Source organism: Cupressus sempervirens, chromosome 11 (genome assembly GCF_028749045.1).
Source record: "Cupressus sempervirens isolate cs-2001-9-10 chromosome 11, ASM2874904v1, whole genome shotgun sequence".
NCBI lineage: Eukaryota > Viridiplantae > Streptophyta > Pinopsida > Cupressales > Cupressaceae > Cupressus > Cupressus sempervirens.
In genome coordinates, this window is record NC_143128.1 from 244,546,783 (window position 1) to 244,690,961 (window position 144,179).

The window sequence follows — 144,179 nt, forward strand, 5'->3', positions numbered from 1 at the left end:
AATAGATAGGGACACCAACAGAAAAACACCAAGAAAAAGGAAAACAAGAACCAATGAAAGAACAATAGAAACATGTCATATTCTACAAGATCTAGGCAACCTATGACTCCAATTGGTTCATATTGTGCACGACCCTTTTTTAAATTTTGAATCTCTTGGAAAGGATTCACAACCTTTCTCTTCAAATTAGCTTGTAAGGCTACTAGAATCTTTAGGTTCCTTAGGTAAAGCCAACTCAACGACCATCCTTTTCTAATGCGCATTCTCCAACCTAGTCACCATGGTATTCATACCCTCAATGGAGGGCTTGATAATGTTATGACTAATAGACAATATTTTGGAAAGCATTATTATCCTTGGTGCCCTGGACACCAAGGTTCACCCAACCAGAATTAAGCACCTCCATCTTGCTATTCAAAGCCATATATTTTAAGTTTAAACTTTTAATTTCATGAAAGGCCCACTTAAGGAGCCTAAACATATCTGGCGGGCACCACATCTCCCTCACGCATAATGGGAAAGTCAAGGGGCACCACATCTTTACTCTTTCTCTGAGCATGCACCTTCAAATCATTTCCAACATTTTTTTACCAAAAACAACAAAACGAGAAGTGGGCTTCACCTAATCCTTCAACTTTCCCTTCCCAATAGGCAAAGATTCAACAAGCCTCTTAGAAACCCTTTTGGTAGTTTTAGGAGGAACAAAATTCTCAACCTCTAAATTTGCTCTCTAGTCCTCAACGTTAGAATTAGAAATCCCCATCTCATCATCACCCAACATAGAAATAGAGGTAGTCCTAAACCCAGAGCCCATGGCTTCAAAATGCTCAAATATTAAAAGCAGCAACCCTCATATAAAACAAGGTTTTTACAAGGGTTCTCCCCATAATAGACGATACTAGCAGCAAGGAAGACAGGAGATAGAAAAGGAATGAGACCCTTACAATATGCCTAAAGTGACTAAACATGATAAAATGATGTCCAAATGTCCTCATGAAGCAATTGTTGAGAGTAATATACTCTATTATCACATTCAGCAATTTTTGCCTCACCATGTTCATACCCTTTGTATCATAACAACTTGTCACCCTTAAACAACTCTCCCTTCTAATTGTCAGATTTCAAAACATTCATCATAACAACTTGTCACCCTTAAACAACTCTTCCTTCTAATTGTCAGATTTCAAAACATTCTTGATCGTTGCTTTAGAATACTTTGTCTATAAAATTTGATGCCTTCATCAGAGAAACCCACCACCTCGGTAATGAGATTCTTGTCGACCATAACCAACTTCCCAAACAGATTTAGCTTGCCCTCCTTCCATTCCTTCGCCAAGATTTTGATGAACTTTGGGTCCCACCCATGTAATTTTTCAATGTACACGATGATCTCCCCCTTACTAGGAGCCTCCAAATAGCGTGTTAGCCCTCAAGCTATCACAATGGACAAGATCAACACGACGTTTATCTCCTACCATATCAACATTTGCAAAGCTCTCAACCATGCAATCTCTCATATGTAAGCATGGCTCTAATAATATCCCAAGGTTAGCTTCCCTAAGCAATGTCACTATCCTTTTAACAATAACCCCCTTATTTGCAAAAAAATCTACCACCCTATAGTTTCCCTAAATGAATGGGAAATAAAACAATTATCAAAGGACTAAGTAATATCAATTGATAAAATAATCCACCCTTCAATAGTCCACGATGTTTTATTTATTCCTTTAAGGCACTGAATAATATTATTAGAGTCCCCTTCAATCTAGACCTTTTTACAATTGTGTTGTCGGGCTAATCATGAAGTATGATGGGCCCCAATTGCTTCAATGAGGTGAGTCGTTTGGTTTTCCAATGGGGAGTCCCAATGTCGCAATAAACTTGCCATTTTTATCTCTAATCACTCCCCTACAACCAATCGATCCTAGGTTTCACTTAGTCACCCCATTTGCTAATGTGTTGTAATTATACTACCATAGAAATAAAACATTTACCATGATACAAATCATACCCATCATATAGTGCATCCCTATTCAAGTTAACAACTTCATGCATGTATGCTAGTTATACTATTTAGAGTCAGATGCCTTATTAAAACAAAATGTATACGAGTTTACATTTTATTTTAAATAAACCCTTTTTTTTAATGCACATTTAGACATGGCAGTGAATACACACAATAGAAAATAAAACCAAAATGGTAGCTAAATTAATTTATTATTTGTGTTGTGGGATAATAAAGAGGTTGAGCCAACAATAGACTAACAACAATATCCATTTGGTCAACAAAGTCACCAAAATCATACAAAAAGTGCAATAATTGAAATCAATGGCGATACCTCAATGAAGATATCTTTAAAAACATATTCCAAAATGCACACAAACAAACTAGGTTCTACAAATACCTTCAGAAAGACAACAGATATTTGTAGAATATTAAATGAGTCCGCTTAGTAATCTATGCGCAGTAGATGAAGTGGATGATACTTAAATACAAATAGACCAGAGATCAGATCAACAAAATATCTCTAAGAAGTGGATCTTGTCAAATGCAATTGCATAACCATGCATGACCTTTTTAGGCAACATTGACAGAAGAGCGTCTCTTACATTCATCCTTTGAATAACCCAGACTATTTAACTTCTGAACAAGTATTCTTTCTGCATGTGCCTACAAAATAATTTGGCTATAAATGCATGAGTTCAAAAAATGAGCAACACATATCCTACACACTAGACTTTCAAAAATGTAAGGCAGTAAAAGTTAGAAGAACCTAAAATTATTGTGTCAGCATAAAGCAGTGCTCTAATTACTACTACTTAAGAACAAAGTATAATTATCATTGTTTTAATCATTGAAAATACCTCAAGCATGGGACTGCCCTTTGGAATGTTGCACGCTAGTATGATATTTATTCCTGTCCTCAATACTGCACACAGACAAAAGCTAACGCATGCATTTACACAGACTTCACCTAGTATAATAAGGCTAGAATGTGAATGTTAAACACTTTTAGCCAAACGTACCAAGCCTGCGAGCAATGCCTGCTCCTGTGCTATCTGCACCTCCTCCTAGTAAAGATGTTACGCTCACTGTATTATTCTGCGCACAAAGTAATATTCAAGAAATATCCATTCTGAAAGTAATAAAACAAATCTGATAATTCAAAATTATAAAAATGTGCAAAATCTTCAGCTGACATTAGAGAATCTATTATATTATGCATAGTAAGATTAAATAGGAAACAACCTAGTGTTAACCTATCAGGTATGTCACTTGTCTATCTACTAGATACTAAGTTACCACGGTACAGGTGCAGATAACAATGATTTGCAGGTTGTTTAGTCCAGTTTAGGTATATCAGTACAACAAACAACAAAAAATTACACAAATAATTAACCATAATATCAATGTCATTCATGAAATAGATCAAAGAATAACAAAACTATGCTTGTAAATTTGAAATAGATAATTCAAAACTACAAGTCATGATATATGATATATCACATAGGTTTATAACTTCACTCTCTTAAAACAGGAAAGTGGGCATTGGTGATATTCGAACTTAAGAACTGCTTGAGTTTTTCATCATATTGTCATTCATTGGAGAGCTCTGAGTAATTCATTCATCAGAACTAGATGTAGCAAGACTTTTGGCAGTTTAATTGTGTTTTCAATGAATTTCATGTATTATTAGGTCATAATATGTATTATTATGACGTATACCTGCAGCACTAATTTTCTTTATTATGTTCTAATTATTATAGTGAATAAATAGATTGTTGAAAAATTGGAACTCAACCATTGTGAATAAAATTTTAGAGGTTCATAGGCATTTTTCAAAAAATATTTTTTACTATTATTTCAAGAAAAGTAATAAGGTGGCAGATTTGTCAGCTAACAATGATATTAGTCAGATGCCTTTTCTGTGAAAACCTAACTTGGAATCCTCAGAATGGGAGATTGATAATTCTTGAACCTGAGAGTGCATCCCATTCTGGCACTAGAAGTTTGGTGCATTGTGCCCTCAAGGGCACATCCTTTGGATTTTCATTTCACCCTAAATATTGGGTTTGATTTGGGCCACCAAATATGTGTTAATTACACACTCCCAAGTGTGACAAGCACACAGATCAATCTTGGACTTGTGGGGAACATATTAAGTTTTAACTAATAAAAGGGAAGCCTTCTATTATCTTCAATGAAATGCCACTACAATATTCAGAATATAACATGCTAGAGCCATATGGCATTTCCATTACAATAATCTGCAAGAAAGAGCCACCACCTACACCACCAGAACTGCCCTAGATAACCATATGGGCCTTCTTTATATAGGGGAATTTTTACCAACCCAGAAGGTTCTAAAAATTCTGAACCTCAATTTGAGGGCGACTATCCTTAAATTATTTTCTTCTTTAAATTGGAATATGTCAGGAATATGCCACAAACATTTTGAAACACAAAATGAGTGTTTAAAAGTTTGTTTGTTTTTTACTTAAGGCAGTGCAACTTCCGATGGCAATAACTTTTGACCTGTTAACCTGATTGGCTATTATAACCACTTTTAGAAAACCTCTGGAAGTGCTCCATAGCGCCATGCACATGAAATTATGGTCAGCTAAGGTTTGGCCCCTTTTTGAAGCCTCTTAAGCCATCAAAATTGAGTTCAAATTTTTGTACTCCCTACCAAAACCAAAATTCTTCAATATCTTCAAAACCAGACTTGATCTTGCAGTGAAACTTCACACGCAGGCTTACAGAAGCAAAGTGAACATCCAAGGAAGAAATTAGAACATTCGGGGCTCAAATGAACAACTTACTAAAAATAGGAAAATTTCTAGAAACAATTACTCTACACAAAGATAACCTTTATTGAAAAACTAGTGTTTTTTTGGGTGTTGCAAGATCTCCCTTAAACCCTAGATGCCCTTGCATCATCAGCAACACTCTTTTCATGAGTGTTTAAGGTAGAAAAAACTCTCATTCCATATCCTTGCATTCTTCGAGTCATATGCACCTAAAAGTTGCAACATTTGTTTGCCCATTCACTCATGGATTGAAAACCTAGCAGAATGCATCAGCTTAGTGTTTCCCATCTCTCCACAAAGTAATTGCAAACTTACGCAAGATTCTTTTCTCCCTATTGTATAATGCTAAAGATTTTGACTAAGCAAAGTCCACATATATATTAGTGAAGAATATTTGTATTTCTTCCAAACTACATGGATTTCATGAATGAAATAGACATATATATTGCCATGATGATCCACCCCAACACACTTCCATTCTTTATGTTTAGATATATTAGGAAAAATACCTTCAATATCTAGAAAAGAAAGAAAGCTCTACCCATGGCTAACAACAAACTATGAATAAAATGAAGCCATCTTTTCGGAATACATATAAATGATATTTATAAACAGATCCAAGTTTAGAAATATATCCCACCCCACCCAAAACTCTATCCCACAATTGGAGACATAACAATAACATGCCAAAACCCGCTAGTGGGTAGATGGCAAGTAACGTGGTGCCAAGGGTTGATGGATGGATAGATCAAAAGAAGCACCAAGGATGACACAAAAACAAGTTGAGATTGAACTAAAACCTACCCTTGCTAGGGTGGTGTTTCCAACCCCTAGGATGGAGCCTTTTGGGAGCCTCCATCCCATAGGAAACCCCACACACTACACTTCTATTTGATTATTGATCTTGCCCAAACCCAAACAATGGAATACTCATCTTCCCTACCCAACCTGACCTAACCTACCCTAATTTACCTATCTTCGCTACCCAACCTAAACTACCCAGATTGACCTACCCTTACCTTACCTTCCCTTCCTCCCTACCTACCCATCTACCAATAGTGGTGGATATAATCCAATTCTGCATGCATCACTCTCTGATGCTACATAACGTGCACCAACAAATGAAAATTACAACATTTACTTGCATTTAGTGCTAGTAAAAATACCATTGTAATTTGGGTGCTACTCTTCACAACACATAGTAGCTAGCCAGCTTATAGGCATACACATCCTTCATTAGAAAAATATTCATCTCCTTGATGCACACAAAAGTAGTCCAAAACATACAATAACCCCTTGAGGTTAATATCAATTGTTCTATCAAAACTATACTCTCCCAAACAATATAATTAGTCAAATTCTTCCTCAAATTTTTACTTTTGTGACATGCTCCTTATACACTGAATAGCTCAATAGCTCAAACTGCATAATGGTGCCCTTAGCTGCAACCAGTAGCATAGGATTAGAAAACATATGCTTTTTCATATTAGTTATTCCTTTCTCATGCTAAATCACCTAGGGAATTATTAAAGAGAAATAGTCCATTTCAAATGACAAGATTGGTACAATATGTTTTGTGTAATTCATTCAACTATTGCAACAATAGCAAGATGGGCACGAGCGGTAACAGAGATATCGTTTTGAAATCTAGGGTTTGCACAAGCTCCAGTGGAGCAGGAGGAGACGCTTTAGATGATGCAAAACGTAAAGGGGACGATGGGGATGTGTTGGTCTTTCAGGACATTTGGATCTATGTTTTTTGGGTGCATGGTGCTCCTCCTTTCTTTCGATTTTTTCACTTGCGATCATTGGGAGCTTATGCTTGGTACAAGAGCCGCATATTCCTCTTGTTCTTTGTTGTTAATGGATGGGGTGTTGCCTTCCCTCTTTGTGGATTTGTTTGAGGTTTTTTTTGGATTGGCATCACAAAGCATTTCTAGGTGCTTGGGCTTTTGGGGCTTCCCATACCTTTTTCTTTGATGGTAACTGTCCGTTCTCTACATTGCACCTCTATCTTGGGTTGTGGTGTTTGTTTTGGAACAGTGGTTTTCCTCTTTGATTAGGGAATTTTGATTCCCTTGTAGGCCTCTTTCTGTAGTGTAACATAGTTTTGGGCTTGGAGATGATTACCTTATATCTCGACTTTTGGCTTCCCCTCCATGTTGTGGCCTTTCTTTGTTTTGAGGTTTTTGGTCGGAGCTTTGCATGAGGCTTGCGTGTGTTGGGGTTCATATTTGGCTGATTTATCTTTGTTTGACTCTTCAGACTTCTCTTTTTCAATGGGTGTTTTCTCGTCTCCCCTGCTTCTACTATTTGGTTTGTGGAGCAGATTTGGGAGTTGTGTTTGGACCTGAGAATGGTTTCGGCATTGTTTTGGGCAACCATGTTCTTCTTGATGCCCTCCCAAATATACCTCCAGTAGTGGGGGTTGATAGGAGCTTTTTATTTGTGGAGTGGTCCCTTCTTGGGGTTCTATTTTTGTTTGAAGGTGACGCCTTATGAATATTTTGGCCTTGTTGGATTTTGGCTTCATGTTGTGCTCGATATGGTGCAAATGGCCTTGTTTGTTAGGTGAGTGTTGGATTCAATCTTCCTCCTTCGGCTTTCGATTTTTTTTTCTATGAGGAAGAATTGGTCCCTGTTTGTTTGGGAGTTTTGTGTTGAGGCTATGCTTCCATGGGGTTTTCTTAGTGTTGGTTTCTTGTACCTACAGTTGTTGGATTTCGATGGGGTTGGGATTTTCTTCGAGAGGGTGCTCTGTTGATACTGATCCTATTGTCTTCCTCACTTTTGGTTTGGGTTTTCCTTGCCTTGAATACATCTTTTTTCAGCTTTGCCTCATTTTCTAGGTATTGGTGCTTGTGTGGTTTTTTCTCATGGATGTTTGGTCTACCTTTTGTGTAGATAGAGGACAGGGAAGGTGTTGATTTGCTTAAGGGTGGGGCTTTGATGTCATTTTCCTCTCATTTATCCATCTTGCGTGGGATCCTTTGGAGTTTAAGCCTTTTTTTTACAGAAGACAAGAGGTTTGGGAGTTCAGATTTCTTGGGGTTGGTTGTTTACTATTCAAGGAGGATGGACTTTATTGTTCAAAAGACCTTTTCCCTTTGGCTATTCTTCACTGGTGGTTGTGTTTCGGTTTTGGGTTTGGCTAACCAAATTTTTTTAAGCGGGTGAGCTTTGATCATTTCAGCTCTTTCATGTTCTTTCCTAGCGAGCATTCCATCACCCTAACACTAGTTCTTTCTGATTTAGAGGTGTGTTGGTTGTTGCTTCGAGAGTGTTGTGGAGCTCTAGCTTTAGAGTTTGTGGTTTTAGTTGGGGCTATCTTCTTAAGAGGGATGTATTGATGATCTTGGCCTCTTCTTATTCCCCTCTCCTTGTTGGAGGTTCACTTTCCTTCGGTCATCACCTTTTTATGTAGGTTTTTGGTGGCTTGCATTGATGGTGATTGTGGTGGAAGTGTCTTTTGAGTGTTTTCAATAATGGGGCCTTGTGTGCTCTTTTTCCTCTTCCACCTTTCATTGCCCCAGGATTCATTTGCCTTGTTGTGCCGAAGGGCAATTGCCTGGTTGATGGTCTTAGTTTGGGAGGAGGTTGCAAGTCTTGGATGTCGCCTTTTTCAAGTGCTTTTGATGGTGGTGCGGGATGGGTGTCTTAACTTGGGGGAGCATTAATGTGCTTGTCCACTTCCTTGTCTTATCATTGCTTCGGGTGCCTAATGCCCTACTGGTACTTCCTTTCTTTGGCTTGTCTCCTATAGAGGTGGAGGGAACTCCTAAGAGGTGGAGTTTTAAGCTTGGATGATCCTTGAGTTTGTTTTCTCCTAGCTCTCCTATTGAGGTTGTCCCAACTTCTATTGAGGTGGGATTCAGTTATGTGAAGGAATATTTTTTAGATATAATTGTTTGCTGAAGGTTGGGGGAGCCTTTCAAAACACTGTATCCCAAATATATGGTTCAGTTGGTTCTTCATTGTGCATTCTCTGCAGGCTATATGTCAAGGTTAGGGGAGTCTGCCAAGACCCATTATGCTTTAGGGTTGCAAGAGCCATGATAAATCCCACGTTCCTTTCAGATTATGGGAGCCTGGTAAAACCCATGTTCTTGCTCAAGATTGAGGGCGCCTTGTAAAACCCTTTAGTGTCTGTTGTTAAGGCTTTGGCATGTGCTTGTTGCCGCTTGTGCTTTATATGTCTTTTTTGTTTGGCTGTTGTCTTGTTGTTGGTTGTGGGCTTTTAGTATGTAGTACTTAATATTTTGAGCCTGGGGTTCCAAATCCCCTTCAAAATCTATTTGTACAAGGCTTCCAGTCCCTTCAAAACCTATTTTCTTCTAATCAAAAACTAATACAACAATAAATGATCGAGATGCGTCATGGTTTCCCAGCTCATCAAATAATGCTTCCACTTATTCAATACTTGCATCAATGAATACAAATCCTTGCTAGACATTGGATCTCAGATTTTCCTTGGAATACATTTCAATATGATAGCAAAAAAATTCGCCTCCTTGCAAACTTATGCCCCATTTACATGCACTGATGCATCAGACTAGTTATCATATCAATTTCTATAATGGAGGTAGTACCAAATCCTGAGCATTGCTAACCTCAAATTTTCCCTAGCAAACATCTCAAAATGGTGGTAAGATCGCTTTGCTCCTTGCTAATGTGATGCTCAATTTACATGCCCTGATACATCAAACTCGTTATCAAATTGATTCCTATGAGTCAAAGTGTGCCAAATCGTGGGCATCGCTAACCTCAAATTTTCCTTGGCAAACATCTCAAAATGGTCGTAAAATTGTTTTCCTCCTTGCTATTTTGATGCTCCATTTGCATGCCCTGATGCATCAGACTTGTTATCAAACTAGTTACTATAAGTCAAGTAGAGCCAAATCCTGAGCATTTCCTCCTTGCTATTTTTATTCTCCATTTGCATACCCTGATGCATCAGACTCGTTATCAAACTGGTTGCTATAAGTCAAGTAGAGCCAAATACTGAGCATTGTTAATATTTTGCTTGAACTTACCAAATGAAGTTAGCTTGTTCATACCCTAATTAAATGACTTCTCACTTCTTCTCAAGGCCTATAAAGTTCATAAAATTTTGAAGAAAGAGTTTACGAGTTTGCTAAGATATTGGAGAATGCCTATATAGCTTTTTACTTCAATCACATTGGAACGTTTTGACAACTTAAGATCACTTTTATCTAGGCTAGGTCTGTCCACAATTTCCCTCAGCCAATCATATTTTTCAAATATGCCAACTGACACAACTGCCTCACAAACTCATATTTTTCAATTGGAGCAGCTGATTGTTCTCACAGAGCCTAATACCTGTTACAAATATTGCAATTTTTCTTTGCATGTCCTGCTGATAACTGGAATGTTATTCATCTACACTATAACTAAAGAAAAACAAATGAGAGAAGCCCACCATTCATTACTCTCATATAAGTACAAAGTGCATTGCACAACCCACAAGGAGGTACAAGCCACGCATTTAAACCGTGTTCCTTCCTCCTGAATGCAATTCTGCATCTATCATTTACAACTTGATGATAGCCGGATTTTAAATCCAGTTATGTAGAATACTTGACATCCTCCAAATAATCATATAAATCAGCAATACAAGGAAGATGACGTCAATTATTAACAGTTAACAGACTTAAATTGTTAAGGACTATACATTAATGCAAATCCTCCACAATCCTTTCTTCTTCGGAACCAAGACACCTAGTGGATGTACACATCATAATCATACTTTGGCCCAAAAGTTCTTGCAACTGCTGCTTTGCTTCAACAAATACATAAAATAAAATTTTGCCTACTTCTATATGGATCGAGCAGGAATGATTGTTATTTGTTTTCATTTTCAAATAATTGCATTCTCTATCCCAGACATAAGGACATCTAATTTCCAAACACCATGTCACACACATCAAGCGGTCCCATATTGCATTTGATTTCATCAATTCGCTAGTGGTTATGGTAAACTTGAACTTAAATTGTCAAGTGAGCTGCAATTCTCTAGTTTTATGCAACCAAACCAATAGGTATGATTGTTGATGCTTATATGAAAACAAATGTCCTCATTTTTGCAGTATTTATCATAATTTCTGGAAGTGGAACATACTTTTTAAAAAGCAAACATATCATTTTGCCTTTCGCTTTATCGGGTTCATCTTCTGATCCATGTCCACCATGGTTGTCTTGCCATAGATCAAGGCAAAACAGTTAAGTGGTGCAAATGATACCTTGGGTCCTAATCCAAGAATCCAAATATTTGTTAAGAATCCCAAGGAGGAAATTGATGATTATGAAATTAAGTTAAAAAATCCACAATAGAAAAAAGACAACAAAAACATCTCTAGAGCCCCATGCAAAACATGCACCCAAGACGAGTGTTAGTGGGAACAGAGTATATTACCTAACTGGTCCCATCTAGGTCCTATACACACTTAGCCTAGTTTGGTTAGGGCATAATAAAGTCATTTACTTTTTGTGTCTCATGTCATATGATTGTAACACTCGTCAAAATTCTATATTGCCCTATCTTTCAACTTTCATATATAAACAAGATTCCTATTTTTACATTATTATCGTGTATTCAATGAATAATCCAGCATTCATTTCATACTACTCTCCTGTGAAAGTTGGTTTTGGTTTTGCAGGAGATCCTGAGTGCTGAAGTCTACTGTGTAACTCTTGTATACAAGAAGATGCAAGAAAAAATCTACAACAAACAAGTTAAGATTAAGTTGGTAAGACAAATAACAAAAAATATAATCAGCATAGATACTTCAAACCAGCAGAGTACAAACCTCGATTTCCCCCAATTTCTATAAGATTATATCGGGTATTTTTTCCTGAACAGGCTATTTGTAATTCAAGCACAAAAAACTTATCGAGCTGGAATCAAGAATGGCATAGACAAGTTTCTTACAGGTCGAGTTGGTGCACCTGCATATAAATGACCCAGCTTTGCTGAATTACAACCAATCCAAATATATATCTGTACAATACAGTGAATAAAATATAAAATATGCATGTTAGTTCCAAAGAACATATCTATGAATCTATTAACTATATAATATAAATTTAAAATACATAAACTGCTATAGTACTGATACATCAACAACTAGTTGCTACAGAAGCTGAAAGGCACAAAGTATAATTTTTTCTTCTCGACAAATATGATACAAATGAATAAAGAGATAGAACTTATATTGTGACACCTATGCAGCAAACTGAATAAATTAGAGCATGGACACTGCCCAATTATCTCCACTGCAATCAGATCAGCATATAGATCCATTATTTGTAGGGTTAGAGGGCAAAGAAAAGCTACATTTCTTTGCAGAAAATAAGCTTCTGGTTTAATTATCTCTTAACTTCATGTATGAAAGTTCCAATCTATGCGATGAGGCAGTTTGTACCTTATACCTGCAATGCATATGTTATGATTCCAAAAATATTTTATTATCATAATGAAAAAGACACGCAAAATCACAAAATCAACTCTGTAGATGGTCACCTCAACCCTAATTATCCACTGCTGATAAATCTGCTTAAGTACAACTATGGTGCAGCCAAGAATAGAGAAGGAAAACCCAATATCATCTATATTGAAAATCAGCCATGTAATAAAAGTAAAATAATTGTATCGATCAAGTGTTTATTCCTTATATTTTGGTAGTCATTGCTATGCATTGTAGTTGGTAGTTCTTGACAGGTTGTTGGTTATTGATAGTTGATTATCTTAACCTATGTTGGCCTGCTCTCTATTGTACCTTTGGTTCATAGTCAGGGGCTCATGTCGGGCGGTCATGACTGACTGGAGACTAGCACAGGAATATTGTAATTACTGCATATCATTGAATAAATTATGAATGAGAATGACATCTATCACATACTGTGTAAATGCATAGTTATAATAGTAATTGTTTTGCACTTAAATTTCTGTTTACTTCTATATCTTGTAGGATTACATAAAACATTTGGCATCATTGCAGATACGAATCTTGGGCAAATATTATTGGACTGACCTGTGGAAGAATTGGAAGTCACTAAAAGTAAAGAAGAAGAATACATAATAGAAGACATATGACACAAGACTCGGTTTACTTGTGTGAAGTATTTGTAAACTCATACGTTCGAACGGAGGCTCCCAACAAGAGGTTCCTAAGAGCACCAACCGGAATAGCCTAACAATGAGCAATGAAGTTGACCATCTTCTTTGGAGACATTCAAGGTTGTTTGCATGTAACTTTACTACCCTCAAAACCTCCAAGAAGAGAGGGGATCAATAGCGACATACTCAACAGAATATTGCAGCAGTACAAAGAAACTGGAGGGAGGAGGAAGAACATGACACTACAAGAAAATGTACCTCTAGAAACTCGTGTATGTATAACTGAACAAAGACAGAAGACGTATCCCAATAAGAGAGGGGATCAATAGCAATGTACTCAACAGAATACTGCAGCAGTACAAGAGGGAGGAGGGAGGAGGAAGAAAGTGACACTACAAGACAATATACCTCTAGAAATTCATGTATGTACAATTGAACAAAGACAAAAGACGTGTCCTAAGAAGTCAGTAAGTTACAAAAGGATTGTAAGAAGCTTCATTTGGCTGATAGAACAAAGGAAGCAATAAAAACAGTTGAGAAGAATCATCGAAGTAGAAAATGAAGGAATACTGAGGGAAAGCCCAATTCCACCAAAAAGAAAAAGTCAATGTAATGTTCTTGTGCTTCAGATCACCTTCAAGGGTCCCTGTGCTACCTCTGACTTGAAAACATTCTACAATGCCCACTCTATCCATACAGTGTTGAGAATACTGGCAACTCCAAGTAGCAAATCATCCAGTGAAGACTAGAATGTCCTATGGTGAAGACAAGAATGTCGTATGGTAGTTTGACCGTCAATTTCAGCCCATGCAGTCAGACAAAAACGTATGGAGGTTGAATGTCAAATGATGTGTGATGAAGGGTGTGGTCGTACATTGATGGATGGAATGTGGCATACGGGGATGGAAGGAGGATGGTGCACGGTGTTGGAGTGGGGTCCATACAATGGCATACAGAGGTTAGGATGTTTGTATAGTGGCTGGTATAGTCTGTACAGTGAATGTACGCAGATTGTTGTACGGTTGATGATGATGGTGTAGGGTATAGATTATCAATCCTCGGTTGCACACAATATATTTGAATGTAATGACAGTGATCAATAGATATATTGACAATGTGCAATATACACTAGATGGATGAAAAAATACCTAATCTCAATAATGTGAAAAGTAACTCTTTGACTCAAATCATAGTAACGCTTCAAATTTGCTAGTTCTGAAGCCAAGAAAAATAGAGCAGAATAGGGTGAGGGATGAATCCCACCAAAACTGTGATTGGCCAAATAGGAAAGACCTTTCACTTCTGAAATAGCGAACAAAGGAGAACTCCAATGGGATACCAAAAAATTTCCTACATGCCAAACATAAATACCACATCGGAGGGAAACTTGGGAGAGCATAACAGGTGCCAACACAGCAACAAACACCTACCAAAAAAATAAATGATGCGCCCAAGATATACGTAAATCAATTCAAGCCCCAAATACAAATACGTTTATTTTATTAATTTGGGCCCCCGTAGGTATTAATTAAAGGTACTTTTATTATATTATTTAAATTATCAGAACAATTAATTAATTGATTTAATTGAGCTATTAAATTAAAAATTTGGGGACACTGCAAATCCTTGTCACCAAAAGGTTGCTTGTTCTCAAGCAATCCGTCATCAAACCAATGACATCAGCTCCAAGGTCCCGAATAAAACCACACAAATAAAAGTGAAATGTCATCTAATTTTCGTTGCACCATATTGCTATCAAACTTCCATTGCGCCACTCTAATATAAACATTGCTATGAAACTTCTGTTGTGCTACATTGTCATATCCATAGGCACCAAGATCCGATAAAAGTCAAACATAAACCACATTAAGGCTCAAATCCAAAGCCTTCATACAGTCATACTCAACATTGCACAAGTAGATCTAGTTTCTTTTATAGGGAAGTCTTTCACATGAAGAAAATGTGGTTAAGTAGAACTCCTGCCCAACTAGAGGTCGGGCAAGCACCAAAATCACACAACTACAACTATCCATCTATAGAGTTGGGATCTTTGCCAACTCATGGAAGACGTGTTCTAGAACCAAGATTCCATTCATGAGGCCCCAGATCATTATCCATGCTCTCCTGTAGGTTGTCCCTAACACAACCTACACATTGCCACCTCTGAAATTCCACCTCAATACTAGCAAACAATTACTCACTAATTTCTTTCTAATATCTCATCCCGAAATGGCTTCCCATTCCAAAAACATGAAATATCCCCAACTGGATATTTACTTGTTCTAACCCAAAATATATTCAGAACTAAACATATCGGATGTATTAATCAAAACCAGGAGAAACTCCAACAGATATTTATCCAGCTTCTTCTTGAATATAGCATTCAAAACTCAAACATAGGTAGATGTAATATAATACAACAATAAAACCAAAAGATTCTCCACAAGATAACAATCATTTCTTGTCAAAATAATATTCAGCAATTCAAGCTTATAAAATGCTTTACAAACCAACAACATAAAACTAGTAAACTCACACACAACTTCTTAAAACAATGTTATTGCATTATACAACAGCAATAGAATAACCGACTTGCAAAATCCAATCCTAAATATAGCTTCACAGTCAGACTGGAAAACTTAAGAAAAGAACCTGTAAGCACATGTGAGACACCTGATGTGACATCTCCGAGGACAATGGGTTTGCGTCCACTTTCTGTCGGTATGAGGAGCTATGCCCTCATACTAGCTGAAAGCTTAAGCTTTTCGATTACTCTCCCAAGAGAGAACTGAAATCTGAATAATAAATCCAAGCATGTCCAATGAAAGAGTCTCTTCTACTTTTATCCCCACAACTGTGACTCTTCAACTTCCCTCCTGGCTTTTCATCTTATCTCCACTTGTCCTTTTTGCCCACTTTATAACATTAAATTGACCTTCAATATTTTGAGTCCACGCTCTCCTAGTCAATTTTAATATTATAAATAATACGCCTTTAACATTTCTAATGTCCCAGAAAAGGGGACATTACAAATCTCCCCTCCTTAAAATTGCTTGTTCTCAAGCAATCAGTACCAGAATCCCATATAAATCTATAAGATATCACTATACCTGTAGACTAAAACTTTGACTATCCTTGCATCAGGTCTCAAACTAAGCAGAATTATAACCAACTCCTCAATAAGCCATAGCTGTATACTATCAACACTCGGATCCCAAACCCTGTTGTCATAACTAGCCCATATGATAAGGTAGAAATGTATCAATGAACTATGCATAACCCAGTAGAAGGTGACAACCCGACCTAAATAGATGATGTTAGAAGCCAGCCACTCAAAAATTGAAAATAACACCATGGGCGCATCAAATACCATATTGCCGTCATCAATCTAGAGAAACTCTGAGTACATAGGTACTATGACTAAGAGTGATGTTGAAAATCCGTTCCTTGTGATTGAAACATAACTCTCATGAATACTCCACCAAGATCTATCTGATGGTCGATGCAATAAGTCCATCCAACTCCTGTATGGGGTGAAATCAGAAACCTTACTAGAACTGATCCAATGACGATCAACTGTAGTCAATTCACCACTTTCATCCTGTGACCCATATTCATTGCTAGAAACCGTACCAGGATTCCATATACTGAAATTAGAATCATCTTCTTCGTGATAATCAAAAGGAGAGTCCTCGTTTATCTCAAAAAGAGGATTATCGGAAATCCAACCAGCATCTACTTCAAACATGGGGTTGTCAATAAGCTGAATGTGATCTGAAACTTTGGTACTTGGTCTTTTAGGACAACTGTCCAAGTCATAAGTTTGCTGAATGCTATCAAGCTTAATATTGACTTCTTTGAAAAACTATTGCCTCACCTTACCCTCATGTTCCCAAGAGCGATTCGTGACCTTGATCTAATTTTCTGCTTCCTGAAGAGAAAATCGAGTTTCATCCAAAGCCTCCTAAGTAGACTTAAGCTCCATATTGAGCTCCATAATCCCATTCCTTTCCTTTTTCAGCTGATCAACATGTATTTCAGCAACCTTAAGAATGTTATCCTTGTCGGAAAGCAAATATAAATAATTTGATTTCATAGTTTCTCGAGCTGTTTTGAACACTTGCAAATCAGAAACAAGCTATTCTTCTTCCACTCCCTTTTGAACCTTCGTGTAGAGATCCTCAACCATCTTGTGAGTGTTGTTATAATGTACCAAAGACGCCTCAATCATGTTTTCACTAACCTTCAGTTGGTTCTTTAATGCATGCACTTTATTATCGTCATGTTGGAACGGTTCATCGTCTTTCAGCGTCATCTTAGATTGTTCCACCAAATTCATGTCATGGACATCAGAAATATATGGTTCGTCACACCCGTCAAAATCATAGGCCTTCTTTCCCCTGTACTCTTGATTTGTATGCAAAGATCCGAATGTTATCATGTTATCATTTGTAAATGAAGACTCATCAAACCAAGGCAACAAACCACTCATACTTCGTGTGCAACCGTTCTCTTCAACTTGCTTATCAAAGCTAACCTCCAAATTCCCAACATAGAAACTTGCACCCTGTGTAACATCTCCTATGTGATCACGGGAAGGCTGTAAATCACTGGTAATTGGTTGCTCTTCAAGTTTAAACCCCTTTAAAAGCTGATTTTGATCCATTGGAAACTCTTCATACAAAGTTTCGCATTGGTCTTTTTCAAAGAGATCCTAAACCAATTCAAAGTACTTTCCTTTTGCCTTATTTGTCTTATTTTGCTACTCTAGATGAAGCTCCAAGTAATCACTGATGATAAATCATTTTGAATTCAGGTAGGCAGTTCTTTATACTCTCCATAAATGTCGAGTATTTCTGCTCTTATATCGGATTCAGAATTCTAAGCTAATCGCCTTTGTGGCTTCATAGTATCCTTCTTGATTTTATCCAAATCTTTTCCCATTGAATGTTGTTACCGAACGCCTGTTGTAGTTTGTCAAACTCTAAGCTTGCTGGTAGAAAGCCCTGCTCTCGATTGCAAATAGTTATTACACACTTCCACTTTAATGAGGTAGTGCTTGTATATATGCAGCAATCATAACATAAGTTGAAACCACAACTTAAGTAATCCAGAATATTCTGAAATAGCAGTCACACTGTGACACACTGTTTATCACACAATAGCATATATCTTTGACAATTGTTAATCGGTGCCTAAGTCCCCATGCTAGATATTAGAATTTGTGACCATCTCCTGCACAACTATCTCAGTCTAAATGCTAGTCACCAAGTTGATTGAAACCTTCGTCACCACCACTGCTTAATCTCAGATTTGAAGAGTTGCCAATAGAATATTTGCAAGACCCTTGAAGCTTAATGCATTACATCTGTGATGCCTGCAAGTTGATCAGATCTGCCATAAATCTGAAACTCTCTTAACTCCAATTTTTGTAATGCTGGTAATCATAAATTTTAGAACCTTTACAAACGCCTAAAATGTATCTTTCCAAAGCTGCTCAAATTATTAACCTCACAATTTTATGCAAATAGAATTTTAGAATCTCATATGAGTGTAGTTCCACTATTTCCTATGCAGAAACAAATCTTTCTGCCACTCTTGATAAAACCAGCTGAGGTAATCTACTTTCACGTTGTAACTGCCATTTTCTCCATCAACCAGATGTTGTGATAAAGCTCTGTCAAAACCAAATTTAGAGAATACTTGATGACTCATGATCCTTCACGACAAAGGTGGTGGCAAGATTTTGCAACGACGAGTGTGTATAGTGTATACAAATCACTTACATGCTTAGCAGATAGTTACATGTACGTGTCGGCACTACTATATTTGGTGGTTCACTAATCCTTCATAAATCAGAAATACAAGCACTTATCCATCACAAAAACTTGGTCGGTACCCTTTTCGTCGCTAAGTAACTCCCAATTGGCTAATATTTTAATACTAATGCTTTTGTGGCATAATCTGGAAACTTTGAATAATGTTCAGACTGGCATAATTACTCTAGAAATTTGCCTGTAACGGCTCCACTTGCTTGCATAAAATTCGCCATGGGGAAGAGTTTCTAACGGCACCAAATACAAATTTGGACTCCTTCAAAAATGATAATAAAGTAGAAATCCGCAGTGGCACAGGTATGACAGTTGTAAGAGTAACTTCCCCCCCCCCGGTAACGGCTATAGTAGAATTGTCGTTTGTCTTCCCTTTTTGGCCTTTACTGTCAACAATGAATCGTTAGCCTTAATTTTCTCTGGCCACGTGTTGCTAAGTTCTTGCTACCCAGTACACTTTGCTGGTTGCGTCGACTTTCCTCCACATTGCCAGAAATACTACTACACTGTAGACGTTATCATTTTGAGGTCACACGATGGGTTTTTGTGTGATTTAAGGAACATTTGACTCTTACCCACGACATCTTCGGTTACTTTTGGCATTTTGAGCAGCCATGATAGTACATGCGACTACAGACTTTGCTGAACCCCATCAATGGGTTGTTCACTGCATATCACCCGATTTCTAAGAGTGTTAAACTAATATTTGGTCAGACGGACCTACATACTCCTCACAGCAAACTAGCTCTTTTACCCAGCTTACCTAAGCTAATAGAAGAAGTTTGTTTACTCCAAACTGCACAACTTACATGAAAACCTTTAATGTAATGGTACCTTTAGATAATGTCTTTGCCAATAATATTTATTTCTATTCACAGTAGAACATTACTCCTCTTTCAGTATCTTCCTCCAACCATTTACCTTGCCAATGTCAATTACATTCTTCTAGCGTTGACCACCTGTATGCAATTTTCCCAATTTGCAGCAACAATCGAAAATTTATGATCAATGTGTAAACTCATTCAGGTGACATGGGAGATAGCCATTAAATCATTAAGGCCCGTAAGAGTTTAAATGAACTGTCATTCCCGATAACTGTAGAGGAAGGAGGGTTTTTCTGCCTACAGCCTGACTCTCCAACACCCAACAACACAAAGCAACATTAAATACATATATTTCCAACACTTCGTACACGACTAGCAAACTATGTTAGGTCCAAGAATATTGTTCAGGACCAAGTTTGACCAACAACTTATAAATTTCCATGTAGTAACACAGTAAATATGCTCTTGGTATGTACCAATAAATTCACTCTTACGGCATGACTTAAGAAGACGAAACTTTCTGCATTTGCAATGAGCTCTAGTGACCCGCCAATATTCCAATCTTGATAACTTCACGATGAGCCACACACTTATTACTAGTCCAATACAAACCACGATGCTAAGGCTGTCTCAAATCTTCCTTCTTCCAGCTCATTGTGAGTTCTAAGGATGTCGTTTTCACCCATGTGCAACTTCAACACCTCATATATGTAATTGCCCAATGATACCAAATTTGCTTCTGCCACCATCAAAACCACTATACCTGATTCGATTTTCTGGTAATTACGAACCGGGGTTAAACTCCTCATTACAGATTTTCTTTAAGATTGAGAATGATTTCCCTCAAAACTTCAATCGTGGAATCCTGCTCTCTCGAAGCACAGGTACGAATTTTCAGAAATGGACCAAACTCTGGTTAGGTCTACATCCAACCACAAGTTTTGAAATATCCCCAACTCGCTGCTTCTTGCAGTAAAGACAACTCAAGCGAGTTTTGAACTCGTTGAATGAATCTTAAAACTGAGTCTTAAACTCCCCAAAAGTTCTTCACGAGCTGGCAAGAAAACCCTCTTTGATTGAACCTCTGGCTATACCCAACAGGTTGGCAAAAACTAGGCTCTGATACTACTGAAATATCCCTAACCGGATATTTACTCGTTCTAACCCAAAATATATTCAAAACTAAACATATGCAGATGTATTAATCGAAACCAGTAGAAACTCCAACAGATATTTATCCAACTTCTTGAATATAGCATTCAAAACTCGAACATAGGCAAATGTAATACAATACAATAATAAAAACAAAAGATTCTCCACAAGATAATAATCCGTTCTTGTCAAAATAATATTCAAGAATTCAAGCATATAAAATGTGTTACAAACCAACAACATAAAACCAATAAACTCACATAAAACTCCTTAAAACAACGTTATTGCATTATACAACAGCAATACAATAACCGACTTCCAAAATCTAATCCTAAATACAGCTTCGTAGTCAGATTGGAAAACTTAAGAAAAGAACCTATAAGCACATGTGAGACACCTGATGTGACATCTCTAAGGACAATGGGTTTGTGTCCATTGTCTGCCGGCACAAGGGGCTACGTCCTCATACTAGCTGAAAGCTGAAGCTTTCTGATTACTCTCCCAAGAGAGAACTGAAATCTAAATAATAAATCCAAGCATGTCCAAATGAAAGAATCTCTTCTCCTTTTATCCCCACAGGTGTGACTCTTTGACTTCACTCCTAACTTTTCGTCTTATCTCCACTTGTCCTTTTTGCCCACTTTATAACATTAAATTGACCTTCAATATTTTGAGTCCACACTCTCCAAGTCAATCTTAATATTATAAATAATACGACTTTAACATTTCTAATGTCCAAGAAAAGGGGACATTACAAAACTCCATCTGTTTGTACCAACATGCTCTATCGCAAGACTGAATGTTGTCGTGCAATATCAATTCTAGATTGTCTGGAGGAAAAACTAATCATAAGTTGTTGAATGATAGTTTGTATGGTGTGAAAGAATTGACCATATGCATTAACAAGAGGGGTCGTATGGTAGTACATATCTAATGATCGATGGGAATGATGATGTCTTGGTCGTACCGTATAAGAAGGAAACCATTCAATATGGGCACACAGCTTTGGAGCACAAAAGACACACCTCCGAACATGGACACGAGACACATTTGGACAAGACATACCTCCAGACGTGGCCACAAATGCAAATGGGGATAAGGAACACGAACACAAACACAGGTATGAGAATGGACGCGGACACAAACATGGTTGCAAGTGATAACACGAGTACAAATGCAGATGCAATGCAAACACAGACACAAATGTAGAGGTAGATGTAGATGCGGGAACAAGTACGGACACGAACACGACATGAGCATGGACATGGACTCGGAGACGAACACAAAAAAGCGTATGTACACGGACACGGACACAGGCACAGACATGGACAAAATCATGGATACAACAGGCACAGGCACAGGCACAGACACAAACACGGATACAACAAGCATGGCCATAGACACAACCACAGCCACTAACACAAATGCTGATGCAGATCAGACACAAGTATGGACATGAGAACAGACACAGACATGGGCACAACAATAGCCACAGCCACAACCATGGCCACAAACACAAACATGGGCACGAATGCAGATGCGGATGTCGATGCCAATACAGACACAAACACGAACATTGGTATAGACAACCACAAACACAAATACAAACACAGGCACAAACATAAGTATGGGCATAGCCATGAACACGAACACAAGCACAGATACAACCACAGACAAAGAAGGATCTAGTCATAGATAATTCCTCTACACATCTCTTGGAGTATCTCCTTAATCTCCCATCATCATCGATTCTCAAAGATATTGATGTCAAGATCCCCTACAATCCTATCATCATGCTATTCAATAACTCCCCTAGAATGATCTGGAACCCAAAAGCTCATCTACATCTTGTTCATCCCATGTGGTTGCAATTCTTTTGGAAAAGTAGGGACCACTTACATTGCATGTTGCACAAAAGAAAGGATTCCATACTCAACCAATTGTGGGCCTAGCCCATGAAAAGGATTAGTGGCGAACCTCATGTCTTTGATCAATCAATGTTGAGTTGGTAGGTTTCATGCCAACATCATCTTCACATTTTTGGTTATCATATAGGCTTAGGTGTTCTTTATGTGTTTGTGCAATAGCAAAATCAAGGTCCTCGTGTAATTGGAACAATCTTATAATTATGCTTTCATCTCCCTCATGTAGTGCATCATATTTATTGCCTTTGCCCACCTTCTCTCACTTGTGCAAAGGAGACATAAGTTTCTCTTCACAATGCTTGAATACGTTATTGACCAATTTACATGTTACAATAGAAGGCAGACATTCTAGACTACGAAAAGCCCATAGCATAGATATAATGGGTTGGGATTTTTCCTCCATCTCTTCAATGCATGAAATCATAATATTCTCCATGGCAAAGGAAATCTTATTATCATGATGTTCCTTGATCGTGACTAAGAAATGATGAAACGTATCATGAATCAAGTCTTGCAACTCTAGATTTAAGAGGAGATTACTTACTTTGACATTTGCACAATTCTCCAATATTGTAAATCTCCTACCGAAAGGATCACCGCTAATGTCATCAAGGCTCCGAAAGATGTCAATGACCAAATGCAATATCTCTATCAATGGTGTCATCATCATATAGTGCTTGAGGAGCCAAGATTCTAAAAATCTCACTTAGACATGTTGTAGTCACCAACTTGATTTCCTTGTCATGGTGTCTCAACAAACTGGGTTGACCTAAGGCAACCTTGATTGGAGCAAGGATACTTAAATCTTGAAGGCGATTGGTCCACCTCGTAGAAACATACTTCCCATATATCTAGAGGAAGGTTAATACAATCACTGCTTTCCTATCTGTTGTAGTGCCTTCAACCACCACTCTCCATTGCTACTGGGCACCATAGTGTGATCCAAACCCCAAAATCTCTCAATCATCCCAACAATGTAGCAAGATCACCAGCTCCGATACCACTATAATGTTCTTGTGGTTCAGATCACCTTCAAGTGTCCCCGCGCTACCTCTGAATTGAAAAATTCTATGATGCCCACTTTTTTTGTATGGTAGTGGGAGTAGTGGCAACTCTGAGTAGCAAGTCATACAATGAAGATCAGAATGTCATATGTTGAAGACAAGAATGTTGTTCAATAGTTTGATTGTCAATTCCATCCTGTATGGTCAAACAACAACGTACGGAGGTTAAATGCCAAATGATGCGTGAAGAAGGTTGTGGTCATATGGTGATGGATGGAGGGTGGCATACAGAGATGGAAGAAGGATGACGTACAGTGGTGGAGGGGGCTCCATACAGTGATGTACAAAGGTTAGGTTGTTCATACGGTGGTGAGCATAACCTTTACAATGAATGTAAACAGATTGGTGTGGTGTAGGATATAGATTATCAATCCTCAGTCACACAATATTTTCGATGCAATGACAGTGATCAATAGATATATTCATACCATACAATATACACTAGATAGATGAAAAAATACCTAATCTCAATTATGCCAGAAGTAACTTTTTGATTCGAACAATAGTAACACTTCAAATTCACCAGATTTGAAGCCAATGAGCATTTATCTTTGATTATGTCTTAATAGCTGACTTCATTATATGCTGACTTTATTAAGAATAAAGCAGCAGCTCACATGCTTAAGATATCAACTCCATTTGAAGAGAATTAAGGAGCCACTCATGTTGAAGACAAATACTAACATAGAGCATCTTACAAAATCAACCAATCTTCTAGGATCCATTTGATCCAATCTTCATTCTTCACATGTTATTGTCCAAATCCATATTTCTAGAGGCACAATCAATTAATCATCTTCATATACTCAATATCTTTACCAATCCATTCTTACTAGCATCCAATCATCATAAGGCCCATCATCTTTGTTAAGAAAACTTGAAAACACAACCAACAATTCCAATATCATCCACTCATATATTTCAAAGTTAAATTCATGATTCAAAACTCATTTCTGATTTAAGTGCATTGTTAGATCTTTAATCCTATTTCCAAATATCAAACCAAATCACAATGAGACATTCCCCATCTCTAATCACAATCATTTCCAGCTACCAGCCAACTCCATTCAACACTCGGTGATTACCCTTTGTTATAGATCAAAACAAAATAATCAAATTCTTCATTGAAGGCAATGAAGGAGAATGTACCGCACAAGGTATAGGCAGTCTTGAAAAAGAAAGGCAACCAACTACCAGCAATTTGCAGCCATCTCATTATCATGTGAAAGATATCAAAAATGGCACAAGTCTATTATAGGTAGTATGGAGGTAGAAGTTTCTTGTGGGGCTACCTACACTAGTGCTCTTGATGGGCATGTTGAAAATGCATTGGGGAAGATTGCCCAATCAACCAATGATGATGACTCCACATCCTTTATGAGTGCTGATGTTGATTTTCATCCAGACTTGATAATCTCAACATATTGTATGGCTTCTTCTTGTGATGAATTTGTTTCTGAACATAATACAACCCGTAATTCCTATACACAACTGGGTATGAAAGATGACATTTATGACGTGAATATGTATGATGAAACACACTCTCCCACCTTATGTGCATTTGACTTCTCTCATAAACTTACTAGTTCACCTTATTTAGAAAGCCAAATGAAAGTAACTAAAAATTAGATTATCACAACTTTATCACATTTTGATAACACATATGAGATGGTTGGAATATATTTTTTGAGGGAGCAGTTAGAGAAAAGACAAAAGGGACTAAAAGAGGAGTTACTCACATTTGCAGGTGAATAAGGAATGAAAACAATGAAATCAGATTATCTACATCTTCTTTCAGATCGTGATCATCTTCTCAATCTCAAGAGATCTATTATAAGGCATTAAGGAAGAATAAAGAAGAACCCTTACTTGGGAGCTCTCAAACACTAAGGACACCTTAAAGGCTGCCTTAGTGGCGCTTCATGAAGCAAAAATGAGATTGTTGAGCTTAATCAAAAATTATATTTGGCAAGCTCTACCTTAGCCCAACATTAAGATTTGAGAGTTGAGGAGGCCATCAGTGAGAGTTGATAAGGATGAGCATGATTCATTTGCATTCAATGGGCAGATTGTACTCAGTGATGAGCCATTGATGGAGGTTGGAGTTATTTATCATGACTATGTAATGAGGAGTGCTCATCATTTTTCATTTGATCCAGATGTGGAGGACTTGATGAGGCGCAGACAGAGGTCTAACATCTTCAGAAGTTGGGATCAAGTATCTGACTCAGGTGGCTACGCAAGATTACTTGCAATGACACCAGTCAATTTTCCATCATAGTAGTATGTATCCGAGAAAGCTGGTTACGTTAATATCATAGAAATCTCATGCAGATTTAGGGTTACAGGGTGATTATGGTGTTGCTACAGGTTGGATTACTTACAGAGTCAACACATCTGTGGTGGTCTTGCAAAGGTTGGATGTAGTTGTGAGGTTGCAAATTCCTTCAATGGTTTGTATCTCCTTTTGGAAGATGGATGTGAGAGCAGTTTGTCTTGAGATCTGAGTATGGACAGAATTAGCTATATAGCTTGGGTGGATTCCACTGATAGGTTTCAGTATTTTTGGCATGATGAAGGTGAGGTTAGAGTTGAGCAACAAGAGTACGATGACCTTCTTGGACCCATTTTCATTCTGATGGATTCCACGTGTGCCTAATTTGGATAGTTGGCATAGTTGAGGGAGGTGTGACAAGTTTGCTTTCTAAGTTGCTCCCTTTTGAGATGTTCACTTATCTGACACCTACTATTGAATTACTCCATTTCCAACGTGGTAGCATTGTGATTGTGTAAGTTGGGCGGTATTATAATCATACATTCGCGTATGTATTACAGGAGTGAGTGAGTGACATCAGGGACATCACAAAGGTCTTCAATTGGGACCTAGGTGGAGCATTCACATGAGCTAAGAATCAAAGAGTTAGGAGAGAATAGTTGCATTCCATTCTTGATGGAGGTTGGTATATTGTTAAGCTCCTACCACCTCGAGATGAGAGGTGTATGTAGTTACAAGTGAGTGAGGTACGAAGTTGGGTACAGAGCATTTTCTTTAAAAATAAGAGCACATGGCAAGTTGTCCCAATTGAGTATACACTTGAGATATTTTGGGATCTTGGCATTCAGTTGACTAGTGTTTTGGTCATATTATGCTGCTTCACAACTTAAGGATTAGAGATATTTACACCAGTCTAGTGCTTGGACAGAACATCAGTTTTGGGGCAGATCTTGGATCCAGGCATTTGGTTCCAACATATAAATGTGGATTGCTTGGGGGCAAGCAATCTTTGGGAAGGAAGGACTATCATGTCCCCTTTTTAAGGTTAAAAATTTTGTTGCGCCGTTAGCCTTTTCTGCCTTGGTTTTGTGGGCTAACCAAGTATTCTCTGGGATCAGTTGATTTTTTAGCCTAGGTAGTTTCAGTTGTTGGCTAATCAGGATTGTTTCAATGGGCTTTTCGAACACTTACTATTTTTAGTAAGTTAGTAGGCACAATATTCTTGGCACCTCAATGTTGGACTAGGAGTGCCTCGTCAAGAGACCTTTCTGACAAGCTAACACACATGCTCGTCTAAGTACATCTGATTAGTGAATTTTAATGCCTAACGATTTAATTGAATTATTAATAAAGTGACTATATAAAATAAGTTCATATTATTAAATGTCACTTTATTGTTATGGGCACTTTATGGGGAAAAAGTATTATTTTAAAAATGAAATTAAGAGTCAAAAGAGGGAATGTGAAGGGTCACTAGGTTGTGTTTAAAAGGAGTAAGCTCATTTCAGCATGCTTGGTTGGATTTCATTTTTCTCTCTTGGAGAGCTTTCAAAGGCTACAACTTTCAGCAGGTGAGAGGACGGAAACCCATTGTCAATTGAAGCCATTGTGCAGGTGTTTCACATTTTGCTTCTGGTTCATATTTTTCATATCCACTCTCATTGTATTTTTTGTAAGTACGACCCGAGTTTTAGTTGCTTTGTTGAAGAACTTCAATGAAATATTATTTCTGAAAATGTATTTCTGCTGGATTTATAGTAATAACATTTTGGGACTTCTTTTTATCTAGCTATTTTATGGGGTTTTGCTGGTGAAATCTTAAATGCATTGCATGAAATTATTTGTTTAAAATTTCTGAGATTGTGTATGAGATTTGGGGCAAATATCCGGTTAGGGATTATACAAGCAATTATAAATATCACAAGTAATTAACATGATTAATATATGTAAACAGAGTTTACATAGATTAAGTGTCTCATATAACAGCAATTCAATATAATTGCAAGCAACGAAACACTTAGTAAAAGGTGGCGATTTATATTTATTAACTTGTGGAAAGGCTGCAACCAGTTTTGATAGAAGAGCATGATTATCTCAGAGTTGTCTCGATTCATATTAAAGGTGTGACTTTGTAATAAGTTGAAGATATAATGCTATTTCATAAGTCTGGAGAGTTATGCTTAACTTGCGGAAGGAGATGTCCCTAAAGAAATTCTTCCCCTTGGAAAGGTATAAGATGATCATTATGTGAGAGTTATTGTGTGTATATGGAATAGAAAGAAGATTTTAGTGTAAGTAGGTGTGAATGAATGTGCAAAAAGGAAAGTGAGGAGAGAGAGAGAGAGAGAGAGAATTCTGTTACAAAGAATATTACACACTAAGGAAGGGCCAGCTCTCTTGGTGAAGAGGTATGTTGGAGTAATATATGAGTGGAGAACTGAGTAGTGTAAATGGTGAAAAAGAATACAATCTAACACATATACAAGATTGATGAGGAGCCATAAATTTCCAGAGTTTTAAAGGCTTTATAAGAAGACTTCTATAAACTCTATGAACATAATTGTGACGACATTATGAGACTTGTGAGAAGGGTTTCATGCAAAGATTTACAAGAGAAATCTGAAACATATTGAAGAGTTTTCTATGTGGAGTTCATAGCAGACTTTGAAGAGGAGATTGTGATAACTTTATGGCAGATTTATAATCAGCTTATAGCAGATTTGAAAAGAACATTATGACAGTTTAAAGAAAAGTATTATAGGATAATTTGAGAAGAATAAGATCATCCACCCTTCATTGTCGAAGCAGCCTTGAGAAAGTGGAAATTTGAACTAGTGAAGCCGATGCTTCACATTGGTGAGATTGGCGTCTCTTATTGAGATGGTGCTCAAGTAGTGAGGCCTCTAGTGAGTTGATGGTCATGAAGCGGAGGAGGGTTTTGGTGCCTCTAATGAGCTGGCACTCACAAATTGAATAAAAGGTTGGTTCCTACAAACTTTATAAGTAAAAGATTTATATAAAATCTTTAATTTGTCATGGCTTTCTCACATTAGGATTTCCATGTAAACATTATGTTAATGTGTTCTTGTATGCATGATGTTGGAATTTAGTAAATAATTAGTGCAGTTGATAAAATTTAAATTGGTAAAAATTATTTTTATACTTATGCTGATTTCCCCCACTTCAGAATAACTGTGTGCTCTTCAAGGTGATCCACATAGGCTCTAATCATATGGACAGATAATAAAAATATATTTTTGGAAGAGAACCTGGAGATATCTTATCATTGCAGAACATGCAATTTTTCTTTAGGCAGCTTTCTGGGGCCTTAATTAGTAATGAATATTTGGAAGCAAAAAGGAAGCATCTTTTTTATCATCGTCTCTAACACAGATAATTCGGACATGTTAAAGCCTCCAACAACTAGTTTGCCTTTTCCTTCCCACTAACAGCTTATCTTGTTATTCCATGACTGTGCATAGGTTGAGAACAAACTCTCCTTGGAAGCCCTTTAAAAAAAGAAGGCATGGGGCATGGCATGAAAAAACATTTGATGGTGTTCGGGAAACTGGGAGCTCCCAACCTTTGATAAGATTTCATCTCACAAGGGCCATGTGTAGAGTACTTTTGTGGTTCACACTGGCATAAGAAATATGTATAGTCTTGGAGTTCCACTAACCTTAGCATGTAGCATATCTTTTAAGAGCAATGATAATCATAAGTTTTCGACCTTGACAGAGCAAAAGCATCCAGAACTCTGCAACTACAACGTATTACTGCAAGGATCAATAGCTTGCAACTTTTCAATTATTCTAAGGCATAAAGCTTATAGCTTATGCAGATAAAGCTCCATGGAGCTTAAAAATGCATGTAGGATTATTATTTTATACCTTGGGAAAATTGGCAGTTTCATGTGTTATTGATGCAGAATGATTCATTAACAACATAGTACTAGAAAAGTATGTAGTGTGTGAGATGATACAACTTGTGCGAATACCATGTAATATAAATGATATGCAATCAAGAAGATAAATATGCTATAAATATGTACTGTGAGGCAATTATAATTTGACAATGTCGATGTCTTTTGTAATACAGCTGATATACAATCAACAAGAGAATTATAAACTAATATCTGATATTCTACATACTAGCACAAACTGAGGAATGTCATGGACATAATATCAAGACAAGCCATATATGACATTGGTGACTTGGAGGAAAATACTTTAAGTAGGAGACTATACAAATCTCATAATGAACAAATGAGAAGGCAGATTTAAGCCCAAGGATAGAAACAGATGGAAGGACGGATCACAATCATACAAGGCCAAACATAAATAAGTACCTCAGTTGCAGTAAATTACATTATGATTAGGACCACAATGGGTACACTATCCCCTAAAGAAAGAAATGTAACAAAAGACAATATTCATGTTTTAGGCACTCATGAAGAATAACAGACATAAATAGTGATGGAGAATGCTTCTGAATATAATTGTATAGTAGCTTTTTGCATTGACATTTCAGATCACACTCCATGATGCATTATCAGGAAGAGGAAAATTATGAATGTCATTATTTGAGACAATGCCTCCAAAATATTTGATCATAGGCATAAATTGTTGAGGCAAGGGAGTGATGTTCTTTAAACTCTAATCAAAAGCCATCTTTAATTTGCTGAGCTCTGCCTCCATTAGTGCTACATTGTACTTATTATTTTTATAGATTCCTTAAATTACATGTTTACCCTTAAAAGTAATAGACACTTTTATCTTCTCCTGGATTTTATTTTATTTATAACTTCATAAACTTGCAGCTAAAAAGCTTCAGCCATTAACCATTTTTGATATTATGACATCTTTTCTTGTACTGATCACATAGATCATTGCTTATCATAGTCACACATTGGCATAATCATTATCTCTTTCATCTTGTACTGTGTTTTCCCTATATATGCAGCCATTCGCATGACTTCAAAAATTGTAGGATGATACTTGCACTGCAATGGCACAGCATCGCCATAGTGAAAGGTCTTCAAATTTTCGGGTTAAATTGGCAAAATGTAAACACAAGAAAAATGATAATGCTAAAGAATTGCAGAAAAAGGATTTTGTTTTTCAATAACTTGTGTTTTAGTCATATGCATTTTCCGTTTTATTCAACAGGTTATGTTTTACATTATATTCAACTTGTGTTTTATTCTCATTTTTAACTGAAATTTGTTTTTCAACTCAAATGTGAGTTTGAATGGTGTGTCAAATGGCATGGCTAAACAGAAGTTTAAAATAGATTCTAAAAATCTGCTTCTTCGATTTATAATGTAAAGTTAAGATTTAACACAAATTCATTTTTCCACAATGACATAGCTCTATACTAGGCTAGTAGGCAGATAGGATCCTTGCTAAAAATAGGATGAGAAATACATGACAAGCCCTGCTTCTATACTTTTCGTCAAGATGGACAAAAGTACCTGTTTAGAAAGGTTTATGATCTGAAAATGAAGGGTAGCATCATGAGCCTCCTCGGTAAAGCAGGTGAGCTGTAGATTCACATTATTAGACATGTCTCCTGCAGACACATCTTGACTGGAGCCTTGTTTGTTCAAACTGAAATTAGTTTCTTTGTCACTGCTACTGTCAATCACACCATCATCTATAATAGGCCTTGAAGAGAAGTGATTTTCTAAATCACCATCCAGACACAAATTGCTCTCTGCCATAGATATCTATCAGCTTTGATAACCACTAGGAAGCTGAGACATCTAAAATCAGCTCCTAAAGATAAAAAATAGATCAAGTGAGATAAATATTGCATAGGGCACTGTAACCAGCAACCTTAATTAAACACAGTATCTTACATGTGCATAGTTATCTTAATCCATTTTCAAACACACATAAACATGCAACTGACTCAAGGGATCATAGCTTTGTAACTTGCACTAACCATCGAACACAAGCAAAAGAGTATACATAAAATGATGCTTTCCTGATTCTGTTATCAAAAGTGATGGCTTACATGTATCCTCATCCTTGCTATTCTTTCAATGTCAGAGAAAAATATATTCTGCTAATAAAATGATGTCAAACCTAACGTAAAGTTACAAGGAATGTATAGACATAGTTATTATTTTTTCTGTCCTTGAAAAAGCATACCTCAAAGTGTTGAACTCCATTTTTCTACCTATAGCATAATTTTTGGGATGTCTGCATAGAATACTAATACTATTGGTAACTAAAATATGAACACTGCATAATTATCATATGGACAAATCTAAAATACCTGAGTTCTAGATGTTCATTTCAGGAATAAAATAGTTGGAGATGTAAACTTTAGAACAATTAAGACTTGAATAAGATGATTGTAAATTCAGAGTGTTTCCAGATTTCAACGATATCACTGAGAAATACCCTTGCAAGTGTAAACAATTTACTGACTCCCAATATATATTTCAATAATTAAATTACTCCAGAACACATTATATTCATCCCTCAGCAGACTAGCTTGCACAGTGAATACACAGATGCAGATATAAAAATAAAACATCCTTGGAATTAAATATTCAGATTTAATAATAAACTTTGCTCAAACCAGAAATTAAGGAGCAAACTACATCAGATCTAACAGTGTCAAACAACTCTCAAACTAACTGGCCTGCCTAGTATTGGCAAGGACATCGGCTCCTTCCACAGACATCCAATTATTGCCTTGCACCTTGGAAATGGCACCACCAGCAGTCACAAAACCCAATGATGCCTCAGAGCAAAGGGTCTGTTCTGCTTCCCTTAGTGATGGTGGAGCTCAGTGTAGTGCATCTTCTTCTTAGGTTTCTTGGATGGGAAGCACTCAGAGAAATACTAATCTGAATCGTTACAGCCCAATGGCAGCTCCAAATTACCCTTTCTCCCTGCTTTGCAGATGACATCCCCACTCCTCGATATCTTTGTTTTCTCCAATCTGCAAATACCGATAATTACTGTAGGAACAAGTGTATAGTTGCTTAACTGAAAGAAGTGAAGATGAGGCTTTTGCTCTGAGGTTTCTGTCTCAGATAGTAGAGTATTCATTTTAATGCAGCCTGAATTCAAAATCTTCGATGCCTGAACATCCCCTATATATACTACTCACCATCTCAGGATGGCCAAGAGAGATAAACCATCACACATTACCAAAGTTGGCCCCCCAAATCTTCAAGCAAATTATTGTAAAACTTCATTTATTAATAATTTTATCAATTAATTTATTATTTATTTATTTATTTATTTTAAAATTAAAATAATGTGGTGTTAGTTAAAGCCAAATAGGCTAGTCAACCCAGCCTTAAATCAAGGACATTAGAATCCTCTCATCCCAAAATTGCTTGTTCTCAAGCAATTGCAAACTGGGATGTTTAAATATCTCAACCTCCTCCCACGTTGCATCTTTAAGGGGAAGACCTTTCCATTTCACCAAATACTCAAGAACAGCATTGTTTCTTAACCTACATCCAACAATGTTTCAGGTTCTAGGATTGATTTTCCTTCATCAAGTGGGGGTAACTCTTGAGGAGTAATGTGCTGTCCGAGAGCTTTCTTGAGGCACAAAACATACAATATATTATGAATCCTGTAGTTGGCTGGCTGTTCCAGCTCATAAGTTGCCTTGTCAATGTTTCTTAAAATCTTGTAGGGCTCATAAAATCATGGCTTCATCTTCTCATCTCCACTCGCTTTGATGGAAGATGGTCTATAGGGTTGCAACCTCAAATACACCATGTCACCAACCTCAAAAACCCTCTCAGCTTGGTGCCTATAAGCAGATATCTTTTGCCGATTTTGGGCCTACAGCAGAGTTTTCCTTCAGAGATTTCAAGGTAACCATACTTTTTTGCATAGTTGAAATACTCAGACTCAATAACTTCTTGCCAAGACCCAAAAAGAACTTGGCAAAAAACATGGCAACTTAAAAAATTGTTTAAATTTAAGTATAGAGCTTTTTTTTTGCGAAATTCAATGAGGAGATGCATCTATTGAGTCAGTGAATGAGTGAACAAGCTGAGTCTAGATATATTTAAATGTAAATTGGGTACATACTGGCATCCTCATGTGGAATATTGATGACTAGTAGGCTAAGAATCTAAAGCAAAATTAAAATAGCAAACTGTCTTTGTAAAACTTTAAGTGAATACAACATCAAAAAAAATTTACATCTTCCTCATCCCAACTCTAGTACAAACTAGGGGAGAGGTCGAGGGTCGAATCTTAGGAGTCCACTATGGCTATGCCTCCTCGCTTGACACAACTACTTGTGGCTCAACCTCCATCCTAAGAAAAATGTTGTTAAATCTTGCTCATTACAGTTTCTACAAACCTAGATTGAACAAAAGTGAGATAGCAATGTTGCACCACTTGTCGGGGACAGAGAGACAGGGGGGCATTGGGGACAAGGGGGAACTTAGTAAAGTAGGTATAAAAGTATCAACTTATTTTGACATGATTTCCCCATTAATCTTTTCTTTCTTTTTTAAGTTTGGTAGCAGGGGTTTAGCATCAAGAGGCAACCCCTCTTGCAAGGTCCTAAGGTAATAACCCTGCCGCCAATCACATTTCCCTCTTGCGGGGCCTTTGGATTCTTCATTTTTAAGCTTTTTTTTTCCAAAAATAGGTGTGTTTGAACTATCTTGCTAATCCACTCCAAAATGACTTAAAATCTTTGCACATGACCTTGCAATTCGTTGGAAGGGTGTTTGTGGCTTGGACAGCAAAAAAGACATGATAAAGAGCAAACAAAAGTTGTTGATGTCAAGACTCAAAAGTCTATATACAACCATGGTCAAGAAAATGGCTCAAACTTGCCGAATTCTTGGCAAGTTTTTGTCACAAACTCAAAGAGAAAATTCAACAAGTAGAAGTCAAAATTACTTGCAAGCAAAACCTTCTTGTGAGAAAACAATTTCTTGCCCTAGAAGTCTATAATTTTTTCATCTACGCTTGGTCGTACCACATCTTTTTCTATTGGAACTCTACCACCCATAAGGATTAAATCTACAAATGGAGTAGCATTATACCCATAAAGTTCCCTAAAGGGAGCCATACCAATTGAGACACACAATGAGTTTTGTTGTAATAATATTATCCTAAATACAACTGTAGCATCATAAATTGCGTCCTAATGCATTTTCCTGCTTACATAGGCGATATTTCAACATATATGCCCTTCCACATCCATTTCCTCTTATCCTAGCCCAATTCTACATCTATTATGCCATCCTCTCTCCAAATAGGACCTGTGGTCCAAATTTGGGTCTATCTTGGGTGGACTTTTTCATGCGAGTATTGTGACCACTTTAATATGTAGGATTAGACAGAGTATTCTGAGATCAAACACCAAGTATCAAATCCTCTCTTCAATTAAGGAAGCTTAGATGCTAAACAATGTATATGATTGTGTGATCAACTAAGAAAACCTCAAGATTCCTTCTTATTGTAGACTTAACTCAATTGTAATGATGTGATACGTTAGGTATCACTTGGTGACTTACATTGTTCATTCAATGGATATAAATTTTGCAAATGCAAATGATTTGGCAATGATGGCTCATCAACTAATTTAAACAAGCAAATTGCAAATTGGATATAAGGTTTAAGAATCTAATCTAGCTCTAACAATGGAAGAAACTTTTGATGGTGAGGTGAGACCCTAACCTTTGCTTTGCCAAATCAACTATGAAAAGAAGGTTTCTTTCTTCTAAGGATGCATGGATGGTCTTCATATTGTCAAATACTCATTCAAATACCCAATGATGGCACAATCCAAATGAACATCTCCAATTGAAGTTAAACACTTGCGATCAATTCAGGCCAACCTAACACTACTACTTGCAATCAACAAGTGCCAAAAGGCACGAACATTAATTTCACCACTATTAACCAACAACAATATCTTTCATTCATTAACTTCTGCTTAACATAAATGAAAATCTTACTCAAGTGAAGAAAAGTAGAAACCATGCAATACTCCAAAAATTTACAAACATTCACCATGATAATAACTATGAAGAATGAATAATTTTGGTAGCATTATAGCAACAATCTCAGCAAGTCTCTCCCTTATAAATGATGAGGCCTTGCCTTTTATAGTTGTTCCAAGTACAATGAATGAACAAGATCAATTCAAAATTGAGGGCCAAGATCAATTCAAGACAACCTTAATGTAACTACTAGCTACAAGCATTAAATGCTCGACCAATTACATAAAAGCACCATCTTGTAGGCCAATGAGAAAATTGGTTAGGTGGAAGCATTAATTAGACTCCCCACGTGCTCTTGGAATGATTTAATTGGATGGCTTTGGACATGTGCAACTGAAGTCTTCCAATTGGTTGGAGATGAGTGGGTGCCACCTCAACATGCTTATCTTGTAAACTAGATCAATTCCGTGAAAATGAAGAACTATCTCTTGATGCTTAACATTACTCATTCTTCAATTGATTGTGATGGTCTAAATTCCCAAATTGCTTCATCCTCATGAATTCTCTCTATCTTTTGGAAATCTTCTCATTGGAGTAGCTTGAGCTGACTTGTACTTGAAATCTTGATGTCCTATCAAAGTGATGTGTTTTTTCATGTAATTTGATCATTCCAATAGAACTTGGATTTCCAAAGAAAATTCGAGTTTGATAATCTACTTGTAGATATATTCATTTTCCTTTTGCATCCTTGCTTTTGATCTTCAACCTGGAAAATCGTCTTGCTGGCTTTCTTGATAAAAGGCTCGCAATTTGTAAATAATTGAACTCTCCATTTTCCACTTGCAATCTCTGATCTTGTCATCCCCCTTGCTCTCAAGCACCTTCTTCCAGTCTCCTTGCAAAACAACGAAAGAATTAAATTAAGTTTGTGAACTGGATATGAAAATCCTTATGAACTTCACATTTTCACCCTCGAATTACACGAACAAATAGTTAAAATCAACTCAAAAATTCATACTTTTGGCCTAATTTAAACCATTTTAACCTGCATTTACTAGAAATTATTGCATTTGAGAAGAGATGGTTTAGTTTTAAGTTTGAGTTGCCAATCCAAAGGCTGGTGGAAATTTGAAGGTTCTTGGACACAATCTGCCCCAAGCATGCTCAGATTCCGACCAGCCTTTGAATAGCCTTGTCCAAGGCATGTTCAGAGTCCAACCAGCCTTAGGACATGGTACCAAGGTTTCTTAAAAATTATAAAGCTTTTCCCTTCCAAAACAACCCTCTTTGTTTCCAAACTCTAAATTGCTCCTTGGTTGGAACGAAATAATTTTGATTGTGATGTCATCTAAATCTGAGATTTGAATATGAAGTTTTCCTGTTGAAGACCTGATTTTCACACCATCTATGGAGGAATTAATCTGTCCATGCATTTGGATCAGCTTTGCCAAGGTTTTAACTGCTCATACTGATGTTGGAAGTCATCATGAACTTGGGGTGTGTGTCCAGGCCTTGCTAGGAACCTTGGAGTGTGTGTCCAAGCTCTGCTCAGATTCCTACCAGGTCTTGGTCAAGCATGTGCAAGGCATGGTCAAAATCCAACTAGGGCTCAAACAATATATGTTCAAACCACCTAGTTCAAATACTCAAAACTTCTTCATTCAACTTGTCGTCATATTTTCAGCTTTTAAAATTTCATCTTGGCTACAATATGAAGATCTAAATGTTGATTTTACTTTGAATTTCAAGCCTGATCATGAATTTTCCTTAGTCCAAGGCCTGATTTTCATATTTTCGTAGCAATGTTGATCTTTATACCTCCTCGGCTCTGGGTTGTTTTGGTGAAAAAATTCTAGTTTAGATCCTAAAATGTCCATCTTTCAACACAAGAAGCCATATGGAATTGAAGTTGCATCTAAATTGGCAAGCAAAAATTTGGAGTTTCTTCAACACGCTTGTCCAAGGTGAGGTCAGGTTCCGAACTCTTCTTGGACAAGATCTAAGTAGTACAAAGTCGTGGCTTCTCTAAAATGGTCACTTCCCTCTTCCATCTGGACAAGTTCATTCTCGGTTTCATTCTTCTCATTATCTCTTCAAAAGGCTTCAAAACTCCATGTTTTCATCCTAAAACTTTTCCTTGTGGTTGCATCTTGTTCATGTTGTATGGTTGCATCATGTTCATAAAAGTTGTCTCCGTTGCCCTCTTGATCTGAACTCCCCATTTCTACTATACTTCCTTCTCGATGTGTCGTGTCTCCTCTCTCATCTGACTAGCAAAGTCATGAAAGTTGGCCTATTATTGGAGTCTCGTAGGCTAGCAATGGTGGATAAAGACTCATACTGGATACTCAGTGACCAGAGTTGGTTCTACAGTCAGTTTGAGAGCTAGTCGGGGCAATTCCTTAATTTTAGGGATTTTCCTAAAATTTAGGAGGTTGTGGCAGTGCTCAAATTTGAGGCTCCCCAAGACCAATATACAGTTTAAATTTCTGGGTGACAGGGTATATTCCCTATTTTCTAGGAGCACCCCTAGTTTTTAGTGATGGGACTACCAGTTGGCCCACATTGCCCAGCATCAATCACAGGTAGGTGAGGGGACCCATTCACTGATTATTTGGTTGGTTTGGCTTTCTAGTTGAATAAAAAGAAATATTTTTAATATTTCATAAGTTTGTGTTTAAATAAATTAAAACAAAGCTATTTATCTAGCTAATTGGAGTAATAAGGGGGTTTTGGCTTCATCTGGTTAGGGAGGCGTATGTGTTAGAGCTTGTTGGAAAGGTCCTGAATTATTACAGCTTATTTGCATCATCCGAAAACCATCGGGCACCTAGAGTTACATTATTTGAGGAAAGGGGTGTTTTTCCTATACATAAACACCTTTTAATTGAGAAAATGCCATTTTATAATAAAGGGAAAGGCGTATTCTCCCTTTAGGGTTCGATTGGCTTTGAGAGAGAGATAAAAGGAGATGTTGGCTCATTCTTTCATTATCTTTTACATCTTCACTCTTGGTATTTGTGATTTTGCTCTAAGGAATGATTCTAGAGGTCTAGGACACAAACCCTAGAACCTGGCTATTGGGATGCAAACCCCAATAGGTGGTTTCAGCAGCATTCTACAGTAATGTTTCAGTAGTTGACAAAGATTGTTAAGTTCAGCATTGAGGGTGCTTGTGCATTGCATGTTGGGGGTCTTGTTTGGCACGTTGGGATCAATTGCCTTCTTTGTACTCATCCTAGTATGCTTGCTTGGACCTCCACTTAGAGAGACTGCAACAAGGGACACAATTTCCTCTGCACGTCTCTTGCCCAAACTAGCAGCAATAGCACAAAGACTGGAAGTTGCAATATTCATATTTTGTTCACTATTTTTTACAAGTTGGTGAAGTTTGGCCTCATAATCCTAAAGTTTACTTGGTATATGTTACATCCCAATTTTTGACCTAATTTAAAATATAGCAGTTGAGGTTCACATGAAGTCAGCTGGCAGTTTAATTTGTTATGATCTTGTGAAAATGGTAAGATAGTTGGTTGTTATAATTTCAAGTGAAGATAAGTTAGTTGATCATTTATCACGAATTCATAGAATTGAAAAGATGGTTAACCATTATGATTATTTATGATTAAATAATTTATTATGATTTAACTGTGGAGAATTTCCTTACAGAAAGCATGTCGAAGGGGTGGAAACATTGTCAAAAAAGAATTAGGCAAGAGCATCACAATCACTGGGCAAATGGGTTGAGGACCTAGTAACTTGAAAACAGGATACATCTGTGGGACGTGCATGAGCTATTTAAATAAATAATTTAATTAATAATGTACCTCTAAGGATTCAACATGATCTTTCACCTTATTATTATAATAAATATAACTATATACGTACATATAGATATAAAAAAATGAAATGGCACCAATAAATTATAATAGCATAATTTAATGATGTCACCCCATTTATATATTTGTATGAACGTATACAAATATATATTATTATAATATTTGAAATTATAATCTTCCAATTCTTCTTTCCAACTTATTTTATTTTATTCTTCTCTTTTCGTAGTCGATTTAATAATTGGAATTCGAATGGTTTTATATCTTTCATGTTTCGAAAACCAAGAAGTCATGGCTAGTTCTTTATATTGGAAGTCGTGAGTAGAGTTGGGAGATATAGAACGTCAACATAAATATTTAAACTCTTAGCTCTGAAAACGGAATTACCTTTACTCTTGGCTTGGCTTTCTTTCATCAAAATATCGTCCATGGCTTTTACTGTTGAGGCGAATGCTAGACTATATTCCTAGTGCATGGTAAATCTACAGCAAAAGGAATAATAATCAGAGTTTACATTATTTCATGCTGTGTATGGAGACTATATCATTGGCAGGAGCCAGTATTTCCTTTTCGAGTCTCTGTGTGTTTGAGAAGAGGCTAATACTTTGCATTGAAGTCAGAATTCTCACGTCCCTCTCCTCGATGTATGCTCGCAATCATTTTTCTTTGCGAGTAGTTTGTCAATGCTATTTAACTGTACTTTCATGAAGTGCGCTTTATTGTAATGTTTGTCTTTTTAGAAGTAGTCACATTTTGTAATGTATGCATTCGGACTAAAAAATAATGCATAGATTTTGCATGTTATTTTGCACGCTTTAACGAGGTAAGATTTATCATAATATTTTGTTTACTAAAAAGCACAAAGAAATTATTATGTATGTACTTTGATAAAAAGTAATCTTTGTATGTTGCCTATAACAGAGGCATACACAGGCATTATGTGTTTGGTTGATATAAATATGTTAGTATACATCTCTTAAGTGAAAGTGAAATGGAAGTTTTTTTTTTTTGGTTCTTTGGTCAATGGACGTATTGAACTTGACACGATGAACTTTAGAGGTCCTTAGAATTGTGAATATTTTGTTGGTTTCTTATCACCCATGCAAGATCAAACTGTTAGTATCATCATAAACCTCATTGCAAGGAGTCCTTCCATTTGATTTTGTTCTCTGTTTCTTTTAAGAATCAAATCCTTATCATTTTTAATTGAGCACTTTTTATTGAATCTAACACGGAATTTATTTAGACTCTTTAGTAGTTGGCAGGTTGAACATTTCATCCTGATTTTGTGTTATATCCCAATTTTTGAACCTTGAAGATTCATGAAGAACTTCTTCTTAACTTCTTTATATCCAGTTGAATAGTATCAGATAAAAAGAGTTTCTAATGGTATTAAGAACCTGTATGAATGTTGTCGATCTCAAGAACAAGTTTTATTTTGTCACAATTCCTGATAAAAGATAAAAAGAGTAGATTGCTCATTATTTTCCATAACACTGAGGAATTCACCGACATGATGCCATAGAATTGGTTGAGGTGTAGATAATATCAATGTATGCTCATAATCTTGCGAACACCAAGGAGTTCACCGGCAAAGAAGCCATGGAAGGATGAAGAGGTGTATATAGTAACAAGGTGATTATAATCTTTCAGACACCTAGGATTCACCTGGGCATAGAAGTCACAGAAGGGTGAAGAGGTGAAATTAAGCTTGCAAGAATCAACAATGAAAACAAATTTGAATAATGAATAATTAGTAGCTCATAGATGATCCCGTTTATTGTATCCTCCTACTGTCAAGTCATATGGGGTGTTTAAAATACCAGGATGCTCAGTAGATGACGGATGTTCCAAGTCCAAGTCCAATTCCAGGTGGGGAGGGCCTTTCTCATTAGATTGTGTGGGGATAAAGATGTGGTTCGAGGTTGGGTGGTTAAGCCCCTGATAATGTTTCACCTCTCCCCAAGTTGTCGAACATACAACAGTCAAAGATAAGCTATGCATTCAATTGTTTGTCGGAAACAGGTATTATCACTTTTATGATGTACAAGCAATAAGGAAAGATCAAGTGAGTTATTTCATCATTACAGTTATTTTACACTTAGAATTATGGATTGTAATTCATTTACATGAATATCATATATGAGCATATCTTCTAATTTTATGTTAATACCATAGTTAAGAAATTGGAAGGAAAGGAATGATTCAGTGGTATCTAGAGCCCTAATTAATTAGTGGTATCTGAAGCCCTAATTGATCCAGTGGTAATTAAAGCCCTTAGTGATATCATGGTATCTGAAAGCCCTAAATGATCCAATGGTAATCGATGCCCTAATTGATACAGTGGTATGTGATGCCCTAATTTTAAATATAGTGGTATTTAATTGTAATCATCGTTTGATTTTGAGATAGCGGTTTTAGATGGTAGTCGTCATGTGATATTGTTATAATGGCATTTGTGGACTAACCTGGGTGGTTGCAAAAGCATCCCTAGTTTTGATTTTCGATCTCAAATTTCATGGTATGTGGTTTTTAACTTCTATAGTAATTTCATTGATGGTGTTTTCAGCTCTTCGTTAAGAAATTTTGTTTAACTGATTTTAACCATCAATCTCTTTCATATGAATGAAACTGATTTAATTGTCTTCCTATGAAAATGAAGTATTATCTATAAATTCTTTGAGAATGCTAGTTGTTAAATTAGACCCGAGAAAACTAGATGTTACAGTATATCTGCAACCTTAGCCTCTACCTCCATCCTTTTATTCTTCTCTAAGTCTAGGCTCGCTTGCAGATCCCTGACCATTCTTTTCAAAGAGTTCACCTCATTATACATCCAGGTATCAACCATGAGAGAAATATCAGCCCGCATTTTAGCTTTATGAAGAAATTCGAGATTTCCTTCACGTGCCTCCCCAACCATTTTATTAGGTTCATCAATCACATAGTTATCCTACTCTAGGCCTTCCTCTGTTTTAATTTCTTCCATCCTGGTGTCATCTGGAACCGTAAACAAATCCTTTTCCACCACCGTATTCACACCTTCCTCTGGCTCACCAACAGTCTAGTTCTCACTTGGAGAGTTTTCCATTTGTTTATCAAATTGGCCATCAAGATCTCCTGCAACTCTTTGTCCTTGTCATTATGTAGGGCCTCCTTCTTCCTTGATTCTTTCTCCGTAACAATCTCCTTCACAAGGTCCCCCTTATTATCTTTTTTACCCTGGCTTTTAGTCTTTTGAGGTTTTTGTCCTCATTCCCTTTCCTTTTCTTTTTCTCAATTTTAGGAGTTTTAGCAGAATCATCCTTTTTGTCAGATATCACCTTCAAATCCTCACCAATTTTGTTCATAGATTTAGTAGAGGTGTGTCTCCCTGGCTACCAAAATAGCCCTCATTGTTGGAGCTACACCCTCCACTATCAATAAGATTTTCTTAACCCTGGCCGCATTATGATCCTTCTTCTCGTCTTCCTCGGATTCCAAGTCATTCTCCGATTCAATTTCCATTTCATGTTTCTTGACCTTCTTCTTTCCCATACCACTAACCAACTTCCCCCTTTTCTTAGAGGCCTTCACCTCTTCATCCTCAGTTTTCGACTCATTATTAAACTTTGACTCCATGCCCCAAGCTTCCATACCTTTTTTTCCATCTCTGGAGCCTACCTTCCCCTTCATAACAAAACTCTTCTTCACTGAATCCTTAAGGGATTTACGTTTATTCTTTACTAAAGGCACCAACGCCCATGGAGCCCTATCCCTGAAATACTTTGCAATTAACAAAATTAAACCTTCATGAATAACAAGTCGGCTTTCTTTTTTGCTGTGAGCCCGAAGCCCTTGTAAAACTGAATTCTTGAGATAGGGAAAAAAAATGATAATCATGCACCCTTTTAGATCGACCATCTAGAATAAAGTACTCCCGAACACATGATAAAACTTACTGCCATAAATCCTTAATCTGCTCTAGGTTAATAAAATCCCCCAATTTAACTAATTTCTTCTCCTCCTCTAGCGTCTAGGGGAATTTCTTTAACGTTGCATTTGAAATCTTAGTTTCCTTGTTAAATTTTATACCAATATTAGGAAGCCCAGTTACATCAGCTAAAAATTCCTCATTAATTGTAACAGTAAACCCATAAAGATAAACTTTATCCCCAATCCAGCTCCTAAAGAACTCTGCAACATGTGGCTTGAATCCATGGAGTTTTTCAAGGTAACAAGTAACCTTACCTTTAGAAAGTTGTTCCCATACCAGTTTCTTCTTCCAAAAGTTGCAGTTCAACGACTCTTGTTTCCTTGGCTCACCCCCCATTATAAACAACTGATTCAAATTGATCTTGAGCAAAGAAATGAAACAACCAGAGGTTCGGAAAAAGAAATAATCTTTTTAACCATCGAAAAGCCCTCAGCGAGACCCATAATACGTGCCAAATTAAGATGGAAATTATGAATAGGTACCACCTCGATATTTGATGTTTCCCCTCATAATTACCATAGCACCCGCAAATTAAAAGAAAATAATTAACAAATCCTCCCCACAACTGCATTAGTCACATCAAAATTAACTAACTCTTTATGCTCTAATCGGATGCTTATGTCATCCTCCCACGTCATTCGCTTACCTGAGTTGACAGCCACGTTGGCAATCCAATCTGCCACCCTATTTGTTTCCCTATAACTATGGGAAGTATGAACTTTATTAAAGTTTTGGAGGAGCTCCTTCATTTCCAAGATAATTGATTCTATAGTCCAAGAGAGCATTTTTATTATTTAAAGTGTTAATAATGTTCAAAGAATCCCCTTCCAACGAAAGATTCTTGTAACTAGCTTTCACTGTCATTCTAACCACAAACAACAAACTAGAGGCCTCCGCAATGTAGCTAGAAGTGATACGAAGGGGCACTACAACAGCATCCACTACTCTACCATAATGTTCTCTTAAAACTCCACCACATCCAGCTTTACCAGCATTACCTTTCATAGATCCATCAAAGTTTGCTTTAACCCACCCATTGGGAGGTGATAACAAATAATGTATAGCAAGGTGAACTAAATTTTGGGGGTAAATTCCTTGAAAATGTGAGAATCTGTTACGTAACTTTTTGGCAAGAAAATATCACAAAAGATTTCCAAAATATCACAGAGAAACTAGCAAAACCCGGTGATAACTTGATGCTTTATCGTGATAAGTCAGAAACTCATCACCCGCGGATACCAGCGATGACCCAAAACAGGGCAAAACATAATCTTTTTTTTTGCAAAAATAGGTTTGGAGAGGAGGGAAAGGGCAGATTATTTTGATATTGTACTTGTATTTGCTTATAGTTTTACAAAGGCAATTTGCTATTTTTAATTTGCTTCTGAGTTCAAACTATCAAACTATGGCTGCCAGTCAACAACATTCCACATAAGGATGTGATTTTGTTACCTAATTGCATTTATATATATCTAGAGCAGCTTTTTTGGTTTGATTACTCATTTACTCACTCTGTAGATTCATCACCTTATTGAATTTTGCAAAAAAAAGGCATTTCTAACTAAATTTAAGCAATTTTTTAAGTTCTCGATATTATCTTGATAAGTTCAGACTTATCTCCGATATTTTCCAACATCATTTTTTTGCCCTTGGCGATAAGTTGCCGATAACAATATTTTGAACTATGGTAAAGACATCCAACATCTTATCTCATACGCAAATTTATAGTAGTCATGGATTTACCAAAATAAAATGTCATTGGGATCTATTAATTATGTTAGCACGCATTTCACTTGCTTTCCTAACATAATACCAAAAACATGCCAAGAACAAAAAACGTTTCCACCATTGCTAGTCTTGGTAAATTTGATTACATTCCTCATGCAACATAGCACATTAACTTATGATGAAAGCAAATCATCTTAGACTCCTCTCCCTCCAGAGCAGCCTCCTAAGGAGATTAGTCGATTTATATATATTACAAAGTAAGATGTTTGCACAAAAAACGGACCTACTTTCACTACATCTTAGGAAAAACAAAATGATGTCATTACTAAATAAATAAAGGAAAATGAGACTGCAATTCGCTATATCATTGTAGAAATGGTTATGGCATAAATAGGGGCAGAGTAACCCAAGTCTTCAATTCTCTTGCCCAAATTAAGAACAATTAATTATTATTTCTTGAAAATTCTCATATATTATAAAATATGAATAACGATAACAACTCATACAATCATTCTTGGGTAAACTAATTTCATTGGAATAAGCAAGCTTTATTGCACTCATAATCATGGTGGAAAAAACATGCAAAACGACATTGTGGGAGTATTAAAGTAATATTGTAATATTTAGTAAAATGGTTATGTAAGTAACTTTCTTTTTAAGTCTATTAGTTTTTAGTAATGTTTTGTTCTTTAAGTCCTTTAGTTAGTTTAGTAACTTTCTTTTATGTCTTTAGTTCTAGATCGTTTTCGTTATGAAAAGATCCTCTTTCCTCTTGTACTTGCTTATTTAAGGAGTATTCCTTTCCTTTGTTTAACACTGAATATGAATCATTTATCGTTTCATGGTATTATAATAGAGGTCAGTTCTATGCAATTTTTTCCAAAAAAATCATAGTTAAATTACTTTGAAATTTCAAAGAAATTTTAGAAGTTTTTTGCCCAATGTATGCATAAACAAATATGGTTCGTTTCTTGGCAGATTTTTGTGTAATATAAAATTCATGGCTTTTCCTAAACATTTTCGTGAGGAAATTTTCAATTGATTTTCTGCGAGGGTTTTCAATTTTTTGGCTATTTTTAGTTAAGTTTTAGCCCAAAAATAAGGATAAACAGCAATAATGAAAAACAAAACAGATACGAGACGCACAAGATTATCTTGAGAAAACCCTTCCACTTGAAGGGAAAATCCCTACCACACAACCTAATTATCACTTTTATTGATCAAGAAAAGGCTCAAGTACAATGTTTTTTTCTTGATGCGACATACATATATATAGAGTTGGAGAGACTCTTCACATCACAACCAAAGGTCTCTTCAACTTCTCAAAACAAATCTCTTCGTATTTCCAAACACATGCCTCTAAGCATGATGCATGACGCATGTCTTTATGTTTAATATTATCACAATTATTATCACAAATGTCTTCTTCAATTGAAGATGACCATAACGGTTATAACGATCATATTTCTAAAAATCAGAGATAAAGATCTCTATCGCAACTACAATCTTCAATACTCCCTATTAGCAAGAGATAGATCTTTAGTATTGTAGTCACACACAGTTGCAACCAAAAAAAATGTCAATGATAGATTCACATCACATAGATTCTCATAAAATGACATGTTATCTCCAATAACATAATTCATGGAATCATTCAATATGAAAAGCCTGCAAGGATCACAACCAACTTAAATAACATAATTCATGGAATCATTCAACATGAAAAGCCTGCAAGGATCATAACCAACTTAAATCAAGGACTCTCTCAACTTCACAATTAAAAACAAGTAACCTAAAAATTCATGGAATCACTCAACATGAAAAGCCTGCAAGGATCACGACCAGCTTACATCACGAACTCTCTATATGTGATGTCATGGAATCTCTCAACATGACATCCAACACCTATCACAGAATCTCTCGATGTGATAACATCATAGACTCTCTACATGATGTTCACTATGACTTCCCTCATAAATGAAAGAGTTGTCATAGCTGTCCTTACAACTATTTCAAATGAATAAGAATTTATAATCAACAAGAAAGAAAATCACCACAACAAGATAGTTGATGTATAATTACTAAGATTCTCTCTCAACAGACTCCTTCTCAGCAAGGTCGGCTTTGTTCACCACAATAAGATAGATGATGTAACCTCCCTTTGAAGATAAACGTCTTCCTCTAAATATGTACCATCAAGGCAACATCCTCGTTTTGCTACTTCTTGTTGCACCCTACAACCAACAGAGATATTAAAAAACCTAGAAAATAAACTATAATAGAGATCAATGCTAAAACCACCTACTATTTAATATTACTGAATAAACGTACCCTTGTGGTATGGATGCTCAAGAACTCAGTTCTGCTGCTGTAAGAAACTTCCTTCAATGCCCCAACGCTAGGCACTACTTTGCTCTAGAGCATAGAGTTTGTAAACTGCTTTATTCATGTCTTCACCTCACTTTGGAATTTGTTCAAAATGCATAACTTCTGATCCTTCTTAACTTCGGTGACATTAGCATTCATGAGAAATCATGCTATGAAGATTGACATCAATCTAAGGACCTGAAATCATTAAAAAATCTATCGTACATAAATGTACTATGCCAAATAACAAGGGCTTCCTCCTTGAATTGCTGCCAAGGTTAGTAATCAACACGTTGAGGCTTTCTAGACTTTACATCATGATGATAAGTCCTTGTGACTCTTTATAAGTGCAAAGATATTGCTACAAATTCCTTGAAGCCGTCCGCTGCAACTAATAGAATGATCTTCTTCACCACCACTCGCAGAACTTCTTCGAGCTTGGCACCCTAAGAGCTTGTCCAATCTGCTCAAACCATTAGAGGTATCATCCTAGGGTTTTGAGAGCTCGAGTGGCAAGGCTTGTAGAGAGTTTTGTCCATGGGAATTATAAAATCAACAATAAACAATAGTATATTCCTGTTATAAGACCATTGACAACCTTCATACAGATTACCAACCAAAAAAAAAATAGGAAAACAAATGGTGAGGGAAATAAACCACCAACACAAGGGAACCATAAATAATCAAAGTAAAGACACCACATAAGAAATACTAAGCATTCATGTCATGACAATAGACAAATATGCAACTCACGATGAAAATAGATATAAAGAAGTGCACGAAATCAACAATAAATAAACTCAGATGTTACGTCTAAAGAAAACATATCCTACAAACTTTAATAGACCGCAAGAGTAAAAGAAAGATAAAAGAAAATGTATATGCCCATAACGACACCATTCCTTTGTCAAAATTGAAGACATGAATGCTATTGTCATTTTTTCTTTGAATCATGTTCGCAGTGGTGCTCAAGCTTCTCACAATGGGTTGCGCCACAACAATCACTCTCTCGACTCCTTCCACAAACGTCATGCAAAGAATCATCCAAATACGCACGGAAAGAAAACCATAACTTCAATTAATTCCTTCATAGAGTAAAATTTCTACTTCTATTCAAATCCCTAAAGGTAATAAACCATGAACAATCGAAATGAAGGCATCAAAGGCCATAGACTTCGATCACTATTCTCCCAACAACACTCTCACCAAGATCTGGTTGTTGGAGTTAAAGTGCGGTAATGCAACAACCATGAAGATGAATGAGCGAGCGTGATACACAAGAGTCACCCTGCCAACCATTCCCAAATTATTGTCGTTGTACATCTCCAAAAAAAACATTGTCAATACAAGCAAAAGCACCAACACCTTGGGCCCATATAAATTTCCATACTATTTCCTTCGCATTTTGGTCTTCGTATGCTCCAATTGTTTTCCTATTATTCCAACATGCTCTATTTGCAGTCGAAGAGTTCAAGAAGTTGGGTTTGCGCTATCATCACACTAAAAAAGAACTTGCTCTCCAGTATTCAATTTTCCTCAAGATTTGAATAATCTGGCAAGCAACGATTCCTACTTCAAAAATCATTTGAGCTTCCCTTCCAAGCTCGTAAATAAACATCCTTGACATTCAATCCAAGATAAGAGAAACAAGGCCATCCATAGACACACATAGAATCTGAGAAGCTTATGAAGACAAGTGCAAGTATGAAAATCCGTTGAAGTAGGATAACTTGTAATAGCACTTAGTAGAATTTTATGTGTATTTCAAGTTACCTTCTCAAAGCAAATGTATATGATTTTAAGAGGCATGTCTCTATAGGGACATGTCTCTTCAACTCTCATTAGGCTCATTATGTCAAAGAATTTAATCCCACATGTGATCACGGTGACAAAGAATACTTAGAGGCTGACATCAAAGGAAATGCAAGAATTCTAATTGCCCAACTAAGGTGTGAATCGCACTAATTGAGATGTGAAATGGGCTGGGAGGTTCCTAAAGAAGAGTGGGAGGACAGAATTTGTAGGTTTTGCACAGATGGAGTGGTAGAAATGGAAGGGTGCTATGTGAAAGATTGCACCGTATATCAGGACATTCGCAACTAGCACAAGGACACTTTATAGGGGACCAACATAAAAGAGCTTTTTGAAGGCGCAAGACTCCACAAGGGGGTGATCTTACTTATACAGATCCATAGCAAAAGGGACAGCTTGGAGAAATCACAATAGATTAACTAAGGGTTCTTTTGGTCCCATCGACCGTTGATCTCATGGATGCCATTAAAAATCTTTCATTTCATTTCATTTCAATAACATTTGCTCATTATCATGATAAAGAGTGTAATGTCCCCCATCTTTTAGGCCCTCAGTGGAGTTCTAGCCTTTCATTCTCCGAAGGCTAAGTAGAGAAATAAGGAGAAATAAATTAAATTAAAGTCAATAAATAAAAAAAGCCAAAGGTGACTTTATATTTAATTAATTTAATTTTCTAGAAGCACAACTAATTATTATATTGAAAGGGGGAAGCTTGTAGAGAGAGCAATTAAATAATATTTTATTTCCTTCTAGAAGGGTGAAGGAAAAGAATAAATAGAGGCGAGAGTTTCATTGCTAGGCATCCATTATTTGTTTTTTGATTATTGGTTTATTTGAGCTCTGAGCAAGGGTTTCAGCATTTCCCACTGGAGAATGGAGTTCTTTTAAGTGCCTCCATTTGAAATGGTGAAATACCCAGTGAATTTGGTATTGGAAGGACATCATATAGGTGTTTTATTCGAGTGTATTGGTGAAAAATCCTCTGAAGGGTTGCAGCTATTGGAGAAGATAAATCAGTCTTTTCATTGTGCCAAATTTGTGACCTAGGGCCAGATTGTGGAGTACGATTGAAGGAACAAGACGGATATTGCTATAGTGATTTGCTATAGTGGCTACAATAAAATCCAAATTTCTTGAGTGGTTTCTAGGTTCGTATCCATTTCATTTTGCATTGCATGGAGGATAGATCTGAATATCTTAAGGCATGTGTAAGAATTTAGAAATCAATTGTGAGGTATTGTAATCTAATTTATATCAGAGTTCTACATCAGAATTTGTTATAAGGGATTAGGATATCATTGAACATCATAGAAGGCGTTGCCTTAATGTCTTATTACATTGTAGATGCATATTTTCTCATTTGTAGTCAATGCTTATATATTTCAAAAAAATACTTGCATCTTTAATGTTGGTTGTTTGGAGCTTTGCAAGCGTATCAATTCAAGTTTGGCATTTAGACAAAAAATAGAATTTAGATCAGCGATATATTCCCTATGTGCAAAGTGTTTGACGAAATTCTCAGATTAAGAAATTAGAAAATTAAAATCAGAATTGCAAGGGATATTACATTGGTATCAGAGCTAAATCCTGCCATCCTGAGGGTTTAGCAATCGCATGCAACCGCTTGAGGTTGGCTCTCCCAGATTTTACACTCGCAGGAGAGCTTTGACAGGGAACAAGAATTTGATAGAAATGGGTGACAGGCAAGAGGGTAGCCCACCTAGAGGCAATAGGAATGAGGATCAGGAAACAAGGGAATTTTTCAGAGCAAGGGTTATAGGACAAGAGCAGATGGCTCAAGCTTTGCAAGCACTAACCACCATAGTTCAGTGCATGAACACACAGGACAGACAATATCAAAAGCAAGGGGATAACAGGAGTGCAGTGGGGTTGCCTAGAGCTCATAGGACGCACTCCAAGATAGCATATAGGCCTATTCATCCTACCTTCATGAGAGATAAGCCTGAGATAGCACCTATGGAAGTAGGAGAGGAGACATTCGCAGATATCCTCATGGCAGCAAATGACGAATGGGATTTATTAGCTCCACAAGTGTGAGGGAGGATGGCATTCGAGTAGTTTGATAACCTAAGGAGAGAGCATTATAGGGCAGCGAGACAGGATAGGAGACCTCGTAGCAAGGATAATGAATTAAAGCATGCTACAGGCAAGCTTTCCTTGACTACATTTGATGGTAGTAAGAAAATGACAATGCAAGCTTGAATTCACAAGTTTGATACCTTCTTAGTATTGAGACCTATGACAGAAGTGGAAGCAATAAAATATGTCACGCTACATTTAGAGGGAATTGCACATGATTGGTTGTACCATGGGATGGTTACCCTTTGGCATAACCAGGTGACTTCATATCAGGACTTCGTGAACAAGTTGGTAGAGAGGTTTGATAAGAAGGATCCAGAAGTCTACTTCAGGGAGTTTGCACGATTGAGACAGACAGGCAGATTGGAGTATTTCATTAGTGACTTTCAGAGGCTATCCGTTATGGTGCTAGATATCTCGGATAGGAGATTGATTGTTTTATTTACTGAAGGATTATTCGAACCACTAAAGGGTTGGGTAATAGCCTTTGATCCATTCAATTTGCAAGAAGCGACTAAGAAGGCTAGAAGTGTGGAACAATCAGCCCTAGTAAATAAATTTTAGTCAAAGGGTGCATCATCTAGCAAAGACAATAAACCATTCTTCAAGAAACATGAAAGGAATGAAACAAAGGTTGAAAATAAAGATAGATCATTTGCTCCTTAGAATAGAGAGACATTGAATGATTTAAGGAAGAAAAAACTTTCTTTTTATTACAAAGGAGCCTATGACATGAACAATGTTTGTCCTTTGAGGCCAAAGGGGAAAGCAAATAGGGTTATGTCCAGGCTTATTATGAAGATTTTGATTCTGAAAATTCGGACCAGCAATCCAAAAATGAGGAATCAATTGAAGAAAAGAAAGATACAGATGATGAAAAGTTGAATAAAATGGCTACAGGTTATGAGAAGATTGAAAGTAGACTTAAGGAGGTCCATCTCACTAGTGTACAACAAGAGCGATCATTCAGGATGAGAGGGTTATTGGCTTCTCAACAAGTTATCACTTTGCTTGATACGGGTGCTACTCATTATTTTATTGATTCCAGGTTGATTGAGAAGCGTGGTATACTGACAGAGCAGTTTGAGGGTTTGAGAGTGAGGGTAGCTAATGGCTACATCCTCAAATGTGACAGGAAGATTACAGGTCTGCCCCTAAAGATCAACAACTTTGATTTCAAAGCAGACTTTTATGTTGTGAACATGGGTGATACTAATTTAGTTCTTGGCATGACTTGGCTACACAATATTGGAGCGTTCACTCTCAATTTGGGAGATATAGAGATGAAGTTTCAGTAAGAAGGGAAGACCCATACACTTAAGGTCATTTATTTGATTATCAATGGACACCCAATTGATAACATTGGTATTGTAATCTGATTTATATCAGAGTTTTGCATCAGAATTTGTTATAAGGGATTAGGATATCATTGAACATCATAGAAGGCGTTGCCTTAATATCTTATTGTTGTAGATGCATATTTTCTCATTTGTGGTCAATGCTTATATATTTCAAAAAATATACAAAAAAATACTTGCATCATTATTGTTGGTTTTTGGAGTTTTGCAAGCATATCAATTCAAGTTTGGCATTTAGACAAAAAAACAGAATTTTGATCAGCAATATATTCTTTGTGTGCAAAATGTTTGACAAAATTCTAGGTTAAGAAATCGGAAAATTAAAATCAAAATTGCAAAGGATATTACATTGGTATCAGAGCTTTGATCCTACCATCTTGGAGGGTTGAAGTTTCATATGCAGCCACAGTAGCAAAACCACCTTACGGTTTACACTCGTAGGAGAAGAGAACAAGAGAAAAATCAGTTTGAGAATATACCCTTAGAAGAGATGGGTGACATGGGAGGAGGAGAACCACCAAGAAACGAAGGACGAGATTCAAGAAACAATGAAGAAATAGATGCACAAGAGCTTTTGAGACATTTGGCAGTAGGGCAACAGCAAGCAGCTGAAGCTCTACGAGCACTTACCGCCATGATGCAACAAACGAATGCAAAAGATAGACCAAACCAAGTGTTGGACAATGATAGGAGTATAGCACAAAGAGCTCCCTCTCAGACCATTCAAAGGCCTACATGCCCTACCTTTCTGAGGGATGAACACAAAGATGACAATGTTGAAGGAGAGGTAACATTTGCAGACCACCTTATGGCAGAGAATGTTGAATAGGAATCATTGACACCAGAGGTTAGGGAACAAATGAGCTTTGACAAATTTCTAAGTCAAAGGAGAGAGCATTACAAGACAAGGCGAGATCGAAGACCAAGAGACCAAAACAAAGATCTGAAGCATGATACTAGTAGATTCACATTACCTATGCTTGATAGAAGTGGGAAGGTTATAGCTTAATCTTGGATTCACAAGCTAAACACTTTCACGAATCTTCGACCCGTGGCAAAGGATAATGACTTTATGCATTATAGTTCCAATAAGGTACGTAAAAATTTATGTGATGAATTTGATAGACATGCAAATTTGAATCAGGAAAATAATGTGACAGCCTTGGACGATGATTTGTCTACATCATCCTTACACGAGGATTCACAAGAGGTTATGGAAGTGACCCTGAGTATTGACACTCAAGATATCGAGGCCATCAATGGAGATTGCATAAACACTTCTGATTTCTATGACAACAGTTATGAAACCTTGCATCTGCAAGGGCCAGCAGCGCAAGATGCTATCCTTGAGTTGTCACAAGGTAGTACTCAAGAATTTAGTACTAATGAAGCAATGTATGATGCAAATTCATGTCATGGTGAGTCAAGCTACCTTCTCAAAGCATATGTATATGATTTTAAGAGGCATGTCTCCGTAGAGACATGCTCTCATTAGTTATCAATAGCATTTTCTTATTGTCATGATAAAGAGTAAGATTTTGACGTATGTATGCATATATATATCTAATATATGTATACATTAAATGAATTAACTATATATCTCATATATATATATATATATAAAGTGTTTAATATATTTGCATATATATTAAATATCTTCAGCCGACTGAAACTACACTAACATTAACACTCCCTCTTAGTTAGGGAGGATAAACACATATGTAAATATAACACCATTTTAATATTTAGACATAACACATCAAGGAAATATTTGATCAGAAGACTTCCACCATTTGATATCATATGAGTGTTGGCCTATCAAAATATCAACACGTGATATTCACCATATAGTATTATGATATCATATTAGGTAACATGAGTATTGGCCTATCAGAACATCAATCAAATGATATTCACTAAGTACTCTAAGTAATGACGTATCAAAACATCAACTAAATGATATTCACCAAGTACTCAATGCAGTAATGGCCTATCAGAATATCAAGGCAAGATATTCACCATATACCTATCATATATCTATACATTTAACAACTTATAGACAATCAATTTAATGACATCTGACACTTAGTTATTGATTTACAAGATAAAGCCTTTCATGATCTATTTCAACATTTACATCAAATGTATATCATAATTTAAGTTATTGTAAGATCGTCACCTTCCAATAACTTCTACAAATACAAGTGATAATCATTTGGAAGTCATCACTTCCTCGTAATGTACATAAGGGGGAGGCTCATGCACGCATGACATCGAAAGTTCATATGAAGTCATCATAGATATTGTCATGTGGTGTTGTCATGACATCCACCATGAAACATATCAGAGAATAAGGTTTTCACCTCAAACTTATTTCTCATAGACAAGAATGTAATACAAAGGATTGCACTTGGAGATTCTTCTTCATGGAGAAACACTAACTTTTTGACCTCCTTGTCAAGGTTACTAATTGTAAGTGTAGTTTTTTATTTCCTAGTAGGTTATTTATTTTTCCCTATATTGCTAGGTTTTTCCTACACTTTTAATAATCTTGCTTAGGTTAATAAAACATGTCTTATTAGGTGAATGGTTGCAGAGTGTCACCTTCCTACATGTGAGCATCCATTAGCTATCTTGAGAAGATACTTTGCTATCTTTAGTCCGATAGATGATTGCTCCTCATTGGTCAGTGTTGCCACCTCCTCCCTCTTCCTAGCCTATATAAGCATGCTACCTGCTTGTATTTGCTTCTCCTGTTTTTGCACCCTCTTAATGCTATTTTGCTTCTAGCATTTGCATTACTCTCTTGGAGACTTTGTATTGCTATTTTGATTTTGTATCATTTGCATTCATAGTTTAGATATCTATTCTTTGCACTAGTTTTCTGGGTTATTAATCTTTTCAAATTCTAACATGGTATTAGAGTTTTTCTATGTGCAAGAGTAGATTTTAGTTTTCTTATTTGAGAGATTCAGGGGGGGGCTAATAAATCTTATTGTAAGTTTTTTAAAAACCCAATATGCTCTTCTCTCGCATCTTTGGATGATCTTGAGAATCAAAAAAGTTTGACAAAAAAAAATTTAATCTCTCAGTGATTACAACATTTCTGGTTATATTGGCAACATTTCTAGTTGTTCCAACACGTTCAGGAGGCTTGAGAAAGTCATATTTGGCTTTCATTTCATCGAAATCAGAGATCGTCATACAAGTTGCAAAATTGGGGTTTCAATCTCAAATCTGACAACCAACTTGCATATTTGGTGTTTTCAACCAATATTATAGGTTCCAACATGCCATTTATTGACTTAGGTAGCTAATTCAATCTTTTCATGACGTTTTTTGGTTGTTGGAGTTGTTTTTGGGTTGTTGGGGCCATTTTTTGTTGTTAAAGGCATCTGATTTACACTACAGCTACATCTTCTGTACATCAGCAAGAAAAACACTTTTTGAGTTTTGTTTGCAGCCCCGAAAAACCATCTGGGTATCTTTTAGTTTTTGCATGCAATCCATATATTTTGCAAAATCAAGCACGAAAAGCTACAGCTGTACCCCTCTTCGTTGGCAGTCACAATTTTGACTGCAGTTTTCAAATGCCTCGTTCTTGCTCATACAGACTTCGATTTCAACGATTCTTGTTATGCTCTTGGCTATTTTTTTGTGTTGTATCCACTAGTGCAATCGTTTTTTGATTTTCATGCATAAATTTTTCAGAAATTGCAAATTCTTGGCGGTGACTTTGCACATTTCTCGTTTTGAAAACTTCAGAGGATCATAACTTTCTTGTACGACCTCGTATCGACGTGATACTTTTTTTGAAAGTGCATGATTTTTCGAGTAGATCGCAGTGGTGCTATTTGTTTCCTTGAATATTGTGCCCAAGTTTCACTTTCAGCATATGCTCTTCGTGAGGGTTTTTGTTATGCATTGAAATCAAGAGCACTTAGTATTTCTTGCTAGTGGTAGTTGTAAATGCACTCAAATAAAGTGTCAAATCATATTTCTTTGGGGGATTTTTTGATTGAGTAAAAAGGGGGGGCATTGTCATGGTTGGGTTCTCTTCTTTTTAGCATTTCTTCTTTGCATTTCTTCATCATGGATCAAACAAATATGCCCATCCTAACTCCATACAATTACTTTGAGTGGAAATCATGCATGACAATTTACTTAAGGAAAGCTGGATTAAATAGGATAACTATGGGACTTGAAACTGAACCTGATAAAGATGAAGATATGCCTAAGTGGTTTAACAAATGTGATGAGGCATATGGAACATTGTGTTTGTCTATTTCTCTTGACTTGCTATTTCACATTGAGTCTTTGGATACACCAAATGAAATATGGACTGAGCTAGAAACACTATTTGGCACACAAGATTCAATGATGGGTCATATGTTGGAAATGAACTAATTAGTTTAAGTCCAGGCAATTTCAACACAATCCAGGATTTCTTCACCAAATTGAAATCACTAAGGCTGTAGTTAAAACAATGTGGAATTGAAAAGTAAGATGAACAATTGATTCTTAGTATTCTCTCTAAGCTAAATTCAAAATATTCTGTGTTTGTCTCTACCTTCTATGCTACTAAGGGTGCACTTGGTACTCAATTCACCATGTCATCTTTAGATGATTTTGCTGTCAATCTCACTCGAGAACAGGACAAGCTAATCCAGATGGGCACTCTTAAGTCCTCTAAGTCACATGCCTTGGCTGCCAACCAAGGCACACAAGAACAAAAAGGACAAAGTAGTAACAACAATAGTAAGGATAAGAAACAAAATAATAGCGAGGAAAAGAAGGATCAGATACCGGTTGCTTCAAAAGAAACTATTGATACCCCATCTTCCAAGGGCGATAAGCCTAAGAAAGAAAAGGTCAAGTGTGCCTATTGTAAAAGACACGGTCATGGTGAGCATATATGTTTGAAGAAACAAATTGATCGCTTGACATACATTCTTGAGAAGAATAATATCAATGTTCCTGAGTCTATCAAACAAAGTTCTAAAGAGGGGTCCAACAAGGCAAAAGAAAACAAGGGGAAAGAAAAAGGCAAGGCACTTGTTGCAATTGCTTCCTCACCATCCATTTGGGTTCTTGATTCAGGTGCTTCACACCACATGGCTTCATCTAAGGAAGAACTTGCATCCTTGGAGCCGTGTACTATGCCTTCTATTTTGATGGGCGATGACACTCCTATTGAGGTGTGTGGGAGAGGGTCTGTTGATGTGGGGGATGGCACATTCCATGATGTTCTTTGTGTAATCTCATTATCAACTGATCTCCTATTAGCATACCAGATCACTCACACAGGTTCAAGCAAGCGGGTTGAGTTCCCTCCTAATTCAGTCGAGATACGTGAGTTACATAGTGATTCTACAATTGCAGTTGGGAGAGAAGATCATTAATCACGACTCTATCTATTTTCTCACTTTGTTTCTAATCCTCCTTCGATTGTTTTGCTCACTCACTCTAATGATGTGAGTAAATTATGGCATGAGCGGTTTGGCCATCTTAACTTCCGCTATCTGCATCAACTCAACCAGCAAAGCATGGTCACAGGGTTGCCTTTGGTTCAGTTCTCAGGCAGTGTTTGCCAAGATTGCATTCTTGGTAAGCATCCTAAGGAAAAGTTTGACAAAAGTAAAGCATTTGACAAAAGTAAGGCATGGAGAGCTTCACAGATACTAGAGTTAGTTCACAATGATTTGGCTAGTCCATTTCAGCAGGGCCCGATATGTCCTCACATTCATTGATGACTTTTCTCGATGTACTTGGGTGTACTTTCTCAAACAGAAGTCAGAGGTATTTGATCATTTTCAGGACTTCAAAAATTTTGTAGAAAAGCAATCTGGGAAAGCCATCAAATTTTTGCACACAGACAATGGTGGTATGTCAACCATCGATTTAAAAAATTTTGCACTTCAGAGGAGATTGATTTACAGCATTCAGTTCCATACAATCCTCAGCAGAACTATGTTGCAGAAGGGAAGAATAGATCTTTGAAGGAAATGGCAAACTGTATGATTCACTCTAGATCTCTTGCACCACAGTATTTGGTAGAGGTCATTAACTATGCTTGTTATATCAAGAACCGTGTTCCTCACCAAGCCTTGAAGGGAGTTGCTCCTTTTGAAGCTTGTGGCAGTCGGAAACCATCAGTCAAGCACTTTCGAGTTTTTGGCTCTCCTATATGGGACCACATTCCTACAGAGAAATGCAAGGCCTTGGATCCGCAAAGTAGACCTTGCATATTTGTAGGTTATCCTGATGGTGTGAAGGGTTATCGGTTGCTCCACCCTACTACACATGAGTTGTTCATTGAGAGGAGTGTTCAATTTGAGGAGGGATCTTCAAGCTCACTTTCTATCACTTCTCCAACTCCTTCTACTTTGACATTGGAGTCACTTGGAATACATGACAGAGCTTCTGATGAGTCAGATTCACCTGAACAGTCTTCTACCTCCACTTCCGATGCAGAGAGTGATTCAAAGAACTCACCTCCTTCCTCTCCTAGTCATCATTCAGAGGTTAATGATTTCCCTCCTGATTCTCCATCTTCCAGTCCACTTTGGGCTAGACAAACCTTACAATCTGCAGGTGATTGGGTTGGGGATCCATCAAACACCAAGCAGACTTGTTCACAATTCCAGGATACTCCACATGTCTTCATTGCTACTGCCTTAGATCCACAATCTTTTCATGAGGCTTCTAGTATTCTTGAGTGGGATACAGCTATGCAAGAAGAGTATAGTTCCTTGATGAGGAACCACACTTGGGATCTTGGCCCTCTTCCTAAGGGAAGAAAACTTGTTTGATGTAAGTGGATCTATCGGACAAAATTTGCAGCAGATGGGTCAATTGACAAACACAAGGCTCACTTGGTCGCCAAAGGATTCTCCCAAGTTCCTAGGATTGACTACTCTGAGACTTTTGTGCCAGTTGCTCGAATGAATTCCATTAGACTTGTTCTTGCCATTGCTGCAGCTAATCATTGGGAAGTACATCAGATGGATGTGAAGAGTGTTTTTCTTCACGGTGACCTTCATGAGGAGATCTACATGGAGCAGCCACAGAGCTTCCTTCAGGATTCTTCACTTGTGTGTCGTCTTCGGAAGTCTTTCTATGGCCTCAAACAGGCTCTTCGGGCCTGGTATGCCAAGATGGACTCCTTTCTTCTATCAGTTGGGTTCACTCAATGCCATTCTGATCCTAATGTCTACATTCTGCTATAGGGTGATTCACTTCTATTTTTGGTTTTGTATGTTGATGACTTGTTGATCACAGGAAGTTCTTCACCCACCATTAAGGCTATCAAAGTGGCCCTTCAGGACAGTTTTTTGATGACTAACTTGTGTTGTCGGTAGATATTGTGTAGCCGATAGGGTGTGTGTCAGGATGTATGTCGTCGGTATATGCCCTTCGGGAAGGTTTTTATTGTAGCCGACAGGCCCTTCGGTAATTGTCATGTAGCCGACGGACCCCTTCAAGAAGGTTCCTCGGGATGTATATATACACCCTCCCGGTAATCGTTGTAATCCTCATAAGCATAATGTAATGTCATTGGCATATGCGAATAATAATAAAAGGAGTATTGTTGTTCTTGTCTATTGCCTGTATTCATTAATTTCTTTACCCAGTACAGTAAACATCTGGCGCTGTTGCCTGATGGACCTAGAAAAGCAGAGGAATGAAGACTAATGCCGAATCAGCTGAACAAGAATAAGAATAAGCTGAAGGAAAAGGACGAAACACGCACCACGTAGGAAAATTTAATTTTGGCACAACAGGCCGAACGTAGACGGAGGTTTCAGCAAATTACCAACGAACACCGTAGCACTGAAGAATTGTTGGAGACTCGACAGTGGCTAGATTTGGTGGAAGAAGCAAGGGAGGAGTTTCTGAACCTGCATACGCCAAGGGAAGAGAATCCAGACAGAAGGGGATTGACTCACACGACTCGAAGTGCCGAGGGAGCACGAGCGTAGAGTGAACTCTTCATCCAAGATACACTTTTGGAACGGACAGCTTTGGTTGATGAAAACCCTTCTTCACCAAATAGCACGACTGTCGGAAGAAGCGCAAGTGTTGAGAACAGTGCAGGTGTGTAGAACAGCGTGGGAGTGCAAAATAGCGTAGGTACACAACAAACCCCTCAACCTCAAATAGTGATGGCAAGACCAAAAAAAAAAATTGTCCAACTTTGATGGTGATGGAGCAGCCGCTCTAGTCCGACATTGTAAAACATGCGAAACAATTTGGAGGGCGAATGGCGTAACCAATATAAACGAATAGGTTCAACAATTTCCGACAACCCTAAGGGGGGTAGCAATCGATTGGTATGCCGATACGGATCCACAAAAATTAACCAGTTGGGACGATGTTAAAAAAGAATTTACCACTGAATTTCAATTGCTACGTGATGACAATGAGATCGTAGCTGAGATATACAACACAAAACAAGGGAAAAATGAAACAGTCCAAGTATACGCCAGAAAACTAAAGGACTTAATAAATAAAATGGAAAATAAGCTGGCAGATGGGTTGCAAAAATGATGGTTCATTGAAGGCCTATGCCCGAAATTGCAGAAAAAGATGAAGATTGTGCCACCATCATCATACACTGAAGCATACAATCGAGCAATGAACTTAGAAAGTGAACAGAAGATAAAAAAGAAAAAGAAGAATAGCTCATCCGATTCAGATGACACGCCTTCGGAAGAAGATAGCAGCGACGATAAAGGCAACAACAAAAAGGTCCGAGCCCTCCAAAAGGATATGATTCGGATGATGAAAGAATTTAACAACATGCAAAAGGAGACCAAGGGAAATGAGCTATGGTGCGCAGACTGCAAGACAGAAGGTCATACGAAGGGATCCTTTCCGAAGAACTACTTCTGCGAGATCTGCCAGATCATGGGACATTCTACAAAAGAATGCCCTTTCAACATGAAAACCAGAGGACCTCAACAAGTGTTCCGGACACAAGAGGCTTCCGCGTCTAGAGGGAGCAGGAATAAAGTACGGAGGGTGCCACGTCCGGAGCGTACAGAAATAATAACCGAGGGCAAAACAACAACAATGTGAACAACAATAATGGCAACCAAAGTTGAATTCAATACGATGTCTATGGACGGTCGATCATTCAATGCCGAGCATGTAATTTGTGGGGCCACTTTGCTCGAGACTGTACAACGGCACACCAAAGTTATTGTGCAAGTGGTGCGGTCTGGGAGATCATGAAGATGCCAAGTGCCCGAAGTCAGGAGTGAATTTGATCAACATCGAGACAGGCGAAGAAGAGGTTCTGGCAATCACACAGAAGCAGGCAAAACTGTAACCCAACCCGACGGAAGAAAAGAAGAGACTAGAGGAAGCGCAAATGGAAATTCAGAAAGCAACACAGGCGCAAAAAGCACACTTGAAGGACACTACCGATACCTCAGCAAGGAACTGCACAGAACAGAACATTGTACGGCAAATATTACAAACCGAAGTCCAGTCAAAATATACGATCTACTGCTCACGATGCAACTCCGATCGGCACTCACAAACATCGCTCCAACTACTAAACTACCAAAAGAACACGGAATGGAGCAGGAAAGTGGAGCAATTACAGCGGACAAAAGGGAGAAGGAAAGTGACGCAAGTGCAAAGGATCCAATGCTACTAGCCCTCTCATCTGAACGGCATCCGACAGTCGTCAAGATGGGAATTCTGGGAACTATTTTGACAGACACAATTGTGGACGGAGGGTCCGGTGTGAACGTGTTACCGAAGGATACCTGGAAGAGGTTGGGACAGCTAACGTTGTGGCCACCTACGTTCCAATTATTAACGACAGACCAGCACCGGATCAAACCGTTGGGAGTCCTAATGGCACAGCTAATGACTATCGGCACACAGTCATTCCTGCTCGACTTCGTCTTCATCCTGCTGAAAAGGAGAGGATATGACACCATTCTGAGCCGAGGATGACTCATACAAGCAAAGGTTAAGCATGACTGGAAGAAGAATACCCTATCAATGGAGTGCGGAGGCAAAAGATTCATAATTGAACTACACACACAAATGGTAGGTAAGGAGGCAGCATCATCGAATTCCAAAGGCGAAGGTGAAGAGGATGATGAGGGGAAGAAGAGAATGGAACTTGATGAAGGAGTATTAAGACTGGAAGAAGGGTCAAATGAGGACGACCTAGACTTGTTGAACGGCCTTTTCCACCGGCAGATGGAGGATTACGAGCTCTTTCTGAGCTGTAATATGTTAAGAGTCGATGGAGGTGAGAAAGAAGAGGGAAATGAATGTCCAAAGGAATACAGAGAAGCGGAAGAAGGAAAGGTAGTTACGGCTGAAGCTGAAAGGAAGAACATACAATACGAACCCAGAAAGAGGAAAAATTCCACCGTAGGACCGTGCAGAAAGGAAATGTTACGTCAAACCATGGATATAGCAAAAAGGTGTCGGCAGCAAGGAAGACACATCAAACAGTCTGTATAGGAAACAAAGAAGAAGGGTTTAATCAAAGCTGCAGTAGTATGGAGTGAAGGCTCTAAAATCAAAAATACAATTGTTGACAGCAAGGAGTGCCAGCCGATAGAATTCATGGTACCGAGTGTTGAGAACAAACTAGGCGATATGGGAAACTTGAGGGAGGGATCATGTAACGAAAACTTGAAGGAGAGATCGTGTAACATAAATAAACTTCAACGATTGCAGGCACAAAGGGCCAAGAAGGTGACACAGAACAGGCGCAAAGCATGGCATGATGAAAGGGAGTCATTCAATATGGTAGGAACTAGAGAGGGAGAAGAAGATTGCAGTACAGAAGAAGGGTGACAGGAGGTTTTCTATAAATAAATAAAAAATGTCAACAAATCAAAATGTTCAATATGAGTAACACATGATGCCCAAGGGAAGGGAAAGACATAAACAAGTAGTAAAACATCAACGGCTGCCAGAAAGAGTGTGGGTTCAAAAGAAAATCACAAAAATAGGGTGTTCCATGCAGTTTTGTGTGGATTTCATAGTGCTAATTTGGTCTTGGCAGTGGGGGCACTGCCCCTTGACCCCACCCTGTATCACGACAGGGAGCGCGCCCACAGCGCTGCCCTAGGACCCCGCGAGGGCGCTACCCCTCAACCCCGCTGGGGGCGTTGCCCTCTAGACCCCTAGTTGTTGCAGTTATCAGTCGTGGGAAGTGTGACCAATTGATGAGACCTGGAGCTGCTGTAGGCATGGAGTGTCTGTGTACCAGAGGCACTTAGAGTATGTGTTGGATGTGAGGCTGTCTTGGTGGATGCATAGAGAGCTCGGGAGGAGCTAATCATCCAGTTGAAGGCAGTACAGCAACACTTGGCTCAGTGTACTCAAGGGTTGGAAGCAGAGAAAGCGGCACGAAAGACTATCCAAGTCAGCTTGACTAAGGAGACAGTATTGTGTTAGTAGAGGCTACAGATGCAATGTGGGTTGGAGACTAGTTTGGTGCAGGCACGGAACGAATGTGAAAGTGATGTGGCAGATCTATCTTGTTGTAGTTAGTCAGTTAATGTATTTCGGTTGTTATTGTCTCAGATATTTTGTAATTGTCGTTCGGAGACGACTTTTTCTTTTGGTGGGGATGATGACGTCGGTAGATATTGTGTAGCCGACAGGGTGTGTGTCAGGATGTATGTCGTTGGTATATGCCCCTTCGGGAAGATTCTTATTGTAGCCGACGGGCGCTTCGGTAATTGTCATGTAGCCGACGGACCCCTTCAGGAAGGTTCCTCAGGATGTATATATAGACCCTCTGGGAAATTGTTGTAATCATCATAAGCATAATGTAATGCCTTTGGTATATGCGAATAATAATAAAAGGAGTACTGTTGTTCTTGTCTATTGCTTGTATGCATTAATTTCTTTACCCAGTACGGTAAACAACTTGGGCTTGTTGCATTACTTTCTTGGGATTGAGATCTTTCAATCTCCTTCCAGGATCACCATCACACAATCCAAGTATGCTCTAGATTTACTTTCGAGGTTTCATATGGCTGACTGTAAGCCTGCTCCGACTCCCTTCCTTTTTGGACTCAAACTTGAGGCTCAGTGTTCTCCACATGTTGATGGCACTTTGAACCACCAACTTGTTGGGAGTCTCATTTATCTGACTCATACGAGACCCAACATCTCATATGTTGTAGGCATAGTCTCTCGATTCATGCAGGAGCCTCATGAGTTGCACTGGAAAGCAACCAAGCGGATCCTTCACTACATTTAGGGTTCTCACAGTTGTGGGATTCACTACGCAATAGGTATTGAGTTTGATTTGGTGGGCTACACAGATTCAGATTAGGCAAGTGATTCTCAGGTTCACAAGTCTACTTCAGCTTACAGCTTCTCACTTGGTTCAGGTCTTGTTTGTTGGTTGAGCAAAAAGTAGTCTGCTATTGCTCTATCTTCTACTGAGGCTGAGTAGCGAGGGGCTGTAAATGCCACCACTGAGGCCATTTGGCTTCAACATCTTCTCACTGAGTTTGGTATCCAGATTAGACGGCCATCAGTCATATTTTGTGACAACCAGAGTGCCATTCAGATCTCACGGAATCCGGTTCATCATTAGCGAACCAAACACATAGAGGTCCACATGCACTACATCCAGGAGCTCATCCATGGTCACGTCATTGACCTTTGCTATTATCTGACTTCCGAGCAGGTTGCTGATATCTTCACCAAACCCTTCACTAAGAGCAAGTTCCTTCATTTGCGAGCTTTGTTGGGGGTGCGGGATGCTTCATCTTTTGGGGGAACCTCTTCCTCTCACTTGAGTCCTGACTTTTTTTTGGGGGGTCTCTTTTCTCTCTCTTTTGGGGGAATTTTATGTACATGGGTACCTCATCAAGCTTGACTTGTCGAGACCCATTTCTACATCCAACTAAGCTTCACTTATGGAGGGTTGTTAATGTAGTTTCTTATTTCCTAGTAGGTTATTTATTTTTCCCTATATTGCTAGGTTGTTCCTACACTTTTAATAATCTTGCTTAGGTTAATAAAGCATGTCCTATTAGGTGAATGGTTGCAAGGTGTCACCTTCCTACATGTAAGCATTCATTAGCTATCTTGGGAAGATACTTTGCTATCTTTAGTCCGATAGATGGTTGCTCCTCATTGGTCGGTGTTGCCACCTCCTCCCTCTTCCTAGCCTATATAAGCATGCTACCTGGCTTGTATTTGCATCTCTTGTTTTTGCATCCTCTTAATGCTATTTTGCTTCTAGCATTTGCATTACTCTCTTGGAAATTAACTCTGTGTTGCTATTTTGATTTTGTATCATTTGCATTCATAGTTTAGACATCTATTCTTTGCACTAATTTTCTGGGTTATTAATCTTTTCAGATTCTAACACTAATAAAGTGTCAAAACTCCCCCTAAGTCTAATATCAACTTTTTTGATCTCTTAGTACAAAGTTCTCTTTGATGAAGTGTTAGACTCCCTTTGAATCTATTATCATCCTTCTGACCTCCTGGCAGCAAGTCATTTCATGCTTCCATAGTTCAATAGGTATCCTGATAGTATAAGGTCTTACATAAATGAAATTTTATCCCATGAATCATAGTCCTTTAATTGTTATAGTTTCTAACCACTGGAGATTCCATCTCAACATGGTCTACTCCCTTTGAATCAATATGACCAAGATCATCAGAAGTTTGACTAAAGTATATCATCTATTTGTTCCCTCTTTTCGTCCAAGATTACCTCTAATGAATTGTCAGACTCCCTCTTGATATATAAGGTTACTTCATAATCCCCATCATCAAAGATATTTGATTCAAGAACCCCACTTTATCTAGCATGATCACCAAATGACTAATGAATTCTAGATCAAAACTTCTTTGGACCCATTGTCATAAGATTGCATTCTGCACAATATTTGGTAACATATGTAAAGTACAAAACCTTCTTTTCCTGCAAGAATTTCTCTAGAAATAAAGGAAAAGATTAACGCAAATATCTCTTATAGAACGTATAAAATTATAGGGGAGAGATTATAGTGAGTAGATAAATGTAATACTCAAGGATAATAAATACTTATTTGCACATCAACATCATTGATACAACTTTCTCCGATGAAGGTCCATATGCAACAAATCAGAAAACACCTCCATATAGGTATATGTCAAATCAGAATCTACTTTTCATGAAGCCTTCTGCCAAACACAATTGTATCAATAGATCTACATCAATTTCCTCGTGTTCTCTGTAAGCTGCCAAGACATGATCTCACCTGCTTCTAGAGCATGGTAGTTGCGCTTCAGTGAGTTGAATAATTCTCTCAAAACATCTTCATGAATGTGATAAAATTGAAGGTTAATTTCCTTTATCTTATTCAAAATGTATTTCATTAAGATGACATTTTTTTTGAGGGTTGGGCATTGCCTAAGAAAGCATCTTAATGGCCAGGTGATGCCCTTTGCACTCTCTTGTAATGCCTCTTGTGAAGGGTTCAATCTCGCTATCAATATCCCATGCCACAAAATTTTCCCACATATACAACCATATCATGCTAATAGTTCTTCATTTTTTATAATTTAAAAAAATCAATACTTCATCCACTTCAATCCACATTACGATAGGTTTTAGGGTTGTCAATGCCCCGTCTCTTAAATAGACTGATTCAAGTAGAGCTCTACAATGTAATATAATCTTTACCACCACTGTAACTATTCTGAACTTATTAATAAAATGACCCCTAGCTAAAGCGAATAGTAGCTTATTTAGGAGGTCATAATTTCCAATCTGGATGTTGAACCTCCACATTGCATTGCTTTGTTATATTTGGATTAATCATGGACGGTCATCTCTCCTACAATTTAAATCCAAGTGCCTTATTATCTTTGTAGCATGATTGAATATCAGCATCATTTAGAGCATTCGATATCAGACATCGATGACATCAATAATGATCACAAATTGGCATCACTCATTAATATGAGCATGGAGCGACATCATGACTCTGATAGATTTATCATTGCTGTAATAACATTAACTTTTAGGACTTATGACATCAGGGCTCAAGATTATGGATTGAAAAAGAAGCTTGGACCTCTCGATAAAAAAATCACAACCACCATCAACACCTCTTGATGAAAAAAAAAGATCGCACTAAAACTTAGTTGTGGAGGTAAGTATTTTCTTGGAGCCTCATAAGCTTTAATGGCAAGTCCAACCCATGTAAATCATTAACAAAACATGGGTATCTGGCCGTATTATTTCCTCCTCATAAATTTTGCTACCACCATTATTATTCCTATGTCTTTCACTACTTTGACAATGCCGCTTTTCTCTACCTGCACTATAGAGCCTCGTTAAACACCACAATTTTCCTAGTGATGTCACTAGAGTTGCAATGTCCCTTTACTGATTTTACATGGTATTTCCAGCCTCAAATCAGATTTTTAAAATCAAACAACCAATATTACAAAGATCTACCAATTTCCCAATAAAACCCAAATCGGGTATGTCCAAATTAGTGCCAAAAAACTTCACAACTTCACAAATTACTAATAACTCTGAGAATGGGCATTTTTACAGAAATTTCAGCAGCATAACAGCCTACAAAATTACATTTCCAGATTTGTATAGCCTTTACACAACAGCTCACAAATGTAGGACAAAACTATGCTCAATCGGGCTCTCGAAATTAACACACAATGCCCGGAAACACCACAAAAACACTCATAAACTATCTCAGAAGTTTAATCACGACCCAATACATATATTCAGCTCTATTTTAACATCTTAAAATCTGAAATACAGCAGCAACCCAAACTGATACGAAACACTCAACTGAAAACACCAAACTCAAACCAAAAACAACCCCAAAAAACCCACAAATCGGCACTATTCAGCACAAAGGCAAACTCTGTATGAGCATGCACATGGAATGGCTTCAAACTCCCGTCCTTAGCCTTCCTGGAAACCTGCAAACTCCCGTTCTTGGGTCTCCTTCTCCACTGGTTTGGCAGCCTCTGAAGAACAACAAGAAAATTAGCAAAAATCAAGTTCTGGAATGAGCCCAAAATGCCTCCAAACCCCTTTTAAAGAGGGCATAACCCTAACTCACGTCCAAGAGGGGTTAATAAAATATAATTTAATAATAATTTTTATTTATTAGTCCATTGGTTTCCAAAGATTAGCCCCTTTTTCCGAAATTTCACCTTTTTGGAGCCTGCCTGCCTTAACAAAGTTTTTTTTTTTTAATTATTTGAATAGGGGACATGACAAGTCCTCCCCTCCCAAATATTGCTTGTCCTCAAGCAATGAAGGTTGGAATTCTCAAGAATATGTGCTCCTTCCCAAGTTGCATCCTCTAGTGGTAATCCTTTCCATTTGACCAAATGCTCTATGACGCTCCTATTTCTCAACCTTTTCTCTCTTGTATCCAAAATCTCTTCTGGTATCAAAACTAATTTCCCTTCATCATCAAAAGGTGGTAATTCTGTAGATACTATGGTTTGCTGGCCTAGAACCTTCTTTAAGCAAGATACATGAAAAATATTATGTATTTTGCTGTTTGGTGGGAGCTCCAATTCATAAGCTACCTCTCCTACCTTCTTGATGATTTTATAAGGCCCATAGAACCTTGGCTTGAGTTTCTCTGCCCCACTCCTCTTCAAGGTGCTTTGCTTATATGGCTGCAACCTAACAAATACCAAATCTCCCACCTCAAAAGATCTTTCAATCCTTTTCCTATCAGCATATATCTTTTGTTGGTTCTGTGCATGTTGTAGATTATCCTTGACGGACCTTATTATGTCTTGGCTTTGCTTGATGAAATCACTTGCTGCGGGTACTCTGCTATCGGAAAGTATTAGATCAACAAAGGAAAGGACATCGTAACCATAAAGAGCACGAAAAGGAGGCATACCAATAGACATGTGATGAGATGTATTGTAACAATACTCCCCTAGATGTAACCATTTCACCCAAGCATGTTGTTGATTTGAAACATAGTTCCTCAAATAGCCCTCTATCCATTTATTAACTATCTCTGTTTGTCCATCTGTTTGAGGGTGATAGCTAGTACTAGGAGTGAGTTCAATTCCTGCCAAATGAAAGAGCTCCTTCCAAAAAGAGCTGAGGAATCTACTGTCCCGGTCACTAACAATGTTTCTAGGCAAACCATGTAATCTAAAAATTTCCTTGAAGAACAATTCAGCCACTTGTGATGCCTTGAAATCAGATGTGATAGGAAAGAAATGTGCATACTTAGTTAGTCTATCTACCACCACATATATGCAATCCTTACCTTGAACCTTGGGCAACCCAGTGATGAAATCCATGGAAATACTTTCCCATTTTTGTTCGGGAATAAGAAGTGGCTGCAACAACCCTGCAGGAAAATTTTGCTCACTCTTGCTTTGTTGGCATACCATACATTCCTTAATGTGTTTAAGGACATCCTCCTTCATACCCTTCCATGAAAACCGCTCTCGAATTTGCCTGTATGTCTTGAAGTATCCCTGATGACCAGCCAAAGGTGTGTCATGAAAGGTCCTCAATATCCTCTCCTTAGTTTTTGACCCTAGCACTAAGAAGATCCTGTTCTTGTAATAAATCAATTCATCAACAACCTTGTACCTGTTATCATCCACTAACTTATCCAAAATCTTGGTGGCAAATGAATCTTTAGCATACTCTAAAATTATGGAGACTTTCCAATCAGCAGAGATAGATAATAAGGAACACAAAGTGGGTTTTCTTGAGAGAGCATCAGCAACCACATTATTCTTTCCTTTCATGTATTCAATATCAAAATCATAAGATTGCAATTTGCTTACCCATTTTTGTTGACGATCATTCAAATCCCTTTGGTTCAAGAAGAACCTGAGGCTATTATGGTCTGTCTTTACAATGAATCTCCCACATACCAAATATTGTCTAAACTTATGAAGTGCATGCATGATTGCCAACATTTCCTTATCATAGATGGAGTAACCTTTCTCTGATTGATTTAATTTTCTACTCTCAAATGCTATTGGATGTCCCCTTTGAGTTAGGACAGCCCCTATACCTTCTCCAGAAGCATCACATTCAACAACAAAAGGTAAAGAGAAATCTGGAATTGCAAGCACAGGGCATGAACTCATTACCTCCTTAAGCTTATCAAATGTTTTTTGTGCCTCTTCTGTCCAAACAAAAGCTCCTTTCTTTGTCAAATCAGTCAAGGGGGCAGCAAGCTGAGAAAATCCCTTGGCAAATCTCCTATAGTAGCTACACAACCCGAAAAAACCTCTCAACTGTGTAAGATTAGTGGGTGGAGGCCAATCCAAAATTGCCTGGATTTTTTGTTGATCAACCTGTACTCCTTTAGAGCTTATAATATGTCCCAAATATAGGATCTCTGTCAAACCAAACTCACATTTAGATAGCTTTGCATAGAATGATTGCTGCTCCAAGATTCCCAAAACAGTGTCTATGTGCTTTAGATGCTCTTCCCATGTTTTACTGTATATCAAGATATCATCGAAAAATACCAAAACAAATTTTCGAAGATGCTGACTGAATACCTTATTCATACAAGATTGGAATGTTGCAGGTGCATTAGTGAGTCCGAATGGCATAACAAGAAATTCAAAGTGCCCATAGTGACATCTGAAAGCAGTCTTTTCCACATCTTCACTCCTCATTCGGATTTGATGGTAGCCTGATCTTAAGTCAATTTATGAGAAGTATACAGCACCATGTAACTCATCAATGAGTTCATCTATGCGTGGTATGGGATACCTATTTTTTATGGTCTTCTTGTTTAGAGCCCTGTAGTCTATACACATTCTCATTGTACCATCCTTTTTCTTGACAAGTACCATAGATGATGCAAATGAACTAGAGCTAGGCCTTATGAATCCCATGTCCAGGAGTTCTTTAATAGTTTTTTCAATTTCTTCCTTATAACCTCTTGGATGGCGGTATAGGGTTGTTATAACTGGTTTGGCACCTTGTTCTAACTCTATAACATGCTCAAAACCTCTATCTGGTGGTAATCCTGGAGGCAAATCATTGAAAACTATACTATGCTTATCAAGAATATTTTGAATTTCAAAATGGAAATTACCTTGATTCTTTGGAGAGCTTGTTGGTTGGATTATGACTCCTGCTGCCCATGTTACTTGTCCTCTTCGAAAAGTCCTCTCCATCCTCTTTGCAGAGACCGCCTTAGGTGCTCCATTCGATAACCCTCTCGATATGACTTCTTTCCCATTGGAATGAAATTTAAACTCCATAGTTTGATGGTTCATGTAATAGCCTCCGATAGAGTGCAACCATTGAACACCCAATACAAGATATGTCTCCCCAATACCAACCACATAGAAGTCATCACATAACTCATAATCTCCTAAGGTCATCTTGAGTTGTTTCACCACCCGTGTGCAAGGCATAGTGAATCCATCAGCTACAGTAACATTGAATCCCTCAAAATCTTCTGCTTTAAGCCCTCTTTTCATGACAAATCCCTCATCAATAAAATTGTGAGTTGCCCCACTATCAAGAAGAACGGTCAACCTTTGCCCTGCTAGTACCCCTCGAATTCGGAAGGGATGGTATCTTGGGACTCCTGATAATGTTGCTAAAATGTTTACTTTCTCTTCTTCTACCTCCTCCTTAGTATCATGAAATTCCTCATGCTCATCTGAATCAGATTCTGAAGCAACTTCAATATAGTGCACTTGACCTTTCCCCAAACATCTGTGTCCTGGAACCCATGGTTCTCTACAAGTAAAACAAAGCTTTTTCCTTCGTAATTCACTCCTAGTCTCTTCATCTACCTTCTTTTTTGCCACATTTGTCACATCTTTTGGTGGTAGTGTTGGGAAAGTCTTTTTCTGAAAATTTCCCTTATGTTGCCAAAGATTTGGGGGTTTTTGATTAGTGATTGATTTCATAGGCACGCAAGGTTCAAGTTGCAAGCTTCTTTTGATAGCTTCCTGTAAGGTTGAGGGTGAGAAAGCCTTAACCAAACCCTTAACAGAATCTTCTAAACCATCAAGAAAAAGATAAACGATCCTCTTTTCACTCATATCAGGTACCATAACAGCCACTTTTTGAAATTCTTCTATATACTCATTAACTGATTTGGTTTGCTTCAACTTTGACAATTCTTTAAAATACTCTTCATCATCCTTGAGGTCAAATCTATCTATCACTCTTTGACTGAAATCTTCAAATGTAGTTACCTGATCGTGACCTTGAGTAGTCATTCCATGATACCACCAATCATAGGCTGCATCTTCCAAGTGTAAACTTGCAAATTGAACAACATCACTCTCTTTCATGGGGTTAAGTGTGAAAAAAGTTTGTAATTTTTGTAGCCATGCTCTAGCTGAAATTTTATTTGTTCCATCAAAAGTAGGTGCTGTAAACTTGCTTATTTTATTTTTAAGCTCTCTTCCACTTGTGTCATGCTCCCTCCTGTTCTCTTTCTTGGGCATCAAAGTGTTCATTATATCCACATATTCTCTAAAAGGAATTGAACTACGAAAGTCATCATCTAAGCCATTATAAGTAGCTCTTAATGTAATCAAGTTACCTGTAACCTCTTCCACTGGATTAATGATTGGATTTGGTACTGGTGGCTCATCTGCAAGCAAGAAAATAGTTTTGGTTGATTTAGATGGTGTGGATCTCCCATTTCTTGGCTCCTTTGAAGTGCTCCCTTTCTCATTAATAGATGCAACTCCTTGTAATTTTTCTGTCAATATTCGCAAAGCCTCTTTAGTTTCCGCCAAACCATCCACTGTTTGCTTCTGAGTATTTTGGATGTCTTGGAAGAATTTCTTTGCCATCTCATCTGGATCAGCCATACTTTTTTCTTCCTTGGATTTTGTACTTTTGCTTTCAACTGGGGGTTTGATCAAAACTTCTTTATTCTTTTCTCGCTGCAAATATCTTTTTTCTCTTTCACTTAGTTGCATGTGATCATAAATTTTGTCATGCAACTAATTAGAAGCAACATGCAACCATAAAATATGACATGCAAGATCTGGGTAGTTGTCAAAACTGACATGCAAGATCTGGGTAGTTATTAAAACTGACATGCAACTTCTACAAACCCTCAGGCTGGCAAGATCACGGCTCTGATACCACTGCAATGTCCCTTTACTGATTTTACATGGTATTTCCAGCCTCAAATCAGATCTTTAAAATCAAACAACCAATATTACAAAGATCTACCAATTTCCCAATAAAACCCAAATCGGGTATGTCCAAATTAGTGCCAAAAAACTTCACAACTTCACAAATTACTAATAAATCTGAGAATGGACATTTTTACAGAAATTTCAGCAACATAACAGCCTACAAAATTACATTTCCAGATTTGTATAGCCTTTACACAACAGCTCACAAATGTAGGACAAGACTATGCTCAATCGAGCTCCCGAAATTAACACACAATGCCCGGAAACACCACAAAAACACTCATAAACTATCTCAGAAGTTTAATCATGACCCAATACATATATTCAGCTCTATTTTAACATCTTAAAGTCTGAAATACAGCAACAACCCAAACTGATATGAAACACTCAACTGAAAACACCAAACTCAAACCAAAAACAACCCCGAAAACCCACAAATCGGCACTATTCAGCACAAAGGCAAACTCTGTATGAGCATGCACATGGAATGGCTTCAAACTCCCGTCTTTAGCCTTCCTGGAAACCTGCAAACTCCCGTTCTTGGGTCTCCTTCTCCACAAGTTTGGCAGCCTCTGAAGAACAACAAGAAAATTAGCAAAAATCAAGTTCTGGAATGAGCCCAAAATGCCTCCAAACCCTTTTTAAAGAGGGCATAACCCTAACTCACGTCCAAGAGGGGTTAATAAAATATAATTTAATAATAATTTTTATTTATTAGTCCATTGGTCTCCAAAGATTAGCCCCTTTTTTCGAAATTTCACCTTTTTGGAGCCTACCTGCCTTAACAAAGTTTTTTTTTTTTAATTATTTGAATAGGGGACATGACAAGAGTTCATGTTGTTGTTCAAACATAAGTACCTGTTCACAGCGGTAATTAGGATCAATGGCAATGAGTTTAAAACACTCATGCTTTGGTATAGAGATTCTCCGTACAATGAAAACTCTTGTCCATATTGATGGTGCCCACTATTATGATCCATGGTGCCTCGTTTGAAGAGGTAGAGTAACCGGGACCGCTGTTACTTATGTAGTAGGAAATGAAGATCCATAAACATATAAATTCCTTCGGTATTATCAAGTGATATGGTAGTGCAAGGTATTGAACAATTCAGAGATCTATGAAAACTAAGAGTATGTATTATCATTGTTTCATCATTTTCTCAATAATCCTATATTTCTGATCATTAGAGAATAATATCATCTTCAACCTTGTTCTATCATTTGTTGTAAATTGTAATAGCACTTGTAGAATATTATGTGGATTTCAAGCTACCTTCTCAAAGCATATGTATATGATTTTAAAAGGCATGTATCCGTAGAGACATGTCTCTTTAACTCTCATTAGTTATCAATAACATTCGCTTATTATCATGATAAAGAGTAAGCTATTGACGTGTGTGTATATTTATACATTAAATGAATTAACTATATATCTCATATATATATACAAAGTGTTTAATATAGTTGCATATATATTAAATATCTTCAGTGCATTTTATCCAACTAAAACTACACTATCATTAACAAAATCTTTATTGAGCTATAAACATCAGTACTCCCTTAATTGCTATTATCCAAGTATGCTCTCATACCATGTTAAATTCTAGCCCAGAAATAAGGATAAACAGCAATAATTAAAAACAAAGGAGATACAAGAGACACAAGATTATCCTAGGAAAGCCCTTCCACTTAAAGGGAAAAACTCAGCCACACAACCAAAAATATCACTTTTATTGATCAAGAAAAGGTTCAAGTACAATGCTTTTCACTTGATGCGACATACATATATATAGAGTTGGAGAGACTCTTCACATCACTACCGAAGATCTCTTCAACATCTCAAAACAAGTCTCTTCATATTTCCAAATGCATGCATCCATGCATGACACATGACACATCTCTATATTTAATATTATCTCAACTATTATCACAAATGTCTTCTTCAACTAACAATGACCATAACAGTTATAAGAATCATATTTCTAAAAATCAGATATAAAGATCTCTATCGCAGCTACAATCTTCAACATTTTTGAACAATAATCATGGCTTTTGCAGATTTATTTACTGTTTTTCTTTGAAGAACAAAGTTTTCTAAAATCTACAAGGGTTCTCTATCCTTGTGACTAAGGGTTGGTTTTTCTAATCTCACACGGTTTTTTCCTAGTGATATTTTCTCCTAAAATCATGTTTTTAATAGTGTAGAAGGGTTTGGCTCGTGGTAATCTGTCATCATTTTCTTTTTAACTTTTTCTACATAACAAGGGTTTTTTTATGTATTTTCACAAAAACACATGTAATCTCAGCACTGCATCAAAGGTTTGAAGAATTTTCCCACAAAATCATAATGTTGTTTTGTCGCAGCTTTTTTTTTTTTATGATTTTTGGCAAAATCCTGGATTTCTGGTTTTTGTTAATTTTTATCAAAAAAATTGAAGTTTTTAAAGCTGATCTCAATTTTCCTGTCTCTAGGTTAGGGCAGGAAAGACTTTGGTTATCCAACATCAAGCCGGAAGGCACTAAGCTTGTTTTTGTTGTTCTTGGTCATATGACGTTCTATAGAAAGCGGTTAGCTGATCAAAAGTTCAACTAGAGAGGCATTTGGAAGCAAGCTCTTGTTGCGAAATGTTTTGAAGAAGATTTGTGGCCACATAACCCACAAATTATGTCAAGTCTTTTGTAGGGTAGCTAGTAGAATGACCATTATGGGAGGATTTTAAAATAAACTGTAATATTTATTATAATGGTCATGTAAGTAACTTACTTTTAAGTTTTAAGTCAATCAATTCATTTTTAGTAACTTTATTTAAGTTGTTTGATTAGTTTAATGACTTTTTATTCTATCTTTACTACTTTATTTCTAAATCATTTTTTGTTAAAGCAATGTCTTTTTGTAATTGCTTATTTGAGGAATATTTCTCTCCTTTGTTTAACATTGAATATTAATCGGTTATCATTTCAAGGAATATATAAGCAAAGCAATTGTATAACACCATTTAAGAATTGCAATTGAGCTTGGTTTTCTCCTAGTGTATTGACACAAAAAAAGTAATACACTACAACATTAAGTACCATGATATATACCCAACACAAATGCATTGGTTCAAAACACAAACTATTGAAATAATAGATGATTTGTCTAGAAGATGAGCAACTATTCTCAGACTTGATTCTATGTTCAGTAACCTATTTTCTATCCTTAATTGAGTTTATATGATGTTTTTTCTGCATCCTTTGTAAGACTGATATTATATTTTCTATTGATTGTCTATTTGTAACGGTTTTCTGACAGAGGAATATGTAACGGTTTCGATTGCACAGTCCAATCATTGCCGACTCTTCCTCTTCTCTACCTTTTTGTCTTACACTAGATGTCACTGGAAAAGAATTTGTAAAGCCAATTGATGTTGTTGTTCATTGTATTGTAGAATTAATCTTAATAAAGATATTGCCATGCTTGAAGAGTGGATGTAGTCCAGACATTCTGGATGAACCACTATAAATCCTGGTGTTGAATTCTTTGCATTTTTGGTTGTCTAATTTAGTTTAGATTTTCTTTTTTCTTTTCTGCATTTTCTTAAGCTCAACAATTGGTATCAGAGCTGGTTAAGCTCGATTTTATTTTGTAGAAATCGGTGAAGATTTACAGGTGCTATGGAAAAGGCGGATAAAAATTGAAAAAAATTATGGGCAAAACTTTGGGCTATGGAAAGAGCATATTGAGTCTTTGCTTATCAAGCAGGATTTGCAACCTACATTACTTGGTAAAGCAAAAGGCAAAAAGTCTATGACAAATGATGACTAGGAGAAAATGGATTTGAAAGCAAGGGCAACAATTTTCTTAGCTCTCTCAAGCAATGTGTTGTTTAATGTTTCCCGAGAGAAGACCGCAAGAGACCTGGTTGAGAAATTATCTTCATTATATGAGATATCTTCAGCATCAATCAAAGTTTCATAATGAAGAAGTTATGCAATTTGAAAATGAAAGAAGGGTGGAATAATGTCAAATCATTTAAATGAGTTCAATACATTAGTTTGTAATGTCCCCTTTCTAGCATTCATAGCATGATATTGTCGTTAGCCTATTTCCCCACAGTCCCGTAGGCTAACTAGGACATTAGAGGGGCTTAGAGGCCATTTGGACTAGACAGTTTCAGTTGCGGGTCTTTCTGAGGGGTTCTGGGGCAACTTTGGGCATACTTACTATTTATAGTAAGTCATCTTGGACATGGCCGGACATTCAGTCACAGTGGTATGTCGATGGTAATTGTTTAAAATCGACAGGAAAACTTATTTATCATTGATAAGATTTGTTATGCATTGATAAAGCCATTTTATAAAGTTAAATTTAAATATTTAACTTTATTAATGCATAGACTATAGTTTGTGAGAAATATTTAAATTAAAAGAATTCCCTTTATTTTTATAACACATTGGAGACATAAAGTACATAAAGGGAGTTATGTTTTATCCCACATTGAGAAAACGAAGGATTGAGCTCTTGTGAGAACACTATAAAAGAAATGGAAGAGTTTTTTTTTGTATGCTTGGATGAAGATTAATGTTATGTTGCTGGATATCTGATTATCGGGCTTGGAGGACGGAATCCCTCTTTGCTAGCATTCTCTTCGTTGTTGGAAGACACAGTCAGGAGGATCAAGGGTGTTTTCACTTCAGGAAACACACTGGGTTTCATTTGGGGCGTTCGCATAAAAAAATTTACAATGGTTTGAGGTGCAGATCTGAAGTTAGTTATTGCTATAGTGCCGCATGAACAGTATTTTGCTACAGTCGGCATGAACAATATTTTGCTACAATATGGCATGAACAGTGTTGGTATCAAGTTTACTTGTTTTTCCGGCTGATTAGAAGTTTGGAGGGCTGCCGACTACATCTGCAAAATACTAAGGCAACTAATTCCAGGTTTCTTCTGTCAAATTTTGATACTTTACATAATAATTGTTGAATACAAGTCTGAATAGTTGTTGCAGCCTTTAAGGCAGCTGTAAGTGCACATCTACATTTAAAAATCACCCTTTTATCAGCAGATTGAAAGAGTTTCCAGATTTTTCATATACTGTTGAATGTGTGCCAAGTGTTTGTGAAAATGTTATGATGTGTATTATGCATTTTAATGTCACTTCATAGTTGTTCGTAAATCTACTCATTGGAAAGCAATTTATTGAGGAAATCAGCTTTATGAGTTTGCATACAAAGTGTTTGACAATATTCCTTAAGTTAAATTTCTACAAGTCAAAGTTCAAATCAGAGGAGGATATTACAGTGGTATCAGAGCTATAAATCCTGCCATCCTGTGGAGGTCTTATAGGAGATTTGGAACTGGCGGATAGAGAGGAAAGTGTTTGATGAAATGTCAAAACACTAAAATCAGAGCATTTATGTTTGAGCATGCGACAGGGGCCTTATAATTTCCGCAATACCAGAGCAAGACAAAGTAGGAGTTCAGACCTACAAAGCAAACAGTCTAGTTCATCCGTACAGGGGGGTATAGAATCCAGTCATACAGACACAGCGGAGGTATTCTTTGATCAAGACAGCAATATGGGTGACCGAGATGACAGGAATACAAGATTAGGTGGAGGCAGGAATGTCGGTCCAGAGCCTGGAGAGGAAAGATTCTTACAATTATTAGAGACCTTGGTATAGGGTCAGCGAGTAGCAGAACAAAGGGCACAGGAACAAAATCAGAGATTGGATCTTATGATGCAGATGATGGCTCGTCAAATGGGGTTGAATGCTAACATGGGTGGAGGAAATAATCAGAATGGTAACAATCAGAATGGAAATGATCAGGATGGGACACATAATGGAGATGAACAAGTTGGGAACAATTTCGGTCATGCACCCCAGCGAGCTAGGACAGTGAGTTCAAGGCCCATGATTCCTACATTTCCTCCTAGAGCTCCAGAGCAGCTCGTACCAGAGCCCCAGATTACTGATATACAGGACCAGTTGAAGAGAGATTGGGAAGCCGAAGGGCCAGATTTTACTGCTGCAATTACCTTTAGGGAGTATATGGATGTGCGGATGAAACATATGCCACGTGGACATGACAAGAACCAGAGCTATGAGCTACAGAAGAAAGTAGGGAGACTTGAGTTACCATATTATGATGGCTCAAGAAAGTCTACAGCAAGAGCTTGGGTTCAAAAGCTTGACACATACTTTCAATTGAACCCTATGCCCGAGGAAGAAGCTATTAAGTACGCAGCAATTCATCTGGATGGGTTAGCACACGAGTGGTGGCATCATGGTATGGTCACTATGAGACATGCACACATTACCTCATATGTGGAGTTTACAGAGAGGCTGATTGAACGTTTTGATAGGAAGGATCCAGAACTCCATTTCAAGGAGTTAGCTCAGCTTAAACAGTGGGGATCATTGGAAACATACATTTCAGAGTTTCAGAAACTTGCAGTGTTAGTAACAGATGTATCGGAATGGAAGATACTAGTTCTATTTATGGATGGGTTAGCTGATCCGTTAAGAGGGTGGATTAAAGCTCTCAACCCTCCCACTTTGCAGGAAGCCATTAAGAAAGCTCATGACATGGATTCCTCTTCATCTTCAAAAAATAAATTCCAGGCAAAGAGTTTCCCTTCAAGGAAAGATAAGGACAGGAAACCTTTTCATAAAGAGGTTCAGCCAGCTAAGGAGGAAAGTAAGAGGTTGGACAATGAGACACTTAATGATCTCACGAAGAAAAAGCTTTGTTTTCATTGCAGGGAGCCTTGGGATTTGTCACATAAGTGTCCATTGAAAGCAAAAGCTAAGCAAATGGAGTACTTTTCAGCCGAAGAGTCAGTAGATGGAGATTCAGAGCAGTCATCCGAATCAGATGGAGATGATGATAGTTCTTCACAGGAGGAAGTACGCGGTGACAGCACGATAGCTCAGTTGTCAAGTATACAGGAGGTCGTCACTTTCAGAGTTAGGGGAACCTTGGATGGACAGAGAGTTGTGGCACTCATTGATACAGGGGCGACACATAACTTCATTGATGAGAAGTTTGTGACACGCAGAGGGCTACATACAGAGGAGCATAGGGGATTTAAGGTGATGGTTGCCGATGGCGTCAAAATTGAATGTACCAAGAAAATCTCCAACTTGCAGCTTCGTTTGGGAGATTATGACATGACAGGAGATTTCTTTGTGGTCGACATTGGTGATCAAGATATGGTGCTTGGGATGAACTGGATGAAGTCTCTGGCAAAGTTTACATTTAACCTTGAGAAAATGGAAATGAGGTTTGAGGCAAATGGTAAGAAGATAGTGCTCAGAGGTTTGTCAGATGGGAGACTTCGAGTGGTGTCACTCAAGCGGATGCAGAGTTTCTTTAGACATGATCAGGTGCAGTGGGCAGCAGAGTTTAGAGTAATGCCTGAGATGACAGAGCAGCATAAACAAGAGTATCCACCTGATGTACAAAAAATAATAACCAAACATACTAAGGTGTTTGGTGAGATACCTCCAGGGAGACCCCCGGATAGGAGAATCGAGCATGTTATTGAATTAGAGGAAGGGGCTAAGCCAGTTATCATCACACCTTACCGCCATCCGAAGAGATGTAAGGATGAAATAGAAAAGGCAATTAAGGAGTTGATTGACATGAGGCACATACGGCCAAGCAAAAGTCCTTTCGCTTCTTCAGTAGTATTGGTGAAGAAGAAGTATGGTACAATGAGGATGTGCATTGATTATAGGGAGCTAAACAAGAAGACAATCAAGAACCGATACCCTATCCCGCGCATCGATGAGCTTATTGATGAATTGCATGGTGCATGCTACTTCTCCAAGATTGATTTGAGATCCGGCTACCATCAGATACGGGTTAGAGAGGTGGATGTGGAGAAGACAGCTTTTAGATGCCACTATGGACATTTTGAGTTCTTAGTCATGCCCTTTGGGTTGACAAATGCCCCTACCACTTTCCAGTCCTGTATGAATAGAGTGTTCAAAGATCAGTTGAGGAAGTTTGTGTTGATATTTTTTGATGATATACTGATATACAGCCGTACTTGGGAGGAACATTTGAAGCATATTGATACAGTGCTCAGTATTCTAGAGAGGGAGTCATTATATGCCAAGATGAGTAAATGTGAGTTTGGGATGACAGAGTTGCTCTATCTAGGGCATATTATTAGTGCAGGAAGTGTTCGGGTTGACCCAGACAAGATCAGGGCCATTCTAGATTGGCCACCACCGAGGAACACTTCACAACTCAAGGGATTTCTCGGGCTTTGTGGGTTCTACCGCAGATTTGTGAAGGGATTTTCACAGATAGCAGCACCACTTACAGATTTGACACGGAAAGATAGTTTCAAGTGGTCAGAGAGGGCTCAGGATTGTTTAGACAGGTTTAAGGAGCTGATGAGTACATGTCCTGTTTTAGCCATTCCAGATTTCACCAGGCCCTTTGAGCTGCAGTGTGATGCCTCGGGAGAGGGCATAGGAGCTGTTCTCATGCAAGACAAACATCCCATCGCATATGAGAGTAGAAAATTACGAGGTGTGGAGAGAACCTACAGCATCTACGACAAAGAGATGCTAGCAATCATGCACGCGCTAGCTAAGTTCAGGCAGTACTTAGTGGGAAGCCGGTTCACAGTAAAAACAGATCATAATAGCTTGAAACATTTCCTTGGACAAAAGGACCTTAATGACAGGCAACAGAAATGGGTGAGTAAATTACAGGCCTATGATTTCGACATAGCCTATGTCAAAGGGAAGAAAAATATTGTTGCAGATGCTTTATCTAGAAGGCCTCATTTGCTTGCTATTGGGATAGTCATGAATGATTGGAGAGAGATGATCTTGGCAGAATATGCTAAGGATAGTTGGGCATCTAGCATTATTGGGGGAGCTATTCAAGATAGTCAATACACTGTCGTAAATAATCTAATCATCTACAAGGAAAGGATTTATTTAGTACCCGGGTCTGCTATGAAGCAGAAGATTTTGAGGGCATTTCATGATTCACCCATGGCAGGACATCCCGGATTCTTTAAGACATATCGGCAGGTGAGAGAGCGCTTCACTTGGAAAGGACTCAAATCAGAGGTGCTTCAGTTTGTGAGGGAATGCCCTATGTGTCAGCAGAACAAACAGGAACATTCTTTTCCGGGTGGTTTACTACAGCCCCTACCCATACCAGAGAAGAAGTGGGATAGCATTTCCATGGATTTTATCACAGGCCTCCCCAAGGCACAGGGTCGGGATTGTATCTTTGTTGTGGTAGACAGATTGACGAAATTTGCACATTTCTTTGCAATTTCATCTACATATTCAGCAGCACAAACAGCAGAACTATTTTTTCGAGAGGTATTCAGACTACATGGGATACCACGGAGCATAGTCAGTAACAGAGACAGCAGATTTATGAGCCACTTTTGGCAGGAGTTGTTCAGGTTACGTGGAACAGAACTCACTCCGAGTACTAGCTACCACCCCCAAACTGATGGGCAGACAGAGATAGTGAACAAATGGGTTGAGGGGTACCTTCGAAACTACATTGCAGGAGAGCAGAAGGCTTGGGTGAAGTGGCTACATCTAGGGGAGTACTGCTATAATACCTCTTTCCATATGTCTATTCAAATGTCCCCTTTTATGGCACTGTACGAGTATGATGCTTCTAATTTTTTGGATTTGTTATTTGGGGACAGCAGGGTGCCTAAGGCCAAGGATACTTTGCAGGAGTGCCAGGACATTATGCGATCCTTGAAGGAAAATTTGCAAAAAGCACAAAATCAGCAGAAGCAATATGCTGATCAGCACAGGGTTGAGAGGTCTTTTGAGGTGGGAGATATGGTGTACCTCATGTTACAGCCGTATAGACAATCCTCTCTCAAGAAGAGTGGAGCAGAGAAATTGAAACCACGCTACTATGGACCGTTCAAAGTAATCAGGAGAGTGGGTGAAGTAGCTTATGAGTTGGAGTTGCCTGCAGACAGTAAAGTGCATAATGTGTTCCATGTGTCACGCCTTAAGAAGGCATTGGGTCACAATGTGGTGCCTTCAGTATTATTGCCACCTCTTGATGATGAGGGAAAGCTTATCTTGGTTCCCAAGGCCATACTTGACTCCAAGGAGAGGGTGCTTCGCAGGAGGACTATCAGGGAGTATCTAGTGAAGTGGAGGAACCTACCTGTCGAGGATGCTACTTGGGAAAATGAGCAGATATTGCAGCATCCAGAGCTAAAATTGCTTGAGGACAAGCAATTTTGGGAAGGGCGGACTGTAATGTCCCCTTTCTAGCATTCATAACATGATGTTGTCGTTAGCCTATTTCCCCACAGTCCCGTAGGCTAACTAGGACATTAAAGGGGCTTAGAGGCCATTTGGCCTAGACAGTTTCAGTTGCGGGTCTTTCTGAGGGGTTCTGGGGCAACTTTGGGCATACTTACTATTTATAGTAAGTCATCTTGGACATGGCCGGACATTCAGTCACAGTGGTATGTCGATGGTAATTGTTTAAAATCGACAGGAAAACTTATTTATCATTGATAAGATTTGTTATGCATTGATAAAGCCATTTTATAAAGTTAAATTTAAATATTTAACTTTATTAATGCATAGACTATAGTTTGTGGGAAATATTTAAATTAAAAGAGTTCCCTTTATTTTTATAACACATTGGAGACATAAGGTACATAAAGGGAGTTATGTTTTATCCCACATTGAGAAAACGAAGGATTGAGCTCTTGTGAGAACACTATAAAAGAAATGGAAGAGTTTTTTTTTGTATGCTTGGATGAAGATTAATGTTATGTTGCTGGATATCTGATTATCGGGCTTGGAGGACGGAATCCCTCTTTGCTAGCATTCTCTTCGCTGTTGGAAGACACAGTCAGGAGGATCAAGGGTGTTTTCACTTCAGGAAACACACTGGGTTTCATTTGGGGCGTTCGCATAAAGAAATTTACAAGGGTCTGAGGTGCAGATCTAAAGTTAGTTATTGCTATAGTGCCGCATGAACAGTATTTTGCTACAATCGGCATGAACAGTATTTTGCTACAGTACGGCATGAACAATGTTGGTATCAAGTTTACTTGTTTTTCCGGCTGATTAGAAGTTTGGAAGGCTGCCGACTACATCTGCAAAATACTAGGGCAACTAATTCCAGGTTTCTTCTGTCAAATTTTGATACTTTGCATAATAATTGTTGAATACAAGTCTGAATAATTGTTGCAGCCTTTAAGGCAGCTGTTAGTGCACATCTACATTTAAAAATCACCCTTTTATCAGCAGATTGAAAGAGTTTCCAGATTTTTCATATACTGTTGAATGTGTGCCAAGTGTTTGTGAAAATGTTATGATGTGTATTATGCATTTTAATGTCACTTCATAGTTGTTCGTAAATCTACTCATTGGAAAGCAATTTATTGAGGAAATCAGCTTTATGAGTTTGCATACAAAGTGTTTGACAATATTCCTTAAGTTAAATTTCTACAAGTCAAAGTTCAAATCAGGGGAGGATATTACATAGTTACTCAGCTCATTTCAGTTGGTATACCTTTAGATGATGAAATAAAAGCCATTTTACTATTATGTTCACTTCCGAACAGCTGGGAAGGTGTAGTAATCGTTGTAAGCACTTCAATAGCAGCCAAGAGCAAGCTGAAATTTGATGAAGTTGCAGCCACACTACTTAATGAAGACATGCGAAGGAAGCACCAAGACCCCTCTTACAATGATGCTCTTACAGTTGTAAGCACAAGCAATAGAGGTAGAAGTCATGAAAGAGGCAGGCATAACAATAATGGAAAAGGCAGATCGAATCATCATTCGAAGTTTAGAGGAAGAAATGGCACTTGTTGGTTTTGTGGTAGACCTAGACACATAAAGAAGCAATGTTGGAATTTCAAGAAGGCTCAAAATAAAGTGATGAATGATGGTGTACATACTGCAACTATTAAAGATGATGGTGTTTTGGTACTTGCAGCCGGTGACACAAATGCAAGTTTGTGGGCTCTCAATTCTAGTGCATCTTTTCATGCTACTCAATGTTGGAGTGTGTTCACAAATTACCGTGAAGGCATGTTTGGTAAAGTTTTTCTTGGGGATAGCAAAGAATGTGATAATGTCAACAAAGGGGATATTATATTGTCACTGAAAAATGGTAGTCAATGGCTTTTAAAAGATGCCAAGCATGTTCCTACACTTAAGCGTAATCTGATTTCTATGAGTCATTTGTATACACAAGGCTGCAATGTTAATTTGACCTTGATTCTTGGAAAGTGTCAAAAGGTCAATTAGTTTTAGCTAAAGGAAAGAAATATGAAAGTCTAAATGTTTTAGAGTGTAATGGTGAAGTGAAGCAGCTATGGTGGTTGCAGATAGTAATGATGAATTTTGGCATAAGAGGCTCGGTCATATGAGCAAAAGGGGACTTGAAGTGATGCTTCAAAGAGACCAACTTCCGGGTCTCAAATCACTCGATTTCGAACTATGCAAACATTGTCTTTATGGCAAGAAAAATCGCACCAGCTTCATAAGGACGGGTCATGAGAAGAAATCTTATCCATTAGAGCTCGTGCATTCTACGGTTTTCGGTCCTACAGAGTTTGGGTGGTGCTAATTACTTTGTCGCGTTTCTTGATGATTGCACTCGCAAAATATGAATTTTCATGTTGAATAAGAAATCAGAAGTATTTTTGAAGTTTAAAAGTTTTAAGGCTATGGTTGAAAATCAGATTGGCAACAAAATTAAATGCCTATTAACAAATAATGGTGGTGAGTTTCTCTTTGGAGTTTGATATTTTTTGTGCAGGTCATGGCATTAGAAGGATTAAAACAATCCCTTATACACCTCAAGAAAATGGTGAAGATGAGAGGTTGAATTGGACTATTCTAGAATGAGCTCGATGTATGTTATCTAATGTTGGTTTGGGGAAGGAATTTTGGGCAGAGGCGTACAATACAATGGTTTATTTAATTAACCGAGCTCCTTCATCTCGTCTTGATTTTGACATACCAGAGGAGCGGTGGCTTGGAAAAATAATTTCACTTAATCATTTGCGTGTGTTTGGCTGCAATGCATAGGTTCACATTCCAAAAGAACAGAGAACAAAATTGAATTTTAAATCCAAAAGCTGCATATTTCTAGGGTATGGTGAAGATCGATTCGATTTTCGATTGTGGGATCTGATTGCTCATAAGGTGATTCGCAATCAAGATGTTGTTTTCAATGAGAGATCTTTCTCAAGTTTGAATGCTAAAAATATTTCTCCTACTAAATCTATACAGTTTGATTTATTTGCTAATGGAGGGCACGCTAACAAATCTACTCGGGTCACATTTAATACTGCCACCACTATTATGCCTACATATCATGATGGACACCCAACCTCCGACAATCTACAACTTATGTTATGCCCACCCAACCCCTCTTTCAAATTACTCCACATCACATTCATACCAAAGATGCAGAACATATGAGTTTGTTTCAAACTACAATTCATACCCAAAATGTTGTGGTTTCTAAGCAGTAATCCCTGTCTAAAGCTCACGATGCATCCACACTGGGCATTGGTCCCTCCACAAAGCATCAAAGTCTATTTCGAATGCCACTTTCATTGGATGCACACAGTATTGCTATATTGGGCAATGATACAATACTTGGCGTGACCACCAAACCGAGCATAGCCCTTTCTTTCCATCGCACCCTCTACACACATCTCAACATTTGCCTGCAGTCAATATAAAAACTCCCTCCTCTGCAAGAAGACAACCAGACATGCTAGTCCTACCTCCACACATGTCTTCAATACTTCTGCCCATGCCACGTCCATGCTGGGTGGTACTTCCCAATCCCAACCCGTGGATGCATCTCATCACCCGCAACTTCCAATTCCTACGTGGGTTGGGCACAACTCATGTTCTTTAGACATGCTCCCTCCCTTCCAAGCATCCCACGACCCTTTTGTATCTGTAAATGATATGTCCAATTGGATTCCACCTACTATTCCACAGATTTTCAATGACAAGTTTGGTGGAAAACCACACACAAATCAAAATCAAGAAGTTGAACAAGGAAATGGTACTAATTCTTCAAATAGAAATATAGAAGGCACAAATGAAGCTCATTATCCAGTAAATGAATAGAATACAGAGCTCAGAAGATCTACTCGAGAAAGAAAATGACCAAGAAAGTTTCATGATTATGAATTACTTTTTTCTCTATGTTTTGATCAAGCAGAACCTTAGACATTTAAGCAAGCATGTAATAATGTCAATTCAAAGATTTGGATGGATGCCATGAAAGATGAAATGGAGTCTTTGAATACAAATCAGACATGGGATTCGGTACCACTTCCACCAAATCGAAGGGCTCTAAAAAATAAATATGAAATAAACGAGGAAGATAGAGGACGGAAAAGGTACAGGGCCAAATAAGTGGTAAAGGGATTTGCTCAACAAAAGGGCGTTGATTTTAAATGAAATTTTCTCTCCAATTTTAAAATGCAAACCATTTGTTTGGTACTAGGCATAGCAACAACTTGAGACCTTGGGCTTGAGCAACTTGATGTAAAAACAGAGTTCCTACATGGTGATATTAAAGAGGAGTTATACATGGAGCAGCCAGAGGGATTCATTCAACAAGGGCAGAAGCATTTGTGTTGCAAATTAAAGAGGAGTTTGTATGGGATAAAGCAAGCTCCGCACCAATGGTATTTAACGTTTGATAATTTCATGACACAACAAGGTTTTACTTGCTGTGAATCAGACCCGTGTGTTTACTACAACAGACTTCCTATTGGTGAGTTTGTGATTTTGCTATTTTATGCTGATGACATGTTGGCTGCTAGGAATAGTATGCGAGTTGTTCATGAGCTGAAAACGAATTTGGCTCTTCGTTTTCCCATGAAAGATTTAGGGGCAGCAAAGATGATTCTTGGGATGGATATAATCAGAAATAGACAAAAACGAGAAATTATATTATCTCAAAAAAAATGCATTCTAAAGTGTTGGAAAAGTTCAATATGTCAAATGCAAAATTAGTTGCTACACCATTGGCTGATCATTTTCGTTTGTCTTCTAAGATGTGTCCTTCCACTCCAAAAGAAAAACATGAGATGGATGGTGTTCCTTATTCTTCAGCAGTTGAGATTTAATGTGTGTAATGATCAGCATGCGTCCGGATATTGCTCACGCAATGGGAGTTGTGAGCGGTGTTATGAGTAATCTAGGTAAAACTCAGTGGCAAGCAGTCCAATGGATTTTTTGGTATTTGAGAGTCACTTCCTCTCATATTCTATATTTTAATAGTAAGACTCCTTATATTTTCAGTTATGTTGATTCTGATATGGCTGGAGATTTAGACAAAAGGCAATCTACAATAGGCTATGTGTTTACTTTTGTCAAGGTGGTGATTAGTAGGACTTCTCATAAGCAACAAGTTGTTGATCTTTTCTCTACCAAGGTTGAATACATTGCTCTTATTGAGGGGGCTAAAGAGCTGATATGGTTACAACGATTGTTTGGAGAGTTGAGGTTTAAACAATCCAACTTCACTCTATTTTTTGATAGCAGAAGTGTCATTCATTTGGTGAAAAATTCAGCTTTCTGCAGTTACACAAAGCATATAGAAAGCATATTTCACTTCATTTGTCATGCTCTAGAAGAGGGAAGGCTAAAGTTAGAGAAGATTGATACAAAGGTTAATTCGGCTGATGTGTTTACAAAAGTAGTATCCCGAGAGAAGTTTGAATTCTGTAGAGTATCTGTTGGCATTGTCACAATATAGCCATAAGCATTCCAAGTAGGGCATATCTCTGTGCAACACTGATTGGACTTAAAGTGGGAGATTGTAACAGTTTTCTGACAGAGGAATATGTAATGGTTCTGATTGTGCAGTCCAATCATTGCCGACTCTTCCTCTTCTCTACCTTTTCGTCTTCCACCAGATGTGACTGGAAAAGAATATGTAAAATCAGTTGATGTTGTTGTTCATTGCATTGCAGAATTAATCTGAGTAAAGATATTGCCCTACTTGAAGAGTGGATGTAGTCCAGACATTTTGGATGAACCACAACAAATCCTGGTCTTGAATTCTTTGTATTTTTTGTTGTCTAATTTAGTTTAGATTTTATTTTTTCTTTTCTACATTTTCTTAAGCTCAGCACTATTGACATTGAAATGTATATTGGTAGAGCAACATTTCAATTTTGGAATTGAAATTGAGGAATTGCAATGGATTATTAATCTTGTTCTTCTCTATCTGAAAGCTCATATGAAATGCATATGAGCTTTCTTGTGGTTATCGTTACAGTTGATGTTGTGGGTATAGCTACTGCAATTGATAGAGCCAAACACCCTGTTGCTTCAGGATAGCTATGAAATCTTAAAAAATTGAGCATAGAAAGAATCACTTGATGAAGAAGATTAACCAGTTCAAGTTAAAAAGGAAATGTACAAGTACGATAGCGAAGAGCAACACCAGGAGTAGGGTAAGGAAATGAATCCCCAAACATCGTATGGAGCTTACCTCAAAATTATGCTTTCAACGATGCTATCTAGGAAAAATGGGCAGAGTCTGCGGTAAAAATATTACAAAACCCTACAAAAGACAAAAAATTTGAATGAGATGAACCAAAGCCAAGCTCCCTGCGGCTGCTGCTTTAATATATTCAGTCTACAAAAAGTGGATTTGAAATCCAATTTGATTCAATGAGAAACAAAATTTGTTTTCAGGCAAGCCTAAAAATCGACGCTCTTTCCTAGCACAAAATTAAAAGCCTCACCAGAAAGCATCAATCCAGAAGAGGGAAATGTGCCGGTAAACTGAAAAGCTGTCAAGCAGTCGACAATGTTAGCCCTGATATACCCTATGGGCGATGATTAAAGGCGGCGAAAAGTAACCACAGGAAATGCAGAATCATTTTAATTTACTTCAGAACTAGCAGTTGTACGTTTTAGTACGTACAACTATTAGTCGATGGGAAATTTACTGCTGACAAAAAAAATTAGTAGGGGAGAGGACCCAGTAGTTGTGCACCCTAACTTCGTGTTTCTCAAAATCCTATGTGGAAATTTCGAATCACTCTCATTTTTTGATAGCAGCTTACTTGGCAAGTCCCCTGCTTATAACTAAGGTTTCAGAGGCACATCATCAAATATGATGCCACATCAGCATGCTTTTTGTCAAAGTGTCCAAAACAGCCCAAAAAAAAAGTGAGACCAATCATAGTGCATTGGATACCCCCATACTTGTGCAGCTGACGTGGCATCACACTATTGGTTGTTTTTTGAAAAAAGGGACACTTTTCATTTACTTATGGGTAATTATCATTAACAAAAACAACTTTAAAGTCACATCCATTGGTACAATCTTGTCAAAAATGTTGGATATTAAATCAACAAGTATGGGTATTAAGTTAACAACTACTATCACAACTATTTGAACGCGCTCAACTACTGGGTCCTCTCCCCTAGCAGCAAAAAAGATGACGTTAAATAAATGAGGAAAATAGGGGAAGTGGTTTACTTTGATTTGGTTCTAATCGAATGGAAGTAACATTTTAAACAAGAGACGCACTGCATCATAGTTCCTGCTTAACGCAAAATGGTTGTAGAGGTGTAGATGAGTTAAAATAAGGTTAAATAGTTCTAAATTAACATTGTGAATGCATTAATTTTTGTTTAGAAATGCACTTGTGATTTAATAGGATAGTTCATATTTTGTTGTTGAATTTTCGTCTTAAAAATGCAGTTGTGATCTAAAGGGATGACTCATATTTTGTTAAGTTTTTGTGTTATATTATTATATGTTTGGGCATTTAAGCTCAATAATAAGAGGCCAAAGTCCCCAACTATGTATTATTCTCATCTTGATTATCAAATGGAAGTCACTATTTTTAATCATTATATGGAGATAAATAGCATTATAGAACAATAACAACATAAACATATATGCAGAGGAAAAATGATAGATGATATATAGGAGGAAGATGACGAGAGATAAAATAGTAAGATAGAGCGATACCAACATAAGTTGTGTGTGAGAGAGAGAGAGAAAGAGAGATAATTAAATATAATTATTTTTCTTAATAAGACAAATATTCAAAATAAAATCATGGTTATAATGAAAAATTAAAATATAGTATATTTTAATTAATGAAATTAAGAATTTAATTTTTATATTAAAACTCACATTTGTATAAGAAAAAATGAAATGTATTGAAATATAAAAATATTTTATAAATAAAACTAATTGTTTAATTTTACACAATTAGAAAAGGCTTATTATTTAATGTTTTGTATTTCCAATTTTTTTTTTTAAATTAAGTATTTTTTAATAATAAAATAATATCTATATAATTTAATATGTACATTTGTAAATAATAAATAGATGTAATACATATAAATTTGATGTTGATGAATAAATATGATGTAATAAATAAGAAATAGAATATAACTATTTAATTTGAATACATAGTTTATAAAAACTTAATAATAATTTACATATCTTTTAGAAATGAATTTTTTTTTTTTGTGGTTATTTTCTTTAGTATGTTATTTTATTGTAAAATATAATTATTAATTTAATATTAAAGTATATATTTAAGTTTTAAATGTATTTAAACTAAATGATAAATTATTTAAATATAAAATATTAATAATAGTAAATGATATAATTTACTAATTGTAACACTTATCAATTATACATATTACAAACACTATTATAAAATATAATTAAAAAATAATATTGTTTAATTTATTTTTATAAAAATAAAATAATAGTAATAATTTAACTAATTTTATTAAAAAATCAAAGTTTTAAAAAAATTATAAATTCAAATACAAAGATATAACATATTAGAATTATATTGCTATTGAGAATTAATATTGATTAGAGATGTTATGTGAGGTGGAAGTTAAAATGATATAAAAAATAAAATCTTATTAACTTGTCACAAAGATAAAGTTGTAATTAATGCATTCATTAATGTAAGATGAAATTGTTAGAAAATATTTGTACTTTTGTTGAAGAAAAATTAATTTTCTCCCCCACCAAAAATAGTATAGATCAATAGAATGAATGAAAAATTAGAAAAAGATATAAACATTTGAAGTTTCTTATAATCTTTTAAATTCTTTGATTTGATTGGTTAGTGTTAATGTGATATTAGGATGACATGAATGCATAAGTATTCATGCCTATAATAATAAAAGTCACTTTTTTTAAAGAACAAAATAGCGCTAGATATTATATTTAGAAATCTTAGAATGTGCTACGAGCTTAAATAAAGATAGATAATATTGTAATTGGATCTAATCTAACACTTATTTCAAAGCACATAAGAAAAACTATTTAATGACATTTTAAAGAACTCAATGAAAACATTATATTCAATCAAAGCTATTAATTTCATTCCACAAAAAGAAAAAGAAACCCTCTTCATACAAATTTAATGGATATGTTAAAACAAAAGAAATCTATGAACTTTCATTAAATTTGAGAAAGAAATCAAAAACTTAATTAGGATAAAAATGACTTGTAAAAATTAGAAACTTGTCATAACCAAAAGAAATCTATGAACTTTGATTAAATTTGAGAAAGAAATCAAAAACTTAATTAGGATAAAAATGACTTGTAAAAGTTAGAAACTTGTCATTGTCTAAAAAAGAAAAAAGAATGGAAGTTTCACTATTGGAGGATTGTGAATGTTAAAATTATTTAAAAAAACAAGAAGGAAAGTGTTATTACCCAAAATGAGTAAAGTTTCATTATCAAAATATCTTAACTAAAAATTATAAAATTATTCATTGATTTTTTTTAGTTTAGATAATTCAAATTCAAAGTTAAGATTGATATTATATACAATATATTTAATTAAAGCAAGTTCTTAATAATATTAAAATAAATTTTATAAATTTATAATTTATTTTTATTTTTTATATTTAATTTTGTTATTTAGTTGAATTTCATTATTATAATGAGTTGTAGTTTTACAATTTAGTTGTTAAAGTGGGTTAAATTAGGATATGCACAAGATAAAAATATTTTTTGCAAAAATCAAGCAAATGTGAGGCCAAAAAATAAAGAAATTATCATTGTAGTGGGAAAAAGTAAGTTCAAACAATCATTTTTTTTTTTTTTCTTTAATAATATATGTATTGAATCAATAAAAATGTCAACTTTAGATAACTTCAAATTTTGATAAAATAGTTAATTTTATTAGTGCAAAATATAGTTGAATACAGTGATACAATAAAAATAAATTTAACCATACATTGAAATAATTAAGAATAAATAAAATTGTCTTCAATTATAATTTTAAATAATTAAAATTAATTTGATAAATATCAAATATCAAAATATATCAATAATATTTATAGTTTTAAATTAAAATAATTATTCTTTAATGTGAAAATAGAAATTTAAATTATACAACACTGAACAGTTTTAAATATTTTAATACTATAACACTCACGAGTTTTTATACAACACCCAAATCATCCATGTCTCTTTTTAATATTTGGCAAAAAAAAAAAACTTTTGAAGGTGTCAATAAATAAACAAGAAGCATTTCACACTCTTGAATAATGAAATATGCTATTAAATTCTACTTAAAATTTATATTCTTCATCCTAGTTGCATAAATACTCTTAAATTTAGTGGTCAGTGCAAATAGAGGGCAGAGACGTGGAAAAAATAGAAATTATTGATTATAATGAAGACATAGACTCAAAAGATGAAATAAAATAAAGGTAGGTTCAGATTGAACAAATTTTATTAGCTTAATTCATTTTTTCTATAAAGAGTTGCATGTTCTCTCATGTGTTCATCAAAACAATAATTTTGTTTCGTCCATACAAAATAGAGCATTAGTTTTTTAACAAAAATAAAATATTTTCAATTACGAAAAGTTTTTGGAATATATTAAAAGACCCATACAAATAAAAAAGGATAAGGATAAGGAGATTGCTATCAAAATTCAATGTGATTTTTGATTCATTTGTACTCAAACAAAATCAGTATTGAGAACATGTTTACAAATGCCCATTTAAAGTAATAATCCATAACTTACAAAGTCTATGTTGATGAGTTTTAAAACAATAAAATATAATGTGAGAATCAGTAAAGCAACTATGTGCCAGTCAAGAGAAGGAATGAAAACACCAATCAAGAAAGCACCCGCCACACAAAACATCTCTTCAACCATTTGTTTGAAGGAAAGCCCTCCATTCAATTTGTTGGCAGCATAGATTGTGGCAAAAACTTCTTCATCTTCACAAATCCATTCTATTCACTTTAAGCAGCTCCACCATCATGATCTTTCTCATTTGTTGAATTCTTTTGAAAAAATTAATCTATAGTTGTTTTAAGGCCAGCAAAGACATGCAAAAGATTTGACATAAGTTTCTAAATTAGAAAAAGTAGAAACAAATCATATAACTAATTATTCAAAATGAAATAAAATTGAAGAAAATACAAGAAAATTAGAAAAATTCTAAAATGATTGGAAAGTAGTTCAAAATAATCGAAAAACTATTTTACAACTAGGGTTGGCAATTTTCTAGCAGAAAATTGTAAAAATCGGGAGCAAAGCTCCCACATATAAGCCTATCGACTTAATTATTAGTATGAACTTTATTAAGAAGATTTAAATTCATTATTATTATTTAGATATTTACAACATAAACTTCTCATGGCATCATGTCTTCTTCTTCTTTATTATTATTATATTATAATTAATATTTGAAGTTTTTTATTATAATTATCATATATTGTAATTAACACTTTGATGAGTAAATGGTTGTAAAATAAATGATTATTTTATTTTATTTTGATAGCATAGTATTTTTTCACACCTTACCAATTATTAAGCCATCTTTAAATCATTTCTTCTTTTATTGAAAGATACTATAATAATTAGTTAAATAAAAATTAAAGTCAATTAATCAATCTCACTATTATGTTTTTCTTCTTATTAAACTATGGCAATATCTTGAAGTATTTTTACATTATGTTTTTCAAACTGGTGGGTTTGTATATGTTGCAATTTGCAAATTGACTTCTAAACTTGGACTCCTAATATAAACTTTCATTTTGGATTGCAAAGTGTAATCTAATTTATAAATTATAGAATTCCTCCAAGCCACTTTCAGTATTGACTGTTGGCTCCCAAATTAACAGTTTTTGAATAATCCAATGATAAGAACACATACACCTAGGGGTAGCTAATTCCCATGTTCAATGTACCTATTCAGACACCAAGGTCAACTATAAGGCTATTTACTATCCTTCTTCTTCAAGCTTTGCAAGACCTAGGTAGGTGGACCTCGTATTCTTTATATGGTACCAGTGTCAAAGCATTTAACTAAATCAATAAAATAGATAAAAACCCCTGAATCTTCTATATTTATGCAAACATTCATGGACATGAAATAGCTAATAACAAGATACATGAATCTGATAAACCAAGTGAGGGGAACTTATTTTCAGCTCTTAAACATAAAGGGAAAAGATATTCAATTTAAGATTTGGATATCAACATAACTTGGGTATGTAACAGGAAAAACATGTAATCTCCAAGTTGATCAATCCCTTATCCATTGGGCATAAACTAAGTCAAAACATACACATGGGTACCCAAAATGTACTCGTATACTTAGATATCTAATCTATCTATCTAACTTGCAAACAGACATCTATCTTCAAATGAAATTCATACTTATCAAATCCTCCTATGATGCTTGCAATTCTATCAATGCATATCAAGCAAGTTACTCAAGTCCTTGACTTAATAGCAAGATACACAACACCATACAACTTTGAAAAACAAGCTACAATTGGACAGTATGCACTTTGTACATAGTCAACAAAAAACTACAAACCCATGGAAAATGAGATAAACTTCAGAATGAAACTTCAAATAAAGCTATGTATTCATTTCCTTAAAATCAATACATCATAGTGCATGCAAAAAACTCATAGGATACACAACAGATGACTATATAACTTAAATGTTTCAAGAAACTACAATATTGTTGTTCATAATAGAGAAATATTGAGGAACATGGTCTCACAATCATAAAACTGGAACCAACTATGGTCTTACAGCAGCTGGGGAGATTCTTGACCCAAAAATCAAAACCCTTACAATGAAAGAAGAAGAGAGAAATATAGAGAAGAAGAGACTCCCAGATCAAATTAGATATTGCCATGTGTCTTGTTGAAACTCTTCATCCTAATGTTGTAGAACTTATCTTCTTTCTCATCAACCATGAATTAAATCTTATCACAACTATTATAGAATGTCTTCTTAGAATAAATGAGAAAACCCCTCTTTGAAGGAATATCAAATATTAGATTCAAAATATGCAAGAGCTTCAATCTGATTTGGTTTGTCTTCTTATGCCCTTGCTGTGAAAATCTTCAACTACCTCTTGCTGACAAAACCTCATCCTCTACATTTGCTCTAAAAAACATCCAAATATTCCTTTATGATTGTCATTGAATCTAATCTTATCAAAAATTGATCACTATCTAATATTATTCCTTCTAAAATAATAAATCTGCATAAATACTGAGGATGTCCTGGAAATATAAAACTACATATAGCTCTTGCTATTGAAGACCTATGTAAAATATAACTATCAAAATGAAAAGTTTAGTTTCTCCCAGTTCCGATGGTATATTATAGTCCACATTTTGGATAAAAATGGTGCCTCTAGTGTGTATTTGAAGTTTCGGGCCCTAGGCCATGAACTGGGCATTTTAATGGAGAATTTTAAAATGTTGTATAGTTTGAAGTATACAAATAATCAACTTCATTTTGAATATTCCACTTCTGAATGTGAGCGATCAACCTGGGAAACACTTGATTTTAATATTTGATTTTACTTTACTCTTCAAATCCACTTGTGCGCCACGTGGCACATTTTCATTGGTCAACTTCACCCAAGTGAGCCCCACATAATCCTCAATCGTAAGTTTGAAACCCTCCATGTTAGCCCTTATGATCTCATGACTAGGCCTAAGATCATGAGCTTCATCTTACCTCCTTACAACCATATGAATTCACAAGCTTACAAGCATAGCATCTCAAGGCCTCAACTTTCCTCTCGCGATCTCCCGACATCATGATCTTACAATATATTCATAGCATCTTAAGGCTCATCCGGAAGACCTCTGACCACATGACTAGCGTAGCATCACAACTCCATATTTTCATCCTCCCGATCTTATGAATCTTCGTGAGATCACAACTCTCCAATTGAAGCCTCCTAATCTCACATTAGCCTCCCAAAGATGCCATGTCATCCTATTCTCTCTCTACATGGGTGCCCAAAATATCTGCTACACAGTCACTAGCTGATCAGGGCCAATCACACAAGCCCAGCTTGTCTACAAGCATGGATTATTTTAGATATTTACATATTGTGTCTTTGGGCTCTTAAAGACCAAATGCTTGCATCCCAGAGACAATGTGGAACAATACAATTTTCTCCCCCTTCCTATTATTAGTCAGACAAAATAAGAATTATGCATGCAAGGGAGATGTAATAATGTACTATTTTGGGAATGCATGGTTCTCTCCACAAACCCAATTTCAAACCCTTGAGAATTTCCCTTTTTTACTCATTCATGGGTTACCTTGCCTTTCAGAAAAAAGTAGCATGCTACAGGTTGGATGGATGTGGCGGCATCTTTATTGAACAAATGTGGCATATGTACTTATCACAAGAGTTAAAACGCAAATCAATTATCCTCTACCACCACAAAATGTATGAGACATTTCCATGTGTTTCAACGTGTGTGGCTAGGGAGAAAACATTGTTAACGTTGGAGACAACAATGGTAGAGAACACCCACCTCAAACTTGCATAGACTACTCCTTGCTCTATCGTACTTGTACACTAAGCATCTAATACATGGCTTCTCCTTTCAATATGAATCCCTTGCAAGCAAGAACAAACTTCACTTTATGAATGTCGCACAAGCATCTGAGCTATTGTCGGCTCCTACATACTTGTGGAGGAAAATCAAAAGCATTCATTAAAGTCTATGAGAAAAGTTTGACAAAGGAGAGCCCCTACTCTATACCCTTCTTTCTCATTAGCAAACCTCATGGTGACCTGTAGGCTTCAGAAGTATCACATATTGATCAAAGATCATGCTTTGATTGGGATGAGAAAACCATACTTTCCAAGGAGAAAAACCTTCAACTGATTCAATCACCCTTTCTTTGCTTGATACAATAGAGTTTGAGGAACCTTCATACATTAATTCGATTGGGAAAAGCCATCACCATTTTACTTTTTTGTATGTTTCTACAGGTCAAGAAGATAGGAAAGTAAGAATCATTTGATTTTATTCAGAGAGCTAAGCATTCCCTATAAAAACCAAAAGGGTTGGTACAACAATTTCCATTTTTAAAATACAACACACCATTATCCACTTGGAAAATTGTCATTAGTATTTTGACTAATGGATACGCATAGATTTAACACTAACTGGGTAGAAAAACCACATTTGTATGCTCATTTCTCATATCCCACTTGATCCCAAAAGACTTTTCATACACATTAAACTATCGTATCACTATCAACCTTGAGCTTTATAGCATTTTCTACCTCAACATCTTGTTGATTTTATGAAAATAGTCAGGCCCCAAAGTGGGTCCAGCTAAAAAAGATTGAACCAAAGCAAATGACCCTTTAGAAATGCCCTAATTAATCCTCATGAACTAACTAAAAATAATTAGGATTCATTATTGATCACTGATTCATTTTTTAAAACTCCTTTTACCTCTTATTTGCAAGTTGTGACTTTCTACCTAGGAGCCTCTGAAACTGGCTTTAAAAACTAACTAAAACACCTAACTGAGCTTTGGGATTTGACATAATAGTTCTTTTTGTTTGCATCCTTTCATCTTGTTAGATCTTTTCTCATGAAAACTTGGGGTCAAAATTAATTGACTATCAAAGTTGCTCAGTCAAAATTGTCTACAAATAAACATGTCAAAACAACCATAAAATGCATTTGGTTTCGGCTTCGAAAACAGGCTAAATGGATACTTGGAAGCACGAAAATAGGGGCATCAGTATACTGTCATGAGGAAAATATAATTCTATGGTTTGGGATCATGAAAAATAATAGGGTGCATTTAAAAAACATTCAAAGTGGAGTACTCAGATTTGCAGAATTGGAAACATCAACAGGATAATGATTTTCACAAACAGAATGGACTTGGAAAAGTGTGGAGACAGATTGATAAAGACTCAAAAATTGACACACTTAAAGTATCTTTAGAGTAGAACATAATGGTACAACTGTTTGGTTCAGGAAATCATAGATTCATAATTATGACATCTCGAACAGGGGTACTGATCAATATGCATTTCATGACACCAGTAAAACTTTACAAATTGCATTTGGAATTACGTTTGAAAACTAATCAAATAGATTCATCATAGGCTCAAATATGAAAGATAGAAAGTGTGTGACCTCTAAAATGCAATGCAAAAGGGATTTTATTAGTATAGTCAACTAGATGAAAGTTAAATTGGTCAAACAGGGCCTTCTGGAATTTAGAACAAATATGTGTCAGCATGACAGAGATAAGTAACCAACTTCGAGGGATTAAAACCTAGTCAAAACAAATAAAAAAGACTTGAAAATTGAAACATAGGCTCACTCATATGCGTACTAAACACTCCCAAAGTGGCGAGCCATGAAACATTACTGGGTGCAAGATATTTTTTTTACAAACTAAGCTTCCTGTTATTGTTTGACACTTAGACAAAAATGTAGAACTAAACATTGCTCAAAACAAAACTTTACGGAATGACTCAGAATGGAAATTTATCATCATGGGATACATGGATATGCTAAATAAAAGGTGTTACAAACATAAAACGCCTCTTAAGCCTCGAAATGGTAGCCAAGTACTCATGCAAGAAAAGCGCATATAGGAGCTAAGATGGACTCAAAAGTTTGGAATGGTACTCAAAATGGGAATGCAATTTTGAGTCCCATCATTGACTTCAACAAAGAATTGCAAATTGTAATCCAAAGTGCATATAGAAATAAACTCTAAATCCAAACCTAACTCTACCCCGCATGATGTATCTAATATCACTCGCACTAACTCTAATGTAATATTGACACAAGGTAGGTAGGGGAAAGGAACCAATTCCAAACTCCTAACACCTTACCAAGAGTACACACACAAGAAAACACATATACATCATCAAAGAACCAACTTTATTCATAAACAAATATTAATTGATTAGACAGCTCGTATGATCAAATATGTATGCTAGGTTGTAGGGCCTTCCTCGTTGTAGCCAGTACAATGAATTACAACAATAGAGTGCCAAGCTCACAATCTTGAAACTCTCTTCTACTTATTTATCTACCAACTAATGAACTTCTAACCACTTCTTTCCTACATGTAATCCAATTTATCCAGCAAGGCCACAAGTTGGCCCTTTAGGCAATTAATTACAAAATAGGTCATGCCTTAGAGGAGAAAACAAACAATTAACAAATTGACCAAAAGAGGATCTACACTCTTAAGGATAGGTCCACACATGACCCAAGAGATGTTTCACAACTATGGAAGATATTATGTTATCATAGGAAACTACACAAAAATAAACTCCATTGTATGTTGGATGAAACAAGTAGTGAAAAGCAAGCAGAGAAAGAGGCACAAAACTCCAAGCACAAAGAACATTAGATTTTATGCACTTAGGGTAAGGATTAACAATGGGTCCACATTAAGATACCAACTGCACACAACTTAAACCAAGAACAGTAACAACTACTCCTTGAATAGAAATTGATACAAAAAACAAGCAATATTTTTGGTTGATGCAAGATTTCCCTTTGACCGAAGATGCTCTTGCATCAAATATGTGATAGATTAAACTAATTAAATATTCCTTTTGCGAAGGATTCCAACCCCACCTCAAACAATGCTTTCAAATGTCTCCCACAATTGTAGACATTACCTACTATTAATTCCCTTGATTTTGGTCTAGAACCCCATCCCTCAAGCCTAGACACATAACACAAAATGCTCAACAAACTTGTTTGGAAAAGATTTGTACAATATCAGACACTAAATTAAAAAAAAATCACTTATAAATATGGAAGACCATCCTTCCCTTCTTGGTCATCTATTAGTTAGAAGTATTTATATAAGAAGTTCGTTAGAACCCTTCACTTCCTTCTTATGGTTGTGCATGACACCATGTGCGGTAGTGATTAGAAGGTTGTTAAGCCTTTGGAGAAGAGCATTGATCAAGTTGATGAAGATACTACTGACATGAATTTTAAAACCTTAACTAATTGTTTGGTAGGTATCCTAGAAGCTTATGGAAAGCTAGATAAATTGATATATTTCTCCCTTGTGGTAATACCTACCCCACCCCTAAAGCCTTACCTAACTTCAATCCCTACTCTTTCCACTCCCAACCATGGTATTATGTTTTCTTATAGGAGAGTGAGAGTATCTCCTTAGAAGAAGAAAATGGGGAGAAGTTGGAGGATGGTGTGAAGTTGGATAATAGAGAGATATTGGGAGAATAATAAAATTAAAAAGGAGGAGAGGTATGTGATAAGGCTATAATTCCTATCAATGAAGCCCATGTTGAGGCTAAGTTATTTTTAATTAAAGCGTAGAAGAAGAAAAATGAGAGTTTAGACTATATGGGTAGAAAAAGTTGAGTGAATCTTGGATTATGTTGAGATTGGAATTGATACAAGACCCAAAAAGAAAAGGGGAAGACCCTCAAGTCCATCAAATTCCATAAGAGCTTTAAGGTTCCCATGGACATTAACCCTTAAACCTATTCATCGATTTGAAGTTTGCCTCCTAGAATATCAGAGGACTTGAGTCACTTGATAGGGAGTATATTAGAAAAGGATTCCTTATGATGAATAAAGCAATAGATATATCGGTGCTCCAAGAAGTAAAGGTTGTGGTATTCTCATTGGACATTAGCTTAAAATGTATATGGAAGGATGTCAAAGTCTTTACTATCTCCCACCCTAAAAGGTAAGTGAGGGTTTCTATTCTAGTAGGCCCTAAATACACCAAAAGCATTTCTAATTGGGATTGTTCCCCTATCATAGGTTGATTTAAGCTTCCTTGAGCCTTGAGTGTTAAAAAAATAGGTATCTACATTGTATATGTTCTTTATTAGATAAACAAGTTTTACAGGGATCCTGAAACCCAAGTTTGAAACAATACAAAAGGTTGAAAATAAGCAATTAAAGCCTAGCCAAAGGACAACGGCCAAACAAAAGGTGACCAAAGTGGCAACATAATAGCCACCAACATAGGTTTTGACTAGGCTCCTGAAACCCAAAGAAGATAAGGGAAAGAAGTCCCCAACCAAGATACACAACAAAATACAACAGGCCAAAAGCCAGGGGACAAAAAAAGTACGACATGCTATGTTTCCAATGATCATAGAGCTAAAATATCTAGCTTTGTAATAGGATGTGTTAGTTTGGCTCCATCTCATGGACCATTGGTGGGGACTTTAATGTGATTAAAGCCCCAAAAGACAAAGCTAGTAGAAATACATTTGAGTATATAGGAAATGAATTTTTTTTGGGAATAAGATGCCTAATAAACATAGGTTTTTTGACCCCTTATCCAATAATAATTCCAACCATCAATAAATTTGGCATACTTGGTCAAATTTCCAACATGCTAACAAGAGGACTTATTACAGGCTAGATAGATTCAAAGTAAATGAAGAGCTATTCAATTTCAGGAAAGATGGAAGAGGGGTTAGTGTTAGAGTTATCCCCTACTCCCTCTCTAATCATCTCCCCATTTTCGGTGACATATTTCTATCAATAAAAATACTTTAGAGATTAGGAGGAAAATTAGATTTGCATTAAACATTTAACTCCTTAGAGATAATAATATTGTTACTATTATTTATGTAATTAGAAGGTAAAACAATATAGTTGGTAACCATCAATCTACTATTAATAAGTGGTCACAAAACATCAATGGTTAGAAAATGATGTAGAGATAAACTCAACAGAAGAAAAAGAAAAAGGAACCAACACCAAAAAGAGATAGATAACAATATTCTTCTAATTGATTGATCAAATGAATAGTATTTACACTTGCTCTCCTACAGATTTCTTCTCCTTGTAACTTCGTATCCAAAAACTTTTATCCAGAGCAACTTCACTCAAAAAAAAAATCTGTCCAACTCTAAACCCGAAGACTCCATTTATACAAGCTAAAATGGTCTAGGGAACATTCTAGATTTTTACATAGAAAAACTGACCGTACGAGACCAAAAAAACTTATAGAAAGATCTAGATCCTTATCTCTTTCCAAAATGACTTATAGACTGTTCTAGAACAATATAGAATAGGGTAAATTAACCCCACAAGGACCTGTACAAATTCCAAGATAAACTCCTCTAGTTGGCCTATGCAGAAGTGACTCTCGGTAGTGACTAATTGGCATATGCATATTCTTTATTTGGGTGCTTCTACACCATATTTTTGAGGACAATAGAATCCAAGTCCCTTGGATTGGCCTTCCTCTTTCATGCCTTCCAATTCTTTGGTATTTGTTGTTTGTACTCTTGACCAATATCCAAATCAACTGTCATATGTGCGTGAACCTTTTCCATATTCAGATGGAACTCCTACAAACCTACAATGAATGGATTAGATAGAACCTCATTAAATATGACTTCATCAATTTGGGTTACTGTTGGAACTGCTGCATTCTTTGCTATGATGTCTTTATGCTGCAATATCTCCATGCTTGGAGACAAATTCATCACTATTGGAGCCTCCTCTATTCTCTTAGCTTCATCACAAGTCTTCTTCCTTTCTGCTAGTATCCTTTTGATAGGCTAGACTACCTTCTTTCTTAACTTTAAATGCCATTTCTTGGTTGCATTAAGGACCATCACATCCAGCTCTTTATGAACTGTTTCATCACAATGCTCATCAACCATTTCAACCTCATTTCTATCTTCAAGAGCTTATGTATCATAAGTTTCATCAAAAACATGTTGTTGTTCACCTTGTATATCTGCATCACTGTGTTCATTTGGTATGTCAGGATCGATCTATTCATCTAGTATATCAACATCAATGTGATCAAGTTGTTCTTTCAACAGACAACTCTTCTCTTCCAATGTCTCAGTACAGGCTTTTGTAATCTGAATAGGTTGATGCTCCATATCTATATTTTCTTTTTCCATATTTTTTTGCAATTCCTCTTTTAGTCACACTGAATTTTCTTCGTGCTTTCTCGGTTCCTACGTTAGGAATTCCATTCATTCTTTTATCTCTTGATCTATTCTAGCTTCCTCTTCTCTTTTCTTCCTTTTCTCTTCCACTCTTTTCCTTGCTTCTTCCTTCTTCTTGTTTGAAAAATCCCAAAATGAAACCCATGCATTGAATAGTATCTTTTGATTATGAGATAAATCCCATCTTCTAACCATTGTCTCTTATCTAGGTTCTCTCCACTCAACCTAGTCTTTTGGCCACACTTACAAGTCTTTCCTCAATCTGTTACAAAATCCAATTGCCTTAGGAGCTTTCCCCAAGCTTTAATACCAAAAATGATGTAGAGATAAACTCAACAAAAGAAAAAACAAAAGGAACCAACACTAGAAAGAGATAGATAACAATATTCTTCTAATTGATTCATCAAATGAACAGTATTTACACTTTCTTTCCTACTGATTTCTTCTCCCCGTAACTTCGTATCCAAAAACTTGTATCCAAAGCACCTTCACTCAAAAAAACCCTATCCAACTCTAAACCTAAAGACTCCATTTATATAAGCTAAAATAATCTGGGAACATTCTAGATTATTACATAGGAAAACTAACCCTTCAAGACCAAAATGGCTTACAGAAAGTTCTAGATCCTTATCTCTTGCCAAAATGGCTTATAGACTATTCTAGAACAATATAGAATAGGGAAAATCAACCCCATAAGGACCTGCACAAATTCCAAGATAAACTCCTCCAATCAGCTCATGTAAAACTAACGCTCGGTAGTGATTGATTGGGATATGCACATCCTTTATTTGGGTGCTTATGCACTAGAAAACCTCATTTCAAACAATAGGAAAGAAAAAATACAAGGACAAGAGGATGGAAATTGAGCTCCATAATAGTCTCTTTGAGACTAAAAATTACCAACAAAAGAATTTGACCAATCTAGAAGCTTTAGAGTTAGTAACCCAATCTAGAGACTCCCTTAGGAGGCTACAAAATGTTGAGGTATAAGGAGAAAAAATCAAAGGAAAATGAAATTGGTTCAACCATGGGGATAACATATCTAGATATTTATTCTAACTCCTCAAATCCAAGGAGGCTAGAAAGAGAATTGATCATATTTAGGAAGAAGGAAGAGAATTGAAATCCCAAGATGACATATTGCAAGCCTTTGTATTATATCATTCAAAACTGTTTACTTTTCATGACATTAAAAAAGATATGTAAGATGTTTGAAACAATATTAGTGGTAACATTCTTAAAAAGGTGTCTATGGAAGAGGTTTCCTTACTCAAAAAGCTTGCCACAGTTAAGGAAATCATCAAGGTTATTCAAAGTTGAAGCAATGAAAAATCCCTAGGACCAGATGGGATCAATGTGAATTTTTTAAAAACTAACGTGAGTTGAATTAGTAAAGAAATCCTCTAGGTTACTCGAAATCCATAGAGCATAAATCTCTTGGGAAATATATCAACTCAGACCATATTAAGATCATCCTCAAGGATGGAGATAGAAATTTAATCAAGAATTAGAAGTCGATCACACTTCTAAATAGTTTCCATAAGATCCTAGTACAAGTCTTGGCTTTAAGGTTGGAAAATATCCTTACATGTGTCATCAACCCTATATAGACAAGATTTGTGAAGGGTATATCTATTCTTGGGAAATTAGTCACAAGTTGGGAGTCCATGAACCACTATAGGGACTTTAATAAACAAGCTTTCATGTACCTCCTTGACTATGAGAAAGCTTATGATAGAATCGAATGGAAACATATAGAAATGATGCTCAAAATGTTGGAGTTAGTTCAAGTTTTGTCATTGATGTCAAAATGTCTAAGGTAAAATTTACTATCAGTATCACTAACACAAGTTAATATCGGAGTGTAGAAGATAAAGGACTAATATCAAAGTGTAGAAGAAATTATCAAAGAAGGACTGTCAAGGAAGTGTATAAGTAAGTTTAAGTGATATTATCAAAAGCTTGAGGAAGAAATTTAGAGCTATATTAACCCTAAGATCTATGGTCAAGACTATTTTTAGGGTTATCTTTTATAATACCTAATGAGGATTCTCAAGTTTATCAATGAAATTTTGCTAAAACCTCTAACAAGGTGAATGCCTAGACATGCATGATTAAGTCTCTTAGTGGAGTAGGTTTAATAGGCTAAAGATACAATGAACATGGTGTTAGTCACTTCTGTTAGGGTGAGTTTCTCGAAAGGAAATACTATTGTATGCCTAATCAACAAACCTTTTTTATTGTAGTGAAAAAGTTAGGGTTCCATCTCCACTGTAGTTTTTCCCTCTAACCAAGGGTTTTCTGTGATACCAAAATCTATGTGTTATCTATATGAATTTCTTTCATCAATTGTTGTTTACTTTCATGCATATGGATTATCAATTGTTAAGTGCTTATGTTATCAGAATAATGTTGAAACAAACTATCAGTTAAATAGTGGAAAAATGAAAATGTTACTTAAGTATTGATTAACACCCTCACCCCCTTAGCACTTAACATGTTCTACTTGTAATTAACAATTGGTATTAGGGACAAGTTCTCTTGAAAGAATTTTGACAACTAGAGAGTAGATTTGGAAAATGGAAAGGTACAAAAAGGAAAGACAACATGAAGAAGCTCTAGATGAAGTTATAGCCCAAAATGATGAATTAAAGGAGAAATTGAAGGTCTCATTTGCAAAAAGGAAAGAACATCAGAAAGATTACAAACAAGTCTTGAAGATCTTGAAGAAATTTCCAAAAATAGTACAAGTTCCTAAGAAATTGATGTTGTAGTAGCTAATATATTAGACAAAATTACTATCCTTGAAGCAAAAAGGGAATTGAAAAGTCAAGCACTAAAAATGATTGAACTACTAGAAAGAATGAAAACTATCAAAGATGAGAAAGGAAAACTAGAAACCAATAAGAAAAATTTGGAAAAAAAAAATAAAGATAAGGACAATACTATTCTTCAGCAACAAGAGGAAAATAATATATTGAATAGATACATAAATGATATGAGGAAAATAGACAATTCATTGTTGAAAATGATAAATTGAGAAAAGAGTAAAATATTTGTTAGACTAACTAATGATAGAACAAGAAGTTAATGAGAAACTTACAGAATTTGATTTGAGCATGAAAAATATTGATGAACAATTGAAATGGCAAAGGAAATTGGGAGACACAATTGGACTTGGCTACATTGATAAGAGTAAATTTGAAATCCATGAATCATCCAAAACTATTGAAGAAAAGAAATTTCAACCAAGAAACAATCATCACAAAAAACCTGCATGTTACAATTGTGGTAAATTAGGACATACAACTAATGAGTGCAAAAGCATCTTATCCAATGTCTCATCGAAAGCATCCTTCAATGGTTTATGCTACAATTGCTACAAATTTAGACATAGAACTAAAGATTGCATCATGAGAACATCAAGTATATCGATAAGAAGAAGCTTTATGGGTCAATGCTATAATTACAACTTATTTGGTCATGAGGCTAAATATTATAGGAATAGAACATCACTGACAAGGAAGTCAAGAAATACAATGCAATAACTATGGAAGATGAAGACATATGGCAAGAGAATGTTGGTATACAAATGTGAATATAAGAACACAAATATCATGTTATGTCTATCATTAATATGGTCATATAGCACAAATCTGTAGATTCTGACAAACTATGGACAAGAATTATGTGAGTATTGAAACACCGAAGAATAATATCAAACAAGTATGGGTCAAGAAGAAAGAGAAAAGTGTAACTGACAATAAATCACCAAATTCAAGTCAAGAAGAAACATCTTCAAATTAAGATGGTAGAAGTACTTCTTAGAGACAATTAATAATAATAAAACTTTATTGTTTCCCTGGCAAGGTAAAGAAGTGTGACAAGTAAGAAGTACCATACTATTGGTAAGAAAAGATAAACTATATTGGTTTGAAGACTATCGAAGAAAATTTACTGTTGTTAATGCATTAATTGCACAATTAACTATTTTATTACTTTTCATAGTATAAGTACATGCAAAGGGTAATTCACTTGGCACCTGGCTTTGTAAAAATTACTATGCATAAAAGTGAAACTCTGAAGCTATTTACTACTTGTGTTACTAAGCAAAAAAAATGAATAGAGCTATTTGTGCCCTAATAGTTATAGTAGGGAAATACTTTTTTTCCATACATCTAGTAAGAAATTTTCTTTAGGAAATGGAAGTTGTGGATACGAATCTTCTTGGTGTAAGCATCAACAAAAGAATAGAGCTGAAAGTTGAAATTTATCTACTAGACTCGATCATACGTGATAATGTTGGAGTCCTGTGATCTCTACCATAGAGGGTAATACTGACTAAGGATATCACTACCTTCATTCATAACAAGATTGTGGTATTGGATAATCTTGGAATTCAAGAAATCTACATGAAGGAATTATGTGTAGATGGAGAGTTGAAAGACTAACACAAGGGCCTAAAAGTTCAAGGCTTCACACATATGGTCCATATGCTAAAAGTTTTTGTAAATGAATGGATTAGATTTGTACTAAGTAGAGTACATGATGGAGCACTTTGGTTAGACTTGGAGGAATTGATAAAGATTACGAGAGAAATTGTCAATAGAGTTACGAGTCTATCGACACAAGGAAAGGAATGTCCACTGAGAGTTATCAATATGAATGAGTTGAGATAGATAAATGAGAGCACATAAAAAAAAAGAGCTATGGTGATAGATAAAGTGAAACATGCAGGAACAATATTCATTGCAATGATAATCAGGTTTAAAATATATCAATCAAGTCACCCCAATGGTGTGTTAGGAATAGTGATATAGACAACACATGACATAGACACACATGGTAAGACATATAATCTCTCAACTATGGTTGTTAATCAATTAAGTGTAAATATGTAAATATTGAAGAAGGACCGACATCAAGATATAAAATTTTGGCACTCTACTTGTATGTATATGTTTTTATGTTAAGAAAATTTTCCCCGATATAGGAAATGTACAATGGAATGAGAATAGACCTATTACATATCAAATTAATGATTATGTTGAGTAGTTAGGTGAACAATTTGAGAAAATTATGTGGAGCTACTTCAAGAATTCCAATTGAAAATGCAAGCACATTATAAGATCCTAGGTGGAGCAGTTGAAAGGTATAAAGGCACTTTATGTTTTTTTTTTGACATTGACAGTTGTAGGATTCAACCAGTGGAGCCAAGAACCTTATGGGTTCCTTATTTGGATTACAAAGCTTTAGAAAAAGAGTTGGTCAATTATGTTGATCATATATTGAGCCTATCAAAGAACAACTCATCTGCATGGTTTGGGACTTATGAGTAAGTTTTCAAAAGAAAAAATTTGGAGGCCCCATTAGCAAAGAAAGAGAAAAAGATAAAGAAGACATCATGAACTTCACAAGAAGCATCGAGCAGTCTATTGGTGCATGAGGTCACACAAGTGACATTAGCACTTCAGTTATCAACACTAGTAAGGAAAGGAAAAGGTAAAAATATATAGTCTATATGAGAAGCTATTGTTACTATTTTAGAACACAAGGAAGAAGATAGTGGAGAAGAACTCAAAGTTAGTATACCAGGAGAAGATACAGAGGAAAGGGTGATAAAGATCGATAAAGATAAAGTGTTCAAGAGAAGAAAAATACAACCTATTGCTATAGAGAGAAGAATAATAACTTAGAGTCAAGATCAAAATCCACCACCAACAAAGAAATCACAAGTTGAATTGGATAAAGATGTAAGTTCATGGGGTAAAAGATTTAGAAGAAGAATGTATAAGATTCCCTCTAACCCTAAAGAACTAGCAAAGTATATTATTGAAATAGAATTAGTTGGATAGATGGATCCTAACTCATTTGCAAATTTAATTGAAGAAGGCAAGAAATTGATTGAAGATTCAACATAAGGTATTTCAGAGAAGCTTGCAAATATCCTAGAGATGTGAAGGACAAAGTGTCACATGAGTTGTACACCACTCTACTAGCAAGATGACATTTTGCAAGACAAAGAGTAGAAGAATTGAGGAAACAAGTACTTAAGGAGTTGTGACCTAACCTATCAATCAACGATGTAGAATTTTGGATGGATAACTATCACAAAGCCTTTAGAACAAAGGTATTGATAGCCATGGTATTAGTAGATGAAGAACCTATTTTTATTCAAAATATCAAAGAAGTTTGGATTGAGGAGTTGTAGAAAGAGATTTATTTTGGAATACTATACGGTTGCTTGATGAGGATCGATGGATATTGTGATTATAATGGATACCTTTAGTTGCCAATAGAGAACTGTTGTGGTCATGATTATCAATGGATGCTTTTCAGTTGCTCATGGAGATTTGATGTTCTTATTGTGGATTATCTTTTGGTATTTTTCCCAGTCGCTTGTATAGGACTGAGGTGATTTTGTATTTTGTGATTTGTGATTTCTTGAGCCTAGGGTAGGTTACCTAGTTGTAGTGTTGAGAAGTGGTTTGCAATGGGGGCCAGGGCCCTAAGTGGTTGCCAGGGTAACTCATTGTAAGTTATTTAATAACTGAAAACATTTACACTAAATGGGGATTAAATGAACCTAATAAGTAATTGTTTGTTCTTGCCCATGCCTCAAGTGCTAGTACAGACTAGGATGGGAGTAGAGAGAACACTTGGTTGCGACCTTGCATTTCGTAGTATGCCTCGTTAGTAAAAGAGGATACTAGTGGTCGCATAGGGATCACTAGGGGGTCGGGGTCTATTGAGAGACTACCAAGGTAACTCTAGCATGATTCGTGTGATGACACTTTCCCGCTTACATAGTAGGTTTCCTACGTGTCATTGTTGTGCCTCTAGGTATAGATGTCAACCCTTTATATTGGAACCTTTGAGTTAGTATACTTTTAGGATTTCCTGGACTTAGAGAGTATTTGTGTTATGTGATTTGATATCCTATTTGGGACTTGGGATTGTCTCCTCAGTATGGTGGGAGTGGGCCATTTAGGTTCCATGTGGTCGGGCAGTAGTGATTTTTCACTCTTACCATTTGAGATCCATCTGAGACACCGTGGCTGAAGCATTCTTTGTTGGCATTTATCTTCATTTTGTTCATGCATCATTATGATGGATGTTATTTATTCGTATGTTTCTTTATATTGATGGTTAGCATGTGATAGATGATGTTATCTATTTTATAGGATCATCTTATGCTTTATTCTTGCATGTTAGATTTCTTTATGCATATGTTGTGGTATGTTTTAGGAGTGACATCCCTACTATGATAATATCGATGATCTCTTCGGTGGCCGAGGATGTTACGCGCGGGGGATGTCTAGGGCCCACGATGGTCTAATGCTGCTATTGACGGTTGGGAGGAACCACACACTTAGATTTAGATGTGTTTTATGATGAATGGATGTATCATGCATCTTATTGGTTTCATTTACTTTATTGTACTTGTATCATGGATTCGATGATGATGATGTATCTTTATTCTACATATGTATATTCTTTTATGCCTTTCTATGACATGTACAGTGGATGATTGAGTATTCTGAATTTAATTGCCAAGAAGCATTCAAAACAAATGTATAATATGGACATTGAACTTTCCAATCATTCTTTCATATGGATGTGGTGGTTGTTAGAATTAGTATTAATAAAATTAAATGTGACTCAACGTCTTGGGATCCTTAAGGAATGTAACCTGTTATGTATTCTTATGTATGTTATTGCTTTCGCTATTATGTGTTTGGTGCGAATGCTTTATATTTCATGTCAAAAAAAATAACAAAAATTGTTTGGCAAACTTAGTAAAAATTTAGGTTAATTCTTTTGGATCCCTTGGTGGGGCATTACAAATTGTAAGATGAATATGAACTTTTCACTTCATATTTTTCTATTTGATCATGTTTATTGGCATTGACTATGATAACAAAAAGAGGGAGATATAATGATGAGAAAATGATAAGGAGATAAAGTAATGAAGAAATAAGCAGATAACAGGATACAGGTTATAGAGGATATCTTTACATACAACTAGTAGGCCACATGAATAGGGGAGTATAGAGTACAACATATAGGTATATACTATGGATATGGAGTAGTACAGTGTGAGTTTTTATTTTTTTCATCAATACCAAAGGGGGAGATTTTTGGAGTTAGTTCAAGTTTTGTCATTGATGTCAAAATGTCTAAGGCAAAAGTTACTATTGGTATCACTAACACAATTTACTATCAGAGTGTAGAAGACAAAGGACTATTATCTAAGTATAGAAGACATTATTAGAGAAGGATTATTAGGGAAGTGTATAAGTAAGTTTAAGTGATATTATTGGAAGCTCAAGGAAGAACTTTGGAGTTGGATTAACCCTAAGATCTATGGTCAAGGTTATGTTTAGGGTTATCAAACAAGCAATGATATAAGGGAGTAAGGAAGGAACAAGAAAAGGGAAGAATAAAAAGGAGAAAACATAGAGAACAATGATAGTGAGAATTATAATGAAAAGACAACAGAACAAGTTGATCCAACAAGTTTAAGGAGAAGCATTGAACAAGTCAAGTTATCTTGTATAATACCTAATAAGTTTTTACAATATTTGTAAGGACTTTTTTAAGACTGTCAATTTCATCTATAAACTTTTGTTAAAAACTCTAACAAGGTGAATGCCTAGACATGCATGATTTAGTCTCTTAATGGAGTAGGCTTAATAGGCTAAAGTTACAATTAACATTGCATTAGTCACTCCTGTCAGCGTGAGTTTCTCGAAAGGAAACACTATTGTATGCCTAATCGACAAACTTTTTTGAGTGCAATGAAAAAGTTGTGGGTTCCATCTCCACCACAGTCTTGCCCTCTGACCAAGGGTTTTCTATGATACCAAAATCTATGTGTTATCTATGTGAATTTCTTTCATGAATTGTTATTTACTTTCATGCATATGGATTATCAATGGTTAAGTGCTTATGTTATTGAAATAATATTGAAACAAACTATCAGTTTAGTAGTGGAAAAATTAAAATGTTACTTAAGTATTGACTCACACCCTTTCCCCCCTTAGTACTTAACCTTTCCTACCTATAATTAATAATTGGTATTAGAGTCAAGTTCTCTTGAAAGAAGTTTGACAACTTGAGAGTAGATTTAGAAAATGGAAAGGTACAAAAAGAAAGACAACTTGAAGAAGCTTTAGATGAAGCTATAGCCCAAAATGATGAACTAAAGAAGAAACAAAAGGTCTCATTTGTAAAAAGGAAAGAACTATCAGAAATATTACAAACAAGTCTTGAGGATCTTGAAGAACTTTCCCAAAACAATACAATTTCAGAAGAAACTATTGCTGCAATAGCTAATCTATTAGACATAAATACTAACCTCAGAGAAAATATACAACAAGCAAAAAGGGAACTAGAAAGTCAAGCCCTAAAAATGACTAAATTGCTAGAAAGAATGAAAATTGTCAAAGATGAGAAAGGAAAAATGGAAATAGGTAAGAAAATTTTGGAAAAAGAAACTAACGATAAGGACAATACTATCCTTCAACTATAATAGGAAAATAATATATTGAATAGATACATAAGTGATACAAGTGAGGCAAATCGACAATTCATTGTCGAAGATGATAAATTGAGACAAGAGGTAGAAGATTTGTTAAACAAACTAATGGTAGAACAAGAAGTCAATGGCATGATTATATCTATTAGTGAAGTAGTCTTAATAGGATAAAGATATAGTTAACACTGTATCAACCTAACAAAGTGAGTTTCTCAAACAAAAACACTATTGTATGCCTAATCAACAAACATTTTTTACTACAGTGAAAAAGTTGTGGGTTCTATCCCCACTACAATTCTGCCCTCTGACCAAGGGTTTTATGCAATACCAAAACCTATGTTTTATGTGTGTGAATTTATTGCATGGCATGTTATTTACTTTCATGCATATGGATTATTAATGGTTAAGTGCTTATGTTATAGGTTGGATCTAGGTTATCAAACTAGTGTTGCAATAGACTATTGGTTAAATAGTGGAAAAATGAAAATGTTACTTAAGTATTGATTACCCCCCCCCCCCTTAGTACTTAACCTTTCCTACATGTAATTAACACAAAAGACTTGGGTTTCCTAGTATTTTTTTCCAAATGGTTCATGCTCTCTTGAATGATGCCAATGCAAGGTTTGATGTAAATGGGGTTAGGTTTGATGCATTTGATATTTCTTGTTCTATTAGACAAGTATACCTATTGGTATCGATAGTACTTATAATTTCTAAAAAATTCCTATATTATATTATGAGGGACAACTCTTTGTCACCAAAAGCTGTGAGACTTGATCTTCCTACTACAGAGGAATTCTCTAATATACAATGTATTGATGATAACAATGCCACAATTTGACTTTCTATGGAAAATAGCTCCTACTTATTAATTAATGAGCTTAAATTTTTTATAATGAATTGTTCATAAGACACAACACTTGGAGAAGGTTTTGCAAACAAGGTTGCAAGAAGAGTGAGTTTAACTATGGAGGAAACTTTGTAGTTAAGCACACTCAAGCTAGAGCAATACTAGGAAGAGTGACCTCTCATGAAGTCTTGATGCTTCACCTCTATGAGCACCACCTAAAACTAATGAGTATTGAATATTTTATTTATTTTCACGAGAGATGGGTTTCTGTAAACTAGTACTCATGAAAAATGAGTCAATTAGTTTTACTCAAAAAACTACACAATTGAATCTTGATAGCAATATCACAATTTGACTTGTTGTGGAGAATAAATCCTAGTCATCTTTCTATGGCAAGGAGATTTCAAATATGTCAAAGGTGTTATCCTTCTATATAGTATGTTATGTATCTTCTTGGTTATTTAGTAAGGCACAACTTAACTACATTTAGAAAATGATTATATACTTCCTATGTGTTGCTATCTAGAGCCTAATTAGACTTATAGGTTAATTTTTTCCCACTTCCTTCAATGTAGTTTCCTCCCAAATTTTTCTATGGGAGTTTTGGGGGTAGTGCCCCTTGTAGGGCCCTAGGGAATGGTTGAGGGGCAATGCTCGTAAGGCCAAAAATGACTTTATTATTATAAATGTGTCAGGAGTTATTTTTTCTATGGGATGACATATTCTAGCCCTAATTTTGTAACCAACATAAGTCTTGTAGAAAATGACTTAGGGTTAGGGATTATATGATGTATGATGTTTTAGTAGCTTCTTGCAATGGTATCGAGTTGCAAGGGATTGCAGATTGTAATCGGGTTGAATTACTTGATAATAATATTGGACTTGTTGTTTTGTGGACATAGCCCAAAGATTGGATAAACCATGTTATATATTTGTGTATTGTGTTTTGATATTGTGTGTGTTTTATTCTTTTTTGTTATTGGTTGTATTTGAATGCAACTATTATTTGTCTCTATAATCCTAACACTATGGTCTAATAGAAAGGGAAAAAAGAAAATTCATGCGACTAAATGGAAATGATGCACTGTGAGTAAGGAAAATGGAGGATTGGGTCTAAAAAACCTTAGAACACAAAAGATTGCCATTTTAGTCAAGTGGAATTAAAAAGCTACTTTGGGAAATGAATCTTAGAAGGTTCTCATTAGAATCAATATATCGAGAGCTAGTCCTATTAACACTTTTTCATGGAAGAGACTCCATATAAATGACTTGATGTCTAGAATTTTTTTTGTTAAATTAATAGGATCAAATGTTTCAAAACTATTTGGAAAAATTAGGAACATGTGAGAAATTTGATTAGCAACAACAATTACATTGATAAGAACAATAATGCCTGCAGTGAAAATTTAGTTTGGTGGAACTTGGAATATGGAGGAAAGCCATTATGCCTCATTCAGGTCCGCTCTACAAAAAAATGGGCCAAAAAAGGTATTAAAAGTTTCTCCAACATTATTCATGATTGCATATTGATAAGCTGGAAGGAAATAAAAGACATATTTGACATTCCTCAAACTCATTGGAAAATATATTCCTTGTTGATAAAATAGTTATGGATGTTTGAACCTTACTAGATCTTGTGAGCACAAAGAGGATACAATATTTTTTTTATCTCGTCAAATGGATCCAAGATGCCAAACACAAAATCCAAACACACACACACACACACACACACACATATCCCCTATTTGCAAATTGATATTTTTGAATACCTAAACTCACATTGGAACATTAATATAGACTAAAAGGAATGGGGGAAAACCCTATTTGATCTATGGAATAGATCTAATGAGCCTAAAAAATTGTGTTTCATATGATGCATCTTTCTGCATAAGCTTCCTATCAAGAAGCATGATGAGGACATCAATACTTGTTCATTCTCTAAAAGCTTTGAAACCATACATCATATCTTCTTTGACTTCTTTAAAAAAAGGAAGTTTTCATAATATTTAGCCTTTATTTGCACCATCATTTTAGTATTATGCATACTCCATTGGAAAGCTCTTGAATCTAAATAGTTGTAACAATTCATTTTGATCTATTATTTCTATTGAAATGACGTGATCCATATTAAAAATGAAGATTAAAGACATTTTTAATGGTATAGTTACACCTTACTATATCATAATATTGCAATGCATGTTACAATTATAATAAAAGTAAAGAAGAAGTGAACAAGGTGAAATGTAAAGCAATCAAAATATGTGTCAACTACATCACATTTTAAGGGTTGATTAACCTTGTACCTTGAAGGGAAGTTAAGGAGATTGATTCTTTCAATTCCAACTCTAAGGTGTCTAGATCTAGGAAGATTAGTGCCAACCAAATGATGATGGAGCACTAATGCAAAAAAATATCTAATAGTTATAGAGTTGGAGAAAGAATGCAAAAGTCCTTAAAACCTTAATGCAACAAGACCTCTTAAATATAGTAATGAAAGAAGATGTGTAATGCAAGAGTTAAATGTGAGGAAATGGAAATATGCATTGAAATAGAGAAGGAAAGGAAACTTTCCTTGCAAAATGTAAACCTAAAAATAAGCTACCAAACTGTCTCTAAAATTGTTGATTCCCACATTCTAGATTGAAAACTACAAGATCTACAAAACCTAAAAATTGTTTCGTTGTTTAGTATAGTCAACTTCCTCAACCAAGGTTGAAATGATAGGATTGACTTTTGGCTGTAAAGATGACTTTTGTTAGTAGAGACACAATGCGTCCTTGCTAAATATTATTCGATTGCAAAACAATTTTTGGATTCGTGAAGTGCGATGAAAAGGGTATCAAAATCTACAACGTGTTTTGTCTTTTGGGATCTACAACTTGGAAGAAAAATGGTTTTATTTTGTTGGGGGGGTTTCCTTAGTCAAACACTAATTTAGGAACTAACCTAAAATTGAAATAATTGAAATGTAAAGTAAATGCATGAATTCACCTTACAATAGTAAGATCTCTTAAATAACATGCAATGAGATCACTTTACTAATTGAATTGGATCAAGAGGAATTTGAATATGGAAGAACGATGAATGCAAGAGATCTCCTCTCCAATGGCTTGCAAAAGGGTCTCATTAGATGTACATGAAGATAGCTTGGATGCTTCAACACTTGAATTCTTGAAGACTTGAAGACTTGAATTTTTTGATCTTTTGGATGCTTGCTTGTGTGAGTTAGATGAAAAAAAAATGAGGCAAATGGATGGACTTATAAAGGGCTTGAATCAGCTTTCTCCCACAGACCAACTGTACTTCGTGTTTTGCACCCCAAATTAACCCAAACCTAGGACATGAGAAGTGGTCCCAAAATAGGTCCCAAGCAGGGATGCACTGCATTCCTAATTGGGCAAGAAGGGATGCACTGCATCCCTACCAACCTACCTCAAAAATCTTTAAGATTCCCTTGAGGTCCAAAAAAAGGTCTTGATTATCATAAGTTCAATGTTATTTTGGAGAAAGGTCAATTTCAGTGTGAAAAATAGATTATGAGTGATTAAAGGAATAGGAATACTAAGGAGGATCTATTATATCCTATCCAATTTCATCTAGGAGAAATTAGAAGAATAAGGGAGAAGTGCAAATAAATGATGACCCTACATTAAATGGGTGTTACACCATCCTTAAATTGAAGTGCTTCCAATTTAAGACCATACAAGAAGAAATTCATTGAATTTCTTAATGAAGGAGTTATCAAAGTCTCAAAGAAGTGGTTTGCTTATAGATACATTACTTTACATAATAGAGCAAAGATTCCTCCATTCCATTGGGCACTAGATAAAATAAAGAAATAATTACATGACATGATGGATAAAACCATGCTTGAGAAGGGAAAGCTAGTCCAGGCCCACTGGCTACCCTACTTCCTACTACTATCCCTTCTCATTCTAGAGTTATTATATTGGATAATAAATTTCTGAAATGGCATAAGCTAACAATATTGGTATTTAATATAATAGGACCTTCTAATATTTATTTGTTATAGCCAAATTTATATGTAAATGGTCTCTTCAAAATCAGTTTAAGGCAATCTAGACTCTTCTCTCATCAACAGGAGCCTAACCTAGTTGTGAAAAAGTTTTTTTTTAATGTAACCAAATCTAAAAATATAAAAGTGACATTCTACAACTTGAACTCTCTTTAAACATAATGATGGATCATAAAGCATGACCCAAAGCCTCAATGTTCATTTATAAACAATTGAATGCAACGAAATATAAGTGATACTAAAATTTAATTATAAAACTAGTGTAAAGACAATCCAAGATGCTTGTAAAAATCCTTTTTATATATGTAGTTTAACCCTCATAACCTAGAATTTATGCATTGGGATTTTTCTAAGGATCTTATAATGCATGTTTTACAAGTATTGGTGGTAACGAATGATACATTTCTCCAAATTTTAAAATTGTTAAAATTTCTTAAGCTTGATATTATACTAGTAGGTATAAAGTGTAAGGATTGAAAAAATAATTAATTCTTAACCAAGCATTATGATGGGATTGAAAGAGTTTAATGAGAATATTGATCAATAGGTCATATTTAAGGATCAAAAACATAAATTGGGATACGAAAGAGGATGAGAAAAGAACAAGGTTTATAAGGAAGCATGACATGCACATTTGATGTATATTAAATTTGAAAAGATATTTGTAAACCCTATTTAACCCAACCATTACTCTAATATCTACAAACTAAACTTGACAACATATCTCTAAAACACTTATTCATCAATACATAACTATAGCATAAACAAAGCTATATCTAAATGCACTCAAGAATATTTGACTCTATTGTCCTCTTCCTTTAAAATTTTGTATTGAGTGGGGTTTTCTCTCATATTTTCAAGAACATGCACAAGAAGACATTAAAGGAATAAAGTGTGGTTAATTGATGCAAGATGTAGCTATGAAGATGATTGTGATAACAAGATGATAATAAAGTTAAGAGTTATCCAATGTCACAAGTAACTAGTATGTACATAATCTCATTAGCATCACGTATAGTCCTAAGAAGTTAGCACCCATTAATTTGGAATTTCTAGGACCTTTTGGACCCCATTTTAGTGCTCTTCTCAATCTTTTTTTACATTTTCACTTGATTTGTTTGCTCATCGTTCTATTATTCCTCTAAAATTTTAAATATTTCCTGTATCGTACAAAAATTACCTTAAAAATATGACTTTTCTATATAGGTCAAACCTAGTTTGACCCATACCTTGATAAGTTGACTTTGGTGTGTTTTGGGGCCTAATGAAAAATATTTTCTTTTCCCCACCTACTAAAATTAGAATGGAATAAACAAGGCAAGATATATGGTAAAGATTTGAAGTGTGTTTAGTAATCCAAGGTGAAGCACAAATTTGCAATGGAAAGATTGATCAACGATTTTAATTAAGCGACAAAAATATATCTATATAAGGAAGAGACAATAAGGTAAATGATCTTGATCAAGATTTAGATAAGGTGGTGATAAAGTTGTTGAAAAAATTTATCCGCTGGGAAAATTGAAAGAGCAAAGTGAAGATGAATGAAGATGTTGGTGTGATGGCCAGTGAGTGAACAAAGGATATGAGCAAAATGGAGATTTGAACAAGCAAAGTTAGTGTGAATATTTATTAAATCATTTCATTGTTACTCTCTAACCATTGTAGTAGAAAATATCTTAATTGAGTAGACTTAATTATCTTTATTTGTAAATCCTTTTAGAAGGTGACATTCCATTGAATGTTTGTATGTCCTTTAGATATGTCACTCATTGAAGGTTGATAAGTTCTAGAAGATCTTTTGTGGGAATTCCCTAACAAGGTCATACCTAGAATGTGTGTGTGTGTGTGTGTGTGTGTGTGTGTGTGTGTGTAACCTTTAACATGGTTGACTCCTAACCAAGCACACTTTAGAAGAGTGAGATTATTTTGTGTGACTAGTCCCAGGTGGTTTTTACCCTAGCTAGTTTAACACATTAAAAATACTTGTGTCAAATAGTGGATGAATGTTTTACATGTTATTTTATTTTTGCATGTGAAAACTATTTTATATATTGTGAATCAATTAATGAACTTGATACTCAGTAGGAATTGCAAATCTATTTGTTGATCCTCTAAGTATCTTTGGCTCAAAGGTTGAAAGGAGTATGCATTGTTGTCATTGATGGCCAAAAGTATTTGATTGGAAAAATGTGTGACATGTAGTCAATGGAAGAATAAGATGAAGGTGTTCAAAATAGATTGATACAAGTATGATAAATGTGTTTCAATCATTGTTTTGTCACTAATGTAAAACCTACTATTTGCTAGTAAGACAACTGCTTATATGATTTAAGTACTATCACTTGTTTGATTGATGAAGAGGACTTGATCAAAATGAGAATCAACTAAGAAAATAATATCATAGTGCATTGATAATCTACTTATGGTTGCAAAGGTTGGTTACACTGAGTAAGGTAAGAAGAAGAAGTTAAACAAAGTTTGTCTACCAAGCTTGACCAAGTGGACAATAGGTGCCAAGCAAAGTTAGTGCAAGCCGAGTAGAAAATTAGTTGAAGCTAAGAAAAAACTCTATTTTAATGTAAGTCGAGTGAAATAGTTGATGCTGAGTAAAGTTTAGTTGATGCTAAGCACCAGTAAACTTTAGTTCATGTCGAGTGATTTTTCAATGGATGTTGAGCAACGCAGTATATGTCAAGCATCAGAAGCTAGTTAATGTCAAGTGTCAACATTATTAGAAAGATCATGAATTTGATGGATTTGATTTGTCAAAGTTGATTTCTTGGATTATGTGAACCATGTGGAAGATAAGATTGATGAGTTGGTGGCACAGAATTCAAGATAAACCATTTTGAGACAAATTCAAAGAGGATTGAAGGAGAAGTTTCTAGAAGGGAATGAAATGAGTAAGGGGTATATTCATTGAATCCTACCTAATTTGTCCTAACCCTAAATTAGACGATGGAGAATGAATGACAAAATATCTTAATTCTCTATTTATAGAGATGGCTAGTTAGAAGCAAAGGTTGTCATGTATGAGAACTTAAGGAAGACAAGGAGTCTAGGGTATTCCTTCATTTAGTGACCTAAGAGAAGAGTTTGCATTAGTAAGCAAAGAAAGAAAGCTTAAGGGTATAGATGCTTGAAGGGTGAACAAGCTATTAGAGCTGAAGTGTGTGAAAGCCAACTAGAATGGAGGATTGAAATATAGATCTATAATCTGCAAATGGAGTTGTAAGTTGTTATCAGATCAAGCCTTATTGTTACTCTGTAATAATAATATCAGGCTAGGCTAAATCCTTTGGATTAAGGTTGACCTAACAGTCATTTGTAAATCCTTTAATCGGGTGACATTCCAAGTGAATGGTCTAAAGTTCTCTAACAAGGCTCACTCCTAATAGGGTGATTGAAATCCTTTAACAGGGTCACATTTAATAGTGTGCATTGTAACCTTTAACAAGGTTGGCCTTTCACAGGGCATCACTTCAGAAGAGTGAGAAATAGTAGCATGTTAGTTGTGGTTTTTCCAAATTGGGTTTCCATGTAAATCATTGTGTCATGTGTGTTATTGAATCTGTTATGTTTCATGTTTACATTTCTGCAAATTGATTTGATAGTAACCTACAAGTTTTAAGTGATTACATAATCTTATAGCTGCATGCACGATGATAAATGTTTTATGGGTTCACTAAGCTATGAAAAGTTTGAATAGTACATCTAGACCTTGGATAACTAATTCACCCCCCCTCCTCTCCCAATTATTCTAAATAATTCCAATAGAAGGAAGTTGATAGTAATTGATCATGAGATACACTGACATACACTCTAGCATTCCCACATTGGCATTGGCAATCAGAAATGGATATCACTTGGATTAAGTCATCAACACAATGAGTCACCAATGATGTGACAGAAAAATAATGAAAGTATGCAAGGACAAAAGGCCACTATTGTCTCATGAAAGGACTGATAGAGCTACCAATCTAGACCCTAGGCATAGGGTTCATGGGTCTCCTATGAACGAAGTTGACATGGAATTCAAATTTTTATTTCAAGAATGAGCGAGATAATATGATCACGAGTAACTATTCCCTTACAACGAAGAAAGGGTATATACAACTAAATTAGTCATAGTTGTATGTTGCTATTGTTGAAGGTTGTTACCACTACTAGGAGAGAAAGAGAGAAATGAGAATGAAGAACTCAAAAAGAAGAAAACAATAGGTGTAGTAGTTAAAGAGGAAGAAGGAACAATGACAGGTTGTTGGGGACAACCAAGGGAGAAGTGAGAACAAATGTCTCACCAAGAAAGCAAGGAGATCAATGTAGCTTTAAGGATATGAAGCAAAGATCTACACAACAAGCTAGTGCCATATTTGAGGTCAAAATTCGTAGTATGCTTTCTTACCATTGCATCTATTTGTAAGCTCCTAATAGGGAAAACTTCATTAGGAAGCTTATTTTAAATCCTCTAACAAGGTGTCTCTTAGGAGGAGATTTGTAAATCCTCTAACAATTTAGCTTTCACTAGATTTTGTAACCCTAATAGGTTACATGCATTTCTAATAGGATGCACTTCTAGAAGAAGCACTTGTAGCTCTTAACAGGTCACCCCTTCACATGCATTATAAGGGCTAGTGGGTGTATTATCCCTACTATGGTTTTTACCCTCTAACCAAGGGTTTCTAGGTACACAAATTATCAGTTCCATCTTGAAGAATTCTTTTGTGTGTGAGATTTCTTGATTTTTATCTTGGTTTTAGCTGTAAAGTGGATTACATTAAGATTAGTTAGAACAGTTAGAATAAAAACCAATTTTGTGGATGGTACTGATTCACCCCCCTCTTAGTACTGATTGGGACCAACAATTGGTATAAGAGACTAGAGCCCTATTACAACAAGTCTAACAACTTGAGGGAAGATCTAATGGAATCTCTAAGAAGATAGCTAGAGAAAGCCCCAGACACCATTGGGGACTTAAAGGACAAGATCAGGAAGTCCTTAGCTAAGAGAAAGAAGTTGATTCAAAAGATCAATCAATGTTAAGAAGTCATTGAACATCAATATAATGGATCTAAGGAGTCAAAGGAAGCCATCTCTTATTTGATGGTTGTAATAGAATAGCTGAAGGGGACTTCTTCTTAGCTAAGAAAGGAGAAAGAAGAGCTTACTAAGGGTCGATCTGAATGAGATGCTACCATACTAATTAGATATGAAGCTATAGAAGCAACAAAAAGAGTGAGTGAGCTAAATATTGAGGAGAGAAGACATTGCAATATGGAGTAGTTTATAGAATTGATAGAGAAAATGTTGAAGCTCGCTGAAAAGTTAAGAAGCACAAAAGAAAAAAATGAAAAAATGAGGATATTCAATGAAAGATATAAAAATATTTATGAGAAACTAAAGGCTCAAAGAAGAAACAAGAGCATAGACGGTCTTGGTTACCAAGATGACAACAAGAATGAAGAAGGACACACCTTTGGATCCAAAAACTTGAACATCGATAAAATTGGATGTGTGTCTCCAAAAGGTAAGGGTACTGCTAAACCTACCTACCTGTAGTTTTTGTGGTAGGAAAGCACACATAACTAGTGTGTGCTGGTTTTGTTAGATAATTGAGAGGGGTGTGGGGGTGAATTAGTTATGTATAATTCTCTCACAGTCCCTTCAAATACTGATCATTATCAAAGCAACAAAAACATCAACAATAATAACTTTTATACATCCAATCTCTCAGTAGACATATCCAACATAAAACTTAACTCATACATCAACTTCTTTCCAAACTATTATCAAATTGTTCATTGCATTATCGACTATTAGTAAATTTCTAGTTATTACCTAGTTGCAGTCAACTATAAAAACATGTAAAAAAACTTGCAACACAAATAACATCCACACAATTTTGACACCGATATTTAACATGGAAACCTTTTTGAGGGAAAAAATACCTAGGAATGGCAACCCCAAAATTTTTACTCTTTTGAAGTGATATATGTTAGGAGACTACCTTGTTAAAGGTTATATGCAATTTGTTAAAGTGACCTTGTTAGAGGATTTCACCAAAAGATCATCTAAACCATATAACTCCCTGTCCAGGACTTAAAAGAGTGGTCTAATTTAAAGGACTTCCAAACACCACTAATTGATGTTACCATATAGAATTTCATAGGCTTGTTAGTTGCACTCAGTGCTTTTGAGATTTTCTGCTGCAATGGTTGAATAGTAACAATATAAAGTGACCTATTAAGAATAAAAACTACCTTTTCTTGTCATAATCTCTATTCTTTCTCTTTCTCTGTCTTTTACTCACTCTGGTGATTTTGTCTTCCACAACTTTTTCTTGTTCTCTTCTCTTTGGTTGATTTACCTAACTCAACACTTAGCTCTTTTCTCCTTTAACAACTTCACACTTCATAGCTACTTTTGACACTCCAACATAATCACCTTTTGGCTAGCAATCATGAGATCAATTCCACAACCTTTCAAAATCAGCTCAGTAACCAAAACTATTATTTTCTCCTCCTTAAACAAATTTCTCAATGCTTCCAGATCCTTCCATCTTTTTGTTGCTTAATCATAATCTTTGATCTTAAGTTTACAATTAAATTCCTTCATACAATAAATTTAGGCACATATAAAATATAACTTTACATAGAACTTTGTGTCAATCCTTATCCTTCTTCAATTTCTTTCATTAGATCCTTCTTGATTTTTCTCCATTATAGATCTTGCAACAAACATTGACTCTCACTTTATACCATCTCAATCTTTCCAAATTTCCATCAAAAGTTGGCCTCAGATTCCAATTTCTCCAACTTGTTCAACTAGCTGTCACTTAGTAAACATTATATTTACTCAGGCAAGACCATGTTCTTCCTTTCTTCTTGTAATTGATCAGGCAATACTATAGTCACTCAATCAATACAATCTCCCTTCATCAATCTTGTGACTCATTTAAGCTTGTGATCTTCAAGACTTCTTAACAATACATGATTGTAAAACAATCAAACCAATATTACATAACTATTTTCTAGCTCATTCAAGTACCCAATGAATACCTTACATATCATCTCTGACTTCATCATACTTTCTTCAAATCCTCTTCATCAATCAAATGATATGTTACTTTCCTAAGTTACCATAATGTCTAGCCAATTAAGACTCTAACATCAATGACAATATAACAATTGATATGACTCTTTTACATTTATTCATAGCATCATTACCTAAAAATATCCTTATTGTCTATTACAATATCAATTGGGGCTAACAATATCCCCCTTTGGAATTGATGGCAACACATAACATAAGATTTTACATTACAAAACATTTCATAAGATAATCAAATATATGCATTTTCAACAACATAACTTTGCAATTATGGTTCTTCAAACTATTACTCAATTTGTATCTTTAGTAGCATCAAACATCTTGAGTATCTTAAACCATACCCCGCCTTTGATTATGATCTCTTGTTCATGTTCAATTTTCTATCATCTTCATCTATCTAATTCTACCTTTCTAGGTTATTCTCCCCCTTTTTCTTCATAGATCTTATCTCCCTTTTTGGGTATATTATCCCCTTTAGTTACACTTTTCCCCCTTTGAGAATAATGCTAAAGGTCATTATAAATTTCAATATGAAACTTAAAAGACCATGTAGTTATCTTTGTACCTTGCATGTACAAATTACATTAGTTTCATCAAAGTTAACTTCACAACTTCAAAAAATACTCCTAAAGTGTGAACACTTTCTACATCAACTCCTAAAGATATTTCAATTCATTCATGAATTGATTAAGCATGCAACTTCAACTAGTGAATTTTGGATAGGGGTAGGACCCCTAGTTTACCACTCAGATGCTCAAAATAATCCTTAGGCAATGGCTTGGTAATTATATCAATAATTTTCTCCTTAGACTTTACATACTTGTTCCCTCAAGTAATTACACTTAATTGATATGTGCTTTATCTTTGCATGTATCACTAGATTTTTTGATATATTTATATCACTTATCACATTAAATAGTAACAAGATCAATTAATTTCTCTTGTATTTCTTCCAATAATTGTTTGATCCATACAATATTTGAACAATTAATTACAAAACAACATATTTGACTTTAATAGCAGATTGTGAGATACAACTTTGTTTCTTGCTTATCCATGTAATCAACTTTCTCCTAAAAAGAATGCTCCTCCACTTGTTCCTTTTCTGTCATCAACAATTCCATAATAATCAACATTTATGTAGACTTTAAGATTAAAGTCATCTTCTTGTTTATACCGCCATAATCTTTAGTTACTTTGAGATATTTGAATATCTTTTTTACAATAGTCATGTGTGTTTCCCTTGGATTAGATGAAAACCTTGCAACAATTCCAATAGCTAGGGCAATATGTGGTCTACTATGTACAACATAGTGTTACTTTCCAATCATAGATCTATATTGTATTTAATCAACCTCACTAGTAGTATCTTCCTTTGATAATTTTACTCTAGTCACCATAGGTGTACCAACTGGTAAGACTCATCCATCCCAAATATTTTCAAGATTTCCTTCACATACTTGGATTGAGTAACATAAATGCCTTTCAATGTTTGACAAACTTGTAAAGCAATAAAAAATTTATTTCTCTAAACATTGACATTTCAAATGTAGTACTCATTTGATCAGAAAATGATTTAATCAACATATCATTTCCTCCAAATATTATGTCATCTGCAAATATTTCAGTAATTAACACCATATCTTGTGCTTCATTCTTCAAATATAGTTTACTATTTTCACTTGTTCTAGAAAATCCTATCTTAATTGGATAAGAGTGTAACCTTTCATACCATGCTCTGAGGACCTTTTTTAGTTCACATAATGCTTTGTTCAATTTGTAGACCATATCCTTTTTTCCATGCTCAACAAATCCTTTAGGGTGTTTAATGCAAAGTTCCTCTTCAAGTATTCCATTAAAAAATGCAGATTTAACATCTATTTCAAATACCTTTAATTTCTTGCATGTAGCATAATGAAATAGAGTTCTTATGCCTTCCAATCTTGCAATAGCTACAAAAGTCTCACCAAGGTCAATTCCTTCTTCCTAGGCATAACTTTTGTAGACCAACCTAGCCTTGCTTCTTACCACTTCTCCATTCTCTTTTAATTTGCTTCTGAAAATCTACTTTGTTCCAATCACATTCTTGTGAGTAGGTCTTGGTACAAGTTTCCATGTGTTGCTCTTATCAATTTGATCATTCTCCTCATTCATATCCTTAATCCAAGACTCATCATTTAATCTAGATTTAACTAATCTAGGCTTAAAATTAGCCATTAGACATGTACCTTCTCTTTTTTTATTCTTGTTTGTATTCCAACACTTCTATCTCCAATTATTTATTCATGTAAATGGTTCTTTCGCACATATTTGGCTAATACAGGTTTAATTCTCTATTTTTTAGCATTTTCTTCGCTCAGTGGGAGTTCTGCTTCCTACTTGGTTTGTATTGTTTGGTCCTTGGGTGTAACTATTTGTGACTCACTAACCATTGTCTGATGTTGGGGTTCTTGGTAGGCATGTATTGTAACTTGGGTAGAGTATTTGGTGCATCATCATAAACATAGAAAACCTTATTGTAATCTTTAGGTTCCTTCTTGCTCTCTAGATTTTTTCTCTCTGCAAACTCATCAAATCTTACATTTGCACTTTCAATCATCTTGTTAGTATCCTTATTCAAACATTTGTAAGCTTTTCTCATAGATGAATATCAATATACCTTCATCTCCTTTAACATCAAGTTTAGCATTCCTAGCATCCTTGTGAATGTAACATCTACTTCAAAATATTTTGAAATAACTTACATTTGGTGTATGACCATACCACAACTCATAAAGTGTCTTATTTGTTCCTTTCTTCGATTGAACTTGGTTTATAGTGTATACAATAGTATTGATTTCTTCTCTCTAGAATATCTAAGAGACCTTCTCAATCATCAGTGTCCTTGCACAATCCATGATAGATCTATTTATCCTTTTAGAAATACCATTATGTTGTGGTGTCCTTGGTGCAGATAATGATCTTTTGATACCATCCTCAACACAAAAAATAGTGAATTTAGCAGACATAAATTCACCACCTCTATCACATCTTAAACATTTCAATTATTTACTGGTTTCCTTTTCAACTCTTGCTTTGTACCATTTAAACATATCAAAAGTATGTGATTGTACTTTCATGAACATTACAATCATCATCCTTGAATAATTATCCATAAACAATATAAAGTATCTATCACCGTAATAATTATCAATTCTAAGTGGACCACATAAATTAGTGTGCACTAATTCCAGAATATCATTGGAAATGTGTGTCTTGCTAGAGAAACTAAACTTTGTCATCTTATCAAGTCAAAAATCTTTGCACATAACATTTTTAGGTTTTTCTAGATTCGGTAAGCCTCTTACGCTTTTCTTTCTATTGATTTCACCATATTTTCAAACTTTACATGACACTACTTTTTATGCCATAACCACATCCTCAATTCTAGCAAATAAACATGTCTCAACTATAGGATCAAGGTAGAATAGGTTACCTTTGGTTTGCATTCCTATTCCAATTAAATTACCTTCATCATCAAAGATTTTGACCTTCCTTTTCTCAAATTCCAACTTGTGACCTGAGTTATTCAACTGAGCAACACCCAAAAAATTTTATTTGAGTCCTTGAACCCAATATGCATCATCATATCAGATCTTATCATTCAACATTAATTACCATTTACCTTTCATCGATTATGGAACATCACTATCAAAGTTAAAAGTTCCACCATCATCAATTTCTTCAAAATTTTCAAACTTACTTAGATCACCAATCATATGATGTGAACAACCACCATCAATAATCCAACAAATTTTCCTTGTAACCTATGAAATAATGATAGTTTCATTCTCATACCTTTCACTATTTGGCTCTTCTTTGATTGCAACATAGACCATTTCAAATACTTCATTATCATCATTAGAACTTGTCTCGGTGTGTTCTTCTTCAACAATGTAACATGACTTCTTGCCTTTGTCTTTGTAATCCCTATTCTTCCTACACTTGTTATCTTTTTTAATAACCCCTCTAATAGTGGAATTAAATATTAACTCTATAATTGACTAAATAATAGTATTTAATCAATTACAATATTTATCATCTATTATTATTAAGCACTTCATTATAGAATATATTTAAAATTAAATACATTAGTGAAATTGATTAATAAATATAATTAAACTAAATGGCTGGTCACCATTAGGATAAAGTGGGGAGACATGACCAATCAAAAAAATATTGTTGTACTAAAGTAACACATTGAGTGAAGAGAGGAAGGGGGGAAGAGGATGGTCAACAGGAGCATTATGGAACAAGAGGTTACCATTGGCACATGCTATCTTACATGACATCCATGTAGCCATCAAGCATTTCATAGGGAGACATTAAGGAACCTCATCTAAAAGAATACAAGCTCTCTATATAGGATCTATGAAGAATAAAACTTATACAAAATCATATTACCTTATAGTAAGGACACATGGACCAATTACATGCAAGTAATGACAAAAGACATATCATTCGACAAGGATAGGTTAGTGACTACAGTTTCATCTCACTCAAGACATGTGTACCACTTGTGGAAGGGATGAATATCAAAGGATTTTGGGAGAGCTTATATTGCCATCATGGCAATGTGAACGATAGAGAGAACAAAGCATCGCACTATACAATGGCCACATACTCCATAGCAACGTCAAGTCCAAGACCATACATAATTGTGAGCCACACTTGGGGCATACATAGTATGCACCACTCATGGAAGGACACACAAAGGGAGGATTAGTCCACATTAGCATAGGAATACCTTGCAAAATGTTAATTATAGGAAGCATCAAGTAATAAGGTGAGTATAATAAAGTAAGTTGTGAAGTTTCTTTTTCTTCATATTATTATATATGAAATAAGGGATGATAGCTAGATATATGTGAATGTATATATGAAAGCATAGACTAACTCTCTCTCTCTCTCTCTCTCTCTCTCTATATATATATATATAATTGAATGGTATTTTAATAAAAATCATAAATTGATATTAATAAATGGATTATAAATTAATTTATATTTAGTGATAGCAAGTTAATGGAAGTTAAGAAGCATCATATAAGGGAAGGATTATAACTTCATATATTTGTATTAGAGGTGGGTGAACCCCCACTTGGAAAATATTATGAAGTAAATGGAAATCTATTGATGTCAGTATTGGAGATAGGTATGGCTACCTGTTTGGTCTGGCTAACACAATAGATGTGGATATATGTGTTGGTATCAGAGATAGGTATGGCTACCTATTTGATTGACATAGTAGATATGGATACATGTGTTGGTATCAAAGATAGGTATTATACCTCTTTGGCCAACTTATTAAGGAGATATATATGTGTTGGTATCAGAGATAGGTATTATATCTATTTGGCCAAGCACCAAGATATGTTGATATGTATGAGTGCTCCCACCCATCAACATACTTAAGGAAATATAATGGTAGAATATTCTAATGGTGTCAACATATGCATATGTGAACCTTAAAGGGTGCACTCTAGAGAAGATAGTTGAATAACTAAGGGTTAGGTAAGTTGATCTAGAGATGTCTTCAAGGTTGGGTTTGGTCGAGAGGGTAGAATAGTAAAATATATTTTATTATTGTATAAATTCTAACATTGGTTTTGCAAGTATTAATGTCTTAGTTAGTAGGGACATTACATCTTTCTTATTATTCTTATCATTTCTATCATTTTTTTTTTCAATTAGGAAATTTACCAACAAAGTGACCAACCTCATTACATTTGAAATAGATAAAGGGTAACTTAACTTTGTATTTACCTTTACCTCTTGATAGCCTTCTAGCAAGTAATGCTTCAATCTCATCCAAATCATCTTCAATTTTAGATTCACTTTCTTCTTTGGTTTTCTTCTCTTTCTTTGGATTTCTAATGGTTAGTGAATACTTAAAAGTATTTCCCATGATAACCATACTACTATCATAATTTCTCAACTCGAATGCAGTTAACCAACCAACTAAACCATTAAGCGTTAGATCATTACTAGGTATAGCTCTTACTTCTTGGATAACATAAACTTTGATAGCATAAACATGCAAAAGGGTTCTCAAGAATTTACTTACAATTTCAAAATCCAAGATGGCACCTCCAACAACACTTACTACATTGGCAACATCTTTGATTCAGTTCACATACTATGTAACATTTTCACCTTCTTTCATTCTAATGTCAACATACTTACCTCTCAACCTTTCAGCTTTAGCTCTTCTTATATTGTCATCTCCTCCTTATCCCACATTTTCTTTGCATTGGCACAGTTCTTAACATCATCAAATTCAACATCAATGAGGGTGGATGCAATATCAATCATCATACTATTGTGATTCCTCTTCTCATTCATTTGATACATAGTCATAGGACTAGCAGGTTTGACATGTTCATTATACAAACAATGTGTGACATTATCTTCAATACCTAAAAGATATAATCTCATTTGGTCTTGCCACGAGAAAAATTTCTCATTATTCATCTTTGGTGGCTCTCTTTTATGCATCTTGGTCTTTTTCTTAAGTTCCTTTTAACTTCTTCCTTCAAGCACTTAGCTCTTATACCAAATTATTAGATAATTGAGAGGGGGGTGAATCAGTTATGTCCAGTTATCTCACAGTCCCTTCAAACATTCATCATCATCAAAGCAACTTAAATATCAACAAAAATAACTTTTATACATCCAGTTACTCAGTAAACATATCCAACATAAAACTTAACTGATACATCAACATTTTTTGAAACTGTTATCAAACTATTCATTGCATTATAGACTGTCAGAAAATTCCAAGTTATTACCTAGTTGTAGTCAACTGTAAAAACATGTAAAAAAACTTGCAACACAAATAAAATCCACATAATTTTGACATCAATATTTAACGTGGAAACCCATCCAGTTAAGGTAAAAACCACCCTAAATTGGAAACCCAAAAATTTCACTCCTCTAAAGTGGTCTTTATTAGGACACTACCTTGTTAAAGGTTACATACACTTTGTTTAAGTGGCCTTGTTAGAGGATTTCACCAAAATACCATCTAGACCTTATCATTCCCTATATAGGACTAAAAAGAGTGCCCTAATTTAAAGGACTTACAAATACCACTAATCGATGTTACCATATAGGATTTCATAGATTTGTTACATTGACTCGGTTCTTCCAAGTTCTTCTACTACAATGGTTAAACAATAATAGTAAAATTTGATCTTTTAAGAATAGTAACTACCTTTTCTTTTCTAGATCTCTATTCTTTCTCTTTCTCTATCTTTTACTCACTTGGTTGATTCTTTCTTCCACAAACTCTTCTTCTTCTCTTCTCTTTGCTCTGTATACTTGGCTCAACATTTAGCTCTTTTCTCTTTAAATAGCTTCACACTTCACAACAACTTTTAACACTCCAAATTAATCACCTTCTGGCTAGCAATCATGAGATCAACTCCATGACCTTTTGAAATCATCTCAATAGCCTAAACTATCAATTTTTCCTCAAATAGATTTCTCAATGCTTCCAGATCCTTCCATCTTTTTGTTGCTTAGTCAAAATTATTGATCTTAGGTTTACTATTGAATTCCTTCATACAATGAATTTAGATACATAGAAAATATAACTTTACATAGAACCTTGTTTCAATCCTTATCCTTCTTCAATTTACTCCATCATATCCTTCTTGATTTTTCCCCATCGTAGATCTTGCAACAAATATTTACTCTCTCTTTATACCTTCTCAATCTTTCCAAATTTCCTTCAAAAGTCAGCCTCAAATTCCAATTTCTCCTACTTGTTCAACTAGATGCCACTCGAAAAACATTACATTTACCCAGGCAACACTACGGTCTTCCTTTCTTCTTGTAATCACTGAAGCAATATTGTAGTCACTCGCTGAATATAGTCTCCCTTCATTAACCTTATGAATTAGTTAAGCTTATGATTTTTAATACTTATTAATAATACATGATTGTAAAACAATCAAACTAATACTACATAACCATTATCCAGCTCATTTAGGTACCCAATGAATAGCTTACATATCAACTCTAACTTCATCATACTTTCTTCAATTCCCCTTCATCAATCAAATGATATGGTACTTTCTTGTGTAAGCATAATGTCTAGCTAATCAAGACTTTGGCATCAAGGAAAATATAGAAATTTTTATGACTCTTTTACATACATTCATAGAATCATCACCTAACAATATCCTCATCATCTATTACAATATTAGTTGGGGCTAATAGGTTTAATGCATATTATGCCTATTTAGTAGTGTACCTATGAAGGGTACTACAATAGTTGTCATCTCTATGACCATACCACACAATAGTATATTTATCATTTCAATGAGAAAAGAATAGATGGACATTGTTACTATTGCAACAAGTATGGGCATAGAGAAGAAGACTCTAAAACAAGAGCCAAAGAAAATCAAAGGTCTCCCGAGGCAATGAGTCATGTTGGAAGGGATAGGTTCCCCACATTGATCTACATGACCTATGGAAATAAAGGTTATCCTGCAACTCATTGCAAGCTAAGGATGAACCCAAGTAATTGTTCTAGACCATAGAAAGGTACTAGAATGACCTATTATATATTCCATGAAACAAGTCATCTTGAAAGGGACTATAGATGCAATATAAGACAAGGTAGTAAATCCATGGTCAGAAAAGAGAAAAACAAGATTGTGGAATAATTGGAAAAGGGCTTTTCCACTAAGTAGATAAAGAAGATTGAAGTGGCTAAAGAAAAGCTAGATGAGGTTGAAAACTCATCAGTCAATGGTGAGACCTCAAAAACTGACTAAGATCGTGAATCTTAGAGGGGTTATATGATAAGGGAAGTTTTATTAATAAACCAACCCTCTAGTCTAAACTAGTAGATATAGAGAAATATATTAACTCTAACAAAAAGCATAACCTATTGATGGAAGATCAAGATGCTGAAAAGTAACCATTATAGAATGATCTAAAGCATTAATGACATATGCCCTTTGGTAGATAATTTTTATAACAATTATTCAATTGTATTTTGTCATTGATGTTACACAAATGTTATACTCTAGTTGAGCACTGCCAGTTGGAACCGAGTTCAGAAGAAACAAGTTCAGGGATTCCTGTGTAAATTGAGTCAAGTCAATTACCAAAGGAGTTTAGTGTAAATCAAATTAGGTTGGTTACCAAGGAACTTAGTGGTAATTGAGTGACCCAGTTTTTCAGTCTTAGCCGACCCACAATAGATTAGCTTTATTTATTAGTTGGTTTGTTCAAGCTGACTCAGTAGATGTTATTTATTTATTTAAAATGGTATTCAAGCCAACTTGACATTGGGTTTTATATATATGAAGGTTCAAGATGTGGATTGAACCATGAGGAAGTGGAGAAAAAGATAAGATGTGAATAAAGAAGAATATTTGATTTAGAGCTGAGTATCCAAGGAGCTACAAAGAATATTCTAATTAGGAAGGATCTAGAAGTGGTACATATTGCTATTAATTATGAATCAGATGATGAGGATAATGAAAATATGGCACTTATTTTTCATGTTAGTAAGAATGACACATGGATAATAGATAGTGGGTGTTCTCATCACATGATTGGTGATAAAACTAAGTTTTAACACTTGGAGCACTGTGATGGTGGAAGTGTTATATTTGGAAACAATGAACCATGTTATGTGAAGGTAAAAGGTTGCATTGCATTGACTAATGGAATCAAATGTGATAATGCCTACTAGTTTGAAGTATTGAGACATAATCTTCTAAGTATGGCACAACTAAACAACATTGGATTCATGGTAGAATTCATGAATGGGAAGGCCAGGCTTCTGGATGGTAAAGGATACCTAGTCAAAACCTACAATCAGTCAAAAGGTAATCTATTTTATCTACATCTAACTGATACTTCATGCTTCTTGGCACACATAGAGGAAAGTTGGTTATGGCATAAAAGGACGTGTCATGTAAATTTTGATAATCTGGTTACTATAACTAAGACCAAAAGAGTAAGAAGTATTCCAAATCTAAAGAAACCTAAAATGGCAGTATGAAAACAATATCATATTTGAAATATGGATAAAACTAACTTCAAATGTAAGAATTTCAATACTGAAGAAGTCCTGGGACTAATCTTTGTAGATCAATAGGTATAGAGAGCTACATTGGAGACAAATTCTTCATTTTGTTTGTTGATGATTATTCTAGGATGATGAAAGTAATGTATTTGAAGGATAAATCTTAAGCTTTTCAAAAATTCAAGTGATATCTAGCTAGAGTTGAGAAAGAAATAGGTAAGAAATCACAATGCCAAAGATTAGATAGTGGAGGAGAATTCAGCTCTAATGAATTCAATGAATTTCATAATGAGAGAGGAATAAAAAGATAGGTATCAGCACTTGGTACACCTCAATAGGATGGCATAGTAGAAAAAAGAAATAGATCCATCATGGATTGTCCAAGAAGACTAATGATAGAGAAAATTTTTGCAACCAAATACTAGAAGGAAGCAATCAACACAACAATTCATACCTTGAATGGAGTTCATCTAAAGAAAGGTATAGATCAAACCACTTATGAATTATGGTATGGCTATAAACCTAATATTTGTTATTTCAAAGTATTTAGAAGCAGGTGTTATATCCTGAAAGAGTCAAGGAAAGGAAAGTTTGATGTGAAAAGTGATGAACGCATTTTCCTAAGATGCTCTAACAAGAGAAAAGCATATAAATGTTTGAATCTTTTGACTCACCAGGTTATAGAAAGTGCACATGTAAAAATTGATGAGTTTTTAGAAAAGAATGAAGAACAAAGAAGCAAGGAACTTAAGGATTACAAAAACTTTGTATACTTTGAGCCTGATACTTTACCCAACGTTTAACAAATTTCCCAACCTAAGTCACCCAAGTCTAGAGTATTAACTATGTTACATCCAGTGTCAACCAAGTTGTATCTAGTGCAACCTAAGTTGGAGATAGTTCAAACTGAGTTTCAAATAGAGGAACCCAAGTCACAGTCTATGGGAATTGAGTCTCAAACAATAGAAACATAGCAGAATTTAGAAATTCATAGAACCTTTGAACATGGTGAACCAAGTCAATCCAATCTAAAATCTAGAAGTAAGATACCTCTACTTGCTAGATATATCAGAAGGCATCATGCACTTGAGAAAATAATTGGAGCTTAGATAGCAGGCACAATGACAAGGAACAAACTAAAAGGTACATTTTTTCTTACTAAATTTGAACCTAGAACTATTAAAGATGAATTAAATAATGAAAGTTAGATAGAGGCAATCAATAAAGAGATTGAGAAAATTGAAAGGAAAAATACTTGGACTCTTGTTCCTAGACCCAAGGAAAAAAATGCATAGGTACAAATGAATGAAAATGGTGAAGTATCAAGGAATAAGGCTAGTGTGTAAAGGATACACCCAAGAAGAAGGCATAAACTATGGAGAAACATTTACTCCTGTTTCTCGACTTGAAGGAGTCAAAACACTACTTGCATATTCTACATTTAAAGGATTCAATGTGTACCAAATGGATATAAAATCAGCTTTCTTAAATGAAATTTTGGAAGAGGAAGTCTACATTGATTAGCCTGAAGGTTTCATTGATCCAAATAAAATAGGCATGGTCTATAAGTTACGCAAAGATTTATATGGTTTGAAGCAAGCTCCTAGAGCATGGTATGAGATACTTCATGGATATTTGGTAAATATTTGTTTTCAAAGAATCAATGATGACAATAGTTTGCATATTAAAGAGGCACCACATAAGAAGATTTTGTTAGTAAAAATATTTGTGTATGATATCCTATTTATACGTCATGATGACTTATACAAGTAATTCATTGAAGAAATGAGGAAAGAGTTTGAAATGTCAATATTTGGAGAAATAAAATTCTTTGTTGGTTAAAAAGCTCATCAAATGAAGGATGGTATTTACATTACTCAGTGAAAATATGTCAAGGAGATATTGAAGACCTTTGGAATGGAAGATTCTAAACTAGTTGGAACATCTATGTCTACTGGACATAAGCTATCCAAGAATGATGATTCAAAAGAGGTAAATTAGACTACCTATAGATCTATGATTGGGAAACTTCAAAATGTTGTTCATACAAGACCTAATATTGCATTAGCAGTTGGTATAGTTGCAAGATTCTCTGCAAATCCCAGAGAAAATCATATGATGGCAATCAAAAGAATTATGAGATATCTAAAAGGCACTCAAGACTATAGTCTATGGTACAAGAAAGGAGGAAACTTTGAGTTGAAATCCTTTACTGATGTTGACTAGGTTGGAAGTATTGATGACAGGAAGAGCACCAGTGGAGGAGCATTATTTCTTGGAAAGAGGTTAGTATCTTGGACAAGAAAGAAGCATAATAGCATCTCTCAATCTGCAGTAGAAGCATAATATGTTGTTGCAGTAGTTAATTACTCCAACATTATGTGGATCAAGTGACTGTTATCAGGAATGAAGGAAGAAATCAAGGATCCAGTGGTTATCTATTGTGATAACAAAAGTGCAATCAATATATCTAAAAATCTAGTGATGTACACCAAGATAAAACACATTGCAATCAAGTATCATTTTTTGAGAGAATTTGTTCAAGATAAAGATATTAGCTTAGAACATGTTAACACAAAGGAGTAGTTTGCTGACATATTTACCAAACCATTACCTAAGGATGAATTTATGTGTCCAAGAGGAAAGCAAGGGATCATTCCCCTATCTGATGTTCACTAGAGTATAGCTTATTGATGCATCAATAAAACTACTTTGAAGATCTATCAAGTTGATGCAAAGAAGTCAAAGCTCATTGCATATGAATTAGTACATCAGGTACATTGTAAAATCACTATGTCAAGTCTTTGGCATTTGATGTCAAAGAGGGAGAGAATCAAATCATATATTCATTAAGGAAGAGATTGATGTAATCAAAGAAGAATCAAAGTCAATTGCAAGAGGGAGAACTTGATCTTATGGAGTCTGAAGATAAGATAAGATGGCAGAGGGAGAATATCATAGGGACTTATCATGGATGGATGGAGAATTAGAATGAAACTAAGGATATTATAAAATCTTATAAATCATTTTGATTACTCTAAGATTTATTTGCTTAATGACATGTTGTGTTTCCATCAATGCCAAAGAGGGAGATTGCTGATAACAATTATTCAATTGTATATTGTCGTTGATGTTACACAAATGTTATACTGTAGATAAGTAGGAGATAATTTCCTTAGCAAGTCAATTTGTGATATTGCTATTAGGATTTAACTGTGTCATTTTGAGTCAAACCCTTCAACCCATGTTTCATGAGTAGTGATTCAACATGAATCTATCTCTCATGAGAATAAATGGAACACTTAGCACTCATTGGATCTAGGTGATGCTCACAGGGGTGAAACACCATGACTTCCTAGGAGGTCACCCATCCCAGTACTACTCCAGCCTGAGCGCACTTAACTATGGAGTTTCCTATGTGGTCAAACTGAAAGCTTGCAACCCCATTTACAAAACTTTCATCAAGTGTTGTGCCTTATGAACCATTCATTAGAAAGCCCCTTAAGCTCATCAATTGATAAGCAGGAGATAATTTCCAAAGCAAGTCAAGTTGTGATGTTGCTATTAGGATTTAACTGTGTGATTTTGAGTCAAACACATTGACCCATGTTTCATGAGTAGTGATTCAACATGAATCCATCTCTCATGAGAATAAATGGAACACTTAGCACTCATCGAATCTAGGTGATGCTCACAAGGGTGAAACACTGGGACTTTCCAGGAGGTCACCCATCCCAGTACTACTCTAGCTTGAATGCGCTTAACTATGGATTTTCCTCCATGGTTAAACCCAAAGATTGCAACCCCATTTGCAACCTCTATGGTTATACTCTAACTGAGCACTGCCAGTTGGAACTGAGTTCAGAAGACTCTAGTATTAGCCAAGCATAAGTTCAAAAGAAGCATAAGTTGACAAGATACAACATCTCATAGGATCTCAAATAACCAAAGTACAACATACTATAATATGACCATAGACCAAAATCACAAGGTCAAAAGAATAGAATAACGACACAAGGTACATCTAGCATCAACATCCAGTTGTTGGATCTCAATGGTATAAGAAATACTATGACTCAACCTTATGTAACCTAAATGGCCCACTTCCACCATGTTGCTAAGATAATTTCAAGTCCCAAATGGATAACAATCCAAAATTCATAAGAAGAATCTAGGTCAAGGAATCATGATAGCAATCTATCTAAAAGCTAACAAGTACATAAGTAACATCTAATCCCAAAGGAAACAAAGACACATAGGAAAACTAATATGCATGTGGGAAAGTGTCATCACATGAATCAACTCTAAGGTTACCCTAGTAGCCTCTCTAGACTCCACCCCCCTAGTAACTCTATACAACATCAATATCCTTTCTTGCACACAAGGAATATTAATGAGGCAAGGTCACAACCAAGCATCCTCTCTACTCCCATCCTAGGTTGTACTAGCACTTAATTTATTTTAACCCCATTAATGAAATGTTATCACTTATTAATACAACTTACAATGGGTTACCCAGGTTGTCTCTTTAGGGCTCCGACCTCCATTGCAAGCCACTTCCCAACATACACAAAGATAAGCTACCCTAAGCTCATAACATAATATCTCATAAAATCACAATAACCACATCAATCCTATACAAGAAACTAGAAAGCACAATATATAATTGATCAACCCTTAAGGGTTATATCATGAAAATCACAACATGAGCTTAGATAACATAACTGGTTCTCACCATAGAAACATGTGAATGCATCACAATGGTTGCGAATGAAATAACTATGACTAAACAACATCACATAACAACATCATAAATCAATCACTTCCTAAGCCTTTGGGAACATTCCTATTTGGCTAAACTACAAAGTTTTCCCAAACCCCATCACGAAATAAAACATAACATCTTATCATGCAATTAAGACAAGTATAGTTATTTAACCATTTTAGTTTTCCATAATAATTCTCTAAAGCTTGATTTGAGTAATAATTGGAGTTTTCATTTTTCAAAGTTTCTCATTTGATAAAATTCCCGATTTTAGTTAGATCATAAAAAAAGGTTTCATTTTCATAGTTTAAAAATCCATATTTTCCTAACAAACTATGTATTATCCTATAAGTACAATGATCAAATATCTTAATTACAAAAAATCCCCTTTTAAATAGAATATCAGATATATAAAGACTGTAAGAATTTGGCTTAGGCCAGAATTCACCCAAGAACAAAAGAACTCAACAATAGCACACAGTAGACCAAAATAGGCAGAGTATGATCAGAATGATGATATTCATTCAATAATGGATAAAACCAACATATTATGAGTACACTAGGAGTGCCTGAATATAAAGGCCTCAGGAGAGCTTCTAGAATGCCTAGAAGTTAGCACCATGACATGTCATACAACCAGGCACATGTCCACAAGATATGGATTATCCTCCATTAAGCACGGGAATAAGTGTGATGATGTGAGGATAAGACTACAATGGTGTAGCGCGGAAATCAGTGGAGTAGACAACATGTGCTAAATGAGGAGTGCGGAAAACTATGTTGTCATCATGACAACTAAGTAAATGATGCATACTCCTGTGTTGTAGATACCATGTGCCTAATTAGAGTTGCGTAACTCAATGAGAGTTCACAAACTCCTAAGTGTCTCACCTAAAATAGTAATAAAATAATGCAAAATAATTAAATAATGCATTAACCTAAGTAAAACTTAAGTAAGTGTAATAAGTAAATACTTATTTACACCAACACCCCCCCTTAAGTGCAAATTAGGGGAATGCCCTTAAGCTTACGCAATCTAGGATGAAAATGCAAGATGGGTCCCGGCTACTAGACCATGTTAGGTACCCATGTACATAATGATATGCAATCTCCCATAAAGCGGGGAAAGAGGGAAAACCTCATGGGAAAAACCCTCCCCCAAAAAGAGAGATAGATAGGATGCATGGATGGATGGAGTAATCAAGACCCCCCCATTATGACATACATCCAATATATACATAAGAGGATGATGAGAAGAGGTAGAGAGACAGAATGGGCTCCCCCCCCCAAAGAAGAATGCCAAATAGTGAATGCTCCAATGAAGAAGCTGATCCAAGACTGCAGAATGGTGTTCCTCCCCTTAGGAAGAAACAATGCCAAGGGTACAAATGAGACGCTTCCGCTGTGTGTGGAAAGAATCCCATGGATAAGTGATGTCTCTGAAACCTGCTCATCTGGCTGAAGAACCTGTCCCAAAGAACTGTCTGTCCCTACAACTGATGAAGAACCCTGCTGCAACTGCTGATCATAAGTATCCACATTCACTTCAACCTGTAAGGATCGATCATGTAGAGAATGAACAAGAGAGTCTGAAACTCTCGTGACAACTGAAGAAGGTAATTCTGCATCAAGAAGAAGAGGCAGATCATGAATACTATCCCCCAAATCTGTCACTGAACCTGTATCTGGAAGACTGAATGTACCCTACTGTTCTGGACCTATCACTGTGGCGATGTACGCATGCGGACTGAACTGATGAAGTGACCTCTCACTGTATCTATCGACAGAACTCCACGTGTCTGAAGCTGTTGAAGCACTATCGCTGGTGTCACTATCAGTATCCACACTGTATGATGTGCGAAGAGGAGTAGAGAACAAGCTCGGAGAACTTTCCTCAAAATGTACATCCTTCTCCACAAAAATTTGATGTGTCTCAGGATCAAGAAGTCTATATGCCTTCACACTGTCTTCATAACCAATGAAAGTACAAGGCCGAGATGTCTGTGCCTTGCGACCCCTGGAAGATCTGTTTGCCCAAGCAGGACAACCAAAGACTCTGAAGTGTGTCACAATAGGTTTTCTACCACACCATGCCTCAAAAGGAGTTTTTCCATCTAAGGCGGGATGAGGAGAACGATTAAGAATGTGAGTGGCACTTGAGATTGCTTCGACTTCTAATGATGGAT

At 35.8% G+C, this 144,179-nt stretch overlaps 1 protein-coding gene across 7 annotated transcripts; it reads right to left on the bottom strand.

Moving 5' to 3' along the window:
• Window positions 1-2,257: 2,257 nt before the first annotated feature.
• Window positions 2,258-91,238, bottom strand: LOC149529059 (uncharacterized). 7 transcript variants are annotated; one of them, XM_089809735.1, is made up of 7 exons: window positions 91,084-91,238; window positions 90,828-90,899; window positions 31,494-31,797; window positions 11,762-11,830; window positions 3,028-3,103; window positions 2,866-2,930; window positions 2,258-2,671 (listed from the first exon to the last, which is right to left on the bottom strand). In XM_089809735.1, the coding sequence occupies exons 3-7, from the start codon at window positions 31,740-31,742 to the stop codon at window positions 2,579-2,581; spliced, it is 552 nt and encodes a 183-aa protein (XP_089665861.1). In that variant the 5' UTR covers window positions 31,743-31,797; window positions 90,828-90,899; window positions 91,084-91,238; the 3' UTR covers window positions 2,258-2,578. The 7 variants fall into 7 exon arrangements, with proteins under 7 accessions (XP_089665861.1, XP_089665867.1, XP_089665866.1 ...); XM_089809741.1 differs by having other exon boundaries at window positions 2,258-2,687; window positions 31,494-31,735; window positions 91,084-91,218; XM_089809740.1 differs by having other exon boundaries at window positions 31,494-31,735; window positions 91,084-91,217.
• Window positions 91,239-144,179: the final 52,941 nt, after the last annotated feature.

Excerpts from the sequence above, each read along its gene's own strand:
- LOC149529059 (XM_089809735.1), bottom strand. The coding sequence starts at position 31,742 with ATGGCAGAGAGCAATTTGTGTCTGGATGGTGATTTAGAAAATCACTTC. Across the intron at positions 3,104-11,761 it reads CAGGTGCACCAACTCGACCT|AATAATACAGTGAGCGTAAC; the intron begins GTAAGAAACTTG and ends CTTTGTGCGCAG. Across the intron at positions 2,672-2,865 it reads AGGGCAGTCCCATGCTTGAG|GCACATGCAGAAAGAATACT; the intron begins GTATTTTCAATG and ends ATTATTTTGTAG.